This window comes from Eutrigla gurnardus (genome assembly GCF_963514095.1).
Source record: "Eutrigla gurnardus genome assembly, chromosome: 15".
Taxonomy (NCBI): Eukaryota; Metazoa; Chordata; class Actinopteri; order Perciformes; family Triglidae; genus Eutrigla; species Eutrigla gurnardus.
This window is the reverse complement of record NC_139938.1, coordinates 6,122,721-6,266,899: the sequence shown is the minus strand read 5'-3', so window position 1 is coordinate 6,266,899 and position 144,179 is coordinate 6,122,721. Positions and strand designations below refer to the sequence as shown.

Sequence of the window (144,179 nt, the reverse complement as noted above, 5' to 3'; positions counted from 1 at the left end):
TGGACTCCCACATCACTAGAGACACAGATTTCCTCTTCAAGAATAAACAGTTTGGTTTTCTGAACCTCAGAAAACTAACAAAGATGTTGTAACACTCATATAGGTAAACATCCTCCCCTCTGGGACAGCCTACTGCTGATTACTGATGCCGACAATCTGCCCCCGTGGTGATTTAGTCCCCTCCAGTATTTCTGTCCCGTATGTTGTCGGACAGAGCAGGTCGGCTCAGTGGCGTGGAAAATTACACCGTTAATTGGGAATCATCAACGAGGAATCTGTGATAAGTAATTTAGCGAGTCTTCAGCGGTTGTAGAGGATGAGCTCCATGCTGAGAATAACCAACCCTCCATGGTCTATTAAAGGATGCGGCTCGCAACATTTTATATTTATGTTATTGTCAAAAAAATCTCATTAAACAAAACAAAAGGACTTGTGTCTTTCAATATTTAATGATTACCTAGTCTCGCTTTGCCAGCCCCTTCTCCACAGTAGAAGGGTCTATCGCATCTCCGGGATCGGGGAAAAAAAACGCTCTGGCTTGTTTGTTTTCCCTTCAACCAATCTCAATGGTTCTTGGGCGGTGTTAAGCTTCGGAAGTTGCTGTGGTGCGGCAGCAAAATAGTGTTGGGAGCCCCGTCATTAACATGGCTGATCCCCGCCAAAGAAAACTCAGCATAAAAACTTAGAAAGCGTATGTCTGTGTGACGAGAACAAAAGACTCATTCAAAACACTGACGATTTGCTAGCTGTTTGTAGCTCTTGCAAAAAATGACGAAACCAATATCAGGAAGCTTGTGTGAAGTAGAACGGATCGACACGTCACTGGAGTTAAAAGATGAACCAAAACAACCCCAACTGATGACGCTGTCAGAAAACGGATAGTCTCACTTTGCCAGCCCCTTCTCCACAAAACGGATCAACATCGGGCATGAGTACACGTTGCTAGCTCTGAGGTTGCTGCTGTTGTTTCCTGATTGGAAGGGAGTTTGAGAATGGAGACACAGCAGAAGGGGAGGAGTAAAGTCTGACTTCCTTCCTCCGGGTGTTGATCCCAAGCCTTCACTTCCTGTTATCTAGGCTAATGATTACCTAACCCTGCTTTTGCCTCAAACCCATTCATTCCTACTGACGATGTAATTCCTTACTTTAGTTTGAAACCTTTTGTCACACACAAATAAATAGTGCATTTGTTGGGGACTATTTCCAGCAGCGGATTAATCCACATTTGATACAAATGTGAGCATTTGCTGCTGCAAGACGTCATATGTGGGATTTACTCTGAGGAATAGCACTGTAGTTCCTTGGTAGCGGTTGAAGTGCGTGCCATGTACCTGCAGCGTCCCAGGTTCGATTCCAAACTGTAGGACATTTGATGAATGACATTTAACGATGGAGCTCTATAGGACAGAGGAATAACATATATCAGGCTTTAACCACACAAACTATATTTCCTGCTGATTTATTGGTTTGTTGAGAAAAAGAACACAATGAAATACCGACAGCCTTTTCACCGCCGCTGACCCTTCAACCTGCGGTGATGGCGTTCCCAAACACCTCTTTAACCCCTTGAACCCCCTTCTCTCACCTTTCCCTTCCACTTCCTCTCCACCGGCTCGTCCTGCTGTGCCAGCCCCCTCTGTGCCAAGAATGCTTCACATCTGCCTCTGCAGGGTACGAATTATGGCTGCGGTGTGGATTTAAGAATATGCGCCTCTGTAAATATTTGGTTGTGCCTTAGTGAGTCCCGTGGGGGGGAAATGGCACGTGTCTGAAGTAGTCCAGCCTGACAGTAAGTCATCCTCCTCGGGAGCACCAGCAGGGAAGGGATATTTAGTGAACTAGGGGAAACAAGGACGCTCCTGGCTTTTTTTATTTTTTATATAAATATAATTAAATTACCCACAAGGACAAACAAAACCCTACTGAGCAGTTAGGGTTTATTAGTTAGCGGGTCATGTCATTTAAGTTGAATGTGGCAGCTGCTCCGTGGTTTAATTGAGTGATCTGACTCATTTCATCTCGTCAAAATGACTGTTATCATGCTGTAATGGATCACTAGCCTTTGCAATACGGCACATTGATCGCACGAATAGCAAAAGGAGATTTAGGACGAGCATTTTTAACTCTTTTGCTTCTTCCACGCTTCTTTATCACCTATAATAATTCCCTTTTTCCTCCTGTCTTAAGTGTTTTACTCTCTGTTGTGTAGTTTAAGTGTCTCTAATGTATAGAAGCTGCAGCGGGATGACTGCGTTCAGGGAGAATCCACATTGAAACGTCTTCCTGAATGACAGAGAGGGAAGGTGATTGTGTTTTGCAGTTTGAGGCCCACAGAAAGGTGATACGGTTGCAAAGCTGACATTGTTATGGTTCTTCCCCCAAAAACCCATTTTCCTTCCACGCGACTGTGAAATTTCCTGCGTTCATAAGCAGCCCTTTGAACATTACATGCTTTTCCTCAGTTTTTTATCTCGCTGTTTAAAATTGGATGATGTGACAGTTGGGAAATTTCAACTTCACTTCTTTAATCTTCATACTGTAGCAATTCTGCGTATGTAAATGAGTTTTAAGATGAAGAAAGCTTTGAGCCATTTTTAGTAAAAGTGGCTGTGAAACGGCCCGATGTTGCAGGCTTCACACACTGTACGCTAAATTTATTATCCACAAATTATTCTGTGATTGTGTTTTATGAGGTACTTCTATTGGGTCTTAAGGGTCTTTGTGTAAATGTACTGCTGTGATTTATACCTTTTTTCAATATCCTGGTTTACGTAAAAGGGTGTAAAGGAAAATCTAGAAATATAACCAACAATATAACACAAGATTGATCTGTCTCCTCTACAGTGTCTATGGGCTTCTGTGGTTTCTAATGTTCCCGTTCATTTCCGACATCACATTGCTATTCTTTAACGGATGAGCAAGGTTTTTGAACTGAAGCATCCACAAGGTAAAGAGTGAAAAGAGTCAGCACTGAAGGAGAAAGAGATGGCTGTTAGTCCCGATAGAGTTTTTCTGAATAATGTGACAAATGGCATCTTAAAAGGGTGGAAATATTTTGATGACACAAGTCGAAGCGCTGGATTTGTAGCTGGTTTGTCTTTGCATCTGGGCTCTTGGAGACATAATGCACAATATTTTCTAAACCATTTAGAAGACAGACTTTAAAAGCCCTGAAAAAAAAAACGTTATTTCACCTTAATGTATGTCAGGGTTGTTTTTTTTCTGTTCTCTTCTCATGGTTTGAAGTGGGCGGGACTCGGTTTAAAACAAGGTGTCAAGCATTTTCAATGGGATTGGTGCTCGGATAGTTGCAGGTTGTTTGATTGTGATGACGCACGCAGTCCCGATGAAGCAGATTAGCCCACATTTTCAGTGTTAAACTCTTGGTTAATAATACAGAAGGATATTTTTCAACAAATTAACTTTAAGAACATGAGGTTCAAAGTGAAGGGTAACATCTCATATTCTTTATGCTTTACCTCTTTGTAGTAATCAAACAGTTGGAGGAATACTTCACCCACAAAGTGACCATTTGTTTATCAATTACTCACCTTGTGTTGCCTTGGAAACCTCAGAAACAGAGAAAACTCTTGATGAATTGAAGGGCCGCGTTTAACAACAGCAAAACTACATCAAAACACCAGTTCAAAAACTCTCACACGACACATGCAGCATAATCCAAGTCATCATCCAGTCATACGCTCACTACTTCCCACATATTTTGTGTATTTTTGCTAAAACCTGACTATTTAAAACCCTCCGGAGTCATCCAGACACGTAGAGACGAGGAGCAGGCCAGCACTGTCTCTGCGGAGCTGTTTGAAATATTTAGCTATTGGTGAAGATGCGTGTGTTTTGAAAGTAGTTCACCAGTTGTACCAACCTGCTTTTTCTGTTTTTTTGTATTCTTCATCCGCCATGGAGACATGCAAGAACACAAAAGTTTTCAAGGTAACGCAGGGTGAATAATTGATCAACAAATGGCCATTTTGTGGTTAAAGTATTAAATATGCACCATGGAATATTATTTGGGGATATTTGGGAGATGGTGTTGACTGCTCCAACATTGTCCATACAGTTCCTAAATATTGTATAGACCGCAAATATTTCACTGCACATCGGCTGCACTCACACCCATCCTTTTCTGCCGACTCTGGTTAAAAGGAGGATGATCACCGTCTGCGAGTTTCCAGCCAGACGGTCACAGTTGGAGCGATGACCACAGGCTCATCAGGACGACCCGGCGATATAATTTAGTCTGCCGTAATTACGGGAGAGTCTTGCCAGATGAGCCAGCCCTTTGCCAATTCTGTGTGCATTTGCCGCTGACATGTGTGACCGTCTGCAGATGCAGCTTGTTTACTGAAGTGCACATGATCATTTTGATGTGCTTGTCGACGCCACGCCAACTACTCGCGGTCGATCTATTCGCGGTGGAGTCACCGTTATGCTCCCAGTCCGTCCTCTGCTCACCACATAAAACAGCTTCTTTCTCCCTCTTGCACTCCAAATTTCTTGTTTCTTTAATTAGCATTTATTTATTATAAATGATCATCTAGCCACACGGATGTGTCATATTCATTGCCAGTCCACTGTGGCTCTCTTGTACTCCTACGAATGATCTTATTAATGCTTTGCTGTAATGTTGCTATATCCAGGAATTGAAGCTTAATTTAATATAACACGTAATGCAGTTTGCCTTCTGTGTGAGAACTTGACTTGAAGTCACATCTTCCGTGTTTGTTTTCTGCCTGATGATGACAATTAGATGAGCTGAGGAGTCCAGGGAAGATGACACTGTGTCTTTATCAATGAGACTCACTTGAATATACCTATTTAAGATTTTAATGATGGCCCTCGATGCAGAATATGTAGCCCACGCTTTCTTTTCCCGTCCTGTTTTAAATTGCCATGAAGGGGCTGCATCGATACGGCGCTTTTAAAGCTGGAGATGGAGAGGCGTGTTTCCATGCCAGCCGCTACAGTCCAGCAGGCTGTTTTTCTTGGGCATCTTGACACCAAGTCTTTTGGTGCGGTCATTACTGTTTTGTACCTCGCCTCACATGCTTTCTCAAAAGTCAATACGAGCCATTGTAGCTGTTCCGAGGCGGCAGTATGAATGTAATCAATGCCGGTTTTCTCGCCGGCGCTCGCGGCTTTAGAAGGACTTAAATGTTAAGAAACGCAGGAGTGAATGCACCTTTTGGCCTGGACACGCTGTTTGTGGTAAATCACCCCTAAAACACGCTTTTGAGAAGAAGATCGGTGAGTTATGACAGGGCCGCGGTGTTGATTAAATGACAGTAAAGTCAAACTAAACTACCCTTCACTCCTCTGCTTTGCGTGGTTTACAGCCTGACCTGACATAAATAAAGCTGCCGGCCGTCTGCTGAATCATCTTATAAAAGAGCAGGATGATAATGATTACTGAACGGCAACGCTGCAAACATGGTTCAGCTGCAAATAACACAGACATGGACATATTCCTTTCCTTCCGTTACAAGTTAAAACATAGATTGGGAAGGGGGAGGGGGACAACTTAAATGCGCAGTAAAAGCAATGGTGATGGCTTTAACGTGAGCTTGTAGAACTTGCAGTCAACTGTATTCTGTAATATAACGTCCATATGCTCCTTCTCTCCCCCCCTCCCTTCCCCGTCCTCACTATCTGCTTCTCTCGTTTTCCCACTGGGTGGAGGAGCTATAAATTAAAGTGGGGAATTACTGCTAACTGTTGGAATAAATTAAGGCGCTTTTGCGTCTGTAAACACCGTCTGACTGCGTAATTACACTCCCACTCCCACTGAGACGCCATGGAGAGGGAGGCTAAGTAAGGAAATGCAGCATAGATGGAGAGCAGTGGCAGTGGGTGAGAGGAAAGAGGAGCACAATGTCACAAAGGGGGTCAGATATTAGATTCACGCCTGCAGATAAGAAGGGGGGAATTTGACTTTGAACATCATGACCTCAATCACCATATTGATCATTATGTCTAAATGAGAAATACGGCAAACTATAACTCCACACTACTGCGTGCTGCGGTTTCCTCCGGAGTGAGAGAGATTAGCGCCTTTTCTTCTGAAGCAAACAAACGTGTTGAGCATCATGTAACACTGAAGCTCTCGCTCAATCTGCAGGCTAATCACAATATGGCCATGTTAATGGCACATGACATTTAGCAACACAATAGTTCATTGGAGGGACTGAAAGCCACTTTATCACAAAAGGATCTTAACAGCTGGCTATAAACCAGAAGCAGATACACCCGGCGCAAGGACAGTAACGTCATCAGCCCGGCCATATAAACCGGAGTTAGCCTGCATTATGAGGACCAGCTAAATTGAATTAACACATTTAGGAAAACGTGCACCCAAGTCAGCCTGATGAGCCGTGCACTCGGAAGAGGCTGTTGACGCCAGCCAGTAAAACACAGCTGGCGTATAGTGAGTCCTCTCAGTGCTTCGACATGCAGCCACGTAAATGGAGGACAGAGTCCATAAAGCTCAGCTCACCTGACTGGATGACTGTAGAGCGGCTGTAAAAAACCTGCACTCAGTCTGCAGAGCCAATGAAATGTCTGGATCTGCCGGCTTGACAGTGATTGGATCTATGGATGACTTGCCTACAGAGGTTCGTGGACTTGAGTCACATGACTTGGACTCGATGAATGTAAAACGTGCAGGTCAAAAAAATTACAGGTGGAGACGCATTGCATTTGATGAAGAGCGCATTATGACTTGTTTACGGCTCAAAGTTTAGGTTTTGGGTGCATTCAACTTGCATTTCCTCTGCAAGCCACCAGGGGGCGGTTCTTCTGGTTGCAAAAGAAGTCTGAATGCATGGAAGTCTATGAGAAAACGACCGTAATTTTCACTTTGATTTATTATCTCAGTAAACATTGTAAACATCAGTTTATGATCTTAATCGCTAGTTTCAAGTCTTCTTCAATACAGCATGATGTTCATTTAGTAAATGATGTTATTATGTAAACCATAAATCAGGGGGTGCTTTAGGGCGGGGCTACATTGCATCAAATTATTGCATTGAATTATGAAGCTAACCTTTTTTTTAACAACTTCTCACCAGAAGCCCGATGGATCCGGATCCGGATCCAGTAAGGTCTGCTGCTTGTGTTCGTCAGATCCACCCGTCGCTCCTCTGGAGTCCAAATATGGTCACTTGTGTCCACTGGTTGCAAAAAAATCCAAGATGGCAACGGCCAAAAGGCTGAACTCAAGGCTTCAAAACCAGATTCCACAAACCAACAAGTGGTGTCATAATAATGACTACGTCTCCTCTTACAGCCTGTTCTCAGGTTTGAAGTGCAAAGATTTGAGACTAACTTGTTACAAGTGAAACACTGACTGATTCACCTCTGCGTGCATACACATAATGACTCTGATGGTGTGGTATATTTCACATCTCAGGAGGACATTCGGCTCAACCCCAATTCTGACTTAGTGACCAGTACATAAAAAAACACCTGTCTTTATATGAAATTGTCACAGCTTAATGTAAAGGTTGGAGTTCTGTGACTCCACATCTGCATAATCACCCAGATTAGTAATATGAGGAGGCTCAACCCCGAGCGTACCAGATGGACGTCAAATGGTGAGGCGAGGCCTTTGGTAGGAGCAGTACCACCTCTCAGACAGGTTTAGGTTAAGTTCCAGACCTCCTCCTCGTCCTGTCGGGATTAATCTCTCAGCGAGGAGAGCCACACTCGTAGGTTATTTGCTCCAGTCCCTTCTGCTCTCTGTTCAAAGCACTCTAACACGTTCAGACGTTACAGTAATCATCTCCCGAAAACACTCACGTCACTTTGATGCACACAATATTGCATGAAATGCACCGATAGTGCAGGGCAAACATTTGAGGGGCATTTTTTTCTTCCATTTTTCAAGGTCCTACTGAATCATTAATGTCACACACTGATGCTCCGCATTGTAATTATAAGAGCCGCTGATCTTTGCTTACTGTTTTGGGCTTTCATGTTGGCTTTTCTACACAAATCAGAGGTCTGGCTCCTCATGGAGCGTGTTTGTGTGCGCACACACAGGTAGAGAAAGAGAGGCTCGAGCCGTGCCACACCTGATCACACCGGCCCGTTCACGGGAAGCTCTCAAGCCTAGTATTGTGGTTTTTGAGGCACAAATGTAAGCAACCGGGCACGCAGCTCCACGCTCAGGTTCGAGTCCACATCGGATGTGGACTGGAGCGGATGTCCAACCAATTTAAGGACCACTTTGTAAACATTCGCTGTCCAGGCTCGGACCAAACAGTGCCAAGATTGGACGGAATCATAACCTGGCCCACATGCTGCGCAGGTCCGAGTGGGGCTTTAAATTAACAACAAAATCCATCAGTGTGACAAAGAAGGGGCCGAGGAAAACCAGGAGACCAGCTAGGGGGGAAAAAGATGGGGGGAACTGTTGTTTGTCCCCAAAATGTAACTGCACAGAGTCTCTAGTGATGTTATTAATTTGATTTCAAGACATAGATAGATAGATAGATAGATAGATAGATAGATAGATAGATAGATAGATAGATAGATAGATAGATAGATAGATAGATAGATGATAGATAGATGATCGGTAGTAGAAAGATGGATAGATAGATAGATAGATAGATAGATAGATAGATAGATGATCGGTAGTAGAAAGATGGATAGATAGATAGATAGATAGATAGATGGGAGATAGATAGATAGATAGATAGATAGATAGATAGATAGATAGATAGATCGGTAGTAGAAAGATGGATAGATAGATAGATAGATAGATAGATAGATAGATAGATAGATAGATAGATAGATAGATCGATAGATAGATAGATAGATAGATAGATGGGAGATAGATAGATAGATGGATGGATAGATAGATAGATAGAGGATTTTACATTTGTATATTTATCAATATTCTGCACCTTATTTTGACCGTATAGTGAAACAACAGGAGAGAGAGAGAGAGAGAGAGAGAGAGAGAGAGAGAGGGAGAGAGAGGGAGAGAGAGAGAGAGAGAGAGAGAGAGAGAGAGAGAGAGAGAGAATGGGAAACATGCACCGCGTCTCACTATTATTCAAAGGACATGTAGAGGAAAGGCTTTCACAAATGTGTTCCAGCCTCCTCCTCCCTCTCCTTTAATCCTCTCCATCCTTTACGCCTCACTCTCTCCCTCCTCTCCTCGTCTCCAGCCTCGGCCGACACATCGGAGAGAGATTTTTTTTTTTTTATTGCAGTCTCTCTTTCAGAGAATAAATCGGCGTTTATTCCGTGCAAACAGCGGATACAGCTGAGAGCCAGAAGCTTCTTCTTCTTTTCCCCCCCTCTTCTTCTTTCTCTTCGCGAAGGTGCGCGGATGAGCGAGCACGTACCGGACCGCTGACTAATTGCCTTAATAAGGCGCGCAAGTTCGCCAGCGACTCGGGCACGTTTTCTCCCCCCGTATTAGCGTGCAGCCACAGTGCCGCAGCGGGGAGATAATCGGGCGGAGGGAGCAGTTACAGAGAGGAGCCGGAGACGGAGAGAGAGAGAGAGGAGGGAGCAGCACATGATCACAGGCGATCCAGTCACTCATCAAGCGGAGCGGGTCGTAATTGCGCTGGCGACAACATATGGGAATACAACGCGTTGAGACTGTGGTCACACCTGCCCGCGGAGGAGACCGGAGGAGCCGCGGCGGGGAGGGAATCGAACCTGAGAGAGGGGCAGCGAGAGGGAGAGCGCGGCGTCCGAAGCACCATCCGGTAGGTGAGCCTTGATTGATGTGAGCGGACTGCCAATATGCTGTTCATCATCCGATCCGGCCCAACACAAAAAAAAAAAAGAAAAAAAAGAAGGAATCACCCCATCAGTGTTTTATTGCGCGTTAAAAGCGCCAACAAGTATCCCACACATAATATCTTCGTTTCGAGAAATAAAAAGGTCCGTCTGTGAAACGATGGAATCGCTTCTTTGCAAATGCCAAACCACTTGATCGAAGATACGTGTTTGAGTGAACAGTCGGCATTAACACACACACACACACACACACACACACACACACACACACACACACAAGCAGTGGATTCTAGTGCGAAGGCCCAGTATGGATACAAATCCAAACAAAGGAGAGAAGACCCAGTATAAACGCTACAGGAATTAGGCAGTGATGTGCATGCAAAAAGATTAAAAAAAGAGAAAGCACTGAAGCAGTGAATATTATGGGATACATATCAGGTGACAATCCAAATCATGCGTTCATGAATCAATGTACACACATGATACACAGCCCTCGATTGTGGTTTAGGGCTGTAAAGTTCTGAATAACCTGAACGCACCCCCACAGCCGCGTTCCCATTGACTTATTTGACTTGTGGAACGACTGCATATATTACTCCTGCAGCAGTGCCTCCCACCGTGGATGCCCATTAAATTGCTATTAAGTTGGTAAAACAGTTGGAGGTAATAACGGTGCGAGCTGAAGTCAACACGACGTGCGGCAAATCTAAACACGTGAAACAGAAACATCCTGATCTCGAATAGAAACACAGAAATGAAGTCCAATTTTAAGAGTTTTGCAGCATTTTTTTTTTAATGTGTCATCTCATCAGCCTCTGAGGAGAAATTAGTGTCTGGTCATGACAGGATTTTGTTTGTGGAGATGATGTCGACCAACCACAACCTCGTTTCCAATGCGACTCATTAAATGAAAACCAGGATTGAAGGGATATTTGGCGCGAGGAACCTCTGGCAGAAGGCCACAGAGGAGCGCTTTGCAGGAGGCAAAAGCAGAACGGGGCGACGAGGACTCGTAGCCGGCATGAATAAGAAGCTGCGGAGGCTTGAGACGGGTCTGCAGCAATAACTCGTGCTAACCTGTGCACGTGGCACACAGGCGATAGACGAGCAGATGGCTTCTCCGGAGGAACTCATCTTGTGGAAGTTGGATGAGATATTCTTGGATGGACTACCCTCTGACTGGCTGGCACCGAGGCCCGCGGCTGGCAGTGATGACGGCAGTCATGGTGAATGGCCTCCCTGATTACATCGCTCACTTTTAAGACTTACCCGTACCCTTAAAGAAAGAATCCCAGAGGTTGTGCTGCAGCTGCGAGGCTGATTAAGGTTCTGATACCAGTATCGGAAAAAAAGCTTCAACTTCGGCTTTAAAATGCTGGATCGGATATCGGCGAGCGTGAGATTCCTGTCCCTAAATGGGAACAACAACACGTGTCACCCGATACGTACACCCCGCCCCATGGCTGGGGCGCATGTGCAGCTCTCAACTGTCGAACGCTGCGTCCGAAATCGATAACGGAAGTAGCTAAAGATTGAGACATCTTGCTTTTTTCATCATCTCTGTTGGCAATATTTCAAAATCCCACCGGCAACACATATTTTTTCCGGCTTCGGCCGATGCGCAAGTTCAGGTTTCGTATCTGGAAGAAAAATAATGGTATGACAACATCTCCAATGCTGATGCGGCAGAGTGTTGCTGAATTGATATTCATGTTTATTGATGTATAAGCTCAGACACAATGCAGCCTCTTCCAATGCTTCAAATGCCAAACGGCTCATAATTAACATGGTTATTGAATGATGTGGCTCTCTAAATAATTTGTTTGTATGCAGGGTCTTAGTGTGGCATTTCTCTGTGTCGATTTGTTGATTTTAAGCCATCAATAAGACCACATTATTATATTTGGAGAGTGCAATACTTTTTAATTAGAAGTTCTGTACGACGTTCCTGTTGGATCTGCTGTTCCAAGCGTTTCACAGTTGTAGCCGTGGATGCTAGTATCGCTGCACAGCTGTGCTGCCTTGTTGATGACCTCATTGCATTAAAGAAAAACAATTAAATTCACTTTTTTGTGTGTCAGGTGATTAATGTGTTTGGTAAGCAGCGATGTAAAAAAGCGGGATAATAACAGGAGCCATTCATTACGGCGCTCAGTCTTGGGGCTTACTTTCGGTAATGACCGCCTCGCTGTAAGTGCGCCTCGCTTGGCAACCTGTAGCGTATCGGAGCCTCGCGTGGCTGCTGCCAGTGATGAGCCTGTCTCTGATCATTAGCGCTCGTTTCAATTGGCTGTGATTGCGAGGTAACGTTACGGACTGACATCTGACTTTCTTCGCGGTATTGACGTCTGACTGACGTCCGGATCACTTTGTCCTGATTTCTGACAGATTAGTTTCAGCATGACTCAGAACATCGACATGGCTCCTTCCATGTAGAATTCATTCAGATCAAGCCAAGGACAGGCGTCCGCCGCGTCAAAGGATTCACACAAATAACATACAAATGAAAAGATCAGCTTGTCTCAGAACGTCCTTCGCTCCGTGCATCATCACCGTTGGGGGCAGGAAGCTGCCCTCGGCCTGCAGTGCTTTTTTTTTTATCACACTTTTGAATATGCGAACTTCCTGTCTATAAAACATAACAGCCTAGCTATTATGTAGCCATTCGTGACAGCACAGTCATTACAGGAGTGACAGCCTTCCTGCGCACCATTGTTACCATTACAGCAGAGAAATTGATGGTTTGCAGTGTCCGTGCTGGGCAGTAGGTGGGAACCTGTCAGAACAGAGGAGGTGGACTGACACGCCGGATTAAAAGAGCTCATGAAAAGAACTTCAGATTGATTTGGACAATAATCACCTATACTTACTCAATATTCAATCATACAGGTAATGACAAGGTAAGTCATAACAAAAAAACACCCAAACCACATTGGTAAAACCGGATGCAGGACTGCCATTTAGCACTGCTGGGGAGGAAAAGAGAAAATGTATGAGCATTATCTGGTAGAAGACATTAAGTGCTCCTACAATTGCATAGCAAGGGCATATTGGCGGAATCAATAATTGTGTGCCATTTTATGCCATAAAAGAAAGCAAAACGTCTGTAATTCGTCATACTTTTAACCGCATTTAGCACCCAACGGATTTTGTTGTTTCAATTTAAGCCGTTCTTGAGCCACTTGCCATTTGCAGCAGCAGGATTAGAAACACAGTCCCTCTCTTCTCCAGTGAAAGCATTAGAGGGGAGGCGGCGGAGGGGGAGGAGGGAAGGGAGGGCTTTCTGGAACCAGTGGGGCCTTTGGTGTCGGTACCCTTGCCACAGGCCTGCGCTGAGCTGGACAGCCTCTATCTTTGGCCACCACGAAATAATTAGCTGTACATTTGCAGGGTAAACAGCACGCTGAACCACTGCTGACAAAACTGAGGTTCATTGGAGCAGCGTTAGTCAGCTGGCTGGGAGACAAGAAAGGGGCAGCTTGACAGGATGTGTCTCTTTACCACCAGCTAATGAAGCATCTCTACAGCTCACTCTCCGCTCACAGCATCCATCCTCCTGCTTCTCCTACTGTAAATTCTCCCATTCTGGTTATAAATACCCATTAACTGCATTTACATGTTAATGAAGCTGTTACATCATCTTCTTTGTTGGACTTTTTGAGCAGCCATTAGTGTAGTTCATTGGTGAAGAGTTGGCAACGCGCTTTTTGTGTGTGGATTTATCCAGACATTTATTGTAAACTTCCTGCCATCGTGTGCAGCAGACGCGGGAGTTTTATGAGTGCTGTTTATTTGGCAGAGTCGGAACGGCGATATCAGCGTACGCACAGCAAACCCCAATCCTTCCAAGACGAATAAAATACGAATGGACATGAAAACATGTCTAATCGTAGCCTAATTGCTGTTGTTTGTTGTAATGCTGGTTGCAAAGTATAAATACAATATACTAATTAATCAATATCAACCACCAGAAAGGTCTAAATACTTTTAACGGTTTGTTGTCTTCATTGCATTTTTGTGTGAGGTAATTAAAAAAATAATGTAAAGCAACTATCATACACAGCAAATATAGCCAGGCATCCTCTATGCTGGCTTTATTTCTGCAGCCTAGCCCGTTATTTAACAGCCACCTTAGATAAAATGAGTCTTTTCAGGCTCCCTGATGCATGAAATGGACGTTCAAACACGTCATTTTACATGTCGTTTCCAAGAATCAAAATGTCATCAACTCAAGCACCGAACGCACGCAAATAGACCGTAATGACCGTAAGTATTACTCCTATTACACAATGCATGTCCATCTTTATTTGAACCGAGGGATGTTCATAAACAGGACATCACTTCATTAAGATGTCACTGTGAAGATCAGTAAATATACCTCTGAATATGAACAACTCCCTCCAGACAGTAGCACGCATTCATGCCAGGTTTCCACCTCGTTTTTGTCGTGTGTGTTTTCTGGTCTGGTTGTTTGTCGTCTCTGTGAGCAGGTTCTGCATTAATACATCCTCAGACCAATAGCCGATGGAGTCTGAGATTGGGTTGTTTGAAGCCAGATGGGTCAGCTGTTTCTACAGCTTCTCCTAGATATTGATGGTGACGGCTCACGTTAGGCTTCCATGGAGGCGTTGCAGCATTTGGCTCGACAAATCGCTGTATTGCATTGATTGTGGTCTCGATCAGTGATTTCCAACCAGGGGTACTCCTTCACTGGGGGTTACGTTGCTAGGGGTTACGTGGGGAAAGAAAGACAGACATTAACCAAGTGTTGCAGGTACGATATAAGATATGAAATGTCTAAAAAATAATGAATATGATGGTTGATATCAATAGCTTTAATGAATGAAGTTGTAATGACATAAGACACATTTGGAGAATGAAAAGTGGTGAAGGGGTTCTTGAGTTCATCAGGTTGGATGATGCAGTACGTAGACACTCCTATATATCCTACCAGGGGATGATATGAGATTTTATCACGGAGCTGGATAAAGAATACTCCAATAATTGATGGTGATGAATTCCCATTATTAGGATAATCGTGAACATCGTAACAAGTAACTTGAATAGCTCGTTATCATGATAGAGAAGTGAATGATAATGAAACGTACAGGAATGACATGAACAATGTTGCTATTTAAAAAAAATAATAATAATCTGTTATTTTATTTATGCAGCAGGAACTTATGATTTATAATTAGCTTATTGAAGATTGTTCACTTCAAAGGGTGCTTGCAAAGGAAAGAATGACATGTTAATGTAAGGTGAAATCATGCCGGTGTGTTTTATTGCCGTTTGAAGAGTTGCTTATTGGGATAAAATTGTGAATCTGAATTATTTTGGTCAGGATAATCGTGACATGACATTTTCATGTCATCCCGTGCCTATAGCCTATTAGATCACAGGCTTTGGTAAATATGCAAAACAAGTTTTGAGGTTCAAGCTCACAGTCTAATATTGAATCTAAGGCAGTGCAGGTGCATAAGATGAGAGACTGACAATTTCATGATACGACTAAAAAGAACAGACAGGAACTGCTCTCCCTCCCCTGCTATGCTTCAGTGTTGCTGTGTGTGCAGCGCATATCTTTCCCTGATTACATCAGTCGCGGTGCTGATATAACCATTTACTGTGGTTCGAGGCTAAAAAAAATAAATAATAAAAAACAACAACACATGCACAGCTTCCTGCATTAATTTTGTCTCTTTGAGTATTATGAATGTCTGCCATTTTTACGCAAGAAAAAAACTCCAGATGCCTCTGTCGTTTTTTTTTTTTAAAAAGCAGGCGGTTTAATGCTGCGAGTGACTGAGTAGCTTCACTCCGGCTGTGCATGCAGAGTGACTACACAGATGAAAGCTCTGCACAGATGAAAGCCGGGTGAGGACGAGGGGTCATCGCCTTCGCCGTTGTCCACTGTGTGTGGCTTCACTTTTTGAAAGTGTTATCCTTCGAGTCCGCCAGTGGAGTGTGGAATAACAATAGTTGTGGGAGCAGACATCAATAGCTGGGAGCCTCTTGTGAGAGTGTACCGAGCTGGAATAAAATCACAATTCTTCTGTCTCCAAAGAGCCCGCGTTGCTCCACCAGAGGCAATATTGTTTCCTCCTTCATACATTACACTGAACAAAGCAAACCACATCCTCACTTTTCATTTGTGCTTAATTCTCGGGAAACAGACTCTGGGTACGCCGATGCAGGCGAGGTACCGCTGATCATATTCAACGTGGCAAATCAAACCTTCTGGCTGTCGTTTTCCCATCGGAAATATGTTCTCCTGGCATGGGAACTTAATTTGCCCTCGCCCACGCGTTCTTGGAGCCTTTTACGCTAAAAAGCTGAGTTGAGCCCGGAACGACGTCTTTTAAATAATACGATCACAACCGTTTCGGCACAACATGGAGCACGACTTAGTGAAAACAGGGTTTATCTGAGTAATATAGACGTCTCTTTGATGACGCACTCTCACGCAGCCTTGAGGAAAGAGTTTCATTTAAAATGTGTAATAACATAACATTACATAACGTAACATGACACTGTAACCTCTTCACAATGTGATGAAAGTGTTTTCAACTAAAGTTCTGGCCAGATATTACACAGTGCCCCATTACTTGTACAAGGATTAGTGAAATATTGTTCATGCCGTGTTAATCTAATAACTCTTATTGTGATACACTGTTAGTGTGTGAGGCCTATAATACGGTGAACATGCTGATATTTTATACATGTATTAGCATGACTGATTTGGAAAATCACAACAGTAAAAGCAGACATTTAGAAAGCCGGGGCATTTTAAATCTAAAATACGGAAAACAGCAGCCACTGGCGTTTTTCCTCCTCTGGTTCTGAATGAGACTTGGAGGAAGCTATCTGAGGCCCAATAGTATTGACATTCGGAGACACTTAAGCGTTTAAATCCAGCACAAGTCACAGAATGTGTCTACCAGTGATTTAGTGTTCTGTTAAACCCCCTTGTACTCTGCAAATCACAGAAATCAGTGTCTTATGAAAAGCCTAAGCGTGCACGCTCGGTTTCGTCTGTTAGTAACAGAGCTGGATCAAACGCGTGTCGGCAAAATATACAGGCACAAAAATTGTCAGAACCACTCTAGCTGCAGAGTTCCGCTCGGTTGTAAACCTTTTATATGGGCCAAATGTATTAAATATTAATGTTTCCCAGGAGTGGAATATGAGCAAGTTGTATCTGCATGTGTCACGCCCGGTCATGTAACGTGAAAAAAAGGCTCCGGGAAATCTATTAATCTGTAAATCTGCTGCAGCAGAGCAAAGTACATCAAGTCACTACGTGTCAAATCCAATGTATGTGCTGATTGAGTATTTTCAAACTGCACATGCTGCTGACACTTTTGGTTTTTTTGAATCACTAAGCTGAAAAACTGTTGGTTGATTGATGGTCCTAAAGTCAGAAAGAGAAGTCACGACATCAGAGTTTGTGTTGTGTTAACGCGGCCGGATCCATCAGGGCTTCACAACAGCCTTTGTGCCTCGCACAAGAGAAGAAAGCCAGCATTTCTTTAATGGACTCTTTATTTTTCTGCTCTTTCCTAGTAATTGTAGCGGTTGGATCCTAATGGGGACGGCAAACCTCCATCAATGGAAATGAATCCACTTACATGCAGCCTGTGTTCTTCACGGCAACACCGAATGTGGCATCAATCACGTTTCTCCCTCGTATCGACGGATTGGTATTCCCATGCATGGCGTGCATGAAACCGCCCGTTGTTGTGTGCGGTTAGTGTCGTGTTAAACCCGAGGGCGCACTCATGCAGACTAATGCATTAAGAATCACTCCGTTGTGGTAATTTTGCCATTAACATGAAAAATGCTCCGTCATATTCCCTTTCCATACAGCGCTCACTCTGTCTTTCTTTCCTCCCCTTCAGCATTGTTTCCTCCTGGTTCTCTCTGATGTCGACCTCTCTCCTACCATGTTTTTTCGCTATCATCAGACAGACAAATGAGAAACAAGAGAGAAAGCAAGCCTCGGGGCTTGTGTCCTCGCATCATCACCACTCCCTTTACCCCCCCCCCCCTTCTTCTTGTTCTCTATCCTCCATCTTTCTGTCGTCCTGAGTGACAGCTGGCAGCCAGTAGGCTACAGTGGACATGCCAAGCCAAGTGCAGATATTTGCCAACTGACTTGAGAAAATACAAATTTGAGCGTCGACTGCCTCACGCATGCTCCAGCTCCGAACCTCCTATTGCTGCTCTTTTCTCGATGGCTCAAACCCATGCAGCACTCGGTCCGCTCCCTGCTGCCCACAGAGCGTTGTGGCCGTTAAAACATGCAACAGTACGTTCACAAAAGGGCTGGAAATGAATCCAGAGGGACGGACTCCAGGCAGAGGCCACGCAGGCAGCTCCCATAAAATCAACCATTGAAAGCAGCAGCGCGTGGAGAGGAATTGATTATAATAAAAAAAAACAATTACTTGATTATGTGGGCTGATTATGAATTTAGATAGATTAAAAAAAAAATCCACAAAGAAGAAGATAGCATCCTATAAAATCCATTCCCGATATGTTAACATATTATGATGAAGAAGTTTGTGTTCATTGCTTGTGGAAGGCTAGTTTCATTTTGACTGGAGGAATAATTAAGCACCGCTTTGTTGCCCACGTGTCTTCTTTTCTCTCTTTTTCTTCCCCTTAGAATAAAATAGGCCGGTGCTTTGCCTTTAAATTCAGGAGCTTCACAGCAAAAGGAAGACATCTCCTGTAATGACTCTGCAATATGCAAACAGCACCTTTTATTATACAAACAGCGTGTGCTGTCACGCTCCCTCTAGTGCGAACACACACACACACACACACACACACACACACACACACACACACACACACACACACATCTTATATACTGTATATATATAACCACAAGAAGCCCTATGAGGAGAAAGAGGAAGGAACCATCATGGAAGGAGAAGCCCATGTACGGCATGTTGGACTGAAGGACAGAAGAGAGGCTCTAATCATGGCAGCACAAGAACAGACTGAACACTACATCAATACAGGCCAGGGTGTACCAGACAGGACCCCAAGTGCAGATCGGGGTCTACCACACACAACAGAGGAGAGCAGTACTTAAAGATGTAGCTAACAAGAGACAGCATCAGCTGGAAGAAGGAACATGAGAAAATAGAAAAGATGTGGAAAATAAAGACATCAGTGATACTGGTGGTAATCTGAGCCATCGGGGCTGTAACCCCTAAACTGGGACAGGTGGTCCAGCAGAGTCCAGGGTCAACATCCGAGATCTCTGTCCAGAACAGTGTAGTCCTAGAAACAGTTAAAGCAACATTTAAGAAGTTTTCCTCTTCGGTCCCCCTACAAGTTGGAAGGGAATTGTCCATTTCTGCCGTCGTAAATAATTTAGCCTACCGCAGCCTACCGTCGCACGCACGTTATTTGTTTGTATGCAGAACGATTTGAACGCCGTCCAGTGACAAGGTAGAGTAGCTAACGCCTTAGCTAAGATTAGCCAACATGAGCCATAGCGATAGTTACATATATATTAGCACAATAGCTAACGCCTTAGCTAACATGAGCCAATAAAATAATCAACAGTGTATTGTACACAGATGCACACTGTTTGGGAAAAAAAACAAGATTACTGGTATTATTTACAAGTCCAGCAGCAAAAAAGCAGAGTCACCATCCATCTTGCATTTTGTAGCCTCCTTCAGCTCTCGCCAACGAGTGTGAGCCGGTCCGATATTCACTCTCGTTCGAGCTCTTTCTTTGTCATGCTCCCGTTTTCTTTTCTTCGCCTCATCGGACATTATACTCCTCCTTTTCTTTGCAGACTCTGCCATGACGCCAATTTAGAAACTACCTAGCTGCAAGGTATCTTCCACGCACCTGCCGGGTGTTCTCCCACTGATCTCCACCGGCTTTTGTAACGCTTGCCGTAAAGCAGGTCAAATTCGTAGTCTCATTAGAACTACAAAACCGCTACCGGACGAGGCAAAGTTACATAGTGCGGTTACAGCCGATAGAGGGCCGCAGAGCGAATGCTGAAGTGCCGTTCACCCGGTTTTGAGGTGATGAACCACTGAAACTATTTTGGAAACATTATTTTAAGGCACTAAATACTCTTTAGTGTTGCTTTAAAGGCCAATGGGGCATGTGGGGAATTTATATTTATTAGGGCTGTCAAAATGAACGTGTTATCGCGGGAGGATTCATTTCTGGAATTAACGTGTTCATTTTTTTCATGCTGTTGTCTCGCTGAATGGGAAGTTCGAGTAGAAAAAAACAAAGATGGAACAATCAATAAACACTCATAAAACTACTAAGATAAAACCGCACCGACACCACTGCAGAAACGTAACTTTAACTGAATTTAGCAACAACACTGGCTGCTCTGGCTCAGGAACTTAAGGTGGGCTGACCTTTAAGGTGGGCTAGCGCTGTTCTCCTTGAGAAAAAGTATCGGTGTATTCCTTTTTGTCGAGGCTTCACATTCTGGTGCATAAACGTCTTCTGTCATTTATCTTTCTGTTCCCACAACAATATACAGAGAAAATGGGAATTCTTCTAGTATATTTACAAATGGTAAATAATCACGATTAATCGTAATCCACAGGTACCCTGTGATTAAATTGTTAATAGTTTGACAGCCCTTATATAAATGTGTATACCAGCTTCACACTGTGTAATTCTGTGTTGTTAGAAACAGAAGGAGCAGCATGAAAAAGGAGCAGCAGTTGTTCTGGCAGAATTTCCACAATTTTCTAATTTTCAGGAATTCCCCAATGGCAGACATCTTTCTTATTGTCATTACTTCACTCTAAATGGGAGGTGACACCAGGGTCAGGTTCTCTCGTTGATGTAGACTGAACAGCAGCTCTGGAAAGCCAAGATCTGATTAGTGTTTTTGTGGAGGCTGAATTGCAGAATTTTACAACAATTTGTGGAGGAGCAGAGGTCAGCATCTGCAAAGAGGAAATTACAAGACATGAGATTACATAAATCATAGATGGAGAGTAAAAGAAAACAAGATGCGTGCCATATAACGGTATGCTTATACACACACACACACACACACACACACACACACACACACACACACCAAGTATCTATGTGTAATCTGGGATTACTGTAGAAGGAGGGCATGTCCAGCACTTCATGCAGCACAGAAATGCACAAAATAGAAAAAAAGAAATAGACAAAACACAAGGCTCAGACTTGAACCTTAAGGGATAAAGCAACCCAGGCAGTAATGAAAGATCAGGGATACAGGGATTTGTTGTTTTGCTTTGATGGAGGAGTCAGACAGAGTCGTGGTCTGAGACAGAAACACCAGCAACAACAATCTCATGGAAACAGGAGACCGTCCGCAGACATTTCTATCCAAGCCCGTATCCGTGTGAGTGTTGCTCCGGGCGTCCGTTAAATGTGTTAACATCCAGCATTCTGACACTGATTACCACCATTACTACAACAACAGCTGAGACATTTGTTTAACTACCAAAAAACCAAAGGCGTTGCATCATGTGTCTCTGCGTCTCGCTAGAAATCAGATAAATTGCACAGAAGGAGATTGGCGGTGGTCGGTGGCGCAGCACAGGAGGAGAGCGTCGCTCTCAAAAATGACCTCCAACATTGTTAGAAAGGAGTGATTAGTTGAGTCATTAATTACTGGATTGTCAGGAATTTAATGGCCAACTATCACGATGAGAGATTAATAATTTAAGTCATTTTACAGCTTCTCGCATGTGAATATTTCCTGGTTTTCTTTGACAGTAAAGTGAACAGTGTGGAGTGTATTTTAATTATAATTAACGGATATTATATAGACAAATCCAGTCATCTTTTAAACAGGCAAGGAATCAGTAAATGAATAAGAAATTAAAAGAATTCCTAGTTGCAGCCCTAATCTTTAGACATTAAACATGTTTCTTTAAACGCGTCGGAAGCATTCACAGCGGACAGATGTCACATTTCCATCGTAGTTTCTTCCTGATTTCATTCTAATGTCTCAGTGAGGCGTTTTCAGCCTGCGCTGGTCGAGCACGTCGGCCTGCCGAAGCTGCTCCGCCCTTTAGTCATTTAAGTCACACTTGGGTTTCAGTGGTCATTGGAATTCCTTTTTTACGATCCCGCCGATCAATCAATCCCGTAATTCAATCCCCCGGTCAATCATGTTTAAGTGAATAATTCACAAACCATGACAGAAATCTCATGGAAATGGCTCACAAGCAGACCGCTATACATGTCGTTATACTGCTCAGAGACCTGAACGCAATCAGACCCAATTATAAGTGGATGAGATCAAAATGTAGAAAAGGAAAAGGAATATTTGCGTGTCAGTGTGCCGGAGTGAAAAACTGGAGACTCTTAGTCACAAACGTATGATTTGAATACGTTTGTGATTTCTGTCGCAGCTCTGTTATCAAAATGTAGGCAAATAATATTCCAAAGCTTAATTATCATCAGCAGAAACATTAAAGGCTCTGGAAACGTATTTTCTTAAAGGTTGAGTAGGTCATTCTGTTCAGAAGCACTTTCTGTTACATTACTTGAAATCCTTGAACATACCAATAACAATGAATACATTAAATGCTCTGACATTAAAAAAATTAAACTAAAAATGTAATCTGTGGCCGTGGCAGGATTATAAAACCCCGTCCAATCAAAAAGACGGGCCGGAGAAAATAGACGGCCTGCCTGTTTGTCAACTCGTTTGGTGTTCTGGGGGAGTGGCTTTGATCAGAGGTCTGAATGAAGGGGGCGGGACTTTTTTGGTTCGGCGAAGCGTTCAAAGTCAAAATCTCTGTTTTTTCCAAATAATACTCAACCTTTAAGTGATATGATTCTTAACGATCACAGTGTCTGTAAAAGTCAGCACAGTTTTTGCCTATTTCATATTTAAATGTGCTCTCCTGGCTGATTTGAAGTGGGCGGGACTCAGTACCAAGGGAGACGTCGATTACCTCTGTGCACCAATCAGGAGCCAACGAAGTTTGAATCAGTCTGGTTCAGGTTGAGTTGTTTGGTTACCTACACAGTCCCCATGTGGCAAATAAGTTAACTGTCCTTTTTCAACTGGACATGAGTATGAAAATAACAAAACTGTGTAATAAGAGTGTTGTATTAGTACAAATGTGAACCATAACTCATGTGTCCAACGGCAGAACGAGCATGTACCTCTATCGTATACATGGCAAAAAACCTGCCTGCAGGACCCGAACGCTTCACAAGTTCCATATCATTTCCTGTTTCTTATGAAAGCGAACGTTTCTGCTCACAGCTTTATTTCTCTTGTGACATTTCCAGTTGCTTGTTTCAGATTGATGCTTTCCATTTAGTGCTTGCGTGCAGTCAGCTATGGTAATTGCTATGGTAAAGCAGCAAAAACATTAATAACTCGCCCTGTTCCAAACTTTGTAGCGACGCAGAGACCAAGAGCGTAGAAGCAATCACGGCTTGTCGCGCCGCCCACGCCGGGTCAGATTACAGCGACACGTCGGCTCGCTCGCGGTGTGAAAGCCCCGTCAGGGTGCAATAACCAGCAGCCCACACAGACGGGGGACCAGATGGACAGGTTTACCGCTTCTGATTTCCTTCCCTCCTCCTGCCACGGAGCAGTCCTCTGTCTGCGCTTCGGGCTTTGTGCCTTGTGAAATGAAGTGCGATGATCAATTGCGCTGAAAATTTCTCAGAAGGCTTAAAATGGAGTTCTGTGGCCCCGGTCTGCCTCCTGAATTTTTTAACTTTCCTCTGTGCAGCAAGACAAATGGCTGCCCTTTATGAAACCGCCATAAGCAGTTTGATTGTTAATACTGTAGGTGCTGAATATTTCAGGAGAGAGTTGTTAAATATATAAACACATTACAGTTCCATAACTTACAAGCTTTTTGGAAAATTACATCACACCGTTTTTTTTTTTCAAACAAGCATCCGGTTGCTCTGTTTTGAGCTCATAAAAGTGAAGTGTTTGACCCCACAGGGAGCCCTTCATCTGTATTTTTACGGTGTCACTGTTTTCAGTGTCGCTGTCGCAATCATTCATATGGCCATGGACGTCTTCCAGTGCGCACTCTCTCAGAGAACAAAGGAATGAATAGCAAATATAAAAAAAAAAAAAAATGCCAGGAAAACATAAAATTTCTTGACTTTGAGGTTATTGGCTCTGTGACTGAGAGAAGGTTTATGGCCGGGAGTTTTCCGAGGCTAAAAGGAGACAAAGGAAGCTAATCTCACTGAGAAGGGTAAAATCTGCTATATAGCTAATGAAGTATTATACGGTGGTCAATGAGGTAGAGGCACTGCAGAGAGCCTACGCAGTGTGTGTGTGTGTGTGTGTGTGTGTGTACTGTACGCTTGTGCATCAGCGTGCTTTGTCCTATGAGTGGGGGTTTGTTTTTATCAGGGGGATGCGGTGATAATGCCGCCATCAAGAATAAAGTCTTTCAAGGGACAATGAGCTTGTACATCAGGGAGAGAGTGAGAGACAGAAAAGGGCAGAGTGAAGGAACGACCAAAATAAGACTGAGGAAAAGCAACACTGGGTTATGAAAATAATTTCAACCCTCCATATCAGTGCTATTTGCTAAATTTAATCTACAAGTAATGTGTGCTGTAGGATTTTATTTGAAACGTTTCCCCTACTTTTCACAAAGCCTTTGTTTCCCCCCATTAATTTATATTATAATGAGACTATAATGAGACTGCGGATATTTACCATGTCTCCCTTCTTAGTTAACTTCATTAGCATGCTAACATTTGTGCGAAATACAAGGTAGAGCTGAAGCTAAACCACTTCAAATTGTGATCTGATGGCACGATATTAAACATAAGTACAGTTTATCCTCAGGGGAAGATGAACATCTAAACCAACCGTCATGGCAATCCATCTAATAGTTCTTGAGATGAGGCATGGGAAGATATGAAAGTTTAATGGCACCATTATCCTTGCCAAAATGATTGAGATTCACGATGATATCACGATAATAAGCAAAATATGCATAAAATCTTAAAATGACACTTAAACATAGTGTAATCAATTTGTTAAGAAACAAATATTTGTATTGCATCACAGATAAGACATTTTTTTTAGTGAAAGTCATTCTATGTGAAAAACAATCAGGTGATTTTAAATAAGATGATCATAAATCACAAGGTCTCCCTGCATTAAATACAGGATAAATACATAAAAAATAAGGAATTTTTGTATCCTGTATTTTAAAATCAGGCTCTATTTTTAATTTTTCTACAATGATAAGGAGATAGACATCTTTTTCAAGTCACTTGTGATGATGTTGACGATTATCCCCATAATGGAAATTGACTGTGATCAACTTTTTTTTTTATTGTGATTAAATTCTATATCATGTCAACTTGAGATGTTTCAGTCTGAACCAAAGTGGACATCTACACACCTGTTCCCACACTTCCTCATCAGCCTGCAGTCACCTGACCTTCTCCGCCCACCTGCTCACCTGCATCTCCGTCCCTCATCAGCCTCTCAGCACATAAACACAGTTCCATTCTTTTCCTGCCAGACCGCCATCGTTGCTAAGCTGCCTTCTTGCCAGATATTTGAAGCTTTGGAGCTTCTGCTCTGCCCTTTTACCCGGACCTCTGTCTGAACCTGCCAGTTACTCCTTCAGGAAACCACTGAAGTGATCCTGTCTGCCTTCATCTGCATTTGGGTCTTGCACCTGTGACCTTACTCACCGCATCGTGACACTGTGTTGCCTTATAATAATAAGATAAAAAATAAATGATGTCATGAAGTGGCCATCATAAGGATTTTTATATTACCAACAGATCAAATGACTGCTTGAATACAGAACCACAGAGATTTACAGTCCAATCTGCAGTTCCCTCTCAGTATTTGCAGGTTGTTGCAGGGTTTACAATTTTAATCTGCAGTAGCTCACATTTTGAAACCATAATGTTTGTGTAAAATGTGTATCGCAATGAATTCAAGACTAACTCGAGTACGACTGAGGTTTTCAAAACAAAGACATGCACTTCAGGACAAAAATCTGCAGTCAAACAGATAATCTCCTGTGAGAAAATGACCGGTACCTTTTCCGTTTAGTGTACATTTCCTTCAACCCCAAAAATGGAAAATGTCCAGTACATCATCTGTGCCATTCTGTTCAGACTAAAACCTTAAAGGAGTCATAACCTGGTTTTATACGTATCCAGCCCCCCTTGGATCGCTTTGGATCAATTCGTAAAACTTATTAGAAAAACAAAAAAAAAAATTTAATCAAACATTGAGCTTGTTCTGACCCTTTTTCGTACCGCGATTTTATCACGCGAGATTACGCGTGAGGTTTTGACTGGTCCGGATGTGCATTGTATAATATGTAATGAGGCGCGCGTTGATTCGCCGCAGGAAGGACAGAGCCGGGGGGGCTTGCCTGCATGCAGACTCCAAAACATAAACAGCCCCCTGTCATGGCGCACACACTAAATGACGAACCTTACGGAATTCAGGCATTTATGTACGAACCAGAGTCGGAACCCGAACCGGAGAGTGAAGAGCCAGAGACGGTTGAAGAGACACGTTTACAGCAGGACGTCAGGTAGCGGACGGGGGGGGGGGGTTGGGTGGTGAAAGAGGGGTGGGCTTATGCAAGTAGCCTCCACGGTGACGTCACCGTAGGCGCAGAATCAAAATCTCGTGCTTTAGGAATGCACACCCTTGTGTGCTATTCCTGTTCGGAAAAAGAGCAGAAGCGAAAAAACGGCGCCACTTTCAAACTCCAGCCTTTCAGGCAAGTTTCAACTGAGGTCAAACACAGATATGCATGTTTTAACAAGAGAAATTGCGATTTCCTGGTGATGACTCCTTTAAATAAAAATAACCTCCCAAAAAAATACACCATCTCACACTGCCTTAGAGTGCAAAATATTCTGCCATATCTGGTAACGTCAACGGTCCAAGCAGGTTAACGAAAGCTGAGAGCAGACTATTGCAGCACAGTATATTTGTCCTGAGTCGCGATCGCAGTACTGTGACTTTAAAAAACATGGCCGTGCCACGCTGATGCGATAACTCTTGTGAAGTAATTGAACGTTTATTTAGTTCCGTAAAATGTTGTCAATGTGACGTTCGGACACAAGTCAAGGTTGAGTTGCTCTGTGGGAGTCAAGGGCATGCAGTTTGAAAGATGACAACTATATTTTCCTCAGCAGGAGAGCAAATGTCATCGGTCCTGGAAATATGGCTGAGCAGCAGTGCTGTGGTCAAAGGTCACGAGAGGCAGAGCGCACATGCCGTTTTTTTCTCCCCAGAAACCTAATGATGGCTATAGGGAGGTCGACAGGTTTAATGATGGAGATAAAAACTACAAGCCTTCCAGAAGTCACTCTGTGTAGTGAAAACCCCACCATCCAAATTGAGCAATAATAACACAAACTCCTCAAACCTCTAGTTTTAAAATAATATGGACAATATTGCCTGCATAGCGTTTTTGTTGGGTTCTTGATGGTCTGGGTCCCCAGGGTGTTGTGAGAGATGATCTAGAGATTTTTTCGCCATCGAGACAGGAAGAAACCTCACCAAAATGATGGAAACCGTACTTCCTGTTCATTTCCCCGTGTTCTTGGTTCCTGCCGCCCTCCATTTGTCAAGTCCCGCTCCGTCACTTAATGCTCGACTCCCTTTTCCTATTACCTCGTGTACAGACAGTATGGCTACCCATGGGATATGTCAATATGCAGACGCATTCAATTATGAGACCTTGTTTATTATAAACTCTGTGGCATACACAATCGGCTACAACCTCCTTAATATTCATGCAGCATGAATGTTCCCAACTGATGCTAACAGGACCAAGTAGGATCAAATTAGCCCAGTCAGGAGTTGACGAGCAAGGACACATTTTTGACATGTGGCTTTTCAGTAATTACTGTTATTATAGGTCAGGATGCGCTCGACATGAGGGACCTTTTTGATAAAGTCTGTATTTCTGTGCTGGTCGGATTGACGCGGCCGCTTGAATCAGCTCGGGCTATTTCTGTCTTTTTTCTTCTTTCTTTTTTTTGGTCCGAGCTCGCTGCAGGCAGGAGAGGTTGGAACACTGTCCACACAGCTGAGTGGTCGAGTGAGGACGACCCATCACGCGAACAGGGGAGGCTTTTTTAGAGGAGGTGATCACGCTCACTGGGCTGCAGCTCCTGTGAGCATCGCAGGCTTCCGAATGACACGAGCCAACGAGCGTAGTGGTCAAAGCGGCAAAGTGGTGAAAATTGTAGTTTGGCCGTCGATAACGAGCTCTGTTGCCTCTCTCTCATGGGGCAGTAAATGTGTCATTAAACAGCCCAGACATGAGTCATCTGTGAGATTAGTCTTTGTTTTCTGCATGCCCTCTGTCCCTCTCTACTGTTATCCTGCCTAATTTCCTCTCTGTCTCCCAGGTTTCCTCCCCCCACCCCACCCAGCATGTTGACCTTGTCCCTTACTCCTGCATGTTCGATTGTGAGATCGTCCCCAATGTTAGTGTGTGTGTGTGTGTGTGTGTGTGTGTGTGTGAAGGCACAAAGAGGATGGAGAGGTGGGTGTGAGAGAGAGAGCAGTGAGGTGTCCAGCACTTAAATTGCCTGTTTATTTCCAGTCATTGCATCAATTACACTGATGCAGCTTACCAACGAGCACGCTGAGTGTTTGTGTGCATGTGTGAGATGGGGGGGTGGGTGGAACGGAGAAACAATTAAGAATGATAGATATGGAGTTTTTAATGCTGCCGTATGCAGTTTCTGGCTTCATGCGAGTCACAGAAGACACACAGGGGTGCAGGGTTTTTGGAAATGTATTTTTTGTTCTGTTACCAGGGAGAGAAGCAGAGGAAACTCGTTGTATTTTTGATCCGTTTTACAATCAGTGGATTCATGCATAACGAGTGCACGTCTGAGTGTGGGGAAGGGGGGCTGCACGGCTGTGTGTTATACGGGGTTGGCCAGTGGCTGCCCCGAGATCAGGAGCGTGATCGTCGGCTCTCTGGGGAAGAGGGGCGTGTCCGTGACAGGCTGCAGTGATTAGTGGAGCTCAGCGGGCAGAATTTATCAGACTCAGCCGAGGCCATGAACCATTTCAGTCTGCAACTCTGCAATTTGTCTCCCACTTCGCGTCATATAACAGCCTCGATGCGGCTTGTGCACATTTGCAACATGCACGGTCATCCCGCCCTGGGCATCTCGGCCTGTCTGACTGATTTGCAGGTCTGCAATTTAGGGTTATTTTCATCATTGATTCATCTTAAGAGGAGGGACATGCTGTGCACACACTCAGGTAGAAGACAAAACCTGGAGGTGTGCACGCTGCTGGCTCTAAACTGCTTGGTGCATTAAGAGCCTGTTATACTGATCAATCTGCCTATTAATATCTTGAGAAATTATTTTATCTAAAACGTGAGAAAATAGTGAAAAATGCCTGATACAATATGTCAATTGTCACAATGTCATCTTTGTATATCTCATTTTGTCCAAAATCCAAATATATTCAGTTTGTTATTGTCCAAGATATGGATACACATTATTGTATACATATAATATTATAAAATCTTGACATATGAGAAATGTTTTCCGTTTTACAATAAAAAAATACTAAAACTATTTTCAGTTATAAAAATAGTTGCTCTGTTAATAATCTAAGAGATTAATTGCTTATTGTTGCAGCTCAGTTAGGTGGCAGACGATGCATCTGAAATTGTGATTATTCCAATTAATAACTAAAAATCATTTACCAGGTAAAAAACTTTCTCTGGTGCCAACTTCAAAATGATCACATATTCCTGGGTTTATAAAGCAGGCGGATCAGTAGCGTTGATGTTGAATTTGTTTTCCGGCCACCAGGCAAATGTTATTCACTCTCTTTTAGCTCGGTTTTTGGTCTCTACCAATTACTGGGGGAAACATGTGTCCATAGTTACTAATGCACCAAAATGTTCACCAATCCCTAACTTTGTCTGCTGTTTGCTGCTCAGCGTTTAGTGGACAGCCGGTTTATAAGAGCATTTTCAACACTTAAACTTCAGGCAATAATATTCTGTAGATTCACAGCAACATTGTCACATTATTTTCACATCATCATTCTCGATGTAAAAATAACAGCTATGGTTGCTTTAATGCGTCACCTTTAACTCAAGAACTCGTGATGGGCATTTTTCACAGAACGTTTAAAAGCTGCATGCATTTATTAGTCAAAATAACAGCTGAGAGATGAATTGCTAATGAAAATAATTATTGTTTTCGCCGCTGTTATCAAGCCATTAAGTTTCCTGCGTAGGAAATGTCAAAGTAAATCCATGTGTTGGAGGAAACTACTTTTAATCAGCCGCTGAGCAGCCAATCATACTGGTCCGGCTCATTACTGTCAAATGCAGAGAGCATGAAAAACATGGATGACAGATTTAGTGGCCTGCCTCGATCCCTCTGGGGTGCGTAGCTTTTATGGTAAGGGAAACAATTCATCACAGAGCAATTCATCAGTGGATAACTTTTAATTAATGTTCCAATGTGTGTGGACCATTTTTAAAACGGCAGCCTCAGCTCACTCCACAGCACGAGTGCTCCCGCTCCGTTTCCTCCCCCCCCCCGACGTCCACACCTCCTCTTCTTCTTCATCTTTGTCCTTTAAAGTGTGCTTGGTTTGTAGGATTCATCCGCTTTCACATCAACACTATATCTCTCTATTTTCACGGCTCCTCTTTTCTCCTCTCCACTCTATATTCCCTCCATGTTTACATTAGTTTCACTGGCGGGTCCTTGCAGCTCAGTCCCTGCCAATGTTTGTGTCGTGGTGAATGCTGCCCCCTATTTCCAGCATTTTATCATCTTAATATCTTTCCCAAGCAGCTAATTTATTTCCCTTTGTCCATCCCCCCCCCACATCCCTTCGCTCCCTTCTCCCCTGCCCTGAGTTAGCAACATCAAGGCTGAGAATGAAAAGAAATGGGCGATCAGAGCGCGCAGTGGAAGGGGAAAGTATTGGAAAGGCTCAAAATGGAGCCGGCGCGAGCAAATTGGACAGAAGGGTCCACATAACCGGAGGGGGGGGGGGGGAGTCCGGCGGATTAATTCTGAATGAAATTAAAGAAGACGAGAGGGACAATGAGATGAGTAAATTGAGCATTACATACTGCATTACAGTGTCTCTTAATTAAGCGTGTAAAAGCTTTCTTATTAGGACTGATGCACTCCTCAGTTAACGAGGGAAGAGAGAGGATGCTCTTTGGGCTGTCATTGAGACGGGCCTCGAGAGGAAAACGTGAGACGGCAAGGAGAGAGAGAGCGAGTACAACTTCAGGACAATGATAAAGAAAGGTCTGATGCAAAATCATCTCACTGAGGAGGCTTTGTCTCAATTATCCGTCATCTCAGTCCACGCTGCCCTCCGCCGCCTCCCCGTCAATGAATAGACATTATGTGCGGCTGCATTAACAGTCCGCTCACATCGCAGGGTATCTGTGTGTCAGAGAAGTGTGTGTGTGTGTGTGTGTGTGTGTGTGTGTGTGTGTGTGTGTGTGTGTGTGAGAGCGTCAAATCATTTCAGTTTCAGGTTCTGCACCTTTGCCGTCTATCACCGTTATATCACAGGGAGGCATAAACAATTTAAAACGCACGCTTGAATCTTTTATTTACGCCCACATGGAAACAGTAACAGGCTCGCCATGGCAACGGAGACATCCTCATCACTATTCATGATATGCGATGTGTGATTAGTCATTAGATGTTTCCGTACAGATTATGACTTTTAAGTTAATGTTGTTTGCTTCCTGAAACTCAACCGGAAAGATTGATGTAAATTCAATGTCGTGGCTTGAAGAGCGACTCGCAGGTTGAGATTATACTTCACGTTTCACAGAAATGATCATTTGATGAAGATATAAGGGCAGGAGAAGAAAGTCACTTTTGAGCCGTACCCTTGAAAAAAGCCTCTTTGTTTCAACATTGTGTCAGAAGACGGGACATAAAGGAGCCGGTTTCCCCTGAGCCCGCCGCCGCCGCCGCCGTTACAGCGGAATGGGACGTCTTTTTGTCTGGTTTTACTCCACTTTTCATCGCAAGAAACAGCTCAACAGCCTACTCCTTAAAATCATAAATCTCCCTCTTACCTTTCTTTTTTTAATGCACGGGTTAAACAAGTTGCATCATGTCGATATGAGAACTAAAGATGTGTATGTTTATCTATATTTTACTGCTCAAGATTGCTTCAAGTCTTTACGCTGAACTAAACTTAACACATCCTTCCTCGAGCTGTAAGATCAATATGATTTCAATCTCTGAGGGGTTTACCAAAATGTTGAACTCATAAACCTCCATGTCTTGCTGAAAGTTAGATGAGGAGTTTAAACCAGCCAGGAGACAGCTGCACAGAATGAGTTAACTTCAGAGGCGGCAGATGTTTTTACCTCTGGACAGAATCAGGATTGCTGTGTCGGCGTTTAGCTAACTGGCTCGAACTTCATATTTAGCGCACACACATGAGACTGGTATCAATCTCAATCTCTTCTCATTAACTGTTGGAAAGAAAGCAAATCAAATCAACGGGGAGGATGAACTGGCACGAAAATACCAGCAAATTTACACAGATGCCCTTTAATTGCATCTTAGACCGTTTTCTTCCTCATTTAAGAATCCATTTAATCCACAGCTTCAGATGAAGAACGTAGTGTAAATACAGGACTGGGTATCAGACGCTATATCGCCACTTCCTGTTCCGGCAATACAAAACAAGCCCGAGTACATTTAGAAGTTTAGTTTGACAACTGTCTCGAGACAAAGAGCGTGTGTTCAACAGTCAGCAGATCTCCGCACGCAGCAAATCTGCAATAGCGCTCTTGGCGATTGGTCGGCTATGATCAGACTAAACGCCAGGCTGGATGGGAGCGACGGTGCGGGTGTCACCGTGATTGACGGCTCTTGTTAAGGGACCGGGTCTGTGAGAGGGGGGGGGGACAGCGGCTCGGCCTTGTCAAGGTCAGCGGGGAGGTGTTTGGCAGGAACCCAAGTGGAGATTTCAGCTGGAAATTGGAGATACGCAACCCAACCTGTGTGTCAGAGCTGCGAAACAAAAGGTCAGGGAAGTGTCACGGCAATGACGGGGAGGAATTATGGGATGTGACGAGAGTGTCAAGGGGTTTAGTGTCGAAAGGAGACAGTTTGGCCCCGTTGGAGATCCTCGGAGGGTAGGATGTGGACCTTTTTCATGAAACCTACTTCTGCTGTCTTTTGGTACAATATTTTTGTTCAGCTATGAACTAGATATTCTCCTCTTATAGCCATATTCTCATAATGAAACGGTCCTGTTTGTTTTAGCTGCCACAGGTGTGTAAAGTTGCTCTTTTTTCACCCGACATACAAGTTTAAAAGGAGCCCCATGCTAACCAGGCCCTCACTTCACCCCAGTGTGTCAGCTTGATTGGACTCAGTATGCAGCACTGACGTCTGGCATGGAGGATTAAATCACAACCCGACCGTACAACTGATGGTGTGCCGGAATTAAATCACAGGCGAGGTGCAACATGTGGCAGCTGTCGAAGTTGTTTCGGTTCCAGTTTAGTGGCAAGATTGCATTTTTAACTCCAAGTACAGATTATGATCCACATCTGTGTTCAGTATTCATCGACGTGAGAGGTGTTCAAACTGTGAGGCGCTGCCTCCGCAGGGGAGAGTGGGAGATACGGGGAGGGAGGGGGAGACATGAGGAGAAGATACTGGGTGAGGTGAAGACTAAAAAACACAGAGAAGTTAGTTGTTGTAGTTTGACCCACTGATTTGGTCCAATCAAACACGATCAATGGCTGCAGCACAAGGAGGCAGATGATTGTCCGATTGTCTCAATTAGTGTCCAAAATGGACTCCTTCTCTGAGCCATACCCAAATACACACACAGTACACACTTTTTAGATGTTATGTGATGCACACTTTCAGAAGATATCATAATCTCTCATGTATAACAAATAATTCATCTATAAATCCACCTAGAAATCACACTAAAAAAGATCTCCTCTTATCTTAAGAACTTGCCTGAGAATCCTCACGTTTTTAGGTTTTCTTCAGCACCAAATGAAACCAGTGATTGCTGTCTGTACATTCGTGGAAACATTGCAAACAGGAACTGGTAATAGATAATTGGGCATACTTTTACTGGTGTTCAGTGAAATCGGGATCTGAAAACCTTTTGTCAGTGAAATGATCCAACAGGTGCCTTCATATTTCAAGTTTGTTTGTTGGAAAAGATCTTCACAGAGCTCATCGGAGGCAGCGTGCTCACGAATCTTAGAAGAATAACTAGTAAAGGAGCAATACTGCTCAGTACTTTTCGATGTCTGATCAGATGAGGTTTGTTTCCACGACACGAGGAGTCGAACTGACTCGGGGGAAGATGGCGCGCTGTCTCGCGTCACAAAGCAGTCGACGTGAGCTGTGAGAGAGAAACCCGATCAGCCTCGGTATGAGCGGAAGACGAGCGAGATCAGTGCGGAGGAGGCTGCTGGCAGAGTTCCAAGGCCTCGTCTGGGATGAAAGTCTTTCACGTTGACATATTTAAGCTGGAATTTATATCATTCTTTTAACAGTTGACTTGAACTTAGTTTATTAAACAACCTTCAGACTATCACGGTAATCATTAACTTAGCGCTAAAGAGCACGGCATAAAATGTGATGGAAAATCAAGGGGATTGGAATGGGTTTTTAAAGTTTGCTGACTTTATACTTTTTATAATTGGCATCAAAACCACGCAAACAGCAATTTCAGTCATTCTATTGCTTTTTAGAGAGTTTTTGATTAAATGGAGTTGCAGTCATTACAAATGCATGTCTGATTTTTTTTTTAAATGTAATGAAAGAAGAGGAATAAATAATGAAATCCTCTAACCAAGAGTAGTTTCCGAAAAGTAATAAAGATAGAAACTGGAAAACCGAAGAATGACACACAGTAAGAACACACGTGACAGATCTGTAATGCCATTACAGTCTCATCAGGGAAGTATCTCGACATCTGGTTGGCGTCGATGGTCAGCTGTGATGCCTTTTATGATTTTTCTCTCACTCTCTTTCTCCACAGTTAACAGATCTGCAGCCAGCGGTGACGACTGATCGGCATCGGAGCTGAACATTAGAAAACACAGAAGAAAGAGTTTATGGACCACATGTCGACTAAAGCCGGAGAAGACACAGTTTGCACACTTTGAGGAAGAAGAGTGCCAATGGTGCTGCAGCACCTCCTTCCCTGGCAGCCCCACTTCAAAAAGTAAGAATGTCTTCAGTTGTTCTTGATTTAGTCAAAGCATTTGAGATATCTGAGCAGTTTATGCCTTTTACTATGTGATCCCCCACCAAAAAACATCGTTTTTTTTTCACCCATTTCCCTAGAATGGGTAACTATATGACATGTGTTAAACTGTGTTGATATTTCTTTGCAATATTTTATAGTTTCATGCAAAGTAATTGAATTAAATTAAAAAAGAAATGTTTGTACAACAAAGGGAATCTATTTTCATCCATCGGGGTCTTTTTAGGATCCTGGAGTTGTAACAACCTTCTGGGTTTTTTCAAAGATGGGAAAGTGATTATTTTTCAGTGAAACGGAAGCTTAGTGTTGTGACTCAAATTAATGAACCCGGGCTATTTTAACCCCATCTACTTTGACTCTAACTCAATGAACCATTGTAATAGGATCCACATTTCTAAATCATTAGCCTGTGACCGACTTGCCTCTATAAAATGCTCCAAAGTGATATAATTAATGCTTGGAAGTAAGAAACCTGTCCCCAAACCAGCCGTTTTCTTTTATCCAGCGTTTGTGTGGGAAAAGAAGCTCCACTCTGGTTTACTGAGAAGAGTTGAATGTTCGGAGACCTCAAAGCTGTCGCAAACGGAGACAAAGCCAGAGGAACATCTTGACTCTGCCACCTTCTCAAATGGTGTTAGTAATTAAATAAGAGATAAATGACGCCATTAAACAAACTAACACTTATCAACGGTTAAACAGTTGGCAATAAAGCTCGATTATCTCCCTCATTTTCTCCTTTTGGGCAGGAGGCCAAACAAAGCAATCGGTAAAGGTTGCTCTAAAAGCCAGCGCCCATTAATGAAATATACTAACTCCATGACTGCCTCAATTTGTTTTCACTTCCGAAGCCAACGCATGTCGTTTCACAGGGGCGGGTTTTTAGTCTTCTTCTTCCTGCTTTACCAAATACAAAACCTATATATATAGAATGCAATACCAAAGAAGTAATGCTCTTATATATGTTTTATCGCCAATAAAAATACAATATGTTCTGTGTTTAGACCTCAGTCCGAGCAGATTTCAGCGGTGAAAGTGAGATCATGCGAAGGGTTTTGAACGTCGTCTCGGGATTCGAAGCAACTTGGGTTTAGGATCCGAACACTCCCACAGCCGAAGTTTCATGCAGGAGAAACCCACACACACCGGGAAGTCAAAGTCCCAGATCGTTTCTGAGCCCTGGAGGAGGCCTGTATCTATTTATCATCTATGAGTTCTCATATGGTGAAAGACAAATATATACACTTCAACACAAACAGAAGCCTCCCACGCATTTACTAGTGTTTTCTAAAGGATTCTGTATTTAATTTTTATTTTGCAATGTTCCATTGCTGTAGACGGACGCTATTTTATTAGACAAAAATGGAAACAGGATTTTATAAGCCAACATTTGTTATTTCAATCAGTCAAAGGAAAGCATGCCTTTCGATTTCTGTTGGGACGATATAAAAGGCTGTTTAAAATAGGATTAAGCAAACGTTGCATAAAGAGACTTATATGAAAGAGGGCGAGGGAGCGAAGCTGCAACAGATTGAATGCTTTGGAATAGAATATGCAGAAAATGGCAAAGATGAAAATGTGATTAGATTCAGGCGACAGAAGATTTGATGGCATTTGTAAATGTAACAGGAACAGGTGACAGGCCAGGCAAAAGTGCAAGGGAGACGTGATTGTAGAGGGAGGTGTGATGATGAAGCAAACGGGAAACCGGGCCTCACACTGATTGGTCCCTCAAACACATGCAAGTGGAGAAACTGCAGCAGAGGAAACCTGGAAGCGTTCAACCCGTGCAGACTGAAATGAAGTCCTCAGACGCGCGTATGAAGGCGCGTGCAAACATGTTGTGTTTTCACAAAGTACAGTGAGGGAATGGATGTGTGAATTGTGACGAGGACGATATGAAGATGTGGCGACGTGGAGGTGAGAAATATATTAGATTGGGAGCAGCGATGAGATCATGGCAACAACATGTGATGGGAATGGAGATATTTCTGCTTGTACTTTCTATTTGAGAGGATATGGGGTAGGATGGGAAATGTATTTTGAAATGTTCTTGTGGCCAAGGACAAGTAGAATTAAACTATTCATGAATAGGAGATTGGAAGATACATATGAATTGGTACTTCTGCAAACTTGTCCGTGCTCTTCAAACTATCAAGTAGATCTTGACATTGTTTATAAATGTCTCATCTTATTTTAGCATTTCTCTACAGCGATTTCTTATTACTCATCAGGTGCAAATAGATATACTAAAATAAGGCATGGGAAGATATGATCATTTCATATCGCTTTTATCCTGGCCAATAATAATATTAATGATAATATCCTTACAATTATCAAATTATAATTAATATTCTTAAAATGACACTAAAACATACAGGATTCACTTCACCTTTAAGAAACAAATGAATGTGTTCATCTTTTTTTGTTTAAACAGTCATGATAATGATAAATCATAAGGGCCCCTGCATGAATACAAAATAGCATAATTGTGTGAGTCTGTGCTGTTAATATTTTACAGTCAGCCTCTATTTTTCAAGTGCCTCATGAGGATATTCATGATTATCCCAATTACGAAAATCACAACTCAACCTATTTAGAGTGATTCTATTGTGTTAACCCCTAACTGATATATCTTTAATGGGCTATGTCGGCTTAAAAATCCGCAATCATAAATGAAGCTTTGATTTGAAAACCTGTGTCATTTTAATTTACCTAAAACAAGAACCATTATAATGTTATTAATAAAGAAAAACAAATCACCATTGGTCATTGTGAGTACAATGACAACTCTGACAGCTGCCTGCCAGATGCTGAAGGTCACGACATCAATGCAAACCAAATAAAACTGTCTGGTTCTTCAAGTAGAAGAAGTGCAAAGAATATTCTTTTTAATTTGAGTTCTTCATCGTGAGGAAAATTATCGTTTATGAACTTCATTTTTTGAATAAAAAAAAAAGAAGAAAAATAAGAACAGCCACAAACGATTCAAGGATATAAACTACAGTAAAAACATATAAAAGCAGTGAAGTGAGGGAGACGGTTAGGTAGTGAGCCGGTTTAGGGTTCTCGGTTGGACACCAGCGTGGCTGCCAGACGTCACCTGACAGCCCTGTAAAGGTGTCAGACACAGAGAGGGTTTTCATCGATGTTATCTTCTTCTCATCCCTGTTGTGTTTTTCTGAAGTTGCTTCATTTTCCCCCTGAAAGCACAGCCTTGTCATGTGACTCAGCCACCTGGACCTCCCACAGGCCTGTATTTATTTTACTACTTGCCTGGGTTGAATTCAAATTTAACCAATTAAGCTAACCAACCTGGCTCTCTCATTTTCTTCCCAATAATAAAAAAGAAAAATCCAATCAGAGTCCTAGCTGGAGCGTGACAACCACAGGCTGACTCCTTGACTTTAAGGCAGAAGATAAATTTGCCTTTATATGTCCCATTTAAAAATGATCAAGTATGTTTTCTCAAAACGGAGATGACTCTTCTCTATTTTATGCGGCACCGAGAAATACCAGCAACATTAAAAGCGTTGCGAATGATACGCGAAGCTAGCGAGGCTCTGATCAAAGGCTGTATTATGACCACTGACACAGACTGACACATCTAAAGTTTATTTGCCAGCTGGTCTGCCAAGCTGAGTCTACCTCACTATCATCCACCAATGTGGCAGGACAGCAAATCTCCCATTAAATATCCAGACCTTTATTTCAATCTGCTTCATTGATGAAATCCAGATGCATGTAGGTCAGTTGTTTCATGTCCCTTAATTTGCAAACAAAGGCAGGAGAAGCTTGAGGATGTTAACGCCGTTTGATATCAGAAAGGCAATTTTCATGGTTGAAGGTTTGGCTTTATTGTCATTACAAAGTGCAGGATTTCACAATAAAATGCAGTTGTAGTCCGCCCCAGGCACACACACACACACACACACACACACACACACACACACACACACACACACACACACACACACACACACACACACAAACTGGATAAAAACATATTCAAATATTCAAATTAGAATAGAATAACAATAAGATTAAATAGAACAAAGTAGCACATGTACATGTAGCACTAAAGGAAGAAATAATAAAAGGCAAACAATATAATAATATTAGCGTATACATGTAAAATGTTGATTCTATCCAGGAGAGCAGCACGACTGAGTAGAATCCATGAAATGACTGTAATATATTTAATGTGAGCACCGCAGAGCATCACAACACAAACGGCCTCAAAACACTTTTATTTATTCATCAATTTTGTAAAATATGCTGAGGCCATCCTTTGGTTCTTACCTTTTAAAAGAGACATTTATACGTGGCATCACTGCTGGCCAGGGGAACTAGCATTTCCATAAGAGGCAACTCAACAAAATAGGTCACAATATGTATTTATTACAACAAATGATGTCTGTATTTATTATGGATCGATCTGGTTTTAAAGTGCCGCATATAAAAAAGTCCCAAATTTGACCTTGACCAAAGTGGTGGATCAACAGAAGGACCAACGTTGCCATCTCTGGAGATACGTAGCTAACATGGCTGAAAAACTGATGGCTGTTTATTTTTATTTTTTTTGCTGGAACGATTACCGAGCCCAACCTGTTTTTGCGAAAACTTAAACAAATAAAACGGCCCACTTCACTTCAGTTAAGATGTCTGATTCCATTATTACATTTCCAAGCCCCTAAGATACGTTCTTACCTTCCAACACAATGCAGGAGCAAATTGCTGCAAGGCGCCGCGCTCCTTTTTGTTAGCGCTGAAAGGAGTTACCTGTAATGTGGCTGTCTGCTGGAAGAAACACTGAGCCAAATAATTCAGAGGCAGCTGCGGCGGATGGGGAATTAGACTGGTGCCACGACAGGACGTATTATAGCGTTGTAAAGATAAAACATGTTATAGTGCTGTAGCGCTATATTTCAAGTGACTTGTGACCAGCAAACAAACCCCCCCCCAAGATGAAGGTACATCCCCCAACTATGAATTATGTGGAGCACTCCGTTGCTGCCGTACCGTCTCCATTAGTTCGCTACAGCAAAGCAACACTGAGTAAAGGACACAATGTAGGCTGTTAATGTGTGGGGCCAATATTGATTTGTGTTCATATTTATAAGGCAATTGGATGCAAACATCTCTGAAAGCGCTTTGTGTGTTGAAGGATTAGTTTAGAATTTATTTAAATGTCTTGAATCCAGATTTTACAAGTGTAACATGTAATTTAGCGGAAATGGGATTCAGTTTGTTTGTACATGTAATTGAAGAATTTAAGCTCTTCTTGAGGAGTTTTAATCCATCTTAACCCAACAGAAAATACAGTCTGTAACACTCAAGTGTTAATATAGACTATGTGACAAAAATAAGACGACTGGTTTCATCCGTAAAAAGACAAATCTTGATATATGTCACATACCCTGGGTCTTTGTGTCAGCAGTTCAGATGAGAAACTGCTGAGTGCAAATCCAATCACTTCTTCATGCCAGGAAATTGGTGCATAAACCAACAAAAAAAACTGAGTTAGTATGAAGGGGAAGAATCCATTACTGATTCAGCCTTTAACATGTTATTCAATCTGCCTCTATAGCATAATTCACACAGCATGCTTTCAAAGGGATAGAAGATAATAGGAGATTTTAAAGGACTGTAATGCATTGGCACATGAAATAATTCATGATTAAAATTGATTTGGAGCCACAAACACGAGGGCTCATTTGAATTGAATGGGCTATGCGAGGCGATGAATAAAGATGGCTTTATTCAAAAACATCATTTGTGATGATGTTGGAGTGTCTGTTTATTTTTACATAAAAGTGACAATGAAGATCATGATTTCGCATATGTGAGAAGAAACAAACTGTGGCGAGTCAAATAATTCATCTTTTCTCTGTGTGCTGCGGTGCATATTTGTGCCTCCTTTGTTTCTTCAGGGGATTAAAGTGGACTTTTATTTCTATCTCCATGTTTTAATATCTTGAAGATTATAGTATGTTATTGCAAAGACGTGGCCTTTCCACTCGGGTATTGGAAGACATATTGCACGGATATATAAAGCCCACCAACCTCTGCGACTAACCAGAAATGAATAGGCCGTGCATTTCTGGCCTCTCTTATTTTGTTTCTAATCTCCGATCCCTCAAGTTATTCCTGTCATCGCCGTAACCATCGTGTTTTGCGTCATCCCTTCCACATGTCCAATCTGTAAATCTAAAATACGATCCATGGGCATGGCATGTAAGATAAGCTGTGGGCCACTATTATCTTTTCCCTGCCATCAGTAAAGTGGATTTCCTGATACATCAGCAGCCCCTTTGGTCATCCAAAATCCGGTTTTCCAGATTTCCCATCCCTATCCCTCTGTGGGGGGACTTAATGGGGAGATGGGATTCGTAGGCCTTGCTCAAAGCAGCTTTCTGTCACTCTCTCTCCCTCGTGGTTTTATTTTTTTATTTTGTTATGTAAATCGATCCAGTCCTGAGTTCCAGTATTAGATTGGGGGTTGTTGTGTGCGCTGTACTCTGCCTGAGGCGGCTCTCTGTCTGGCTAACACATTACCCCACATCCCCGCTTTACTCCCCTCCACAGATCACTGAAATGTAGACTGCCACCATATAGATTGTCCCCATATGGGTTAATGCTTGCAATTTGATCGTGCACGAACAGACAAACACACAGCAGAAGCATTCACACACACAAGCACAATGCGATGTATTCTTTTAAATCACTCTCTAATAGAAGCGGGGAGAAAAGAGCAACAATAGGGCAAAACATCCTGAAATGACTGGCTGCCATTCTTTGTAGCACCTGCTTAATCCAGAGAACCACAGCTCATATGCTCCATTAATCCCTCCGGCACTCTGCGCCATTTCAATCTCACACCACATCGATGTTGTTTTTTAAAGGGCTGACCCAAATACTCCAGTGGTGGAGAGACTCGCTGCTGAGGCTCCAAGGATTCAGAAGTCATCTGTTCTTTAGTGCTACTAAACGCACGCAGATGCCCACATACACACACAACATACACCAACACAAACACACACACATACACACACATACACACACATTCACACACATACACACACATACACACACATACACACATACACCCACATACATCCACATACACCCATAAACACACATACACTCACATTCACACACATAAAGACACACATACACACACATACACACACATACACACACACATACACACACGTACACACATACACCCACATAATGTGGGTGTATGTGTGTTTATGGGTGTATGTGTTCGTATGTGTGTTTATTAAACACATACACACACATGCACGCACATACACACACACACACACACACACACACACACACACACACACACACAAACACCGAAACCTCATGAACATTCGCAGCAGAATACAGCCTTCTTAGTCATAAAGCCCACCAATGCAAACTGCACAAAGTGTGTAAACAGTACCATTTTTTTAAAATGCCAAATTATTCTTCTCCTCGGGTCTCTAAGTGCACTGACAGCACTTCACTGTGTCAAGAGGATTGAAGTAGAAATAGGCACAAGAAATGCTGTATATTCATAAAAAAACATCTTGGAGAACAGATTGTCTTCATGACTGATTATTTTACATATATTTCTGTTATAATCTGCCATGTCAGAGTTATACATGTCGAAATATACAAACAGTATTTGGGTAGACAAGGGGAAAGAAGCAGGGAAATGTATGAATCCATAATTCAAAGTCGAAAAACAAAAAAGAAAGTTGTTCATACCCTTGAGTTTTTTCTTCTTAAAACTGATATGTCTCTGTGTTGTTGTCCAGGACTCGGTATAGAAGGGTAAAAACATAGAGTTAAAATCGAGCAACGCATTCTGCTTCCACCAAAATCTAAATTGCATTTAGCCTGCCTCGATCTCAGACATCCATTTCCCCATGTATAATGCCCTCTTACATTACAGTTATTGTTTTCTGAATGTGTCTCCATCCATACTAGTCAGTTGCTATTTATTTCAGAGGCTGTATTTAGAGATTGGTGTGGTCGACACACACATCTTCGCCGTGGTTAAGAGGGAGAGACACGATGACGTGTGTGGGAATAATAGTCCAATCAAAAGGTGGAAGAAATAGTTGTGTCGAGAATGGGGGGGAGGGGGAGTTAAAGAGAAAAACTCTTTTCTCACCTTCACACACACCTTAAATGTGAGATTGACAGTTTTCGAAGGTTACAGGTGTATTCCTATGTTGGAAAGCCGTGAAGCTTTTTTCCCATCCGATGAGCACTGCTGGAGAAGCAGCTTAAAGGTGTGCAGATAGGTTTGATAATTACACCCCGAAGTCTTAGTCCCTGAAGTCTTCTCACGGTGAATAACATGCTCCCATAAACCCTCAGGGGACACCGACTACGATCCTCTATTTGTGAAAAGAATTCATAAAATGTTTGCAATGACGGAGGATGAACCTTAATTACCTTTCCATTAAACGATTCCCGACCAGCCACAAATTAACAACAGTTGGAGTGTGAGGTGCCGGTTTCTTTTTTATTTATTTTATTTTAAGCCGTGCTTCATTACACTTGAAAATGAGCGCAGTGTCAACAAAATGTGCTCTCGTCATTTTCAATATCTTAGTAATGAATATGTACAGATTAACGCTTGCAAATATATATTCAGCAAAGTCAACTCCCAGCAGAGTTGTCATTAATTCGCCTGAATCTTCTGGGGGTTCCTGTAACATGCATGGGAGCCGACTGATTGTGGCAGATCGCCACGGATTTGTGGGGAAATCAATAGTACAGCCTGACCATGTTTGCTGCTGTGGGGCCTGTAACGGTTTGACTAATGGCTTTGGTTATTGAAGACTCCGATGGGCTCAAGTTGTCACTCCAAATTCCAAATCTCTGTACTCAATAATGTACTGTTGTGACATATCACGCTTAATAACAACAGCACACCGTGATGCCAATCAGGTTGAGTACGGCTCCTGTAGACTCCCACAACTGTGGTGACTAGAAATAGTTCATCAGTAGTCACGTCATTTGCATTCTCCTGCAGATTAAACTTTTGCATTACTATTTTAGTGAACTTTATTAATTTGATACAACTAAATTAAGAAGACGTGATTTGTGCCGAAGTTTTAATGAACTTTTATAGTTCCCAGCGCGGTCTCGACTGCCTGATGAGAATTTAGATCTTGAAGATGATGGCTCTGAGCTAAAACATGTTGTTCCGTCTCGATAATGAAAAGTATCCTCAGCTCTGTCTGGCTAATGCAGCCATCTGCTGGCAACTACTAATGGAGTTATAGAGCCTCTCAAGAGCTCTTCAATAATTCAGAAGTGGAGAATCTTCTCAAGACCTCCCATTTATGCACATGGCTTAATTCTAAATGTAGGATTGGATTAGTCAATTCCAGAGTTGCTTTTCCTAAGACTAAATACTCACTCTGCTTTAAACATCCAGTATGAGATACATTAAAGTTCATTCTTAAACCTGTCTGTAATCTTGGATTACTGTTGCTAATTCAACATAACGATGGTTAGCTGTGATGTTCCGTTTTTTTTTTTTTGTCCTTGGATCGATGGCAGAATGTTTTAAGAGGCTGAGAGGAATCCTAACAGATTCAGCCATGTGTGCACATCTCCTGGGTGATAATTGTGAACAAAACAATTTCTCTAGCTTCTGTTTAGATTTAATCATTGTAGCATATTCATGGGCTCTGATGTCATTAAGATGTAAGAGAATGAAGTATAGTATGAAGCTGAAAAAAAAAGAATCACGACAATCAACTTAATTGTCTCATCATCTGTGCCCATCAACGAATTAATTTGTGCATCAGTGCTGACTGTAATCTCTCTCTCTCTCTCTCTCTCTCTCTCTCTCTCTCTCTCTCTCTCTCTCTCTCTCTCTCTCTCAGGGTGGAGGTCACAGGATTCCAGCTCACTGCAACGATTTGAAGATTAACAACACACGTTGAAAAGAGTGACAGTGCTTATGTTCACCATAATGGCACCTGTAGGTGTGGCAAAGCTGCGGGCTCGACTCTTCCTGTTGTTTCTCTGTTTGACACTACGCGCCGGCATGCTTCAGTTCGCTGCAGCCACGATACAAGGCTACATTGGGGACATGATATGCCCATCTGTATGCAGGTGCGACGAGGACTTTATCTATTGTAACGACCGCGGCCTGAGCTCCATCCCGTCGCTGCCTCCTTCGGCGTCCATCCTCTACCTGCAGAACAACCAGATAAACAACCCCGGCTTGCCCACCTCCTTGGAGCGCCAGCTTACGGTCCGTGTGGTCTACCTGTATGATAATGAACTGGATGAGTTCCCCGTGCACCTGCCCCCTTCCATCCGTGAACTGCATCTGCAGGACAACAACATACGCACGATTCCCCGTAGTGCACTGGCCCGGATGCCCTTGCTAGAGAAGCTCCACTTGGACGACAATTCTATTTCCACTGTCAGCATCGAGGACCAGGCCTTCGCTGACAACCCACGGTTACGCCTACTTTTCCTTTCACGCAACCACTTGTCCAGTATCCCCTCAGGACTGCCCGCCTCCCTGGAAGAACTCCGTCTGGATGACAACCGGATCTCTACTATCCCGACCCACGCCTTCCGAGGCCTCGCCTCACTTCGATGTCTTGTCCTGGATGGGAACCTTTTGGCGAACCAGCGCATTGCCGATGACACGTTCTCCCGCCTGTCCAACTTAACCGAGTTGTCCCTGGTCCGTAACTCCCTCCAGACCCCACCTGTCAACCTGCCCAGCGCCCATCTGCAGCGCCTGTCTCTACAGGAAAACGCCCTGACTCATATGCCACGCGGCTCCCTGGATGGCATGCACCGGCTGCTGAGGCTGGACCTGTCGGGGAACAACCTGACCACCCTGCCGAGGGGGCTGTTCAAAGACCTGGACAGCCTGGGCCAGCTGCTGGTGCGAGGCAATCCGTGGCACTGTGGCTGCAACCTGCGTTGGCTGTACGACTGGCTGCACGCTCGCGGTAACGCCATCACTGTCAGAGGTCTCACCTGCCATGGGCCCGACAGGGTGCGGGACATGGCTTTGATAGATCTGACCAGCGAGATGGAGGAGTGTGAGGTGGTGAGGACAGCAGGGACCAGAGACCGAGTGGGCGGCGGTGGAGTCGATAGCTCCACCACTCACACCCCTCCACAGGGCTCCCTCTTCACCCTCCGCTCAAAGCGACCTGGCCTGGGGCTTCCCGACTCTGGCTTGGACTACACCCTCAGCAGCAGCGGTGTGGGGAAAAGCCTGGCCCTGAACGTGAAGCCCCTCTCTCATAGCAGCGTCCGTGTGACTTGGAGCGTGGCCCAGCCCAGCTCCTCCTTCAGGCTGAGCTGGCTCCGACAAGGCACCGGGAACGCCATGGGATCGATCACGGAGACTCTGGTGCGTGGCGACCGTCGGGAGTACCTGCTGACCTCCCTCCAACCACGCTCCAGCTACATCATCTGCATGGTGCCCCTCGCTGCCAGCTCGGAGAGCAAAGGGGCAATGTCCGGAGATGCTGAGGCTGACGAAGCTCTGGTGTGTGCAAAAGCTGAAACGTCTGACCTCGCCCCTGTAGACGCGGCGGAGGATGAAGACTCACATCAGATGACAGTCTTGCCACTAGCAGGGATTATTGGCGGGGCCACCACTATTGTGTCTCTGGCTCTTATTTTTGGCATCTTCTGTTGGTATGGACACAGGACTGGGCATTTGTGCTCCCGTGACCACTATACGCGCAGCAGCTCCCGGAAAAACAAGACCTATGACGACTACATCGAGTCGGGCACCAAGAAGGACAATACCATCTTGGAGATCCGCAGTCCGGGGTTCCAGATGACCCCTATGGCGGCTTGTCAGCCAATGCAGCCCAAACCCCTACGAGAGGATTACATCATTCACACCATATTCCCCTCCAATGGCACTGGCCTGTACAAGGGTGACAGCCTTGTTTCCAATGCAGGACATGGCACCAACCGCGGCTATAGAGAAGGAGGCATCCCAGATATAGACTACATTTACACATGATGTACCACATCCTATTCACAGTTGTTATTGGTAAACTGTATAGATGCACAATTTCCCTTCGCATGGACACTTCTGAAGCACCCCTCTGTGCCTTCTTCTTCTTCTGGTCTCCCATTCCAAAATACCTGCTGTTCACTGCACTGAACGTACTATATGTGATTAACTGAAACCGTGTGGGACCAGTTCACCGCAGGAAAGCAGCGGCCAGTGCCCCAGGTGTAAATGCACAGCGGACTGTTTGTTCACCATCTTAGTAATGGCCTGTGTGTGTTTCCTTTTCTCTGCTCTTTCCGTGTGTCACGTAAGCGAAGAATGTAAAGACTGTAGGAAGGTCTTAGCATAGGCGCAGGTCGACACGCAGGAGCCACAGCAGTCAATTAAAAATAGATTAAGACGTGATGAGATGACATTTTTGGTACTCTGTTTCCTGCTCACCAGTCATACACAGTATGTAGTCTTATCAAGTCATTGTTCTGAATGCCTCAACTATATTGATGTGCCCTACCAGCTATCCAAGGAAAGGGCTTTGTAAAGCTGTGAATTGTTCTATTTCAAACCGACCCAATAACCACTTGTCTTAAAGTAGGCTTGTTATTACCTTATTCAGTAGTCGGCAGGGTGAAGATCTTATCGTGGCTGCCTGGCCTTGGTTATACCTCTCAAGATCGTTCACCCAAGATCAGTATTGTAGTGCTGCATCAGATGTGATGCAGCACAAGCGTGTAGATAATTTACTTAGATACCGACTGGGCTGTGTTTGCTATTTTTATCCGTGGTTTGTTTAGTAATCAAATCCTGCACAGCTCTCTTTATTTATTTATTTTTCGTTCCTTATGTGATGGTTTGTGATTTCGTCTCTCTCTGCTAAAATTGCTTTTTTTCTTCTTTTTTTCCCCGCCTTTACTGATTAAACCTGGCTTTGATGAAGACAGTGGAATTGTTTCATCCAAAACAACAAAATGCGAGAAGCGAAGAAAATATCCTGAAGGCTGTCTCCGGGTTTATGTTTTCTAAAACACAGCAGAGTGGATTCTTGTGTGAGGCTGTTTATAATATGTCATTTGAAAATTAGACCCCTCCCAAAGACTTAGCATGTCAGTCCACCGAGACAGTAGAGACCAACCTCGACCCCCTCTTTTCCCTCATTCTGTGCCTGTGTGCTTTACCCGTGACTTCAGTTGGTAACCTCCGGTTAAAAAATGCTTCCTCCACACTCTTCCAGCGACGACGAGCGTTCACAGAGGATCCAGACTGGACAAATGACTGATGTGGGGCCTCCTGTGTGAGGCGGACTCTTGCGCCTGAACCTCGAAATGAGGGCGAGAAATGAAGGTGAAAACTGAGGAGACTCAAACCGCAACACTGTTGACCTGCACTGTGGAGCGGTGGCCAAGCTGTGGGTGGCTGGATGTACTGTCGGGGGAGACTCCTCCGTGAGTTCATTGATGTTTGTTTTAGCAATGGTAAAAGGCCTCCACTCATTCCACCTCTTTTATTACTGAGCAGCACTAAAAATGTAAATGTATTAGCACTTAGAAGAGAACAGGGATAAATGTAACGGCAGGCACGGTGGGACGGAGGCGAAAGAAACATCTCCAGGCACTGACAAAGATGGAGAATTGATGGCTCTGGCGCAGTGGAGTTCACCCATGCATAAATCTGTTTGTCATACTCAGCTTCTCCCCTTGGGTTTAATGTTGTCCATCAGTTGTTTACCACTGTGTTGCTTCCAAAGGGGAAACCAATTGTGCTTCCTTGACTGTTCTGTCCGCCAGAGTTTTACACTGGTTTCAGATGATACGTCAGTGGAATGTATATTTTATCTCACACCCGAAATCACTGGCTTAAAACATCTTAGTGGCCCGGTGAAATCTGTTCTTGGGGAATGTTGATATAGTGTAATTGCTATTTTACAGTGGGTCTATTCGAGACACGTACTTCCTCATCATTTGTATAAATATATCCATGGCCACAGCCACATGAATATTTTTTCTGGTGAAATTATAGAAAATAATGGTGCCATAACTTTGCTTAAAAAAAACAACAACTATGTGAACCTGAGATATGTGTGGAATTTGCTTTATAAATTCATCTTCAGAGGGGATCAATAAAAAGTTTTATAATCTTGTTATTACTGCAACCTGTCATTTCACCTCATGCCTGTGGAAACTGAATATTTTTTATAACTCTCAGAGGTATCGGTAGAGGGTGAAATACTATCTCAGAAATTAAACCTACATATTGTTTTCATTTGATGAGGGCTCTGAATAGCTCTGGGATAAAACAGTGCAGCCTGAGGCCAGACTCTTGGAACAAGCTCAGACTATGAATTGGAACTTAGAAGAGTCAAAAGGCTGCTGCCCTCAGTGACTTCAGGTTTACATTCACCTGAGGGCTCTCGGGAGGCTTCAGTTATGCTTTAAGCAAACCAACACACCGATCCTCAAATGCAATGCAAATTTCTATCTCGACTTGTGAACTGGAATGAGCAATGTGTCTGAAAAATTCAACCACGACGAGTGAATGTGATGATGTCACAATATATTCTCTGCCATTGTGCATGACAATAGGAGAATCAACTACGTTGCCTTGGATACGGAAACAAAGTCTTGCATTTTAACTGCTTTGCTTGTTAACAGTCAACACTGATCGAGTCCATCGGCAGCCGTTGTGTTGGCTTCCTAATGTCTGTGACCTGAATAGTGGAGTTATGGCGTTTGCACTGAAGAGAACCACCAACTGTGAACTTGAGGTACAAACTGCTGTTGTTTTATTTCCTTATGTTCTTCCTTCTTCCATGCAACTTGAATCCCTTGCTGTCACATATTTGATTGCCGTAGAACTGCGGCGTGCTGACACTTTTTTTACTGTTTATGCCCATGGGAGTGTGGTAGGTCTGTGAGAGATTTAATGAGCATCACCACGGATCGCCAATGTAACTGCTGTCGTAAAGCATCGTGAACAGTTTGGAATGGCAGCTGAATTCCCCATGCAGAGCAACAAGATGATTGAGTTGTCCCGTCCTCCGCATACTGGAGCTGTGAGTCGATCCGACGCAACTTAATGAATTGCAAGGGTGATAGTAATATATTAAGTTTATACATCTCAGACTCTGAAGGAACAGTCAAAGGAAGCAGAACATCTGAGAAGCACTTTGTCACATTTTTACTTCTCCAGCACGTCTGTGTGCAGGTGTTGTTGAGGTCCAATTCAATCCTAGTACATCCCAGCAGGTATCACTTCCTATATGACTAATTTGCTTCACAGATTTCACACATTAAAGTGTGTTTAGAATTCTTAAGGAGTAGTACCCTGCTGCATTTGTGAAAAGTATGTCTAAAGCCTTTTGTAGAGCTGCATGAAGTCTGATAAATTGCCATAAATTACACACCTGGATCTCCAACCAAACAACTGATGCTTGAGCTGCATTGTGGGTAATGTAGGCATCGAGCTTTGACAAAAAAGAAGAATGCGTGGAACAAAAAAAGACAGTCTGGCTGGTTTGGATGCATCCATGCGGGACCCAAAGTGTTAAAGGAATACAATGCAAAATGAGTCGAATATTGTGACATTTAAGACACTGAAACCTGAATATAATTATTCTTGTCTCACATAGACAGTTATTGATTAAAATTTTAAGTCAAAAATAATTGAGAACAGACTTATGTAGGGCAGCAAGAGATGTAGAGAGGCCCATTGCAACTTTTGTTTAAAAGGACAGGCCTCTCTGGCCTCACGGTCACCTTGGAAGGCTTCACTGCCAGCAGTACATATGTCTCCGCTGGTCTTTGGCATCCCACTTCCACCTTTTTGTGCTCACAGACATGAAAGAGTATCCCATTGTCATGGTCTGCTGGATCGCAACTCAAATAGCTGTGACCTGAAGGTTGGGCAGTAACCTATTTCCTGCCTCACTCCCGGACAATTTAGGACCGCCCCCTGTAAATCTCATTGTGCAGTGAGGGAAATGAAATATGAGAAATACAATATTGGAAATGAGCCCATAAGACGGGATATTGCAGTGAAAGATATCAAGGAGATGTTGGCGATGGGAGTCGTTGAGGAATCTGAAAGCAGATGGACACGCTTGGTTTCTAACGCAGATGGTTTAATAACGTCTCCCCGAGACTCCAATAGTTAAGGTTTGTATGAGCCGGCAGTCTGAACGTCTTGGATAAGAGTAATGTAAAACGGCTTGGATTCAGGAAGAAACTTCTTGCCTGAGCCCCGATGATCCTGAGGAGACTGCACTGGCTAAACTCACAACACAAATTGCTAATTTAAGCAGAGAGACAAACTGTATTGTTGGCTCAAGCAACAGGATCGCCCTAAACAAGTATCAAGTTTTCCTTGTAGAGCATTTCTAGACCTCACAGAAGTAAGATCAGGCAACAGGCCCTGTTGTTTACGGTAATCGCTTGTTCCTTTATATTAACATAACCCGATATAAGAACCCAGAGCCCTGCGGTATGAATAGAGTACCAACCAAGGTCTCAAAAATACCTTCTGTGCCGCATTGTATCTCTGGAGACGATTGCACGGACGTGATTAGAAATAGAAATATAAAGATGAAGAACCTTCAGCATCAGACGAGACCTGAGTATAATGGACCAGCATTGTGTTGCTGCACAGAAGGAAAGCCCAGTCTTGACGATGACACTAGAACACCTAAAATGTTGTGACTGCCATTTCACTCTTGCCACCGACCGTGCATCTTCTGATGTGCAAACAAACAGACGACTGCAGATTGGGAGCCAGACATAATCCCCGACCCAGAGAGACGTGGCTGAGCTTGTTAGCAGGAGCTCACTGGTGAGACTACTGTGACATGAAGTGGACCTCACTGCTGTATACTGGAATTACAGGATATACTGTATCCTCTTGAACCTGTCTTCACTTCAACCAAGCTCTAACTGGTAGATATGATGTGTTGGTAACATAGTCACCATGACTTTGGCACACTGGTTGTCGACATCTTGGCATTTTGCAACCAGAAGTGAACAAATGGGTAAAGCAGCCCAAAAGCATTCCTTTATCCCTTTAACACCCATTGACTCTAAGTGGACCATAATTTACTAAATTAACATCATGCTGTATAGAAAAAGACTTGGAACAGTGATTGAGACCATAAACTCATGTTTACAATGTTTACTGAGCTCATTAATCAAGTGAGAAGTAGCTCATAGACTTCTATACCGTCTGGGTTATTTTTGCTTTCAGAGGTGTCGCCTCCTGATGGCCGTTAGAGAAAATGCAAATTTAGGTCACTTTCTCTTTGGCTTCACTTTTCATACCAGGAGCTTGCCACCTCGTACGTAAACAGTAAAACCACATAGCTGGGAAGGGACCAAAAAACAGCTCCCCATTTTTATATTTCAGCCTGTGATGAACATCTATCAGACATTTAATGTGTGTCCAATGATCCTACAGCAACACTACAGCAGCCCACTCCTGTTATTCTCATCTGTTCCAAGGTCTCAATCAGCGTCTGGCAATGATTCTCAGAAATCTGTTCAGCTTTAACCTGCAGACATGCCGTATTGTTGTCTTGATACTATTAAGCTTGGATCCTTTTTTTTTAATTACTTAATGTGGGCGTGAAATTGAGACAGAATGCTTATGTGTAGGTGTGAGAAATCTTCTTCAAGAGTGGCTTGAAACAGAGTCATTTTGTGGCAGCACATATCTACTGTAGGTAACCTGACATCTGTATGAAGTGTGCAATTTATTTTGAAGTGGTAGTAATCATTATAATGTGGCTCACCTTACTGATGTAGTACTCCAGACTGGAATAAAATTACATAAACCAATTTAACCTAGCTGTTTTACAATTAGATCAGGAGCATATAACTGACGCAGTTGTTCTGGATGAGCTCCGATGGTAAATAGACTGCAGTAGTCACTTAATAAAACTAATACTGTTAAGAAAAGCTTCTGTGCATGCTGGCAGGATCTGTGCAACTCGGCTACTCGACGCTTTCAGTATTTCTGTACAAAAACACCTGATGTTAAATTCACATTGGACCAGCACTTGTGGGCAGGTGGTCTGTCTGTTTGTGTGTGAGGGGAACATACATTGAAAGGGAAAAGGAAGGATGCCTCGTTGCTATGTAATCAAATGTGAGCCTTTCGACAGAAGGAAAATGTCATTCCGGTTTATAAAGAGGATTTTTTTTTTTCCATCTGCAAAGCACTTATAATGCAAATGCAACTTTAAATTCTGTTTTATTCAAGTTTAGCATGGAACAAATTCAACACACAGAAATGACTCTTCAAAATGCTTCAATTTGTTCCATAACCATCTTCTTACAGCTATTGGTTTTCATTTATTGTTTGTTTTATTTCACCAAGCGCCATCACCAGGTTAAGATTCTATAAAAATGTTAGTTTTCAGCAAGGATTATTTTAGCTCCCAGGGGTCCAGTTGAGTAAATGTTAGGTGCTAATGTTAGCTTTGCAACACTGCATAGCCTTCAGATGTAACTTTATTCACATTCCACTATAACACATGTTATACTGTAAAAATGCTTGAGCGTAACTTAGAGTAATGATTGGCCTAAAACCAACATTTGGACAAAATTGCCAAAATAAACAGAACAGTCGAAAGGCAGAGACAGGCAAGAAGAAAGTCTGTGAAAAAACAGTCCAAAATCAAAAAGCAGGCAACCGAAGACAATTCACAAAGTCACAGGAACACATGAGGACAGGGAAAGCAGGGAACCAGGCTGGAGGACAAGAACACATTAACCAGGATGAACCGACAGAGAGAACACACAGACTAAATACACCAGGGACTAACAAGGAAACAAGACACAGGTGGGCAGACATGAGGGCAGGCTGAAGGCTGATTGGAGGGAGACACACAGGGCAAGGCTGACGAGACTAATCACAACAGGAGGCGGGGAGACAAGGAGGCACAGGTGATACGCATTAGGGCAGATATTGGTTATAATTTCATAATGAAACAGGATAGGAAGGCGTTTAATTTGATTGTTCAAAACATGAGCTCACCACCTTCTCCAGGTTGGCAGCTGATGAGCATGCAGAATAAAACATTGAATATGGCTTTAAAAATACAGAGAAATTGTTTGATTTTTTTGGCATATATTGTTAAATAAGTACACAATGGGGGATCTAAATGGGTTTGAAAAGGCATTTTCATTTCAGTTCGACATGAATTAACAATGGATAATTTATCCACAATTTTTTTATACAGTAAACGTTGCAACCTGTTATTTTGTAAGTGTCGCTTTAGGATCATCATCCTCTTATGTATTGGCTGCTTGGTGGTGCCGTGGTTACCATTGTCGCCTCACAAGAGACGAGAGGGTTCTGCGTTCAGACACGCTGGCGTTTGGAGTTTGCATGTGTTGACTCTAAATTGCCTGTGGTTGTGAATGTGAGAATGAACGTTCTTTGTTCCCTGTCGATGCATCGGCCCTGTGATAGCCTAGCAACCTGTCCAGGGTGTACCCTCCTTCGACCAACGTCATCAGGGATTGGCTCCAGACCCTGAATGGGTTGCGGTTACAGAAAATGGATGGATGGATTTTCTTATGTTCTCTCAGGATGCAGTGGGTGTATTTTGCACTGTGTTTCCTGTTGCTTTAGTCTTCTGATTGATGAATTCCTGAAAACAGAATTCTGGTTGCACAGCAGATGCGTGTAGAAAAATCATTGATTTCCATTGCTATTGTCTCCCAGCTGCCTTCAATCTGATAGATGTCTACACAGCAGCATATTGACATCATTCTAACTCCCATAACCTTGTTAAACACTCAATAAAAACAGCCTCTTCTCATACACTTTCATTCATAATCCACATTTCCATTCACTAACAGTCATGTCAAATAGAATCATTTATGCAAAACATTATCTAAGCAGGTCAATTCAGACTGAAAAGAGTGGCTGCTGAAAAATGTTGGCAAAAGGCATTTGTAAGGCACCAAAAAGAATAAAAGCCTCATTTCAATGAAGAGCAAGGTGCATAGTGCTGCTTTTAAAGGTCCCATATTAAACTGTTTTTCCTCAATTCCACACAGCTGTCAGAGGTCCAACAACACTGTATTCGATATGCATTGCCTCAAACCCATCCGTGGTCCTGAATTTCAGCTGTTTAAAAGTTGCTCAAATGAGCTCTGCTGAGAACAGGCTGTTTCTGTGTCTGCACCTTTAAATGCTAATGAGCTCCTTCTGTCATCGCCCTCTTTGGAGAGCGACAGAGAGGATGCCACTTATGCTAGCGGTAGCATGCGCCAATGTTTATGGTTGTATATTGGTGGATGTATCGCTATGGCTCGCCTACGTGGCTCAGGTGAAGTTGCTGGGTCCAGATCGGGACAGATCCTTTTATGAGGGTCAGTGTCGAGGGAAAGCCAGCTTTGTACTGACCCTCATAACTGAAGCAGTCGGATGTGAAGTAGTTAGCACACAAATACAAGCTAACATGGTCCATAGCCGGCTCATTGTCATTAAAAATGAAACGCAACCACTGTCTCTTCTGTAGCTGGGACAGAATATAAGCACTTATGTTTTTTTGTACTACCAACAACAGAGCAATCTGCGTGTCTAACTCTTACAGGGCGTACCCACCAAGCGCGATGAAACTTCATCGCGCGACAAGATTACATGTAAAGTCAATGCAAAGACGCGATTAGACGCTTCATCGCACCGGGCGACGCAATGGACGCGATAGCGCGGCGCGATGGACGCGAAAAATCGCTTCATCGCTTCATCGCGCCATCGCTTCATCGCGCCATCGCGCCATCGCGCCATCGCTCGAGTTGAAATAATTGAACTTTTGCGGCAAATTCGCGTGAAGACGCGCCGCGACAGCCTATCAGCGTTGAGATCGTCACCGACGTGCTGACGTACGGACGTCCTGGTGTTCCCTCGCTTTTTGCCGGCTTGCCGCTCCAGTGAAGAAGATGGAGGAGACACTGATAGTCGCCGTGACCGCTCACCCAGAGCTATATGATAGTTCCTGTCCCCTCTACAGGGAAGCTGGGAACTTCTCCAGAGTAGATACAGTGCAGCGATGGTGGTTATCTCAGCCATGATCGACGAGAGAATGAAATGGCGGAAGAAATGTTGTTGTTTGGGCGGGCTCGTCGCGCGACGCGATGACGCGATGCCGCGATGAGGCGTTTTTTGGCATATTGGACCGGCGTCAAAACTGGAGCATCTAGCGCGACGCGATTTCATTTGTCGCGCGATTAAATCGCGTTCATCGCGTTTGGTGGGTACGCCCTGTTAGTGACGACATTGTGAAACACTGCTATCTCACTGCTGTCTCACCGCAGGACACAGCAAACTTCACCTCGGTGATGAACGTCCCATCTCGGATATCTCTTATTATCAGAGGAGTTCGGCCTATGCTAATGACTCCCTTAGTTACGTAACGATGGGAGCTGAATCTGAACAGCCTGTAGGAGCACCGTTGTACCAGTGGGGGGGCTACAGAGACCATGCAGGAGTCGCTTGTTTTCCTCATTCTGGGAGTTTACGGGCTCAGCGAGGACCAGTTTATAGGTGTAGAGACCAGAGAAAAACAGTTTTTTATAATGTGGGACCTTCAAACTTTTCACATCTGGTCACGGAAGAAATAACATGTCTCATTACGGACACTGACCCTACCGGATATCTAAAAAGAGGGGGAAAAGTGTTCTGCAATTTGATGAATTTGCTAATGACTACTTGCTAAAAGTCGCTGGCCCACTTCTTCTACTCAGGTCCACCTTTCAACACTTTTATCTTTGAAAAGGAATCTCAGTGGGTAAAATGTTATCAGGCCAAGAGCCGGATAAATTGTTATGACAAATTCGGGCGACTACTCATCTTTATATCAAGAATGATTTTCCCTCTGCGACAGATCCCACGGAGTGTCCACTTTTAATCACTTGAGACTTGAGCGCTGCTCTGATGTTTTCGACGAAGCCATTCTGATCCAACACCTCAAAGGTAGGTGGTGCTGACACATCACTTTAATGGTTCATCCATCTCCACTCAGACTGAACATATCCATCGCACTGTTCATATAATTGTCATCAACTGCGCTAAAAACAACTGTATCCTCTTGGCTCATGTCCTTTTCTCATCCTTCTCACACTTCCCATGAAGGAGCGGAGGGTGTGGTGGACGTATAGGAGGCAACGCAACAGGGCTTGAGGATGACAGATGGCTTTGGTGTTTTCACTTTGACATTGAATGGTCAAGTGAAATTTGAGCTTGGTTTAACAGAGTGAGCAACAGGGTGAGGAGAGTCACAGATGACTCATGGACTCTCAGACAGCTACTGGGCGTCACATCAAAACTGAGTTCACAGATTATAGCCTTCAAAGCCATGCATTCTCCCGCTGCCTCATATAGAGAGGGACACAACAAACAGTTTGATAACCATGGATCAATAAGTTCCAACACTCTTCACCTTAAGCATCAATCTGGGCTAACTGCTAGTCAACACTAAAATTGATCTAGTTGTAGTATTGATAGCATAGATATTTGAGTATCGATCCGCCCACCCAATCAGAATGTGAATGTGTTATTAGGATCCTGATGGATCGTGTGAATGGGGGAATGCTGACATGTAACGTTAAGTGCTTTGAGTATTTGAAAAGACCACCATGAGTGGATCAGCAGGGAGCGATGCGGCAGAATGCACTCTCGCCTGACATACATCATGAAGCATATCATCCATCATAATGTAAAATAAAAATTAAAGAAAATATAATGTCTGCATTTTATTCATAACATTAGTTACCAGCTATGCTCTTTCTTGTCAACCACAGTGGGTTGGTAGGCGACCGGATAAAGAGCTGGTGATGCAAACAGGGAATCCTCTGTAGACCTATCGTCTCATTTTAGAAACTGATCAGTTCTACCGTTGCGGTCTTCAAAAGGACCCGGCCTCCGCAAGATGACGCCAGCTGAATTAGGACATCAGCAAATGTTAGTGTAGTGCAATGGTGAAGATGGCAAACATTACACCTGCTTCAGCATGTTGCGGTGTTGTCATTGTGAGCATGTTAGCATGCTGTTAGCATTTAGCACCAAACTGTGTCTACTGCCTCAGCTGCTGGCTGTAGACTCTTAGTCTTAGTATGATAACTGACTAAATGACAGATGATTATGCCCATGCACCGGATCAAATGTCACCCCAGTCTATTCTGTTAACAATCACTCACAGTCGGGGCGGACCCCACTCTGTGACTCCCTGCTAAAGGTTTCAAACATTTCTTTCTCCATTGTGAGATCTTCGTGGGAGTGTTATTCTCATACTCACTGTGGATCTCACATTGGGGGAGTGTCAATTTCATTTACTGTCTCATAAAGCGGGCCCCTTTGAGACTTAAATGGTGATTGCAGGCCATCCAGAGAACCAATAACAGCTAAGTGCTGGGATGGGGAGGGTGCCTTCATCGTCTGCACACCTTCACTCCTCTTTCCGCCAGAGCACTTGATCCTTGCCTGCATGCTGAAGCACATACACTGCTTCTGCTGCTATTGTCTTGCTCTCTGTCTTGCTTTCACAGAAAGAACTGGGGCATGTTTCTCTTCTTTTTTTTTTCTTTTTTTTTATACCTGCAGTGCTGGCATCTTCACTTACTCTCATTTCAAGAAGTGTGGATAATTGAACGTTGGGTGGATCTGGTCGTTATGCACTTTGGATTTGAATAAAACCATGCTGGGGTTTCTTCATAATTGGTTGAAGATGTGTATGGGAATATTTTCAGTCTTAAATGGCAGGAGGAGCCAATTACGGTATAAAGCTGATAGGGGGTGGATGCTAGGTGGAATGTAGCACATTTTAGCTGCTTAATAGAACCTTTACAGAATTCTCTGCTCGGAAAAAAATGTGCTGCTCAGAGCAATAATTTACACCAAGCATCTTTTAATGAAATTATTCTTTAGAAATTGCCGGTGTGTTCTCTGTCAGCCAATGTGTGTGTGTGTGTGTGTGTGTGTGTGTTTATAAGTGAGTGGGAGAGAGTCTGGCAGTCAGACAAAAAGCCATTCATTTATATTCTTTGTTATCAATTATTTTGTGTGAAATGCAGCTCTTTGTACTTGTTAAACCAAATAAAACACAAGGATAACAGATCCCCAAATGCACTTGGTATATATGCACATCATACGCACGACCTGAGGATGCTTGTGTGTCATTTGTGCAGCGGGTGATGCTTTATGTTTTAAATCCCACGTTGCTCGCCGAGCTCAGTGACGAGGACAGTCTAAGTGCTCCAGACCTCTCAGGCTTTTATGAGATTACGGGGTCCGAAATTAAATAGAGGCATGTGCAAAGGTTGGAAGGCCAGGGAGGAGTCAGACAGGGCCGAGGTAATGTCACTGTGTTGCTGATCTTTATTGGGAGCGACACAGACAGAGCCTCCCGCCCTCCAAACAGGCAGACACACATGCATTTTCCTTTATTGATTAGTTGGGGGGGAAAAAACGGTTGAGGTCAGCAGGCATATGTCTGAATTTCTTTCTCTCTGTCTCTCACACTCCATTTATCTCTGTCTGATTCAATGCTCTCCTTCCCCCATCAGGGGGCCGTGCTTCATCCATATATCTGCTGCTCCCCTCCCCTGACCCGCTCTCACACTCTACGTTTTCTTTTTGTCTGTCTCTTTGCCCTTCACTTGACACACATAAATCAATCACTCAATCCAATTTCATTCAGAGCAAAGCCTTTGCGTCTGCGCCGCCGTCCTGATAAAGTAGCAGTATCCACAGTGTCATTACATCGCAAATTAAATGACGTGGTTATGACCCTGGATTTGATTTTCCTTCGTTTTCAGTTTTCACGCACCGTACGTACAAGAGGATGGACAAAATGGGGGCAAACACAGTAGTTTTCATCCCACAGGCTGGAACCCCCAGTGGGGCGCTTGATTGTTTCAGGTACTCAAGACGATTATGGAGCAAGAATATAAAATGATATAAATGGAGTGTACTTTGTCAGATATTTCCTCTCAGTAAAATGCTGATTGTGTTCACTTGTTCAGAACTCTTCATACAGTTACAGTAACAACGGGACGTTACATGGACCAAACAACTATTTTTTTCAATGCTTCGACTGTAATTTGGATTCAGTTCATTCAAGTGTGGAATTCTCTGTTTAAAAAAATAATGATGCATATGGACTCAAGTTTATAATTGGTGAAGGTTAAAACTAGATTTGATTCATATCAACGTGAGATGTACTGAAATTCTTTCAGCCATCTTTTAAAAAGGGACATCTTCCTTACGGAAAGTTTGTTGAAAAGCATTATCTTTGCACATTTAATGTTTTTATATTTGTTAGTCTTTAGCTCGAGCGCCTCAGCTAAATCCGATACCGGAGGGGCTTCATATCAATAATAAAAATCATCAACATTAGCATAAACATGAACAGTAACTTAGCATTTTGCATGAAATGTCTTTGTGTGCAAAGCTATAGATTGTAAACCGATGTAACTGAAACTTCAGTACTGAACAAATGCCCGCTTGTATTTAAGGTTACATTTAAAAAGATGAGATGACACAATGTGTATAAAAGGATCTTGCACACCAAACTAACTAAATGAAACTGCATGCTGTAGAGTATTTTTTAATTTTCTGTATGTATGCGTTTTTTATTTTCTTCTTTTCCCGTCTCATAAATGCAACATGTTTAAAAGGTGTTACACATTAAAAAACATCACAGACTCCAGTAAGCAACAACCATCACGGACCGTCTGGACTTTTCAGCATCCCTCTGATTTAGGGCCAATCCCTTTTACAGTAACATCAGGAAGCTGATACATTAAAGAAGCCGCGCCTGAATCTTAACGCTTTTCCTCACAGATGGAGCTGATAGCTGATCAATAGTTGCCAGACTCAATCAATCAATGTCCCCCCTCCCCACCGCCCCACCCCAACAACCTCTCTGTGCACTTCACACCCAGCCGCCTCAGCTCCAGGGCTGATTTGTCCTCCATTGCCTCTGTCATTTGCCTTTAGATTTCCCTTCCATCTGATAGCTTCGGTGCTTTTATAATGCCCTTTCCACATGTCCTTACCCCTGTCAGTGATTTATATGTGTGTCTGGTCATCACCGAGGACACTACAAGTTCATGCTCATTTGCACAAAGTAATTTAGTCTCATAGTCACTGTTTTTCTTCTTCAAATAAATTGAATAAATTGCCACTGGGGTTGATACACAAATCCAGAGTAAAAGTAAACAGGTTCAAGAGTTGGCTCTACAGAACTTCTTAAATGCAACTTTATTGAAAGAATAAGTAGCCTACAAGTTAATTAATTTGAAAATGTAATTCTTTTTTCACTGCCATGCGACAATTTGAAGATGGATTTTACACTCAGTGCTTCATTAAGCAACTTTTTTATTTCATGCAGCATAATTTGATTCAGTGCCGCGGACCTTTTAAGATCCACACTACAGAACGTTGCTGCCTCCTTGCTTCGCAATTCTGGGCCTCTAGCTGTTTTTCTTTTGCTTTTTCATTCTCACATTTTACTCTCATCGCTTCCCTCTACAGGCAATTCACAAGTGCAGTGGACTGTGAAGACACCAAAAGATGAAGCCTGGTTCTCAAATACATGCATGGCCATTTACACACACGACACGCCGACTGTAAAGACAAAAAGTCATTATTATGCATGAACAAGCAGCGCCGTGCGCACATCGATGTCATTACCATGCATTTAAAAAAAAAAAAATGCTTGTCATGGCTGAATTGAAGTCCCAACTTTTTAAGGCAGCAGCTCTGAATCTTTATAACGTTGTTGGTGTCTATCAATGATGGTGTAGTTTTTTATGTACGTTTTTATTTAAGTAATTTCCTACATTTACAATCCCTTATTATCTCTTTATGTCCATTTCCATTTAACATTTATGACATTTGGCAGACATTCTCTGCCACACCGAGTTAAAATGTGCTCATTCAGACAACACCATCACATCAGATGAAGACACATTTTGGAGCAATCAAAGTGTCCCAGTGATCTGCTTCTTATAATAGCAAGAAAAAGCCATAAGTCCAATGATCCTGAGCAAAGCATTGATCTATTCTAGATCCACACATTCACATAGACGATCAATAACGTGTGTGATGACATGTTAGCATCTGTTCTGCTGATGAAAGGTTCATATCTGTATTGTCACAGACAGTGCTGATTAGTGAATGATTGAACCCAGCTTTTTGAGTAGGTCTACTGTTGATAATAGCCAATACGTCATTGGCTCTCAGGTTGTACACCATCTGCTGGCCAAACACACTAACTGCAATTTGAGACAAACCTGTCAAATATATAACAGCATGAACATAACAAATATAGTTTCAAGTAAAGAAAAACGTGATTGTGTTACTAAATAAAAACCAAGAAAGGCATGACAATTCCATCATATATATACACAAACACACACATCACTCATCTCACGTCTCTCTTTGTGCACAATAATGAATATTAAAATGTATATAAATCATATAGCGTGCACGACATTCATAAGAATCTGCTTAGTGATATCTGGTGAGGATAATATCTCTTGTAAATATTGTTAATAAACTATGCAACGTCATATCATTTATTTTCATTCATATAATTCAAAGTGTCAGTCTTGCAGTTGGGACGTTATTAAGCACCTGTGCATGTAAAATGAAGCAGAGCCTCCACCACTCCAGTATGAAGAGAAAAGCTTCTTTCCACACTGATTAAAGAACATGAAGTTAACAAGAGAAGAAGAAAAAAATAGCGGAACAAACTTTCCTACACTGTACATGTAGCGATACCATGCGTCTATGTCTAATAGAGTTACATGTCTAAAGCTGTATAAATAACATAGAGCATATCAAATTGAAAAACTGCATTTTGTGAAAGGAATATAAAGGAATATACAATCCGGCCAGTAGGTGGCTGAGTGCAACTGTTGGTATGTTAAAAAAACACACGAAGAAGACGCAGAAAGCGGAAGAGACGTGGCACATAAACAGAGCGAGGAAGGAACCAGCTAGCTGCAGTGAAGTTTACTGATGACAGCTTCTGGAGCCGCCTTCTACGAGAATTTGACAAGGAAGCTTAAATGACAGTCGCACAGCAGTACCTGAAACGAACGGGACTTGATTAAAGTCTGTGTGACAGGTAACATTGATTTATTTATTCATTTGCGTTGGAACTTCCTCAACTGTACCAGCTAGCTAGATTAGCTCGCCAACGTCACCTCACCTGACAACTTCCAGCTAAAGGTAGCGGCTAACGTTAGCTCAGATACATGTTGGGAATGAGCTGCTTAGGAGTGTTGTTGCTGACAAGACGTGTTTGTTCGTGTTGAAACATGAAGTTAGAGCACAAAAACGGACCCATGGCCTACCGAAATGTGTACCCTGCGATAACTTATGTCAAGTTGGCCAAAAACACAACATTCGCACATTCACATCTACAGACAGTAGCTTCGAGTGCTGGGTGCCATTGACAACTAGCTTAGGAGTAGTTAGATGATGTGGTAGCCTGTCGATAACTATAATGTGGCGAGGATTTGACTGTCAAAATTGCTTACAATCCACAAGCTATAGGCTTGTTTGGGATCCGCATCCAATAATTGTGACATGGCAATTAGGAAACACAACATGTATAGGACCTATGATCTATGGTCCATGATGACCAAAATCCCTGAAATACAAACATCGAAGGATGGCTAAGTCACAGTATGTAATGCAATATTGCATTATATCAATATAAGGGGAAAAATCAATCCAGAAGCAAAATAATCAGACAAGAATGGTATCTGTCTAAATCAGAACCTGAAATACCTGATAAATACCAGCACTGGTTTGGAACATTGTCTGCAATGGCCAAATACAATTGGATAAATTAATGGCATAATAGCTTGTTTATTATGTTATGCTGCAGTTTCAGATGATTGACCATCTCTTCTGATATATCTACATATCTCTAAGCCACAATATGTTATGTACAAAATAAATGTTTACAATGAGCTTTTTATAGCCTATTTAGTTATTTCCTAATCCACATGGCGAATATGTATTACTGACCTTTAACATAACTTGTTTGGCAGAATAGTTATACACATCATACAACACTTTTGATGATCTCTCATCTGATGACTTGTGTGTATTCAGAATATAGCAGAAAATGAGGAACAATAACTCAACACTTAAGTAGTCGCAAGCGACCGATGTGTCTGGAAATTTAAGGCTGTCACTCAAGAAAATAGGGAAGAGATAAAGTCATGTTAATGATCGCTTCTGTTGTGTTGCTCAAGTCTGTATTCAAAACAACATTTGACTCAACACTGCGTCATTGGAAATGTTTTTATGTAACATGCGTTTGCTAGTAAATGAAGACATAATAATCTTGCTTAAAGCTCCTGCTCATACTAAACCATCTGCACTTGACAGAGTGATGAGAACCAGGCTCAGTCTGAAGAATGTGTGTTGCATACATCCATAACAAACCTGCATTTCTTTCTGTTTACCTCAATGCTGTACAGGTGGCTATGGGTCTCTGCAAGTGTCCGAAGAGAAAGGTCACCAATTTATTCTGCTTCGAACATCGTGTAAATGTGTGCGAGCATTGCCTGGTCTCCAATCACAACAAGGTCAGTGAGTGAATAAGTATCACATGCGTTATGTGTGCACAAAATTTGTAACATCAAATTAACATTCTGTATTTCCACTTGGTGTCCTTCAGTGTATCGTGCAGTCCTACTTGCAATGGCTTCAGGACAGCGATTACAACCCCAACTGTACTCTGTGTAATACTCTACTGAATGCTCAAGACACTGTCAGGCTCGTCTGCTATGGTAAGGAACTCACATTTCAGTTTATTATGAACCCACACGAATACATGCTCACTGATGTTTAAAGGGACAGTTCAACAGAATTACCAACAAAAAAAAAGTTTATCCACTGATATCTCTATCTAGAAATACAAAACAATGGGGATGGATGGAATTGCATTTTTGGAAAAATGACATCCCACCCTTGTTCCTATTTTCCTTCCACAGATGTGTTTCACTGGTCCTGTCTCAATAACTTGGCCTCTCGGCTGCCACTCCATACGGCTCCAGCAGGATACCAGTGTCCCACCTGTCAGGGTCCAGTGTTTCCCCCTTCCAACCTTGCCAGCCCAATTGCTGATGTGCTGAAAGAACAGCTGTCATCTGTTAACTGGGCTAGAGCTGGTTTAGGGCTGCCTCTGGTAAGGGTTTATTATTGTTATCTCCCTTGTTTTGTTATCTCACGACAATTAATAGACAGTCTTCCTGAAAACAAATCAAGAGAAAATAAAATGCACATTCAGAACTCTACGTTTTCAGGTTGTATTTAAAGGTACAGTGTGTAGCATTTGGGGGCATTTAGCTTAGAAGTTGAAGATTGCAACCAAATAAAACGTTTCCCATATACCAAGCGTGTCGGAGGGCTATGGTGGCCGATGTGAGAATGCAAATGGCCCTTTCTAGAGCCAGAGTTTAGTTTGTCCATTCTGGGCTACTATAGAAACACAGTGACCATATAAATGGCTCATCCAAAGGTTACGAAACACAGTGATTTTTGGTTTGAAGTTGGGGATGATTATTATTTATCAGCAATCATTTAATTGGTTGAAGGATTTTATTGAGCATATGAAAGTTAATTAACAACATGTAGTTTCCTATTACATTGTAGATATCAGTAGAATGATGTACTTTCAAAGAATGTTACAATTAATCACTTCTGCAACCAGGGGGCGCTAGTGGACTTGACCACCCCAAACCCGCAGTATAAAGGCGATGCCTCTTCACCTGGCTTTAGCTGGCAGCATGGATCTTTTTATGGGACATTTCTCCGTCCTTGGATACAAACTGCAGAGAGACGGTTATAATATAATGTTGGTATTATTATTCATAACTTACAAAAGCATCGAATGCAATAATCCACCTTCGATTCGCCTCCCTTTCTCTCAAACACAGAGCAAGCGAAGCAGCACTCAGTCCTCTAGACATAATCATTTTTTAAATTGCTCCTTCCATCTATATTTTTTGCCGTTTAGCCTTTCAAAACAACATTTTCACTGCACGCACCTGAATTGATTAAGCGGTCTAGCAGCAAACTAATAGCACTTAAAATTACATTCATACACAATGTTAGACATTTGAAAAGTTTTGGGCAAAAAAAATAACGGAAGCAAACTTTAAATGTAAAAAAATAAGTGACATTCAATACAGCCCTTGTATTTTCAGCGGCAGCGTTTTTTTTTTTTGTTAGGTTCTTCTTTTGAAGTTTTTGAGCCTCTTTCTTCTGTTAGTGGATATTATTTTACAAGTGCATGTTTTCTGGTATTCAATTATTCAATGTAATATGTTTAGGCCTCTACATCTGTTTGTTTGTTTTTTTGGGTGGGGGGGGGGGGGGGGGGGGGGCATTTTAGCCTTTGAGATAGGACTGTGTGAGAGTGAATGGGAGAGAGATGGGGAACAGGTCAGATTCAAGGCCTCTACATCTTTATACATTTTATAGGTTATGCGTTCCTGTTAGAGAATACTCAAATGTTGTTGTGGAAATAAAGCTTTGATTTAGGAAAACACAGTTGGCATTGTTTGATACAAGCTTAATGTTTGTTTGTTTTTTAATTATGGTTAATCAATTAATGGATCATTATGTTACCAATGATTAAGTTAAGTGCTTAGAATTTGTAACCCTATTTCTGATGATGATGAGCTACTAAAGAAAACATACTTATTCATATTATATTCAATATATTATTTAATTATGCCAATAGATCCCCTAAATGCTACACACTTTTCCTTTTGAATGGTAAATTATACAGATGTAATGTCCTAGGATATTTGTAAAATATCATGTTTGACTGACAGATTGAAGAGCCCATCGGGGTCCTTGAGGAGACCGCAGCTCACGATGTCACTGATTATACCGACTGGTCAACATTTGATGGTGAGCCTTCATTTTTACTTTTCAGTAAATCGCAACATGTTTCATAGCTGTTAATTACACAGTATCATTTTAATGGTGTAATCAAATTTTCTCTTTTTTTCCCCTTTTTTTTCCTTCCACAGCACAAGAACAAAGTAACATTTACCCCAGCCACTCTTACAACACCAGCATCAACCCACCACCAAATCCAGTCTCACCTCCAGCACAGGAAGACCTTGGAGGTTCTCATAAAAATGGGGATCCAAACATGCAGGAGCAGTCTGTGGTCAACTTCACTAACACAGCTGCCCGTGACACAATTACACTACACACAGGTGAAGCATGGGAAACCCTCTGAATCTACTTACTCCTACTGCTTATAAAGTGCTGCTCGTCTTTGTTTCAGTGTCCTAAAGGTCACTCTTACACACATACTATGTTGTATTCAAAGGATTAACAAAATAATTTGTTCACCTCCAGCATCGTCGCCAAGAAAGATCTACGACACGCGGGACATTGATCACAGCTCTGTCACACAGATCGACTTTGACGATGACAAGTACCGGCGACGGCCGGCGTTAAGTTGGTTTGCTCAAATCCTCAAGTAAGTATCACGATCTGCTGTCGAACTGATCTGTCTTTTTAACTATGAAAGAATTACTATGCAAATAGTCATCGTGATCCCTGATTTCTGAAAAAATCTTTTCAGAAATCGCACAGGTGGAAAGCGGACATCTCTGTCCTGGAAGCAGAGGGTCTTCATGCTGCTCGTGGTTGGAGTTCTTGGATTCTTTACGTTGATAATCATCATGGCTAAACTTGGACGCGCCTCCGCCGGCTCCGACCCGAATCTAGATCCTCTTCTCAACCCCCACATCCGTGTGGGGAAAAACTGATAACAAGCATTGATTCCTTCTCTTCTGTCCGTGTTACACAATATAAGCCTGTGTAGAACGAGCTGAAATGGGACTTTCTAATACTTGGTTAGCCCAACCTACAGAGGGAGTGGTTTACAAACGTGAACCAAAAAGAGAAAGGGATGCTGCACTTTTTTCTTTTCTTTTTTAAGAATGGAGACATCAGGCAGTAGGAACCTTCACAGACCATAACAGATAACAACATTCACATGTATCCGGTGATCCAAGAAAAGCAGCCCGAAAGTGAGCAAGGCCCAATGCATTTAGATGAAGGATCCAGTTATTGTCGCTCTGAAAAGCTAACGATGAAGAGAGGTAGTATTTCTATTTACAGTTCCAGCTAACATTTGTCAGTGATCTTTGTAAGTGGTTTTTGTTCAGTTCAGTTCAGTAGAAACTAAATAAACACTGCTGATGTTGAAAGAACATCTTTACTTGCCTGAAAAGTCAGAACATATGATCCGCAGTGAAACGTTCGATAACGTTGACACATAAACTGATTCCACCTGCTGATTTGATGTGAGTGGCCGTTGTGTGTTTCTCCTTTTTCGAGAACATGTTGCCCTCATGACTGGAATCACATATATCCCACACACACAAGATAAATACATAACTATTTAACAGTGTCTGCATTACTTCTGAAATTGAGTGCATTGCTTTTAGATTTGCCATACATACTGTATGTACATTTTTCTGATGATTTTTTGACTGTCTATTAAATGGGAATACTACGGGATATTATGTTTTATAAAGTCCATGATTTGTGACCGTTATCTCCTGCTGTGTAAAGGCAAAATAGAGGGAAGCATTTCTGCAATGTCAGTTCAGTCGGACAACTCACGTTTGAAATGTTTATTTTAGCAGCAGAAGATAGTGTTTAGCGTCTAGGCTCCAGCCTCATCACTCCCCATATATGATGACATAGAGATGATGGGGGGTAATGAGTCTTGCAGGTGGATGCTGGGGAGGTGGAGGGGTTGAAACATGCAATACTGACGTAGCAGCAGAGGCACTGACGGCCGAAAGGGGGAGATGTAAAATATTGTAGCTTAAATAGAGGGCCAAAACTCCCTTTGTGTTGTGCAGCTTACATTTTTTATGATTAATGTCATAAAACAAGAATATATATATGTTACAGTTGCACATTTGAGTGCAGTTGTTCAGACAAAAAAATGGTGGTCTGTGATGGCATTGATTTGCTGTTCACAAATCATTGGTATGAATGAAGAAGATCCCACACAATAGATGCAATGCTAGGTTTTCTGTGTGCCATATTCTAAATTCCTGCATTCCTTTTCAAAGCAATATTTGCACTAAATTGATTTTTATAAATAATTACTTAAGAAAGTGTAGGAAAGATAGCAACTAACCACTCACTTGCTGTTCTCCCTATATAGCAAGGCATTGCATATGTCATCAAAATAAAACACAGTTTACTCTCAAAGATAATGCCGTTTGTACCTTATTTCAACAGGGGAACATTAAAAGTAAAGATTTCACTTTGCTCAGATTACCTTTGAATAACTTGCATGCATCATCATCACCTGATGGGATACGATCTGTAATCACACATTTTTATCAAGTCCATAGACAGAACTTAAGGAGAAAATAAGGTAAAGAAATGTTTTTTGTGAAGACAACAAACTTATTTGGTCATATCGTATCCAAGATGAATTGAACAGAAGTGTTTCTTATGTTATTATGTTTTAGAAATGTTTTAATATTCACACTCCCACCTTGTGGTGAACATCTAATTTGTATTGTGAGGAAGAGCAGACAGGCCTTCCCTGAGACAAAACCTGATGAAAATACTCACTGTGGTGCTCAACCATGACATTTCTCTACAAAGATTTTTGCACACTACTCCCTCTGGTGGTGCGTCCTGTCTAGGTGCCGAGCTCAGTGATGGGGCTGAGAGCAGGTCCAGGTCCGTAGACGAACCATCTCTCAAACTTCAGTGGCTTCAAAGGGCTTCTGTTCCCTGTGAGGTCTGTGAAATGTATCATGTCTTGTTGCACATACAGAGAAATGGACAACTGGTATTTAAAACCTCCTTAAACCCTTCACTTAGGTTTAGTTGCTGTATTATCTATTATGGAGGTTCCTCAATTGTTTTAGTGATGCGTGTGTGTGTGTGTGTGTGTGTGTGTGTGTCTTCACAGCAGTTGGTCAAAGAGATGCACAGGTTTGCCAGATCTTGAGAAGGCTACGTTCACTCACCTGAAACGGAGTTGATAACAAGTACAAGTTCACCGAGAGGTCATGCAGTATTTCCTCCTCACAAATCTTTAGTTATTTTACTGCAAGTTATAACAATAACTTGCATATGTTCTGTGAATAATTAGGACACTGGCAGTGTGGCGGTGTTTCAGCATAAAGACATGCTGAGGATGATGATGACATGTCTCTATCCTATCACATGCTGTCCTTGGGAATCCTCACAATAACCCCCTACATGCGTAGACCTGCGTGTTATAGATATTCACCAATACGTCACGTGTTCACATGTGAGCTGCCTCTTCTAACTTTCCATTGCGTTTGCCAAACAGTCACAGCAGTGTGACTTTGCCATTGATTGTCGGTGGATCTGTCTGAGCCTTATTACATTGATGCAGGGAAAGCTGCCGCCGGCAATGAATACACACGCTACAAAATTACAACCAGAATGACAAATGTGCTACTTGTATACACCACGCAGCCGGGGCTTCTTTTGTCTGGTACATTTCTTTACATTGAGAGGAAGAGTTGAAGTCACGAGTGGTTTAACATAATGTCACAAGGCCTTGTGATGTGTAATTGGCTTTGTCACTATTGGAGTTCAATGCATTTCTCAATAGCTCTGAGTTATTAGATTGCCCATTGCACTGACATAATAGGGACACCCTGATCAATAACTTGACATTCCATAGTTACGTGCATACTGTAGTCAGCCCAGCTCTTCTGATCCTCTGCGGGAAATGATCTCTGTGATGAACTTTTGACATCTGGGCTGAAGGTTTTATGGTTCTTAGCTCGACCTTTTCACATTAACAAATCAAGCACTAACATATTCTGACCTGTAAGGAAGTATTTTGTTATTATTATTTACAACAAAGGTTAGATAGGCTCACTTTAACAGAAGAGTGTTGCTACTTTTATGTACCACAATGAATGGACCCCTGTACAAGGTGAGGAAAGAAGCCAGTGTTTTGTAGTTTATTTTGGCTGCTATGGTCATTCAGATCCTAGATATTAAGACATCCATATATCATGAGGTGCTCAGTACTCAAATTACATTATGAAATGCTGATTTTCTCTGGAAAACCAAACTGTAAGCATAATGTTTCATTACATTCCCGTCTAGCAGATTGAGTGGCTCATGAGATAAATCCTAACATATTCTTGAACGCACATTTTTAATCTTGGTACCGTTAAACGACAGAGAAATATATCTATCTATCTATAATTATGTTTAAAGAGTTATGAGCAACAAACACATATGACTACAGTGATTTTATGTGTGTACAAATAATGAATTATCTGTCTGTTGTATTTGAAGTTACTCATTCATGCTGGTGTCTTTAAAACACTCACATAAGCCGCACTAGTACACAGCAGTATGCAGTGGAGATGAATACAGTTCACAGCAGCGACATGCAACAACTGTCCCGTCAGTCATTGGATGCCACAGGAGTATATATTGATGTGTGAGTGTGTGTGGGGGTTTCACATGTGTTTCCCAGCTCAGTTGGACGGGGCATCACTGAGAGAGAGTTATTGTGTTTCATTGAACACCGCTGACGGTCTCCTTCCTGGCGCTTCTTTGAGGACGTGAGTACAGACAAATATCAGAATTAACTTCTCTGGAGCTGCTTCTGAATTAGAATGAACTTGCATGAGAAATATAAAACTTGTTTTGGAATGAAATGTTTCATAGTTTGTAACTTTGCAAAGCAGAATTTTGCACAAAGAAGGCTGCATGTGATTATTTTGTATACATTTTTCTTATTAACTGCATGACTGCCTTGATTATCTTTCACAAGAAAAAAAATGTGGTTACACTTTCTAAGAAGCATCTATAGTGCATTTAGATGAAATTCATAGTGAACGTTTGCATTAATTATGCTGCATGACTACACTGATGAACACTGTCATTAGACATTATAGAAGTGATTAAGTTCAAGTTGGTGGATGCTCTTTATGAGTTATAAACTACTGTTTGACTGATGAGGCTTCTAAGACTATTATAAATAATCAAGAACATACATAACACTCTTTTATTACATTTGTTTCATGGATGTTCGTCAGGGAGCATTATGTGTATTTATGAGTGTAGACATGAAGCGTTATAAATGCATTATAATTAAATCATGAATGCCCTCATAATCCACTATAGATGTGGTCGTCATTTTAAATTACACCTTAGTACAGTTGAGAAATGATGTGCATAAAACTGAGCATCATGTTACTGCTGCAGTAAACAGAATACTTTAGTCTTCTTCTCGATCTTATATTAGCTAATCTTCAGTTGTTGTTTTTTTTTTATGAATTTACAACAATTATAGTATGAATTAAAAGTCAGTATTTCCATGTTTCTATTTCTGTAAATGGAAAGAAAGATAATAACAACGCAAGACTGAATTACTGTTTGTACCATTTTTCCAGGGATCAATATCGTGTCAGATTCTCAGGGCGACTATCAGCTCCAGTGGATGGAGAAATATTTCAGACCTCCTCATCCGGACACCAGAGGTGTCAAAGGTCATAGTTCTGAAATGAGCGACCATCAAGAAAAAGACCACAAGCACAGAAAGACTGCTAACTCAAAAACTCAACAAACGAAGCACCAAAATCAAAGTCATCGTCAGAAGTTGCATCAGTCTGATGACAATGAAAGCCACGAGTAAGTTTTCTCACTGTTTATTGCCTAGTTTTACATTAGAATGATTAAAATAGCAGAGATCTATGTCCTTCTAAAGTTAATAATTCTAGGAGTATTCATTTGCTTTGCTGTTACAAAACCATTTATCATTATTATTAGCTAGACTCAGGCATATATTGGTATCCAGTGTGTCTTTAACAGCCATGTTTTCTGTTTAAAATAGCACCCATTCAACAGCAGAGGACAGCCTATTCAGTGATCATCCCCCCGACCATCAACATCAGCGGGATGATGACAAGTCTCATCGTTCTCACCGTTACCATCACAAGCAAAGCCATCGCCATGTCTCTCTTTCAGAAACTCCTCAACTCAACAGTTCCTCAACTGGTTCCTCTCCGTCCTCCTCCTCCTCCTCCTCTTCATCTTCTTCTTCGTCGTCAACACCCTCCTTCTCTTCTTCCTCCTCCTCCTCCTCTTCTTCCTCCTCTTCAACATCTTCCTCTTCGTCTAGCCTGTCCTCTGAGACCAGCAGTAAGCGTTCAAATAGGCATCCGCTTAAGAAGCCCCAGCATTCACAGTCCTGTACCGACATTTCCAGGAAACAGAAGTACTTTGATGACGACGACGAAGACACAGCCCCTTTGATAGATAAAAGAGGTGATCAAAACTCTGCCAAACAGAGACAGGAGAAAGGCAAGTCTTCTCGCCGTGGCCCCCTGAAGAACACACAGAAAACTACAGGAGGCTTAAGAAAGGATGGAAGTTTCCGCAAAGCTAAATCAATGGAGGCTCTCACTGGACCCAAAGAAAGAGAATTGCATGGAAATGAAGATGAAAATGAAATGGAGATTAGAAAAGTTGAAGCCAGGAAGAATTTAATGAAGGAAAAGATGAAGTTCTCTAACTTCCTTAATGAGATCACTCGGCAGGTACTCAGTCCGATGAGACTCACCACTCTTGGGGTCACAGATGCTCAAAGACACTGCAGTCCAGGGGAGGTCTCAGTCAGATCCAGTAAGGGAGACGGAAGCACCGAGAAACACAGAAAATCAAGGAGTCGGCATGCCAGCGCAGACTCAGTTAGCTCCAGCAAGCGCTCCCACAGCAGCAAGCGCTCCCACAGCAGCAAGCGCTCCCACAGCAGCAAGCACTCCCACAGCAGCAAGCGCTCCCACAGCAGCAAGCGCTCATCTCAACTTTCTCACTTTAAATCTGCCCGTCACCATCACCGTTCTACAGACTCACCCCATCACATGGGCCACGGGTCCAGAGGCTGCACTGATATGAGCTACTCGAAAAGACGTCACTCATGGTCTGAAACTTCTCAGCATAGCTCACATTCACCTTCTTATGAGCAGGACCACCACCGTCACCAGGGAGACGATCGCACTTCTAGTCTTCATCATCACCATGGTGACTGCAACAGCCCATGTTATCACCATAACCACAAATACCACCACAGTCCTGTCTATCATCATAAAGATCACCATAGCCCCGAATATCACCATGGTGATCATCACCATAGAGACCATGACAACACATCCCATAGCCAGCACTATGGAGACCATCATCATGGAGATCACTGCAGCCCAAATCACTACCATGAAGAGCTCCACAGTGCAACCTTTTATCATCACCATGGGAACCATAATAGCCCTTCTCATCACCATCACCATGCAGACCACCAAGGCCATGCTAGTCATCATCACCATGGAGACCACCACATCACAACTCATCATCGTAAAGGTCGTCACACCCCAACGCATCGCCATGGAGACCACGACAGTTCAGGTCACCACCGCCATGGCAACCATCCAAACATTGAACTCCCTACTACACCAAGTCACCACGGAGACCACCACAGCCCAATAATGCATCATCATCATGGCGACCACCACAGTCAACCTCGTCATCATCGCCATGGAGACCACCACAGTAAATTTAATCGGCATCACCATGGAGACCACCACAATCCAAGCCAACAGCATCACCATAGAGACCACCATAGTCCAGGCCAACAGCATCACCATGGAGACCACCACACTCCAGATCATCAGCATCACCATGGAGACCACCACAGTAAATCACATCACCATCACCATGGAGACAACCACAGTTCAGACCATCAGCATCACCACGGAGACCACCGCAGAAAGTCACATCAGCATCCCCATGGAGACCACCATAGTCCAGACCATCAGCATCACCATGGAGACCACCACAGCGAAGCTCATCAGCATCACCATGGCGATCACCACAGTGAAACTCATCAGCATCACCATGGAGACCACCACAGTGCAGCTCATCAGCATCACCATGGAGACCACCACAGTCAAGACAACCTGCATCACCATGAAGACCACCACAGTCCAGGCCATCAGCATCACCATGGAGACCACCACAGTCCAGACCATCAGCATCATGATGGAGACCACCACAGTCCAGACCATCAGCATCATGATGGAGACCACCACAACCCAGATCATCAGCATCACCATGGAGACCACCACAGTCCAGGCCATCAGCATCACCATGGAGACCACCACAGTCCAGACCATCAGCATCATGATGGAGACCACCACAACCCAGGCCATCAGCATCACCATGGAGACCACAATAGTCCTGTCCATCAGCATCCCCATGGAGATTACTACAGCAAAGGTCATGACCAAGGACAGCACCCTGAATCACATCTCAACCAGCCCCACTCTAAAAACAATGATCTTGACCACAACAAGGGTCATTCTGCCAGCAGTCCCAGTTCACACAGAAAGATGCCACCTCTTTTCAGCAAGGTGGAGTCACTCAGCAACACCAGCAGCCCCTCCAGTCACGACGAAGAACAGACAAGCTTCACTGGCTCATCCTTACATAAGGTATTGCATTCGTCTTTGGGTTAAGCCAAACACTCATTCATGATTTCCCTTATTACAGTACATCATAAAGAATGTATTGGCAGGTCATTAGTTGCCCATGTTTTACATGCTTCATTAACTGGTTATGTAATAATGTTCCACTCATTTGCTTACTTATTGATTTGGGCACCAGTGCATGTCACATTGGACACTAGATTAGTTACAGATGGAAATAAAATTGACATTCCCAAGTGATGTTCTTAATTATTTCCACTTGTTTCAGAAAATAATGTTTTACTTCAGGCATTTTTAAATTATAGTATTTCTGAAGGTTTCTTGTCTAAGTAAATTTGTTTTCTTTCATACAGGACAAGCCGAATGAACTGGGCAGAATCATGTAAGTGTGATGTAATTCTTTAGGGTTTTTTTTTAAACTGGTAATAGTCCTAGTGTCCACCATGACAGTGATAATGTAAATGGATTGAATGGTTGCACAATTTGGATATCATAGAAAACACAGACCTGCATGATTTTAGACCCAATGTGTAAAATGAGAATGAGAGGAACGAAAGAATAGATTTAGAATTAATAATGAATTCATCAAATGCTCATCTATTATCTGATAGGATCCTGCAGGAGCAGAACGAAGGTCTGCAACAAAGTTTGCTGAAGACGGCTGTGAGGATGGAGTGTTTAGGAGAGGAATTCATTAGCAGCCAGAAACTACTGGAGGTAGACCTTCAGAGGACACGTATGGAACTCGGCAACCTCACAGACAGGTTTAGGAGGTAACGGATGGAGTTTAACATTTAACAAATAGAAAAACACCGTTATATATTACTTAACCTGTTACAATGTGCATGTATACCGCAATATATTGTACTACTGTTGAGAAACTTTTCTCTCTTTGCCTGTACTTTATTTCAGACTACATGACAACTGCTCCTCCACACAACAGAATAATAACCTTCTAGAGCAAAAGCTTCATTCAGTGGTGAGATTGGAAGCTTTTCTATGTTTCTTGAAAGCCTGAAAAATGAAAATGCATGTCTGCAATGCAAGTTTTGAGGAGCCCCTTTCTACTGAATGATTTAAGGTTGACAGAGCAGTAAAGGTTATTAAAACCCTTGGAAGTGGATATTGTGATGTAAATGACTGTTTACCTGTAATAACTGTGCTTCCTGTACTTTCTGTATCAGGCTCAGAATATGGAAGGAGAACGTGAGAGGCTGAACTGGCGTATTTCAGCTCTGACGGAGCAGCTTGCTATTGCGAAATATGCCAAGAGTGTGGAAACATTCAATGTAAGATCCTTACCTCCCTATTAAAGTCTAAACACTTGTGGCTTCACAAAAGCATTCAGAGAAAGGGGAGGAAAAGGGGAACTAGGCAGCCCCACAATGACTAAAATATTCTGGTATGGGCAAATATGGACTGAAAAAAACATGCATTATCTTTGTTCTTTGACTTTGTATCAATAAATCAATAAACTGATCTATTTGTAACCTCTCCTTACTGCAGGTAACACCAATGCTACACAAAACTGATCTCCATTTCCAGCCAGATGGATCCATGACTCCGGTGGCTCCTCCCATCGCTCCCCCTCCGGCTCAGTTCATGGACGGCCATAATAACTATGAAAAGGCCATGGCCGGCGGGCAGGAGCAACCTCTGGGGCCGGTTCCCGAGGAGGAGGAATCGGACTGGTCGGAGATAGGAGACGAGATGCCACGATTTATACTGACAGGCTCAAACAGAAATCAGGTATGGAGACACCGGGAAGCAGACGTGGACAAAGACAGCGAGTCAGGAGGCGAGGAAATCGTCAGACAACACTCTCCACGCCCACTGCAGATCCCTCATCTCCAGTTCACCATCCACAGCGAGAACATGTGTGACAGCATGACAGGCGAGGGCACTTACAGGATCTCCACGAGTCCAAACCTTGGCTCTGCCATCCTGATCCGGTCAGCCAGCTTGGAGGAGATCCCTCTGGCACACCACCACATGCAGAAGGAGCTGCGAGGCACGGAGGCCATGATGGACCTCCACCACCGAGGCGACGAAGCCATCGAAGATTTAGATAATGAGATCATTCATCACTGGAGAACGAGCAATGAAAGAATAGAAAGCAGGACGTCAGAGGCAGATAGAGGCCTGGCCGGCCTGCAGTCAGCAGAGCGGATGCTCAACCAGTTCATGTGTGGGCCGCTGCCCGGTGAAGGACAAGGTCAGGGCCGGGTCGAGCTGCACGGCTGGACGGGAGGGATTCCAGACGAGCTGTTGAAAGGGGAAAGAACGCAGCTGTGAACGAAACACTAGTGTGCTGCTCACGGTGTCTGAAATCATAATTTACTTTCATCTTAATTTACGAGGAAAAGTTTAATAAATCTCTTTTTCAGCTCTTTTGAAGGTTCAGCCCCTCTGATTAACATGTGGTTAGAGGAGACTTAACCTTTGAATTGAAACTGTTAAGATGAGCCGTTTTCCCTCTAAAAAAACATAAAACATGAGATCGGCAGCACTTACCAAGTGGAATCAGAGACGGATGAATCACACATGTATTTAAACATAAACTTTATTTTTCTGTTCTTTGAAACATCCTCTACAGCTTAGATTTGACCATTTAATGGATACATGTAGATGTATATTTTTGCTGTATAAATACAGATTTAGGCATTTCCTTTCCCTTCCTTTAGTCTCTTTATTCTGTTTGCTGTATTGCATGTAACATTATTTATTCATATATGGATTACTTCCTGTGTAGGCAGCCATGCATTGTTGAATGCATTGATTTAATGATATATACTTAAAGTGTTCAGTTCTGTTAATCAATTTCCTTGTTGTAAAATGTAGTCATAGCATGTACTTTAAAACATATTGTATACTTATAAATACAGTTAGTAAATAGCTTTAAATGTGTGCATCTGCAAAATGATATATTTCTTACGATAAGTAACCTGCTTGCTTTCACACATTTCACAAGCTTACATAAATGTCATCCATGTAACTTTGTCCATGAAAGATCTAATAAAGCAAAGAAAGAAATAGTGAAACATAATGTCAACTGTATACATTTGGTTTATTTCTAGTCAGCTTTCCTTGGAAAAGGAGAAATAGTTAAAGGGGATTTGCTCTAAATGTAATACATAGGAAAAGTTGTTGAAAGCTAAAGTGAACGAACATGTTGGAGGTTCTAGTTATGTCAAATATAGTTACATGTGGCCTGTCATTACAAAAAGTTGTTTTACCTGACGGGTTGCTCCTCTTTAAAGTCTCTCTAAAATGAAAGTTGCCTTTTTAATAGTATTTGATCACATCCCCGGTGAATCTGCAAACATGTAAATAAAAAAAGATTTTTACCTCAAAATCCGACGTGTGCTGACATCAACTAGCACCAATCACCATCCACCCATCAATCAATCACTTAAGCTCTGCACAGAGAAGTTTGTGAGTGAATCTTTTCCTCAATCAAATCAAATTCCTTCCAACGTTTTGTTCTTCCTGCCGATCCTGATTCACCGTAGGGAAGATAGATAATCTTGGAATGCTGTTTCAGCTCGACTTTAATGCGTGTGTTTTCTGAAATTGAATTCCAGTCATTGTATTAAAATATACAGCATGTGTGGCTCTATATGTTAATCTGATGGTCTGATGCTCCCTCAGTCGGTTTCGGACACTACTTTGGTCTAGATTGAAATATCTCATCAACTACTGGATGATGGACGGTCCTGACATTCATGGTGCCCAGAGGATGGATCCTGATGGCGTTGGTGACTGACTTTAGCGCCACATGAGATTTACATGCGCAGTTAAGATTGAATTGTCTCAACAACTTTAGGCCAACCGCTGTTAAACACCCCATGTAGTAGCATGACGGACCTTAAATTCCATTTAGATATTTATTATTTAGATTGCTTTCTTCAACTTATTATTCTGGTGATAGGGTTAGAACATGTGGGCTAAAACTTTGGGGCCCTGGGAACAGCTGATATTCCAGAGAGACGTTTCAGAATCCACCATTAGTCGACCTCTAGCATTTAGCATCACTGTGCCGAACAGACTCAGCATTTTGAACATGATTTTCACCTCTCAGTGTATCAATGTGAAGAAGGCCAGTGACAGATAAAGGGCATGGACTTTCTCTCTTCTCTGGCATCTAAAGGAAGCTTCCTGTTGTGACCCAGGCCTGGAAAAGCAGAATGAATATGAAATGATGGATCCTGTAGACCTGGTTGTGGCTTTGAGCCCCAGGTGATGTTTTGATTCTGCATCAAACCTCCTAGATTCTGCAGACAACCCAACCTCCACATGTGTTCAGCACAGGAAAGAGAGAGTGTTATGTATCACTCTGAGCTCCTTGTAGGTATTAGAGATAATCAACACCTACTCCTCACTTATTCATACCGTCTGCCTTAACTGAAGAGGAACATTTAATCATTGGGATCATTTATTTCACTTACCGTAGACATTGATATAAGAAGCATAAATGGGAAATAAAGCACATAAAAATGAAAAGTGTTTCAGTTTCTGTGTGCGTTTTGTGGACAAGTGTTACACAGTTAATGGCTTATAATAATGTCCATCACCCTGTCAGGATCAATTTGTTTCGTCCCTCCATGTGAGTGATGGGTGCTGAGCAGACAATGGCCTGGATTCACAGACCAGTTTAATAGGATAGGTGAGCATTAGTGGTAAGACGCTCGCAGCATCCAGGTCTGCCAAATCCAGTGTGCCAAATCCACTGAGTGGCACACTGGACGGTACATAGTGGTCGGTGGAGATAACTGGACTTTTTTCAGCACTTTTTGGGGCGACAAATAAGGTGAACTTTGATGCACTAACATCTGTTTCATTGGAGATGCACCACTTTTGAAGCTTTTAAACTTTAAACCCCAAGGATTTTTGCACTAGCCTCTCTTGAATTTTGCATTTTCGGTTTAATGTTTGGTCTCACAAAGCTATTATCAGCATGTTTTCAATATCTTCCTGCTCTGTTGCCACTGGTTTATTTTCAAATTCATTGTTGAATTTTGGTTTTGTCATCTCCTCTCTGGACCTTCAGAGTCCCCTCTCTGACCTTTCCTTCCTCCTTGCAGACAAAAGCATCGGCAGTCGCTGCCTCGTCTCTCTCCTTCCCCTTATTCCCCCGGTGAGACTCGGATTCCCTCGCTGCAACCATGGTGGTGATGAAGATGAAGTTCCCCTTCCAGAAAAGGGTGAAGCTGGCCCAGGGACTGTGGCTCCTCGCCTGGTGTGCCACAGTTGCCGGGGCTATCACCTTCTGCCTGGGCTGCATCCTCAAGGTGGAGCTCCGGAAAAGGGCTGAGGTACTCAATCTTTACTGAAACTTAGTTCAGAATTACAATGCATTGTGGTTTATGAATACGTTTTTGTAAATGTGCTGCAAGTTATTAACAAATTGCAACAATAAATATTGGAATTACTTTTAGTTTGAGTGCAAAGGTGAGTGACATATAATGATTTCTCAGGGTAACTGTATAGGAGTGTGAGTAGTCAAAATCTCAGCATGGAGGCATATTAAGTAGTAGTACACATATGTGTAGTGATTTTAATGAATAACATCATGGGAGCTGCGATCTGTGCTTGTCTTACTTAAAATGTGTTCATTTCGGGAGGAAATGCATCTTATTAATTATTAATTATTATTCTGATTAATTCAATTGAAGGATACTGTCAAAGAAATGTCCTTCAAGAGGTAAATACACCTGTGACCCACTTTGGATCCTAATTCATCATTTAATAAACCAGGCTCTGTCAGTCTTAATCACGCTAAGCCTTACTCCTGAAGGCCGTCATCACAACTTTGCATTAATAACAAACTTGGATGTATTCTATTTCCACATTTATATTGTTTGCTTGATTCAATTATTTGCAGCCTCAAAAACATCATATTCTCACATTACCGCTATGTCCTTTACACTATTTTAAAAAGTACTAACATTTCTTTTACACTATTTAAAACATATATATTTGATTTAAATTCTAAATATTTTGTGCCCTTTTTTACCTGTTTTCATTGAGGTAATGACAGTATTCTGTTTAAATGGTAAATGGTAAATGGTCCTCATTTATATAATGCTTTTATCCAAAGCGCTTTACAGTAATGACTGACATTCACCCATTCATTCACACGTTCACACACCGACGGTGGAGTCAACCATGCAGGGCGACAGCCAGCTCGTTAGGAGCAATTAGGGTGAGGTGTCTTGCTCAGGGACGCCAGACACTCAGCTAGGAGGAGCCGGGGATCGAACCAGCAATCTTGCGGTAACCAGCCAACCCGCTCTACCTCCTGAGCTAATGCCCCCCTTTGACTGTAAAAAGGACGTATTACAAATGGGAAAAGGGAAAAAATAGAAAATGACGGACAATTCATAAATAAATACATAAATTACAGAATCTACTTTAAAAAACGGTGGATTATGCTAGCTTTTTACAGACTTTTGCACACAATACAGAGTCTCATACTGTATAACGTTGACTAGGTAATGCTGCATTAAGGAAGAAAGGTCAAAAGTGTTTTCATATCTTTCTGTTTATATACTTTATATACTAGTGTATATATTAGACTGAGCGAGAGAATGTCATGTGAAACTGAAGTTGAGGTGTCCTTGAGCAACACAGCTGAGCCTCAAGAGCTTGAAGCGAGCTCATTAAAATGTGATTAAACTGTGACTGACTGTAATGCTGATGATGAAAATGATCATGCATGCATTCACGAGATCTACCCATTTTTATTAAAGGCAGAACTCTCTTGAAACTTTGACGGTTCATCAACAGACAAGTTGTCAAAACCGACAGATGTTTCACTTTAAATTCAAGATTGACATGTCAGGCAGGCTGCGATATAGCTATTTAATTCACCTCGCATGTATAATTGCAGCCAAGTCTGGATGTTTCTAGCCATTACCAGCAACATATAGCTTCAATAAATGTTCAATAACTGGGGGTATGGAAATTGACCAATTTCCAAATCAATTTTCTGGTAATTTGAGGCAAATTACGTCAGGTAGGCCTACTATTGATCTCAAGCATCTTAGTTTCATTAATTTGTTGGAAAAATATTTACCAAGGAATAATCTGATGTATTTTACATTACAGCAAACATATAGAATTGATATTGATTACATTATTGTGTGACTTACTTACAGGTAATGGATAACTCAGACATCCATGTTGTGCCCAATACCCTCATGATCGTTGGTCTGGCCTCCTTGGGTATCAACTTCTTTGCCTCAAGGATCTGTCAGGATGCGTTGGATGCCGAGCGATTTCCTCGCTGGAAGAGCATGTTGAAGCCCTATTTCGCTGTCTCTTGCTTCTTCACCGTCCTCATGCTGCTAGCCGTCATTATGAGCTATGCCATGAAGGGCAGTCTGGAGTCATCCCTGAAGGTCGGCCTGAAGAACGGCATCCGCTTCTACAAGGACACCGACACCCCGGGCCGCTGCTTCCAGAAACAGAACATCGATCGCCTGCAGATGGATTTCCAGTGCTGTGGAAACTCTGACTTCCGGGACTGGTTTGAAGTCCAGTGGATCAGCAACCGCTTCCTCGATTTCAGCGCTAAAGAAGTGAAGGAGTAAGTTACGATATTATAGTAGTGGGTCAGGTTCCCCATCTGTGGATATTTATGGAAAAACAATCTGATTGTTGTACTGTATCTGAAACACATCTTTCACTTCCTTAGCCGCGTCAAGAGCAACGTGGACGGACGTTACTTGGTAGACGGCGTCCCATTCAGTTGCTGCAACCCCAGCTCTCCACGGCCATGCATCCAGTATCAGCTCACCAACAACTCAGCTCACTATACCTACGACTACCAAACCGAGGAGCTCAACATCTACCTCCGAGGCTGCAGAGAGGCCCTGGTCAACTACTACATGGGCCTGATGAACACCATTGGGGCTGGGGTGCTGTCTGTCCTCCTCTTACAGGTATGCTACGAGAAGGATCACAGTGGTTTTACAGTGATTTCAGGCACAGTTGGCGGTGCTATGGTGAGCTTTAAAGTTGGAGGACGATCAAGGGGTTACATTGGCTTTATTGGGATTGGGACAGCTGCCAGGGCGTTATAACATATTCATTTTAACATAGTGTCATGTCTTATCAAGAACAGAATAAATGTGCAGCCACAATCCACCATGCAATATGAAAAGTAAAGGGTTTTCTTGCAGTTGTACAACTCAAAGATTTCATTCATGAGACTGACTTGATTCAGAGTGAACGCCAACTGATTCCTCGTTCATTTATTGAGCCTAATGTGCACAATTTATGTCATCGATGACAACTTCTGTTCAGTAGACGATGAATGAATGGAGGCATCTACATCTAACCCCCATTCCTCCACCTCCCTCTGTGCCAGGGCTCCGTACTGGTGAGCTTGCGGTTCCTGCAGACTTCCATGGAGGCGGTGGCAGGGAACGAAAACGCTGAGATCGAGACGGAAGGGTACCTGCTGGAGAAATCAGTGAAGGAAACCGTCATGGAGTACATGGAACCTGTGTTGAAGTTCTTCCTGCTTACAAACCAGGTGGAAGAGGGCGCCCCAGCTGCCACTTGAAGCACAAATGATGTACACACATGTAAATAATTTTTACTCAGAGGTAATTAATGATTTGAATTCGAAAAACAGAATATTAATCACACATTTCTAAGAATTTCACAGATTTAGGGATAGTATTTTTTATTGTCAGATGGCCACCGCAGGTGAAGTAAATGTTTACTATAATATTGTATATTTCCATTCGAATTCTGAACTGACACCTTCTCTTTTAAACACAAATTCAGAAAAGATACCCACTAAAGTTGCCATAGACCCACGTTATTGACCGATTTTCAGACACCCCTTCGTTTTTTAAATTATTACAGAGAAAACAGTAATTCACCAGCCAGAGCACAATTATGATTTTTGGTCTTACAAAAAAGGGTTTAAAGTGGACTGTAGAGAGGCACAAAGCACTGCTGCACAACAGAACATAACAGATGACTTGTTAAAGTTTGATGTCGCTAATTGCCTTATGGAGTAGAATCCCTCATTGCTTCTTTTTTCTAAGAGCATGCAGACGTTAAAATATTTCAAATGTCAGATGTCACCCTCCATAACTGGTGCTCCAAGTTGCTAATTTCTCTCCGCTTCTCTTCTCCCCGCCAGTGAAAGGAATAGGATTATGAAGATTGATATAATCGATGTCAGTAATGCATCAAGCGTGTCCTCTGTTCTGACATCTTTGTTAAAGCTTTTAATCCCATTTGTTAATACTCAACCTGCTGCCCTTGCTGTTAGACACCTGCGTCAGGTGGATGTAAGATGCAGAGTGAACAATGCCAAGGCTTTGTTTGCTTATAAAAAAAATTATAATATTGACGTACAACATTTCAAATTGATTGAAGAGTTTGTGTTCTTTACCCATGTCCCTGGGCAGTTCATTAAATATGAAAGACAATTTTTGTACACTGTCATAATTACCTGAAACAAAATATTGGATATTTCTGGAATCGATTTCTAATATCAGCCCATGTGAATAGCTTAATTAAAGGTCCTTTTAAAAACATGACTGTGTCTTGAGTGATTTTCTGGATAGGCAGACTTCTGAATCAAAACAATAATGACCAATACAGATATCAGATATCAGACTACTACTTTTTATTAAGACTACATGGGCCCCATGTAGTCTTAATAAAAAGTAGTAGTCTGTTTATTCAAAATGTTTCTAATAAAAACAATGTTTAATTTTGGCTGCTATCTTCTGTTTGTGAATTAATATAACAGCAACAACCCAGAACTACCCCCAACAATAAGTAGATAAAATGAGAGCCCTGCGTAGTGCGTCGTGACAGGCGTCATGACGTTAATTTCACGTGACGGGACGACGACGCGCTCTGCGATTCGACTCATTCTCGGGATCATACCGTTTTGAAACTAACTCGTATAAAAGCGTCAAACTGCACACAGTATTTCCGCCACCGTTATTTCGAATTAACACTTGGGTTACTTGCTCTCAGCTGTTTTAGTGTGTACTCCATTCATTAATATCTCAGTGAAAGTGGTATTTCAAATATTGCGGAGTGACTGTCACACCCAGTAAACAGCGGTTCAGGAAGAGGAGTCGGGTCGTTGGCCGGAATCGCACACTGTTGCAGCTGCCCGGAAAGCTAGTTTTAGACAACTGGCTAGCCGTAGCCAGAGGTATAGCAGCCAGCCGTTGATTAGCTAATGTATTTAGCTACGGTATTTACAAATTAGCTTTCCCAGCCAGCGCGTAAGCAGCAAGTGGTGGAGGATTTACCAGAACTGGCAGGTAGGTGGGCAACAGAGACGTTTCGCTCCTTCACTTGCTTTTAACGGCATGTAGACTGTTGGTCAAAACACCAAAAATGAAGCTAACTAACCACTAAAATGACATAATCGTCATCAACTGATGATTCAAACGTAACGCAAATATAAGTATCGCGATGCTGTTGTAGTGACAATCTCAATACGCCAATAGCCAGCACGGTCCATCGCCGTTTAGCTAACGGAAATAGTTTAGTAGCATGAGTAGCTCCTGGGAAACTAAACTGTTGGTGGGTTTGTTTAGGCATGTAATGTAAGCACAGAGGTAACGTTAGCTGGTAACGTTAGCTAGCTAGCCCTTGCACTGAGGGCCTCGGAATTTTCCCCGCTATTTTTATGTGTTTACATCCTCTATGTAATTTGTCTGTTCTATCAATGCTTGAAGCCCCATTTAACACCATATTTACAATCCTGAATAACATTGACAGGATGGGGCTATACGCTAAGTGTAGTTCAACAGGGTGAGGTTAGTGGTCGAATGAGATGTCCTGATTGTACAGGATTTTTTCCGGTCTAATACCACATGGTGGCGCTGGTCCATAGTAACCCCTGGGCTAAATTAACATGATTACTTGTTTATTCAAACATGACTGGATGGGGCTGCATATGTCATTAGTGAAGTAATCCCTGAAGCGGTTACTAGGTCTTGAACACTAATGTTAGGATGAGCACCACAAATACCACGTTACTGGTCACTCTGGTCTGCCAGCTGTCTTTAAATAACTTTATTTTCAGGAAATGATGAAGTTCTCTATTGACAGCATGCCACACTTGTCTCATCCCATTACACATGTGGATCAGAGGAGTCCCTCCAGGTCTATGTCCCACACCAGACAGTTAAGCCTAGGAAGCATGAGTAATGCATTCTGCATGGCTAGATTGGAGGAAGCTGCTGTCCTGCTGCCATTTGTGCATCTCATATAACTACTACTGGACTATTTTTCCAGTTTGGTTTTACAGACTCTTTCATCTTACTGGATGGATGGAGAGATAGATAGATAGTGACTAAGTTTGTTGTTTGTGTTTCAGAGTAGAGATGGAAGGAGACGACTGCAGTTTTCCTCCAGATTCATCGGATGATCACTCGCAAAGAGGAAGTGTTGCTTCTTCTGCAACACTTTCCCGTGGTACGGTGCAGCAAGTATTAACGGAGGATAAAGTCATCCTCAGTGTTTCTTAATATGCATTATTTTTATTTATATTTTTAAGAAAGCTTACATTTTTACATGTAGTTTCTCTTTGCTTTATTTGTCTTTTTAATAGACATTTTGTTTCTCTGTTTATTTGTGTTTGCTCCCACAGCTCAAGATGTGCTTATATACCTCTGCGGTGAAAGTGCAGTTCATTTAACAGTAGAAGGGCTTGGCAGTGTCTCTGTGCAGGAGTTGGGCCGCAGTGTTCGTGACGCTCTCCATTTTCCTGAGTCTGTACAGGATGCTTTTGCCTTCTGGCTTTGTTCTCCACTGCTCGGTAAGAACTGTTTTCCCACACATTTTAGGCTCCTAATTTCTGTGACTTTTCATCTGGCAATGTGTGTATGTGTGCTCCTTTCTTTAAAGTGATATCATAGTCTGACTACACAATATTATATAGTGTGTGATATTTTTGGTAGGAAGTTGCTTTTCCTTTGTGGCTTTGCCTTTGAAATGGCCTTTACTCTTTTAAATGATTGTACCTTAGGTTGATGTAAGCAGCTCCAGTATCATAACAGCAAGTGGCACAAGAATCAGGGAAACAGACACATCTTACCATGTTACACTTGCCTCCCCCTTGCTCCTTAGAATTGCAGTTAAAGGCAAGACATCAACCATACAAACTGTGCCGGCAGTGGCAAGACTTACTGTATCGCTTCACTGAGGCCTCAGAAGAAGACATTTCACAAGGTGAGAGTTTGGGCTGCATGTCGCCCATTAAAGATCGGACAAACTGAAACAGATGGTCGCTGGAACCCTAATCCATCATTATCCTCTGCTTTTTCTTCAGATGAACCATGTCTCCAGTACCGTCGCAACGTGTTTTATCCTAAATCTAAAGAGCTACAGGTACTTTAATCCTAATTTGGTGCAAGAACATTCAATAATTTTAGATTTGATCAAATTATTAAAACCTTTTAAATCCCTGTCCTCAATGCTGAGTGGGCTTTGATGAAGATTATTTTGTTATTGTCTGAAAGTTCTGTTTCTTTCCTACTCAAGAGATATTGATTTCAGGTTAACGCTGAGTTGGTTTTCTTGGTTACTGATGGATAGTTGTTGTCATCGTGTCACTCCTGAGCAGATGGATGATGAGCGAGTACTGAGGCTTCTGTATGAGGAGGCCAAGGGCAACATTCTCTCTGGTCGATACCCCTGCGACCCCGAGCACTGGATGGGTCTTGGAGCCTTGTCTCTTGCTCTTGAAGAGGGAACTGGTCTTGATGGACAACAATTTACTACTACTATAAGGTAAGTTATAAAGGTTGAATAAAATCTTGAATGCTTTTCCATTTTGCAAGTTCTGTAGATGAACGCATTGATGCCCTTTCCAGTTTCTCTTAGGCTACGTTCACACCGCAGTTACAAGTGACCTGAATCTGATTTTTTTGCTCATATGTGACCCATATCTGATTTGCTTTTGACAATGTGAACAGCACAAGTCGCATTGAATCTGACATTTTCTAATCAGATTCAGGCCACATTTAAATGTGGTACTGAATCGGATACGTATCGGATTTTTTTGAATGCGACCGCAGTCTGAACAGCCAGGTCGCATTTAATGCGACTTTGACGTCATTCTGACCCACGCTGCACTGTTTTGTAAATGAATGACAAATAAAGTTGATTGAAAAGCGGGCGGGAGCCAAAACAAACATGGAGGACAGCAGCGAAGCAAATTTGCCGGCTGCCGCCACACACTGTTTTTAGCATGAAGCCATACAGTCCCACGTTACCGGTTGCCGTTGCTATGTTCGCTTCCGTAAACACCGCTGTGGCGTGATGTCATCAATGATCAACTGCGCATGCGGGTCACTTCAGGAGCGTGAGCTGTTCACACAGCAATCCGTAGACAGGCCGCATTTAAAGAGGTAATGTGAACAGCCAAACAAAAAATCGGATTTGAGCCATAAATCGGAATTGTGCATTAAGACCTGCGGTGTGAACGTAGCCTTAGAGGAATAGTTTGACATTTTGGGAAATACGCTGATTTGCTTCGATGCAAGGATCGATACCTCCTCAAATGTTATATTTTTGTTTTCGTTTTTTTACCTTTGGCCAGAGCCAGTGTATACAGAGTCTGGGAAGGGACATGTAGGGGAAAAGAAATCAAGACACGCAGTTCACCCTGAATTCAATATTTTGCACCCTCAGTTGAAATTTGAATAATAATGTCAAGTACAAGGTGGACTGTGTGGTCGTCTCTCCATGCTTCTTTGGTTCATGGATGTGCAGCTCCACAACGTGCTGGGTGAAGGTGAATATGCATCAGTAGGTGCGGTGAATGTGACATACTCTCTCAGCCAGTCACATTACTGGACTCATAGCTCTGAAAGAGCTGTCTTATTACAGTAAAATCTGATGAAGCATCTCAGCAAACAGAAACCATTTCCTCAGGAAATGTTTAGATGTTTAGAGCATCACGGCAAGAAGATACATCGCTGCAAATCCGCACACGAAGAGAGATGATGAATGCTATATCATCAGTTACTATCTCTATAGTAACTACAGAAATAAAACATTGTAATAGTGATTTTTTTTAAAGTGATTTCGGTAATCATTCTAATGTATCTCACCTTGTATACGGTCACATCTTTTAGTAATTATCGTTACAAAAGTGTTTGCACTGCTGCCTTCAAATGCTGCAGGGATTTCATGAACTGAAGAAGTTTTTCATACAGTAGCCTGTAAAGCAGCTGTGGATAACAGATAATGTAAGAATCCCCCAAATTAATTTATAGATCAGCGCAGAATGCAGACTGATTTGGGCCTACTGACTTTACTGACTTTACTGCTTCAGCCACAGTGTTGAATTGAAATAAAGTATTGATATTTCAAGCTTTAATCGTTGTTGCAGCACATCTGCAGCAAGTAGTGCATTGCTCTCCTTGTGTGTGTGTGTGTGCTCTTATATTCGCTGTAAAAAGCATAACTAAGCTGATCTCCCTCCACCCACATATTCTAATCTAGAAGGCAGCTGGTAGATTTAGAAGCTCCAAAGACTTTGGCACGATCAGCAACAACATGTTGTAATTTGATGAAAATCCAAAGGCATTGTGATAAAAGCTCAACAGTGCTTCTTTCTTTTGAGGGGATTTATTTTGTGCTGATAACATTCACATTGTGCCAGAGTAGTGTTTTCTGTTACAAATACAAGAATGCACAAAATGACGCTTTTGATCAGTGGGATGGAAATGGTACTGTTTCCTGTTTTGTAAAGCCTTTTATGCCTTGATTATGATAAAAGGGCTGATAATTATAGGTACTTGACAGGGACTATATATCACTGTATGTATAACACTGCAAACTAAAGGCGTGCAGTCACTGTTTCCTCTTTTAGGCACGTTGCAGTCAGTCGGAACATACTTCTGAATAGATATTTATGATTATAATGTCTTAGTTTGTGTCTGTGGTTTGTGTCTGTTGAGCTTACTTCCTTTTTTATTGTTCATATGGTAAAGAAACGTTCTTAATTATTATCATGTTTAAGATTTGTTAGCATAAATTCGGGGTCTGTGCTGTAACAAAGCAAACTTTGTACAAAAATCTTGATTTGATGTTCCAAGCTTTGAACAGAGGAAATGAGAGGCACTGAGTTTTCTACACATTAATTACAAGTTGAATCAAATCCTCCTGAGAAATGGGAGAAACACAAGTATAATCCTAATAATCTTAATATCTGCTGCTCATACTTTGTATTATAATTATTACAAATTATATTTTAGACCAAGTGTTTTTATTTCAGAGGATCTCAAGGTAATCATCAATGACGTCTTTTATGACGTCTGAACAACACAAGCTGTGCCACTTAAGGGGATTTTTCTTGTCGGGACGTGAGTGGTAGAAATCAGAGGAGGTCGTCAAAATTCCAGCAACACTTTATACTGTAAAGAATTAAATTGTGAGACCAACAGGTTTCAGCTTGTGGCTTTCATCAGGGTCATCATGAAACATATTAGAAAGGACAATTAAAAGGCATGGGCATGAAAGAGGAAAAAAAGGTTGATTAGAATATCTATTGTGTATTAGCATCATGTTAATCATAAAGAAGGAGCAGCTAAAGTAACGGACTACTTGAGCTCCAACAGTAAATGTTAATGAATTAATTTACTATAATTCTGGCCCCATATAAGATGCCCTTAATGCATAAAGCAAACTTCTTCTGTCTTCCACAGAGAGAAGAAGCTGTCTTCATTTCTGCCAGCACATGTTGCCATGGGGAGTGGCGGTTTGCTCTCCACTCTGAGAGGGAAGTCGAGCCGTCAGACTCTGGAGCAGAATCTCTTGGAGGAGTACAGAAAGATCAGCACATCCGCTGGGAACTCCCCCGAGCCCACACAGCTCCTACACCAGTACCTCAACACATGTCACAATCTGCCTTATTATGGGTAAACAATGTGTATAATGAGCCATTTCTACTCAATACATGTTTTACCTCCAATCACGTCATATTTATTCATTTTTAATTAAACGTAACTACCTAAACAGGTGCGCTTTCTTCTTTGGGGAGATTGACAAACCAGTGCAAGGGATTCTCCAACGGGCCAAACGCAAAGCTGTCAACATTGGAATCTGCCTGGAGGGAGTTTATGTGATGGATGTCAAAGAGAAGGTGAGCACTGCCTTGTCTTTGATTGACGGCTCTGGAAAAACAACAGCACACTGTTTCATGTGCCATGTTTCTCACTTTGTGAGTGCATACTTGGAGAACCACCCTGCACTGCATACGTGACATTGTGGAAGCAGTTTTCGTTTCTCTGAGCTAACCGGATCTCTCTGGTGGAACACATTTTCTTGCAGCATGTGCTACTTGGCCTGCATTTCAATGAGCTTTCTTGGGACCACAGCTACCCTGAGGAGCAGGGGGACTCGCACATTTTGTGGCTGGAGTTTGATGGAGATGAAGACGGCACTCCTGTCAACAAACTGCTGAAGATCTACTCAAAACAAGTAAGAACGTGTTTATGAAATTCACAACATCATCTTATGAGATTATATTAACACCTGTACAAACAGTGTCACCAACCAGGCTGCAACCGCTGATTCTGGAAAGTGAAGCCAAGGCTGAAGTGCCTTAAACTTGAATACTGTCTGCTGGCCATCAGAAGTCTGATTGCATTGATTTAGTGAATTATGGTCAATTTAGAGTCAGAGGCTTTAGAGCCTGGCTAGGGCGTCCTTATTGTGTCCTCGCTACCATGCTTCCAATGCAATATATACTCAAATTACTTAAGATTTAACTGTAAAGTTTTCCTCAAATTATGGCTTCTTATTTTGGAAACAGCTTCTCACCAGAAGCCAGATTGAAATCCAGTGAAGGTGCCGCTCTGCTGCTTGTATTTGTCACATCCACCTGTCGCTCATCTGCACTCCAAATATGGTCACTTCTTTTCACTGGTTGCAAAAATTCAAAAATTGTGAATTCAAGGCTTCAAAGGTAGTCCACAAACTAATGGGTGATGTCACGATGGATACATCCACTTCTTATATGCAGTCTATGTCACCAACCAGCATGTGTATTGTAGAACTGTTGTCCATGTTGATTTGACATTTTTTGGGTCACGGCTGTCGTGGTCGACAACGCTGCCATCCCTGCTGTAGTTATGAAAGGCAAGACTTTCTTAAAATGACCTTCTATGTGTCTCACTTCAAATTTTTTCCACAAATAGAGAGTGTTAGCACGTTGGACCTGAATTATTTGAGAGACAGAAGAACCGGTGGTGCTACTGGGCCCATTTGTTCTTAGAGGAGCACAACACTCGATGTTGGTGTTGAAACCTAATAGATTTTTAAGTATTATTTGTGCTCACATGTGTAATTATCCTTGCTCAGTGATTGTTGGCTTGAAAAAGACAAGTCAACAGATGGCGAAGAAATGTTATGGTAGCGGCAGTAATACATAATCACTCCAGGCCCTATTCCAACGCTGGCAATCTGACCCATTCATGTGCCTGTGGTTCAGTAATGGAAAAGTAATGTACAGCTGTTTATTATGTATGTACGGCTAAGGCTCATTCGTGATTTTTTTTTTTCCTTTTACCAACCAGGCAGAGCTGATGAGCGGCTTCATTGAGTTCTGTGTGGAGCTGAGGTCTGCGTCTGAGGGCGGAGCTGCAGCCGAAATGGACGGCGACGTGACTCAGCAGCCTGCCGGGCAGGACGGCAGCAACCAGCACGGACGCGGAGGACGGCGCGGGATGCTGCGCAGGCAGAGCAGTGTCGTGTGCAGTCGGGTCCATTCACTTAACACTATCAGCTACGTGGACAATGGTGAGTCTGATGGTTACATTTAGCAGCCCATGACAACTTACAGTAGAATCTACCAGGACAGTCTCCTGGTACTAACTTCCATTGGAGTCACTTTTCAATATTTCTTCAATGTTGTCCCTCAGGAAAAGAAATCAAACGCTTGAAGCCGAAAAGAGCCGCGTCATTCTTCACCCGACAGGCGTCTGCTCCCACATACTCGGCTGTGCAGGTGACGGAGAGTCTGGAGCAGGGTTAAGCCGGCTGATCTGCTCTGCCCCTCGCCTCTAAAAGACCAAACCTGAACACTTTACACTGAGATTTAAAGAAAAAGACTTGATACAAGCTTGAGACATTTCACTGATAATATATGAACATGCAAAGGACCAAGCGAGGGATCTAAGTGTGAGTTACAATATTTATCTTTTGAAGATGTGTGTGTATATTAAGAGAGTAAACTAATGTGAAAGGAAATCTATTAACCACTATGCTTCCAAGGTTCAACTGAAGTGGCTATTCATTAGATGGCCTTACATAGAAAATATATAGCGTCCTCTGAGAACCACATGATGAAACTCCTTCATGAGTCTGAGACGAACCTGAGAGAAATCCTCATGCAACGACTCCAGTTGATGATTGTATATCTCGTGACCGTTTTGACTTTTCGTTATTCTTCAAAAATGGTTAAACCTCATCCGAGCATAACCGCTTTGTACTCTAACTGGGGGTTTTGTAAGAGTTTACCACAAACTCATTTCAGTCAGCATGACAAGCAACTCCACAGGACGTTCTAAGGGCGGGTTCCCACTATTCTGCTTTTTCAAACGGCCAGTGCCTTGTTCTCATCAAACGGTGAAGACGCTTTAGAAGAGCACTGGTAGAAACGTTCAGTGGTTGGAGTTACTGATCAAAGAGTCCGTATGGGAGCAAATCTTCTATGTTGTGGAAGTTTCTTGTGAGTACATGCTTTTGAGAGATCATTCATATTTGAGGTTATTTACAGCTCATTATCGTGGAAAGAAAGCACAGGTTGGACTTTTTTTTTAATAATTCTTCTATGACTTTCATTTGTAAAAGCATATTGGCGTGAAAAACAGACGTTTAGGAGCATCCAATGGTCAAGTCCTCTTTGGGCAGCTTAGATTGATTTGCTCCAAAGTTGGTCAAAACAAGATTAATCTAATAAAAGCTCTCATCCTATATCAATGAATCCTACCACACTTGTATTCCTGCCGCTGAGCGGTTGGCATGTCATATTTAAAGTTTAACTGCCAGTCGGCTCCATCAATACAAGTGACATCCACGCACGCGTCTTGACTTGACTACAGCTTTCTTGGTCAGACCTGATCAGCAAAGTAAAACTGATGCAATACTTGTGCAACTTCTGACACGAGAGAGAAAACTTCCTGTTAGCTGTGATCAGCACTACTTTTACATACCGACTCAAAAACAACACTGACTAATTCAAACTGCAACCTCTAAGTTTTGCTTAGTCATTTGAAATGATTGTTTTCCTTGCAGACACAATCATGGTCGACATTATTTGAAAGGAGACAGGGAACACTATCTTTGTATAAAAAACAAAACTGTCGCCACCCGTTTTCAGGGTTATTTAGTTTGAAAATGTTTTTCTTTTCTCAACCCATTGAGGGAACATAACTGCTTCAGTTAATCTGAAAAATGAATATCACCAAGCCACGAGACACGCTTTCACTGGACAGGACTATATGCTCTGTGCATATGGCTGACTAAGACCTTTAATTAAAATCTCAGTCTACACCAAAGCAAGCCTCTCTAACATGCTGCAACACAGTCTGCTACCTTAACCCTCCAGAGACGGACTTCAGTGTCCACCACATGGTGGCGTTCTCCAGGTGTCTCTCATGCTGATACAGGCACGTTCTGCCTTTGCTGTACATTTAACAGGCTCACCTCACTATTCGCCATTTATAATACTGCCTTCCAATGATTTGAGATGTGGCGGCGTCATGTATTCTTCCCACTTCTCAGCATGCAAACTGCAGAATGTTTTCACTTTTCTATGCTTGGAGTACGTCGGTTTCCATCTGTAACCAAACTGCAGCTGTCCAGTATATTGTTCCTACCGTAACACTATGCATGTCACATTGTAGAATAGGCATTCCACATCAGACTACACATCATGCGATACTGCACTATTAATACTAATACACTGTTTATAACTCTGTTTTTGTATTGTTTGTTAGCTTCTACGAGAGAATATTTGTATTTCATTTTCATATACTTGTCAGTGTTCGTACCATAGAAAGACATGAAGAAAAGGGTCAATGAAAGCATTCTCTTCCCAATCACTTTGCAGATGCATTAAGTGCCTTTTTGTTTGTACTGAGTTGGCATCTAAGTGACTGTTTTGGTGCTTGGAAACCAAGAATTGACAATTGTTTTGTTTGGTTTCAAAAAAATATTTTTGTTTTGTAATATATTTCCCACATTTTTCAGACCATGCATTTCATCCTTCCTGAAAGCTGAGTGCGTATATTGCTATAATGGATGATTACACTGGGCTGATGTTGACCAGTGTATTGTGGTTCCTCTCAATGGAGACTGCCTTCATTAAAATATGTCTGTCTTTTTTTAAATAAACAAAGGCAAAGTGGGCCCGTTTCTCTGAAAATATCTCTTACAAAGTGTGTTTGATACTTTTCCTACTGCAGCCATCTTTATTTGCATTAACACTAACAATTACTTTATGTGATCTTCTTGATACAATATGTTTTCTACACATTTTGACTAGTTCTGCACTAAATAAGTGCTGTAAACTGCTGCTGTTGTGAGATCGTCAGTGTTAGACGGGGATGGAAAATCATGCTCTGGTTGTGTTTGAGGCACTGAACGAAGATTGACCTGGCTCGCTTTAAACAGAAATACTGTTGCACTGTTTTTTCCTTCATTTGTGATGGTTGCTGTCTGAGAATCTACCCAAAATATGAATTTGCATAATCTTTTGTATTTAAAAATGACTGGTATTAGTTCTCGATCTATTAGTTCCTCGTTGTGCTACGCCCTTTGTCTTAACTACTATCTCGATAATACAGTTACATCGAGCCAGTCAGTGAAAGGAAACGACCTTTATTACCTTTAGCCAACCTCTTTCTACTGCAACCAATTTTGTCATGTGCTCTGCTCAGATACAATTGTAGATTTATTATAGACCTGTAACATTTTATCGAGGTTAGGTTGGAAATCATTTTAGTTTTTGTGATGTCTGTGAAAATGGTTTTATATGCACCTAAAAACTATTCAATTTACTATAAATAATCACTAATCAGTTGAAAATGCCTGAAGCAATTGGCAAGATATTATTCCTCTGTAACAATATTTTTCATTATGCAATATATAGTCTATTGTCAGATTTTGAATTTTTTAACAATAAAACATTCTATTCAGATGAATCCGGTTGCCCTTAAAGGTGTATGTTTTCCTTTTCAGTATTATTGCAGGGTTTTTTAAGGCAAGAAAAATATAAAGGCAACAATTCAGCATCAGGGGTTTATGATTGATGAGTCAAGATCAGACTACAAATCAAATACAAAACAGATCAAACTACAAACGTTTCTTTCCTTCAGCAGTTTCCAGTGTTTTATTTTATTATCATTCACACGTGAGAAACTATGTTTCTTCAGTTCATTAAATCAGTATCAGCTCTGACTTTCAATAGAAATCGTCAATATGTATTTACTAAATATATATCTACTATCTTGATCCAGTTCACTGCTGCCAAAGAGTGTGACATGCGCAACAGTACACTTCCGGACTGTGAGACAAGCGGTACAGTGAACATACGGCAGTCCTCTTGCCGACATTTACTCTTTGACGACGTAACACCGGATAGGCTACAAACCCGGAAACTGTGACGTTTTCAAGCTAGCTGCTTGTGTATCAGGAGAAAGGCTTTCACATTTTTCAATTCATATTTGTTGAGAAGCCCTTTTTAAAGAGAAGACAGCTACGCTCCAGTTATATCAGTCACATATGAGCAAGAAGTTAACGTCTTCAGGGAGTAGTTGTCATTTTTCTGCTGTCAGCTGGACGATATCTTTGTTTATCGTCATATTATTTGTATATTTGTCAGCTGGCAGCAGTACAGTATGGACGGCGAGGCGGACGGCTTGGTGGCGGGTTCGGAGGACGCCGGTAGGAAACGCAGGGTGCACGGCATGCTGAAGCTCTACTACGGGATGAACGAGGAAGGAAAGGCCGCGGAGGAGGCGAAGTCCTTGGATCCCTGCGACATCAACGGGCCGCATTTCGACCCCGAGCATTTCCTTAACAAGGTGAGGATTGTTTCTACTGCGAGACGACTTAAACAAACCCCTCGGTCTGCAGCGCTGTGTACCATGAACGCTGTGTCAATATCGGTGATAGCTGAAACTACTTCGTATAGGCCCTAGAAACTTTTCTATGTGCTGTTGTTAAATAATAGATACTAGAATATAAATGAAAACAAGACCCAGAGGTCCCTTTGATGTAATGTGGAAGGGAAATATTTTGATAATATTTGAATGAACACCAGCAGTCAGTTTAAAGTGATGACAATCTACACAAGTCTCCTTCGACACCTGCAAAAAACAAAGCATTTTAATCCATTTGATATGAGATTACAGGATTAATGCTAAATTATTGGGACTATAAATAGATTCTCATCACCAAACAATGCATGAATGAGCCAGTACTCCACTGCCATTGCGTCTCATGGAAATGGCCCAGAAAAAGTGTATATTTTAACCACATAATAAGACAAATCACCAATAAACATACAGTAACTTATGTTCTCTACATGCATTACATACTTCTCTTGTGGTTGAATGGTAGTGATTGAATGGACACACTGCAGGCAGCAGATGATAATTTAACACCGCTTTGGTTACATCTGTTATGAAGAAAGCTGCTTTATGAATAAGAAAGATCTACTCGATAGTGTGCCATTTGAGTTTGTGTGTTAGATGTAATGTTTTTGAGTGTAATTGTGACCGTTTTGTGTCCAAATGCAGCTGAGGAAGGAGTGCTCTCTTGCAGAGTTGATGGACCAGGAGACCTGCATGGTTAAGCAGATCCGCTCTTTGGACAGTGACATGCAGACGCTGGTGTATGAAAACTACAACAAGTTCATATCTGCTACAGGTGAGGGAACGTCTCGCTCACTGTTACTGTTGAAACGTTGTCAGACTTTGTTGCGTCGTCCACATGTGGATAGCCGATCCATCTTTCCATGTTTGTTTTCCCAGACACCATAAGAAAGATGAAGAATGATTTCAAAAAGATGGAGGATGAAATGGATTGCCTGTCCGCCAACATGTCGGCAATCACTGATTTCAGTGCTCGTATCAGTGGTACTCTTCAAGACCAGCACACACAGATTACAAAACTCTCAGGTGAGAGCTAAACTGGCAGTTCGTTGTGTTGAGTTACTTGATTGGACTTCAAGGTGGTTATTTTCATTATTTTTGTCTTTTTGTCCACCCTAGGGGTTCACACTCTGTTAAGGAAGCTGCAGTTTCTGTTTGAACTGCCTGCCAGATTGAATAAGTGTCTGGAGCTGCAGGCCTACGCTCAGGCGGTGAGATCCCACCGCCGTGCCCGTTGTGTGCTGCAGCAGTACAGCCACCTGCCGTCCTTCAAGGGGATCCAGGACGACTGTCACGCCATCATGGACCAGCTCGCACAGGAGCTTCGACAGAAGTTCAGGTGGGAATCTCCCAAGTTATATTCAGAGTAGAGACGCCACTGTGAGGGAACATGCCACTTAAAACTCACATTTACTGCCGACAAGAAATGTGACTTATATGAACATGATTAAATATGTATAATATATAAAATGACAAATACTAATTTTCCCCTGATTTCCCTGACACTAATATTGCCAAGTTGCTGCATTGTATTTGCAAACATTCATGCTGCTCAACTAAACATTTGCCAAATGTTTTGTCATTATTGAATATTGTGCCTGCCTGTACAAAAACAATTTCAACATGTTTAACAGATGTATGTATTTTCTGTAGATCAACTCTTTCTACCTGTTTTGCTCTTGTCTTAAAGGGATGGGGGCTCAAGCGCTAAAGATTTATCGGAGTGTGTGGAGCTGCTGCTGCAGTTGGATGAGCCAGCGGAGGAGCTGTGTGATAAATTCCTGAGCCATGCGCGGTCTCGACTTGAGTCGGACCTCCAGGGTCTGGAAGCAGAGATAAAACCCTACCCGTCTGCCACTGCCATGAAAGATGCATCTGCACGCAGGTTGTCATCTGCTGCAGCCGCTGGATCTCCAGCTGATAACTCCCCTAAATTGAGCGCTATCCCTTCTCCCACCTCAAACACTGACATCCTGGAATTTATTGACAGAGGTTGCAATGAATTTGTCAGCAGCTTATGTTTAGTGATAACATCCTATCAGGAACTTTTTATCAACCACGCTCAGACAGCTGAGCTTGCATCCAAAAATATTCCTCAGATGGCAAATGGAAAGTTGAACGGCTTTGTGGATGATCTGGCGACTCGGTATTTCTCGCTTGTGGAGCGAAGGATACAAGAGGAGAAAGGGGTCGGAGATAACTCCCTCCTGGTCCGCGCGCTCGACCGCTTCCACCGCAGACTTCAGGCGGTGGCCAAACTACTGCCAGGCTCTGGCGTGCCGAACAAGGGCACTGAGATTGTGACACGGGCAGCAACGGAGCGAGTCAAGCAGTACCTCTGTGCCCTGCAGAGCTTCTACATGGACAGCTTGACAGACGTGAGGCAGGCCCTGGCGACCCCTCGGCTCTCCGTGGCTGTTGCTTCCGTGGCTGGAGGCGGGGCTCATCTAGGGGGGCCGGCCTCCGGCAGAGACGCTCCGAACAGCCTGCCCGAGTTACTCTCATCTCTGTCGGCCTCTATTCTCAATCAGATTAAGTCGGTGTTGGCATCGGTGCATCTCTTCACAGCTAAGGACATTACATTCTCCAACAAGCCCTACTTCAAGGTGAATCGTTTCTTCCTGTTTATTTGCCAGGAAACAGTTTGCCCCAGAAAATAATGTCCTACTTTGTCCCTTAGTGAGAGTGACAGCTGTTTCTGTCTGTCTTCTCCTCGTAGGGTGAATTCTGCAGCCAGGGTGTACGTGAGAGCCTGGTGGTGAGCTTTATCAAGTTTGTGTGCCAGTCTTCTCGCCAGTTTTGTGAGAGTGCAGGAGACAAGGGAGGTTCCACTCCTCCGGCCCTTCTCTTGCTGCTGTCTCGTCTCTGCTTGGACTATGAGACCTCGACTATCTCCTACATTCTCACTCTCACAGATGAACAGTTCCTTGTGCAGGTAAATGGCTCGTCACCTGAGTAATATGACCATATTACATTACATATTCTAAAAATACATTATTTAACAGTATTTTTTAGTGCATCATGGCTGATAAATGTCAATTGCTGCTACTGAAATGTTTTTTATGTGTTTTTTAAGGTGCTTTTTTCTTAAAGTTGGCATATTTGACTCCCACAAGGTGGCATCTTTCACTGGCAACTAAACTCGGGTCTTCTTCCTTTCTCAGCACCACAGTCCCGTAACACCCGTCACATCTTTGTGTACAGAAGCCAGGGAGGCGGCACAGAAACTGCTCAACCATTATGTGAAGGTAGGTTTTCACGCTTGAGATTTACTGTTACTTTTCTTACTGAGGGAAAAGAGAGACAGCAATGCAGGAAAATAAATCTGCAACCAACTGTTTTTTTTTTTTTCAGGTTCAGGGTTTGATTATCTCCCAAATGTTAAGAAAGAGCGTCGAAACCCGAGACTGGGTGAACACCATCGAGCCAAGGAACGTCCGTGCTGTGATGAAGAGAGTAGTAGAGGACACCACCTCCATTGATGTGCAGGTCACTTACGTCCTCATGTCCACTCATTATGCTGTCATCCCCGTGCACGAATAGGCCTTCTTATGAACCGTCTGTGCTCTACCACAGGTTGGGCTTTTGTATGAAGAAGGAGTGAGGAAAGCACACAGCAGTGACTCCAGCAAAAGGACGTTCTCGGTGTACAGCAGCTCGAGGCAGCAGACCCGCTACGCTGCCAGCTACACTCCGAGGTAAACAAGCTGCACATCGACTGTTGACAGGATGAAACACTGTAGTCCTCTAGTGGTGTTGAGTTTATTTGCTTTAATGACGGCTTTCTGCAACATTGACACCATATCATAGTTTATATAACATACATAGTTATTACATCAGACGTCTTGGACTTTCTATGGTGAGTCATTTCAGGTGAGATACAGGCAGCAAATCTGTACTTACTACTCACCGCAGGACAATTGTTACTTAATCTTTAATCATAATAAAAAGGTTGCTGTTTTAATTGTGGATTTACACAAGTGATCTATCTTTTGTCCGCCCGCAGTGCTCCCATGGATACTAATCTACTGAGCAACATACACAAGCTGTTTTCTGAGAGGATTGACATCTTCAGCTCGGTGGAGTTCAACAAGGTGGGTGCAAGTCTTTGTTATTCGTTACTGTAGTCTTCAGTGGAAAAAACACATCTCACCCACCCCTTCGCTGTCACAGGTCTCCGTAATGACGGGAATCATCAAAATCAGTTTAAAGACTTTCCTGGAGTGTGTCCGCCTGCGCACCTTCGGTCGCTACGGGCTGCAGCAGATCCAGGTGGACTGCCACTACCTGCAGATGTACCTGTGGCGCTTCGTCTCCGATGAGAACCTTGTACACTTCCTGCTGGATGAGATAGTGGGGAGCTCCGCCCACCGCTGCCTGGATCCCGCCCCGATGGAGCAGAGCGTGATCGAGGTCATCTGTGAACGAGGTTAAAGCTCAAAGTGCAGCACAGCCAGCGAGTCGTTCTCCAAACACCAGATCACAGATACAGACTGAATTACCATACACTCTGGAATTGTGCATCAAAAGTTAAAAACTCTGTTACATGATTACTGTTAAATTTTCCTTTTTCTGATCCAGATTCATACGATACTGTAAAAATGGCATATGGGTTGCACTTTTACTACTCTAAGAATATCTTCAAATCTTCCAACACTAAAGATCATGAAATCAACATTTGGCTAAAATGTGGTCAAGAAGAGTAAGTCATTGACTGACAGCTGCAATGCAAAGTGCACATGAGTACTTGGGTTTAATATTACAATAGTCATTGAGAAGAGGAAGCCCTCTCATATCCCCCATCTACAAAGATAGAAAGAATGAAGGAAACGTGTTTGATCTGAATACAGAAGATAAATAACTGAAGAGAAAAGTCGTGTCCGATGATAATCCTGTATTGTTTAATTCTGTTAGGGGTTTTATGCTGTGTGATTTGCGGTCTGAATGTCATCTGATTATGTAATCCGTGTCTAACACTAAATTACCTGCAGCTGATTTACTGTAACTGTTGCCTTCAGGTTAGTTGATTCTCTGTTTTCTGTGCATGTCTCCCACAGATAATCAGTATGTCTAGGAATGGTTTAAATGTGTACGTCTATAATAAAAGTGTGAATGTGAGAATCAAAATAGGTCTTCTTCCTTTACAAAACCAATTGAAACAGGCAAATTTAAAATTAGAGACCATCATGCAGTGGGATAACACCAGCTGTGACGTCAAATCGTAAAGTTGGGGAGCCAATGAACCCAAACCCACTTCCTCCTGTTCTGGTGCCTTTGATCCGATGTACAGTAGGTATCATTTATCATGATTAATGATATACAGACTTGACTTGTAATACATTATTTTTATTATATACCAACCGCACAGTGTTGTGGCTGGATAGTAGACATTATATTGTAAATACAGTTTTAAAACATTTGATATAATTGAAAAGTTCTGTTCATGTGTGGGTTAGCTGAATCTGGATCACTCAATGTTACGGCTGACTCTTCCACCCATAGGTCTATACAGCAATATAAGCTACTCCACCCATGAGGTTTAGTATTAATATTACTTTAACCTTTTTCCTGACGGGTAAACATGTCACTATTCTTATATAATGCAAAAACAGGGAAATAAATCCATCTTTTATCAAAGTTATGAGGCCCAAATGTTGCTGCATGATTTTAACTTGTCTTTATAAAAGTCGTTTTTAGAAGTCCTGTAACGAGATATCGATGTAATTCAGGTGTATTTCACAACAACGTCCGCAGCCATAGATACCACGCTGTTGTGTGCCCTGTCGCCACCTGACGAGCTCATTTGATTGGCTAAGCCCTATTCTCCACCCTCTTCTGATGACCGCGGAGGGATCTGATTGGCTGAGAGAGGTTTCGTGCCGTTCAACGTATCTCGGGGGGCGTTTCCGTCTGCGGGCTGCTGGATGGATGCATTGGTCGTTAACAGCCTCATCTACACCTCCGTTTACACCGGTAAGACGCTGTATTTACTGTGTTACAAGACACGCAACCTTTCGCTCTTTAAACACGCGTTTGTTTTCCCGCAGAGCCGATGTTTCCCTCGCGCTCAGGTCTTTGTAGCATCCGCAGGTAACGAGACAGGAACTAACGTTCAACGTTAGCTCGTGTCACGTTTCATAGTAGAAATGCAGCTGCATGGACACACAGGTACAAACACACCTGGGTGTCTGCTTATGACAGCAGGAGCTCCGATACAACACGAGAATACAACAGCTCATCTACATCAGCTCAAAGAATGGAAAAAATCGACTCATCTAAAGAGCATTTGAACATGTGTTTTTGTTCACATATAGTTGAATCTCTTGCTCTTATTTATTGTTGTTGTTGTTGTTGTTGTTGTTGTTGTTGTTGTTGTTGTTGTTGTTATTATTATTATCATTACTATTATTTCTGCACCAGTCGTCCATTTGTGATGGAATTTCCTTGACGTCCTCTGTATGAAAAAACAAAGAGTATGTAAAAAAGACTGCAAGTTAAAGTTATCTATTTAATATTTGTAAAATGTATGTGTTTTATTGCATCCACATGCAATTAAAGTATCAACGTTGAATAGTGATTTTTTTTATTATTATTATTATTATTATTATTATTAGTAAGCTGGTTGAGTGAAGTGACTGTAAACTATTTTACAGCCTGTTGGGTATTTTTCACTTTCCTGGTAGAACTTTCTTACAGTTTGGTAACATCAACATCATGTAAACTCCAAACTGAGGAGGCCTAATTAATTGTTAATCATGGCTTTTAATCTGTAATAATGCCTCATGTTACATTATGTACAGTTTAGCATGTCTTGTATGTAAAATCAAAGTCACTGGTAACTGTAGCTGTTATGCTAATTAATGTAGTGCAGTTTAAAAAGTATGAAAGTTGAAATAACTTAGTAAAGTACTAACACTTCAAGGTTAAGTAAAGAACTTGTACTGTAAATACTAAAACTGCTATTAACACGGATGTTTAGCTTGTGTAGCAAATGAAAGTTCACGCTTATGAGAACACTCTGTTTATTTTACTGGCATTGCATTCTACTAACGTCTCATTTCTCTCTCAAATATCTTTATTTTGACTGAAATCTCTCTATCTTAATGTTTTAACAGCAGACCAATAATGAGGCCAAACAGTCAACCCCTCAAACACAGATCCTCACATGACACGGAGAGGGAATTTGGAGGAACTCTGGGTGAGTTGCAGCAGACCACCTGACCCAGGCGTCATGACGATACGTCCACCTTCATCTCATTTACCTCTCGCCCTTCAACTCCACACTGTGGACACGTTTCCTCCTTATTCTGTCATTCTATTCGCTCTTGTCACTTGTGTGCCGCTTGTTCACACTTCTTCTGTTGGCAAATTGTGAGTGCTGAATTACATTTTTATTACACTGTGTTGCTCACAGTTCTGTACAAACTACTGTACATCAGAGGTGAACCTGAAATGAAATCACATAGAGCTGCAAGTATTTCTCAGTGAACAAAATAACTTTATGAAAGGAAGATGTAAACATCAGTGAAGATGACAGCCGGCATACTAAAAGTGAATTAATGCTTATGTACTATTTATGATAAACAGAAACTGTGATGATATTTGTTCTTTTATTAAATCACAAAACTGCTGCCACAACAGAAATAATAAGATGACAAAATCATGCTGCAGTAAAGATCTCAGCATGAACTCCATCAACACAAGACTGTTCATTACAGCGCCAATTAAGGATCATCACAGACACCCAAGTACAGTGTGTCGTGGTGAAATGAAATGATACATCACAGCATCTTTGGTCGTGCATGTGAGCACATTAGTGGAGCTCCCTGCTGTGTTCCTTAAATTGAGCGTCACATCCAATTTGCTCTCTGTTTGCTTCTAAAGTTAAATAAAGTTGCACGTAAAGCAGCAACGCTCTCTGCAGACATGCAGGTGTGACGGTACTGAAGGGGACCACGCGTTTTGGATGGCTAAACTAACTTTGTTGCTACTACGCGGTTATTCGGCATGCTTAATTATTCACAGTTAACACACATTCATTACACTATATTAATCTGGTGATTTAGATCGACTCACTCAGCTTCATCATTTGCTGCTTCGTTGCTTCTGACTGCTTTACCTGTAATCGTCTCTCAGGTGCCTTGTGCATACCCGTCCTCCTCCCGTTGACGGTGCTGTTCCTGATCTCCGTTTGTCGGTCCCCGGAGGCCAGTGTGCTCCAGTGGCCTCCTGCCCTCCCCTCCACTGACCAGCTATGGGACCCTCTGGCCCTCTCGCTCCTGCTGGCCTGGATCGCTCTGCACGCCCTCCTCTACGTGATGCCATTAGGAAAGGTGTGACTCAAGGTTAAACTTACATTAAAACCAGCTGAATGGATGATGAACACACCAATAAGCTGCTGCATCAGCAGAAAAAACGGCGACTTAGATGACGTAGAAGCTCCTGTTGTGTGTTAAGAAGATTGATACCACTCATATCGCTCTGCCATTATAAGGCTAGGGCCATCAGCCAGTTAGCTTAGCTTAGCATAAAGACTGGAAACGGAGGTAAACAGCCAGCTTGGTTGTTCAAAGATTACATCCCCAAACAGCACATCTAAAGCTGATTAATTAACATTAACATTTAATTCTGCTTGTTTATTTCTGTACAAACACCGGAGAGTAAAAACAAACGGTGATTAATAATGAATCTAATAATTAGTGAGCCTTAGAGGTGCTGGTAGATGGATAATGCCTTTAATTAGGGCCAGGCTAGCTGTGTCCCCTGTTTCCAGTCTTTATGCTAAGCTAAGCTAACCACTGCTGGCGGGGGCTTCATATTTAACAAACGTGATATTGATCTTCATGCAAGAAAGCAAATTAGTGTCAAAGCAACATGTCCATATTTATCTGTGGCATGTTCAAATGTAGGGGCTGCACGGTGGTGTAGTGGGTAGCACTCTCGCCTCACAGCAAGAGGGTCCTCGGTTCGATCCCCGGGTCAGCCCGGGTTCCTTCTGTGTGGAGTTTGTTCTCCCCGTGTAAGCGTGGGTTCTCTCCGGGTTCTCCGGCTTCCTCCCACAGTCCAAAGACATGCAGGATGGGGATAGGTTCATTGATGACTATAAATAGCCCGTAGGTGTGAATGTGAGCGTGAATGGTTGTTTGTCTCTACATGTCGGCCCTGTGATAGACTGGCGTCCTGTCCAGGTGTACCCTGCCTTCGCCCAATGACAGCTGGAGTCGCCCAATGACAGCTGGGATCGGCTCCCCCCGCGACCCTGAATACAGGATAAGCGGTAGAAAATGGATGGATGGATGGATGTTCAAATGTAGTTTAATATGGGCACAAGCTGAAAAAATGAAAGGAGCATCATAAAGTTGACAAACTAACTAATGACTAGGATTGGGCTAATTGATTTAATCGATTGCATTAAATAGGTCATATTGGGATAATCGTAAATATCATTACAAGGTATTTGAAAAAGCTGTCTAGCTCCCCATCATGGTCGAGACGTGAAAAATAGAGGCTGATTTAAAGAATAGAGGGAACAAAAAAATGTTTTGCTATCATTAGCCACCATATGTTATACCAGACAAAGAGAGACTGGGCAATGGTGCAATTAATTGTTTATGAATCAATGAATTGCATTTGTTACAGGAGTTATATGATATTTCTTCTTCCCAAGGTTACATAATCCCATTTGGAAGTTTTTATCTTTACATACATGTGTGTAAAGAGGCTTAAAAAGTGGGACACAATTTCTAATGTTATTTGTGATTTTGCATTTATTTGCCATACTATAATATATATCAATATGTTGAAAAATGTTCTTACTAATTTCAGCCCTATCACTCAGCTGTAGAATGATAGTATATCATATACACGAAATACTACATCGGCTACACAAATTGCATTGCAAATTGTTTGATGTGTTCAAATTCTAAATGAGTGTATTTACCTGCAGGTGTCTGAGGGATTAGCGCTAAGGGATGGAACGCGGCTCAAGTATCCCATAAATGGTATTTATATTACTCTTCATTAAAAACGTAGGAAGTGCAACATATCATATGTTTGGTTTGTAATGATTATGTATTTTAGTGTGTAATATGCATATGTTAAAGGCGCAGATTTATTCATATTTTAAGTGTGATTTTCTGTTGATTGTACTGTATATCAACATAAAGTAATATCATGATTGCTTAAAGATCACAATTTTGCTTTAATTTGGATCTAAAAGTCTTTGTTGTTTCTTTATGTATCTTTTTGTCCCCCCCCCCCCCCCCCCCCTGCCTGATCTGACTTGGAGCTAAAGCTTACTTAAGTTAAACTATCTCAAGTTCCATCTCTTCCAACTTTTTTTATACCCGCCTGTGTCTGGTCTGCTTATCTCTTTCCCCCGGGCTACAACATCTACTTTTGTTTGTTTCTCTCCCTCAGGTTTTCACAGCCTGTGCGTCAGCGGCGTGTTGATGATGTTGTTGCTGGGGCTCGGGGCTCCTCTGGGGTATCTGTTTGAGCTGCTGTTACCTCTGGCAGTGTGTGCAATAGCAGTGTCGTCCCTGCTCTCCGTCTACCTCTACATCCGCTCATTCTGGGTTCCTTCTCATGCCCTCGCTTTGGGGGGCAACACAGGTGAGAGTTACCGGTGGAGGAAACCACCTTATAATGCTATTTTAAAACAGTCGCTGCTGATGTACTGTGCAAATGTGGGCCTCTTTTTATTCTCCGGTAAAGGATTTTGTTATTCCTGTGGGTAATATCATTTTTTTTGTGGGTAACGGCCGAGCCTTTCAGGAGCCTGCAGGCGTCCAGTGAACACTTGTTTGAATAAGCTGACCCTGCTACACCGACTACGCTGTGTGCTTTGCTGCATCTGAAGGCAGAAACCTTCGAGCATCCAGCATGGTGATTCAGCTTCTGCTCCCCGATGATAACATGCAGCTCGCTTTCTTAAGACAAAATGAGTCAGGCTACAGCGCCATGTTGTTTCCAGTGCCTTGCTATAGAGTCAAACATCTTCGTGATTTGGTTGACATGAAATAAATGTAGTTAATGTGTTACATAACTACGTGCATGTATGATGTTCAGGCAAAGTAAAATGGCTAAAGAGATGGATGGCAACGAGATACCATGTTGCTATATAGCTGCAAAAGTCCATGCAAAGAGAGTGGGATCCGTAACTGCCTCTTGACTCTTTGTTTGGTGCTAATTAGCTAAATTAGCATGATAGCATTAGCACCTTAAACGAATGGTGAGCATGGTAAACATAATAGCTGCTAAACATAAGTATTTTAGTGTTGTCATTGTGAGCATGTTAAGATGCTGACGACGTTAGCATGTAGCTCAAAGCACCGCCGGGCCCACAGAGCTGCTAGCATGGCTGTCGAAGACACGGGGGGCTTCACTTGAATGATTGTTGTACCAATATTCTCAGTCCACCATGACGGTTCCTCTGTCTATATACAAACAGCCAGAAGCAACACATTCTTGCTCCTTTTCTGGGTGTTGCAAAAGGCATTTGGGGAATTGTAGGAAAATGCTGAAATTAAAGTAAAGAAAGCTGAGATGCAAGTGAATGTGGCGCCAAAAGATCAACATCGGTCTTTTTGTCCCTGCAGACATTTTACCTGCACCTTTGAACTCACACATCTAAATGGAATGCAGCCATCAATTAATGTTGTAGACAATTGTGCTTTTTCCTATTATGAAATGATACTGTGATGAAAAATACACATTAATGTGACGGCAGATTTGTCAACAACACAAGTCGCTGCTACACACAACACACTTGTGTCACAATGCACATAAACACATGGAATATAGATCATACACTCATGTATAAACGTTGAATTCACACGTTCACAAGTGCTTTAAATGATAATAAATGACACTTGTTAAATGAAGAGAACGATAAAACTAGATATATTAGTTTAAAAATGAGTTTAGTAAAATTAGATGTAAAAGTTTAGTCTGCGTTCAGTCTGCAGTTTGGCATTCTGAGCTTGTTCGCTCCTGAAGGCAACACCTCGAACTCTGGGTTCAGAATGTGTGTTGGGTCATTCATAATCTTCTCTGCAGCCCTGAGCACATATATTTCATAAAGGCTGAAAGGTAGTGAGTTCCTTCCTCCCTTCCATCTTCATGGCTATTCGTGTGCAAGCTTAGACTTAAGTGGAGCTGAAACGAAAAATGCCTCTCTGATCCATGCGCATATTTTTCATCTATTTAAGAATATGTACAAGAATCATATTTTATATCAAATTCCAATATTTTTTTCGTACTAATTTCAACCGATCATATCATGACATCCATCAGCAACTTCCGCTCTGCACCGAGCTAAAGAAGGTCGTGAGCTAATCTTTGAACAATCAAATTAAATTCCTCCCGACGTAACGTCTCGCCTGACGAACCTGTTTTCATACTCGATGACTCACTCAACTCATCATTTGATAAAACAAAATCATGAGTTGACTTTTTCCACTACGGTGTCCAAGCCTTCTCAAAAAATACATCTTCCATTGTAGCCTAGAGGATGAAAAGTGTTCGACATGCACATGCCATCGAAAACATCATTTTTTCAGTTTTCTTCACATTCACACGAAGACAGTGAGCATCACACAGTCTAACACACCCGCCCTGCAGACAGAATTCAGCTACTTGCTAATTAATTGATAGCTTTTACAGTCGATTATTAAAATAGCTACTCATGAAGTCAATCACAGGACATTATATTGATTGTATATACTGTAACTGCAGAAACACAGAATTACTTAATGTGTCTAATCCTCCTGTGGTTTCCCTTCATCCCTCTGTCCTGTCTAGGAAATCCCCTGTATGACTTCTTCATCGGACGGGAGCTAAATCCCCGGATTGGAAACTTTGACCTTAAATATTTCTGTGAGCTGAGACCGGGTCTGATTGGCTGGGTGAGTTAACCTGCAAGGGTGAATGATCAAATCAATTTCAAATCCAGATTAAAAGGTTTTGATCGAGACACTGGTGAAAAACTCAGTGACAAAATGTTATTTATTATTGTATTTACAGTACAGGATTATTTGTATCGCACTATTCATATAGAAGGCTAATCAAAGTGCTTTGCAGAGGCAGACACATACATTAATAGCAAAGACATTGGAATTTAATAAAAACAATGAAAGTACGATTTAAAAACAACACAAGTAGATGAAATAGCTAATGATTACATTGATCATAATAAGCTATCTTTTCAGTTTACGGGGAAGCTTCTTCATTCTGCTTCACCCTGCTTGGTCCTGATCCTGAACCCTGAGTAAACCCGTCTCATGTGACCTAAGGGGTCTGGATGCTTCATAGCGAGCAAGTAACTCTGAGATGTATTTAAGCCTTGAGACCATTCGATGCCTTGTAGACCAGTAACAGGATTTTAAAATATCTCCTTTTGCACACAGTAACTTAAGGACAGGTATGATATGGTCCATTTCCCTGGTGTTGGTCAGGAATCAGTAGCATTCTGCATGAGCTCCAGCTGTAAAGACACCATTACATTCATCTAACATACTGAAGACAGGTCAAACATTAGGAAGTGAAACTGACTGAGTTCAAGTGTTCTATTTTTCTCATAGAAAGAGGAAGTACAATACAATGTCATTTAAAAGCAAAATACCTAAAAGCAGCAAATATTACAACTCATGTGACATGATTCAAGTGTTTATTAAAACACAAAGCTGATATATCTAAATCTGTGGAGCGTGCTGCTTAAAACAAAATACTCTCTGAATAATTTAAGATGCACACTTGTTAATGTTAATTAACGCCGATGGTGATCTCTGTTGGAGAGCCCAACAAGGCCAACAGGTGGCGATGTTGCTCTCCCCTCATCTTCCATAATAATTTGCAGTCAGAATCAGTAACGTTCCTCCCTGATGACCTGACACAGTGAGACATTGTTGGAGGGCAGGCATCATTATGTCTTGAGTCGTTACACCAAAGGAGACAAAATATAGAAATCCCAGTGAGAATTTCAATTAAGGTTCCTAAATTTAAAACAATTCACTCCTCACAAAAAAGAAACAAACCTACATAGAGACAGACAGTAAATGGATTGGATCATACTGGAAATTGTCAATGTAATGAATCCTTTTTTATATTTTTATCTGCATTTATTTACAATATAAACAGTAAAACCTTTGCACATCTGAATGTTCAAAGGCAGGTGCGTGGGAGAGGACAGAAAAAGCTACCAACTGGCTACAGACAGTGCGTGGGAGATTTTTGCTTCCTATTGAACGTTTCAACGATGTACTTTTAACTTTCAATATCTTAATATTGCTGATAGTGGCATTTTAAGGGTTTTAAGTAGGATAAATAAACCCATAAAACAAGACATTTCCTAAGGTGTTCTGGTTAAAATGAGTGTAAATAGCTGTTGTCTGCGTAAGGAATGCTGTTCATTCCGCTGTGGCTTTCTTCGTGTTTTCCACTTCACCTGTTTTTCCTCTCAGGTGGTCATAAACCTCGGCATGCTGATGAAGGAAGTGGAGCTTCGCGGCTCCCCGTCACTCGCTATGATCCTGGTCAACAGTTTCCAGCTGCTGTATGTGGCAGATGCTCTGTGGAATGAAGTGAGGGGGCAAACAGTCAGCGATAAGTACTGAGATCTTTGCGACTATCGTGATCTTTTTTTCACTAAATTTCATGCACTGTTGTGTTGTGACAGGAGGCTGTTCTGACAACCATGGACATTGTGCACGATGGTTTTGGCTTCATGTTGGTCTTTGGGGACCTGGCCTGGGTTCCCTTCACATACGGTCTGCAGGCTGCCTTCCTGGTTGTGCACCCACAGGCCCTAAGTTCCCTCGGAGCAGCAACTATCATAGCTCTGAATGGTAATCGTGTGTGACCTCTGTAATATGTTGCGTGTGGCGCGGTCAAAGCTGGCGATGTCAACATGTGTCCCTTTGCCGTCAGGTATAGGATATTATATCTTCAGAAAATCCAACTCACAGAAGAACCAGTTCAGGCGAGACCCTGCACATCCAAGTGTTGCAAGTAAGTGATTTGAAAAGGAAAAAAAAAAAACCTCCCACTTTCACATCTCACTTCTAATTATGTGTTTCAACTCATGCTGTATATAACAGGATGAAGTGGGTGTTGATGTCTGAAGTGACTTGCACTCAGAAATGTCTATGTTTTCCCTGGCAGGACTAGAGACCATCGCCACAGCAACAGGGAAACGGCTGCTGGTGTCTGGCTGGTGGGGTCTCGTTCGTCATCCCAATTACCTGGGTGACCTCCTCATGGCCCTGGCGTGGTCCCTGCCATGTGGTAAGACAGCTTAAAAGCCTCTGCAGTCTACTCTGACGTAAGAAAACACAGAAAGCCATCGCTGGACAATGTGCATGAAGTCATAGATCAGAGACTCAGTGTTAATCACGTCCAGCCATATTTATCATTAGCAACAAAAATCGATGCGTTGGTCTTTTTAACAACATGATCGAAAACACATTAAAACACAGTTTTTAAAAACTGTACATGTAACTGTGTGGATCTTACTGTCACTACAACTTAAAATACAACCCAGTAGCCCAACAGTAAGTAGCAGTAAAGCTGGGTGGATGAGTCATCTAAATGTTTGGATCAAAGGCTTTAAGTGTGTAGTATTTAAGTGCATATTCAGTGAATATGTTAGGGTTGAAATTCTTCAACAATACACAAAACGATACACTCTATTCCCTGAACAAAACCTGAAACCTTAAATGTTTTGCAGCTGTTCAGAAACTTTGAACCTGCAATCATTTTTTTTTAGCCACTTGGGGGCAGGAGAAATTGAAATTGTGAGATAAATATTTGGTAATTTGTCACATCCAGTAGATGAGTAGCAACAGTAGCTTTCATTTGGAGTCATATTTGTGTTCACATGATGAGTATAAGTGAACTATTCATTCCCCTTTTATCTCTGTTTTGGTCTCCACCTCCAACAGCTGGTTTAGTTGTTAAGTCTACCATCAAAGTTTGTTTATAGCTGCTATGTTGCTTTAAGGACAGTTTTTTAATAGGTGCTTACTATTTAATAAATCTTCCATGGCAGTCTGTTATTATGACCGGCAACTTGGTTCATACATCATTTTAATGCTGTAATTTTTTCTTTGATGCCACTTTTACGAACAGATTTCGACCCCAGTGTGTCTAAAAAAATCCTGTGCATGTGTTGTTAAATACTCCAATATCTTCACCGGCTTAGTTCCGTCCTGTGTTGTCTGGTGCTGAGCAAATAGAGCGCAGTGGGTTTGTAGAGTTTTTCACTGAAAACTTTTCACTGCCTGATGTGACTGAAATCAACACTATGAGAACAATGAGACTGAAGCACGACAATAAATCTGCATGCTGGAAAATCGGCCTGAAAGGTGCTGAAAAGCTCAGGGGAACTATGACGTCATAATCATCTGTGGATTCATCCCTTCCGTATACAAGTAATCATGTGATTGTTGCCATGGAAATATTGATTTAATCGCTGTTTGAAATGAGGAACTACGACCAAAATAAGGCGAACAAAATGCAAATCTTTTTCCAGTACTCCGTGCCAAGTAGACATTTTGGTAGCTACCAAAAAAAGTGTTCGCTTCCCGTCCTTATTAGATAATTATACGGTGTTCGTGACGATGCAGAAGCAATAAAGGCAGAAACAATGTGTTGCCTTTGTTTCTTTGTAAGCTGCCTTATGTTCCCTTGAAAACTCACTTTCTAAAACCGTGGCTGTCAGACTTTTGTTACGGCTGACACATTCTGCTCATTATTCAAACTTTAGGTGACTCACTCGTGTGGCTGACTTTGTAATTGAGATGTACTGTGGTTTTTGCCTTCATCGCTGCCACAAAAGTCACAAACTGCTAAATGATGCACTCAAAAAAAAAAAAAAAAAAAAGAAAAGAAATATTCCAGACGTAAGAAAGCTCCAGTGACAAAGAGGAACATCCAGACCCTGTCTGAAAGACATTCTAATCCTCCAAAGAACACCATTAAGGCAAATCAACACTTGGAGCAATGTAAGCGTAATCAAACTGGTATTCACTGCTGGGCTCTTGTATAACACTATAATACTGCTATTTGCAGTGGAGTGTGAAAACTTGATTACAGCTTGTTTGATGCATCATTCACATCATGAAAAATGTCAAGAGAAAGGTGGGGTTTTTTAACCTTTTGAAGATAATTTTAAATGAATCATATTGTCTGTGATTCATGAATATGTTTTTCTTTGTCATCACGTTTCGTTTCCACCTGCTCACAGTGTGTATCTCTGTCTTTCCATTAGGATTCTCACATCTCCTGCCTTACTTCTATGTCATATATTTCACCGTCTTGCTGATTCACCGAGAGGCCCGTGACGAGAGACAGTGCCGGGCCAAATACGGACTGGCGTGGGACACCTACTGTCGGCGTGTCCCCTTCAGGATCTTCCCGTATATCTACTGAACAGGAGAGCAGGTGTTTGGAACGGGACCAAAACTGTCTCACAGTATCCTCGTGACTCGACCAGTCCACACGAACCTAGCAATATCTCTAAATCCATTTTCGGTTACACGGATCACAAAATGATATCTGGTGCTGCTGCCGTGTATCGGCCGGGAGCCTCACACTTTTAATCAGTCTCGATTCGTAAGGCTGCTGTTCAATTAAAAAATGCTTTTCTCCGGGTCACTATTTTTTAATTCACTGATTTCAATCAGACCAAGAGTACTCTTGGCTAAATGGCTAAAGCTGTGCTACGTCTGAAAACAGTGACCTTGTGATTCTTTTCATCTTCTGATGAGATGATGAGAAAATCTTATTTGAATGAGGAAATATAAACCTGGGAAAATGAAATACATTTCTATACAAACACCAGTGCCTTTTTAATGAAAAGACTGGATCACAGCATTCTTACCATGATGCTTTAATACTCTTTAATAAGTCTTCTTTTCTTTTTTAAGTGTGTGTATCTGTCAAATACATTTACAATAAACGAATACAAAATACTCTTTATCATGCATCCCAATTGCACGTGTTGAACGGACAGTGAATCTCTGTGAATATGGGGAAGCTCAAATGCTTGTACATGTGTATCTGTGTCTTTTCGATTCTTGGCTGCGTGCGTTTTTAATAACCCTTCAAACTGTCATCATCATCATCATCCTGCTGTTTTAAATGGATTCTCTTTCCACTATTCAGGTCTTAATGGCAGACGTTCTCTGAGCCTCTGGGCTTTTTTTCTGTCACGCTCCAACTTTCAATACACTCTGTTCCAAATTACTCCGCAAGAACAAAAAGTACGAGTAAATGAAAAATGGCCTCGATCCTCATTAGCAGCAGTGCTCCTTCTTAAAGCTGAATCAGAGCCGGTTGATTCACCGTGGAGGTGGCAGGTGGCCGTCGTGTTCAAGGGCCGGTGCGTCACCTTGAGGTGTTTCAATAGGTGCTTAAATTGCAGTAAGTGATTGTGTGGTTTATCTGAACTTTAAATAACACATTCTCTAAACGGGTGGTGCAAAATTATAATTATTATTATAATGTTCGATTATGTGCATTTATATTTCTCTCACATTGCATTGAGGTGTGCAACATACAGCTGACAGCTGTCTACACCTTCATTTTCACCTTTTAAGCCCATTTACAGCACAGTTGGCCCCTGGCCTTGCCCACACAACACTCTCCTGCAGCGATTCTGTGTTGTTTTTCATGCACTAAGTGCTAATTAGGAATGTGCTTTTATAATGCCGTGTTTGTCTACATGCTGGCTGGATTCATGCTGAATAAAACCATCATATTGGTATATATATACAGTATAGACGCAGAAGGTAATCAAATATGTTTACTTTAAGTGTTAGTACAGTTTTGAGGTAAGTGGAAGTAATGAATTATATTTACTCTTACTACATTAACAAACATGTACTTTTTTGGGGGTACTTTTTTGAAATATTAGTAATTTACTTAAATAGGCTTCTTTATGTCAGTATCGCTTCATTTGAAGTCTCGTCCATTACAGAGGTTTACAGAGGATTGCAAAACTCTATGTCAGTTTTTCATTTCTCAAATCTATCGTACTGGTATTTTCATAAATAACAGCTCTGGTTTTGATAGTCATTTGCACATAATTGACATATGAAATGTCCTGTTGTTAATACATGAGGCAATTAATTGAAAATGATCTAAGTATTAATTTTGAGATGAAAATATATATTTTTTAAATATATATGTATATAAATGAGACAGCAGCTGACAGTCAGAGTGAGTCACGCCAACTCTCTGTCTGGACCGATGATCCACCGTCCAAATAAAAAAGTGTGAACAGGTTTGACACATTCGAACAGCCACTGCTAAAAAAGCACATCTGCTCCTTTTTCATTCTGTCGGATGAAAGAAGCCATATTTGCAACTACGAAATGGAAACACGTAGAAATACAGAATATAAATGCATTGACCAGAGTTGACTTGTTAAGGTATGTGTAGAAAATGATTTAACAAAAACAATTCTGTGTTCAGCAGTAACCAGGCCACACAATTAAATCTCTTCCTTTAATGAAGTATTCCATCTTTTTTTCAGTTGATATGCTTTCACTTCTCAGAATCGCATGTTGCTGTCATTGCCTTAATATACAGGACACTATGTCCTTGTGGTCTTCCTATATGTGTGTGTCCATACAGCCATAATAATATGGAACATCCCAGAGTGTCTTGCATAATAATGAATGAGCAAAATGTGTATGTGTGTGTGTGTGTGTGTCCGCACACAAGCACCTCTGCATGTGTTGCCAATTGTGTATGCCAATCGTGACGTTTCAGGTCCATCAGTTGTAGCCAGTTTCCATGGTAACGTTTCTCTGAGAGCACAGACGTAGGAGAGAGGGGAAAGGAGTTGAGACAATTATGGTGGTGGAGGGTGCTGAAAGAGGAAGAGCCCGGGATGCTGAATGTGAAACAGCGTGAACTGTGGGATGAGACAGAACGAGAAACAGATGCGTGTGTGAGCGAGCAAATGTGTGTGTGTGCGTGTGTATGCGTGTGTATGCGTGTGTGTGCATGTGCATGCATGCGTGTGTGTGTGTGTGTGTGTGTGTGTGTGTGTGTGTGTATGCGTGTGCGTGCATGCGTGTGTGAGTGTGTGCTGCTGTGTGTATCCAGGGATGAGCAGGTGTCATGCATAGAGGCGCTGGGGTTGTGGTCGTCATGACGACGTACATGAACCTGATGTATATGTACCCGGTGGAAGATGAAAAGCAGCGCTGCCAGGCATGTGAACCAACTTGAATTGGATTTTTCTCTGTTTTGAGTGAGTCAACAGGAATGTCTAATACAATGTAGTTTCCATGGTGACAGCGAACGGACAGGGAATTATATGTCCTTTTCAAACAAGGGAAAACGCCAGCTGGAAGCCTGGTTGTTGCTCTATTTTCCTGTCTGAATCATTATTTAGACAAGTGATAACCCGGCAAACTGTACGGACCCTACAAATGACTCCCTGAGGCCGCTTCGAGACAAACTACACATTTTTTGCTTTCTCCTTTTGAAACCAGAAAGATGAAAATGTTTCTGAGAGTTAAAATGACACACATGTTCAATGCAATGCAGCTGCAGTGACATTTTCATCAGTAATCTCTTGCTGTGGACTCGTGTCAACTTAATTTTGTTATGCAATCCGTGGCATCCAGTGCTCTATAATTTGTGATGTTAGTATTCTGGAGGTGTCGACATTAATGGGAGGCCATCATCCTTTCTTTGCCACCTCTCCAGTAGAGACTCTTTTCACATCAGAGAGTGATTTTCAGGGAGTTCAGTTATTTTGGTGCTTTTTAAGAGCTTGTGTGAATGTCTCTGAGACCTCTTCTAAATGCAGCTGTTTTTTCGACAGCTTTCGACGTGGAAGTTCATCTCCTCTACTGCCTCTAATGCACCGCTCGATATCCTTGCTGAGAAATTGCCCTCATCATCCTCAGAGTTACATTTTTCTTCCACAGTACATCTAAGCTGTTGACAGAGCATCGTGTCTGCAGAACATCTCACAGATGGCCAAAATACTGACCCTAAACAGACAGGAAGGAAGAAACTTGGAGATGATCTTTTTGGCATTTTTATTAGAATACGGCATGAGAATTGCTGTTTATCAACTGTACATCGTAGTGTCACCTAATAAATATAAAGTAATCCACCAAATTTACTGTAGCGTACATTGATGATAAATGTATAAAAGACAGATACAAATAGATATACTTAAATACAATTTTCTAAAATGCTTTTGTTTAGAGCAACTACATAATGACATTCAAGCTGTATTTCTCTTACCTTCCTCATGTTCCTGTGCTTTAATAGTGATTGTCCAGATTCAACACACTCACATTGTTGGCAGAGTTTTGAGGCCTCGGGGTATGTAATGTATGAAGCAATCGCTACAGATGGATTTCAAACATTAGCACGACAGCAATGTATGCATGTTGTTTAAACATTTGGGAAAGAAACTCTTATTTAAAAGATACGACTTGTGATATTCTATATTTTTCTTGCTGTCATCAAATCCCTTTAAAGGCTAAAACCAACATCAATTCCTCTGTAGCAAAAGCTTCATCTATTCCTTTTGTGACAAAGAACATCTAACTGTCAAATCGTTTACATACACCCAATATTCCCTTTTTTGCCCTTTTTCTGACAATATTCCTGCAAAGCTGTTAACATGGCTGATGAAAATAAATATTTGCCCACTATTCGCGTTTACATGTAGGTATCGATACTCTGGTTGATGTGTTGGAGCGTGCAAACTCAGCCTCCCTCTTTCATCCATCATTGCTATATTTGCACATATCCAAATACCTGTCGATGTCCAAGTCTTTCATAATGTTTAAAAGTAGGTGTCTTTCTCATTCCAACCAGAAATGTTGGCTTTTATTGGGATGTGGGATGCATGTTCATATTCAGAATAAACAGTATACATGTGTAAAGTACGCTCCTTAATGCAGAATAATATCGTCATATCCCACGTGTCTTAATCAGATGGAATAACACATCCCTCATTCAGAATATCCAAATTGAATATCCTGTTCACACGACCCATGTCAAAATCACAATATTGTCATAATGGGAAGATATAATTGTGCATGTAAACATAGTCAGTGAGCCATAATGTTACACAAGGTCCTTCATTAAGATCAACGTGAGCACTATAGTTTATTTTTGAATCAATCCCACATACTCCGTCCTCTTCCTGTAAATACTCACAAGTGCGACACATATGTATTAATCCGCTGCTGCAAATAGTCCCCAATGTTCATTTACTCCTCTTTGAGTGATATTTCCTAAAAACCGCAGTGCCCAGCTGTTCTAGGAAATCATTTCAAGAAGAGTTACGCTTTCGTAGACACAAATGGGCTTGAGTGCTTCCCAGGATAGGGAAGTCAAAAAAATATTAACACATTAGTGGTTTTAGTCTTTTCATGGGATTTATTGACACTATCCCAAAAAAATAGAACTATGCCAGTCTTATCCTATTGCTAAGTGAATATCGGCTTCCATAGTTGAAATGTAGCTAAACCAGTTATAAATATGTTACTATTTACTATCCTATCTACTGTATTAGGATGCCAAAAGTTTTTTTTTGCTGGTTTAAGGATGAAAAACTGAATATCAGTGACATAACTACTGTTCATGTAAGCTCATGTTGGCTGTGAATTTTAGTTGTAATGTTTTTTTTTTTTTTTTTACATAAGTAGAAACATCTTCAATAAGACATATTTGTTTCTTTTCTTCTACTCGATGTCAAAGTCACACATTTGAACCATCACTCATCTACTAATCGACCAAACGAATGAACACATGATAGCAAAGACAGCACCAGCTGAGGAGAGGCTTCACCCTTTAAATCTTGGCCATCGGCAACATTAATGTGTTACGTGTGTCCACTCTGAAACTGTACGACGGCGTAGACGTATTGAGATAACTAGTATGATAACTAGTCATTATTCTCATTCTAACACTTATGTCCCATTCGCTGTTATTACAAAACACTGAATAACACGCATCGATATGTCTCATGAACCATATCACATTGCTATTTTGCTGTTTTTAATTGCTTTTTGTACATGAGATTTCTATATTCTACCTCGGATCAGAGAAAAGTCGCTGTGCTAAAATGACTACAGTATAGACGCAGATGAGTAAGAGTAAACTGGAAATAGGAATAAGGCGCTCCCTGCACACTATTAATACAACAAAACTAAGCTCTTTTTTTTGTCTATTTTTCCAGAAAAAAAACCCCATTGTGCCAAAGTGTGTGTGAAAGTGAAAATAAAGACAATGCATGGCTGTGCCTTATCACGTAGATGAAGATACTCCCTCATCATCTTTTCTTTTCACTGGTCATAATTGACTTTTTAATTCGGCACAATGGGTTTTTTTTTCAGTTATAAACTTTTGGCATTAAACGTCTGAGCATGAAGCTCGTCAGAAAGCATGAACCTAGCTTGTAGCGATAAAATATGTCCTCACAGCTACGGACATACTCATTTTGAATGCACTTTACAAGCACTGACCTTTACAGTCAAACGTATGATTAATTCCTTGTTGTTTTTGTTACAGTGTGAAATTTGACTTTTTGGCAGAGGCTGGTGTGAAGGAGCTGTTGGTCTATGCTTTATCTCCAAACATGCACACAGCGATCTCCCTGCCAGGCCCTCTGCATTTCTTACAGTGCTTTAAGGTTCCTAATTGAACCTGCTTCTTATAGTTTTACACACCTGTAACACAAAGTAGTGGTTTCATGTTAGAGGTGTCTATTGTCTTAAACACACAGAATGATACCAAAACAATCCTGCTTTTAGTACATTTTAAGTCAAAGAATACAGACATGTTATTTTAGTTTTCCAGCCCCTAAGTATTTGGGGGTTCACAGTGAGTTGAGTGGCTGGATCAGTAAGAGCAGCATGGGAAAACTCCAGCCCTTCAGAAACATATTGTTAATTCGTATAACGGGTCAAAGGCAACACACCTGCTGCGTCCTCTCTCTGGTTTGATCAGTCCTTCAAAACTTTGTCCAGTTGTCCGTCTGAGTCAGGGCAACAAAGTGGAGTGGAGGCCTTTACATTCACATCATCGCTCAGATTGGTCCTCTCGTTTTATCCAAAATAAGATGGTTGAAAACCCAAGTCAGTGATGGGGAGGGTGGAGAGAGGAAGAGTTGATGTCCTCATTTGTCCCTCAGTGTCTTTCTTTCAGATGCTTCCTTGTATTTCTCCGGATGTCCTGTCTGTTAGAAGCTCACCAAGGCGTAGACCATACTTCAGCAGGAAATAGACCGCGGCAACAGATAGAAAAATAAGGAGAAAAAAGTAATTGCGCTGCCCCGTTGCAACTCAAACAACAAATCTGAAAGGCATCACTGAAACCTAATCAAGCAACACTATTGAAAAGACTGAGATCTTTTTTTTACTGACCTGTAAAGATAATAGAAGAAAGAGAGCAGATAAAAGCCCAGCTTACACCAGGACTCCTTCTGGCAGTAATTGAGAATGTCGGCGTTCATCACACTGACGGGATCATACATGACCTCTGACCCGTCAGCTGGCCGATGAAAAAACCTGAAAAAGGCAAAGAGGTTTGTCTCACACTTGTGCCGGATCAACAGAAGCTCGTCAGACATCTTTTATGGGACTTTACCTCCACAGATGGTAGAAGAGCAGCGGGATGTTGAGGCCGAGTGTGACCCACTCTCCAGCACACATGAACATCAGGCAGAAGAGCCCGTGGATGGAGTACTCCGGTACCACCAACTAACCAGGACACACACACAGGCAGTCACGGTGTTATAGGTCTGCAGAGACCCACAGTAAACCGTAATCACACTTCAACAGCTACAGGGAAAACACAGAAAGGCTCAGGGGTTTGCATGTTTTGATTTAACTACAATCTACGAAAACCCAAATCACACTGCGAGGCAGACACTTTCACACCGAGGGTGTTAATGTTACTCATGGTGGCTCGCTGCTGTTACAAGTGCAAAAATAGCTTCATATACATGTAGACTGGTTTTTAGATGTAAGTAGAAACAAAAGTCACATAGATGGTTCGGGTTGATCAGGTGACTAGTTTGCTCCCTGACCTCTGAATCAACAAGCTGTCAACAGGACATATAACGTGACATATTATCCATTGAACTCAACGTAGCAAACTCATTAGCACATTAGCAGCATTAGCATTCATTTACAGTCAGCCATCTGACCACCTGATGAATGTAAGTTTGATATCCAGTCTCCTTTTAGCTCGGGTTTTGGTCTCCACCAGGCTAAATATGCCAGCTAAATGCGCTACTATATCCACAAGCTACTTGATAACTTTGTCCTGCTGTTAGGTGCTGACATTTTTTAAATAAAGAATGTTGATGATGTTTTAAAGAGCAACTTTTAAATCAGTATAATGTCAACACAGCATATTTTTAACTGCTCCAATCAGCCGCTGCAGCTTGTCTTTGACTGACAATATAGTTGATGGGACAGATGTGTCACCAGTCATTGATTGGGGTAAATAACCTTCCAGGCTGCGATGGAATGAACTAGATGTCAGACTGATTAATGAAGTGAAAACAAAACAACAAATCAGTCTGATTACCAGGCTTGATTGACCTTTCTATATGAAAATTGATTAGGAAACAGATATGTTTTTTCTTTATGTTCTACATTGGTGATCGTATTTGTGGTTTTAGCTAAATATAAGTCAATGTTAAAGATGCAAACATCTATGAATCAGTAGCTAAATATCTGAAATCTAAACCTCCAATGACCATGTTTGTCTTTTTGAACCTAATGCACTCTATTCCCATGACATTTTTAACTGCTGCTCATTCATTCATAAAAACATTTTTTTGCTGATGTGGCATGCATTATGGTTCAAATTGTTATCCCAGTGATAACCTTAATGATAATAATGTGCCCTGCAAATATAAGCAGTATGGGCCCCAATAGTACAGTTAGAATGCAACCTTCCATAAAGCTCCTGTTGTACATTTATTTATTGAGATAATAACTTGAGCTTATTGGAAGCCCTGTGTTGTAATGTTGTAATAATTATAATGTTGTAAGATTTTACAACACACACACACACACACACACACACACACACACACACACACACACACACACACACACACACACACACACACACACACACACACACACACACACACACACACACACACACACACACACACACAATGGCCTCCACAGCTTGTCACATTTCATTTCAGGGACACTGAGTTGTTTGGCTGAAAGCCTTGGAATAGAGAGAAAAAGAAAACATTACCACACACACAAAACCGACTTGGCGGTATAACAGTTCTCCATCTCTGTGTGAAGGCAGAGAGGTGATGGTGGGTTGTGGGGAAATGCTGAAATGCTGAGCCCCACAATGCTTATAAAGAATAATTGGTCATGGTTGTCTGAATCCCCTCTGTTTGAGTCATCCTCTATCAGCAGGTAAAGAGCAACTAGTACTCACTCTGCGGAGCAGGTTGCAGATTCTTTCAATGTTGAGGATCCTTTCCCTCTGTGAACATAAAGACACTCTGATCAACAGTCTGCAGATTTCTTCATCCTAGTCACCAAATATGAAGATTCTGTCCATGAAAAATAACGCCCAAGGCAGAGAAAATGCAAGTTTCAGAGAATTTTGTTTTTCAGCTGACCAATTTTGACATATTTCACTGGCAGCAATAAAATAAAAAATAAAAACTTTGTGAGTGATTTCAAATGCACAGAGGTTCCTGCTTAAATGGAAATGTTATGGCTTGGTTAAAGATGCATCCATCTCCATCACTAAAACCCAACAACTAGGTTTAATTCATAATTATTGACTAACCAATATAATTTTCTATCTGTCTGGGACCCTGTAGGAATTTATTGTGGATTGAGCTTTAAAAAAATAAAACAACAACAAACAAAAAACACTCACAATAAGGTGATTGTGGTGAATTTCCATTATTGGGATAATCGTAAATATCGTCATGAGTGACTTGAAAATGCTGTTTTGCTCACTATCAGAGTAGAGAAGTGAAAAATAGGTCCTGCTTTTCTTTTCTTTTTTTAAGATACAATAATACATTTTAAATGTATTCATCCTTTATTTATGCACGGAGACCTTATGATCTATAGTCCAAGATAACACATATACAAAGTGATTCAATTTGCTATTCTGATGCAATCACAATTATATTGGAAAGGATTAGAAATGTTCGTCCCATGCCAACTTGCAAGTTATATTTCAATATGTAGTTGAAATATGGATTTGACAAGAGACTAAAAGTAAACTAAGCTAAACAAATAAGCTGTGGGTTGTTGAGAAGGCCAAACTGATATTTTGCACTAAAGCGAACAGTTGTTAGTCTCCTGTGAGTCATGAGAAACGGCTCATTGATCAATTCTAGAAATTAAAACCATCCATCTTCTGTTAGCCAGGAGCCTCTTAGGGTGCTCTTTTAGTTGGGCGTCAATTGATTAGCAAGCGACACAAATTAGATGTTTTGCTGCAGTTCATCTTTGTCCATCACCAAACAATAGTAGATGTGAGGTAATTAGAAGACAAATTGTTAATTATTTTTCATTTATTTTGTGGAGAAAAACTTATATTGAGTAGCCCCACGGTTATGCTATAAGTTTAGCATGTGTAAACCACACTGGAGTTTATTTCCTCTATATTTAATGAGGCCTCAGCCTCAACATGCTCATTTTGTGATACTTTGAGGCATCTGTCTTAGTTACAGGCTGGTGGCTTCCAGTTTTGAGGCCTCTGTGATGTCGGTTCCCTTTAGCCCGAGCCTACAGGCTGCACCTTTTATGAATCTGTGGACATGAATTCAAACTCCCTGGGTGACCTGAAAGTGGATTTTGCCCTGAATCTAAAACATGCAGCCTCCATGCCAGACACAGCATCACTGTCTATTTGCAGTTTTTGTCGTTTTCCTCATTTTGCTCACTTTGTGCATCACATCCTTCCACGACACGACGCTTTAAAATGTAAAGAGCACAGTGTTCGAACGGCCCACCAAGCTAATGAGCTATTGATGGTTTGTAATTGCACTTACAAATTGTTGTCCTGCGGTAAATCTGCTTAGATTATACAGCCTTGAGATGTCCCAATTAGTGTCAGGTCATCCACTTCACTTTTTAATTGTTTCAACAAACGAAACACGACAGAAGACATTAATCAAAGGCAGAAGGGATATTCAACAGTATACAGGATAAATAAAGGAAATGTAGGGCAATAGTCCTGTTAAGTATGTAGATTAATAATGATTAATATATTTGAAGTAGCAGCTAAGAATAAAGTAATTCATTTTACTGACAAAGAGCCTTGCCTTTCTGCTTCAGCCACTAACATTAAACAAGGAAATGTCAAGAGCTTGACTTTTGTAATTTGCTATTTCATGGAGAGAAGCATAATTCTGGTGTCATTTGACATGACACTGCTCAACCAATCAACCAATCACAGTGTTTCAAACAATGGCGACATGTCTCCCTCTGAGACTGTCACTGTGATTGATGTCTGTACACAGAAACCTGATTTCAAAAGTGTTTTATCTCTTCCGGTTATGTTCTTGTGTAATTACTCTCTCAGTAACAAATATTTCTGCTTTTTTTTTTGTTTTTTTGTTGCAGATGACGGCTGTTGAGTGAACAAGCGTTTCTCTCTGCTAGCATCAGAAATAACTGCTCTTTATGTTTCCAAAGCTGTTGCCAGGTATGTCTTCTTCTTGTTTGTGCAGTTTATTGATTTTGGGAGCGACTGGCAGTATCACGTCCCAGCAGATCGTGTTATTTCTGAACACATCTGGCATGCTGACAACTATAGGTTGTTAGTTACAGATTGAAAAAAAAAACAATCAATGTAATGCAATAGTAGCCTTGATACAGATCTGCTGCCGGGACGCTTGTAATGATCTTTGTCAGCTCTCATCTTTGTCTGGGGGTGAGAAATAACACATCCTCTTTGAAATGATTCTTCACGTCAGTATTTGTTCCAGAGCTACTGTTTTTTCTGTATTTACAGGTGTTGTGGTTATTGTGTCCACCCCCTGTAGCTGGCGTGCCTCCACACTCCCACAGTCTGCTTTCACAGTTTCTTCTCCCACTCCTCATCACTTTGCAGTTCAGACGCGAGTTCACATGATTGCTAGAACATTAGCTAACTTGTGAAAAAGACATTCACAGCTTAATGAATAATGGCAGCCATCACTGACTCACGATGATGCCGTTTTATGGTTTTGCGAAAGAAAAAGAATGGAAAAATGAGGCAGAGATTTTCAAATTTGACTTCAGTGAATGAGCTGCTCCTTGTTGCCGTGAGGTGAAACCTCGTATCTGCAATTGTTATTGTCGCGACAGCACAGTATCTCCTTGTTCAAACAGCAGCTTCATTTGCATCAATCTCTTTAATTGATTAGACCAACAAGCTTCCATCTTTAAACAAGGCTGATTGCTTCGATCTGCATACAAATGAGCGTTCAAGTCAAGCACTCCCTGGGCGTAGCTACGCATGGGAGCTCGGATTAGTAGGAATCGTTTTACAAATATTTGATGTTGAATAAATGTAGCTGAATAAACAGTTTAATTCCAAAGTTACATAAAATTATTAAATGACAAAAACGTTTTTCCCTGTATGATTACAGGCATGAATGGCAACAGCCATTCCTTACAAACTCATTCTATTCATGAACTCTGCTTTAGTAATATTGACGGGTAAATTCAAGGTCATATGCGACATCTTAGGAGTGAACCCTTCAATTTGTTCTCAGCATTTATGTGAAGATCACTGAGGGTTCTTCGACGGAGGGATTTCTGTGTGCACGCGAGCGTTTGATCACTCTTGAAAGAAGGGAATCAGCCAGGTTCTTACCGCTCTGGTGGGATTGCTCTGATCGATGGGGTTTTTGAAGTCTGTGCGAAGCTCATCAAACGCAATGATCTGAAAAATAACAGACAGGTGAGTTTGTTTTCAATTAGTCACCTTTGGAGCACTAATCAATGCACGTGCTGAGACTGTACTGTTATGTATGCGTGTCAATTAAAGACATAGCTGGTATCTTTTCAACACTGCCTCATCGTTTGTAATATTTAAAGTCGTTGAGGTCACTGTAGAGGAAATCATGTCAATGTGTGGATACGCTATAGCTCTCTAACTGCTCCCTATGAGGTGAGTATGAGTGATCCTTTTTCTCACCAGCTCCCTGATTAATAGCTCTATAAAAATAATAATAATACCCAGCATCAAGGCCACCTGCTGTGCTCATCATCGTTTCGGCTTTTAAACAGCAGAGCTTATCTTGGTTGGCTCGTTAAAAAGCAGATAAGTTCAGATCTGACGTGCGTCAACAGTGACTGATAGTGAAAACAGATGGGTTTCGACATATAAACAGTCCTGTTGGTCATTTCCACGTACAAGTCGAGGAGGCTCCCCCCTTGACTTGCATCCCTTGTAAACAGATGCAGTTTCCATGGCGACATGGTGAGCCCCTCAGCGGACTCCATGGTTACTATAGCTGTGAACAAACGTCCTGATTGGTTTAGAGCCGCGTGGAATTGGGGTGCTGTACCCGTGGGTGGAGGCAGACGGGGGGAGGGGGTGAACATAATCATAGTTTGATAAGCGTTTCAATCACATGGTTGAACGCCGAGCCAGACACACGCTTCTCCCCGTCTCTTTCACACACAGGCACACTGACTGACTCATGTGTAGTCTCACCCACTTCGTCCATTGGTACGTTAGTCATTTCAAGTCTTATGTTCATAATGATGTGTTTGGTAATTCACATTATTCCTGCCTCCGTGGAGCCGATGTCAAGGGTGAGAGATCAAAGCTTTAGTGTTTGTTCAGTCGGCACTCGTGTAAACCAGTAAGCCGAGCGCACCAGTGCACCAGCGATATCTGTGCAAATTTCCACTCAGAATGCTGCAGGCAGACAGATCCACAGCAGTCTGGGAGTGAGATTTATGATCCCCGTGTTTTGCTGCCTCCCTGAAGTCATTTTGTGCCGTTTACTGAAGCCTGAACACCTTGTTTGAGCAACTGTTTATTGTCAGTCCTGTGGGTTGCTCCGCTGTGGAGGGATAGAGCCGTTTTTTTTAGTTACACTGGTGATAAACCAGCATGTAAGCATACATTTCGCCTTACCATCTTGTATTTCTCAGGCTCACCTATCTCCTCTGTGATCTGCTTCAACCAGATGTCACTTTGCAGCTAGGGTGTTTCAAATGAAATGGAATAAAGTGTGTTTGTGGCTTTTAAGAAGCCATTCAAAATGTCAGTCACTTCTAGGTACAATTACAGTGAGATTCCATTACCTCTGTGCGAGGTGCTTGTTTGCCGTGTCCCTGTCAGTGTTGTACAACGGCATGTAGGTGGATGTGTTTGTCTGCCTGCGTGGGAAGCCTGGTTCGAGTGTCAATGTGTGTGCACTGGCTCCAGTGTGTGCGTTAGTGCTACTCACCTGCCATATGACAAAGAAGATGAGAGCAGCGCACAGCACCAGGGTGAGCATGTAGCAGAAGGCCGCAAAGGTGAATGCCATGGCTGAGCCAGCCAGCCTGACGACGGGATGGGTCGAGAGAGAGAGAGGGGATTTCTCCCCCGCTCTCTGTCTCTCTCTGGCTATTGCCCTCTCTCCTTTGAGTGGAGGTTACGGTCTGTTTCCCTCTCCGATGTCGTCCAGGTAGGATCACCCAGTTTTAGGGACAAGCAATAATCAGCATGGCTTCACTGCTTGCATTCATGTCTTTGTCCCTTTTTGTGTATCTGACAGCGGGGCGACCCCCTGCCTCGCTTTGATTTAGGAAGCACTTATAAGTCTGTTCACAGCCACAGTTGTCTGTCGTCGGCCTGATGCTCCTTTTTTTTCAGTCTCTGACAGGCAAGATGTCTGTCTCCTCCTCCTCCTCCTCCATGTAGTTTCTCTTTAGACAAAGCCTACACATTTTTTCACAGTTAGCGCGAGCCACAAAGTGTCTGCCCGACACGCTGACAACAGAAGCACAGGATTCTTGTCGATACTAAGCACAACGCTGCCTTTAGACAAAGACAACTATCGTCAGAGATGGTTATGGCTTGTGATTGTTCAGTAGTTTGTTTTATGGCTTTCAGTTCATCTGTTGCTCTAAATCAAGAACACAATTAATGACGCATATTTCGAAATCACGCTCAACACAGTTGTAAACAACCATAGTTTGTAGAGCATTTGTGAGTTATAATAAACAGGTAAAATCTCTCTTTATTTTATTACTACATTTTTGGGGAAATGATTTATTTCCCCCCCACATGAATCTGACCGTTTGCTGAAGAAAACAAACTATTGCTTTGCACATTACAGTTATATTTTGACAAAGCAAATGTGCGGTGATTTCGCAGTAAAATAATATATTAAAAAATTACTAAGCAATAAGTATAAATCAGTGAGGCAGCAAATATTGTAGTCGGCTTTCAAATGGAACTACTATTTAACATTACAATGCCGATATCACTCATCCAAGAGGACTCTCAAATACAAGATCAGAGTACAGTAATGATAATAGTTTAGAGTTAGCATGGATCAATATCTTGACCAATCTTAATATCGAGTAGAGAATACCTGTGTCTGGTTGGAGACGTGTCTGCCACTGAACAGTCCACTCTTTCCTCGTCTCTGTCAATTTGGGTCGGCACCATGTCAGAATGCTCTGCTCTGCATCTTTCTCTCAGACGCATCCCTCAGAGTTCTCCCAAAAAACATTGAGATTTGTCTTTGCGGACGTGCAGGGTAAATTATTAAAATCTGGGTGGGGGGGTGGGGGGGAGAGGAGATTTAACCAGCTGAACATCTACATGTTGAGTCACATTTAGTCTGACTTACAAATAACATCTGCTCTAAAGCAAAAAAATCTCCACTGCCCCAGAAGTCATAGGTTAATTAGTCCACCTTTCTTTTGTCTCCCCTTTCCTGATTTCCCTCCTTCTTTCCAAAGTCCTCTTTCTTTTTCTCTCCTCCAGAGATTTTGAAAAACAGACCTGAACGTGTTTCCTGAGTCTACTGTCTCTGTCTGTCTCTTCCTCTATTTCTTAGACTGCGAGCGAATATTTCTATCACGCTTGATGTTATAACGGTCAACCAATAGCGTTGCTCTGCCTCCCTCCCTCTCTTATTTGCTCTCTCTCTCTCTCTCTCTTCCTCTCTCTCTCCTCCTCCTCTCTGTCTGTCAGTTGCCCTCTCTCTCTCTTGCATTTATACATTTCCATAATCCCTTGTTCCCCGGGGAGTGATGAGGGGGCAGGGCAGGCTGCAAATGTTTTTCCTTTTGTCTGCATCTCTCTCTCTCTCTTCATCTCTCTACCTCCCTCTGTCGTACCCTTTCTCTGGAGCCTTCCGTCATCCGTCAATTCAACAATTGTACTGTAAATCTGTTTCTGGGAGGGTGTTACTCTCAATCACATGTCATTTCTTTCAATTAATTGCTCTGTTAGCACTCAACATCTATTAAATTGCAAGATTTCACTTTTTGTTCATTGTCTCTCTCTCTTTTTTCCAACATCAGCTCATTATTGAACAGATTTTAGAAACCTCTGGTGCCACCTAATGCACGGAAGTGCCACATCTTTTGTTAAACGTGATATCTTCACTGACTCTCCGTGTCGGTCTGTACATTAGTTCTTTGACAAATACCAAAGTCTGCATCACGAGAACACCAAACACACACTTCACCACGTTCTCATTGCTGTTCTCGTTTGGTCAGTGGAACGGCAGGAGGCAATTTGCTGATGTAATGCAGTGGTTCCTAATATTTTCCATAAATCGTCTCATGACTGGATTATAATCTGGTTGTTTTTAACACTCTATGTTATATTAAAGTATATATTGTTACAGTAGTTTTTGATGCTGTTGAGTTTTCAAAGTTTGGTCAAGCTTGTATCTGTACTGTTTGAAGTGGACGTTATTCATTACCTGGCTAGTTCAACCCTTTATCAATTACTTTTATATTTAAACTGTAACCCTTTTATCAATTAGTTTTAGCTAATTATTTAACAGCTTTCCCATTACCTTTAGCCAATTAAACTGTTTACTCATTACTTTTCACTATTTCAACTGATTATTTGGTACCTTAGCAAGCTATTTCCATGGTAATTTAACACACTCCTAACATCATGGGGTATTAAGGTGTTGATGCTACCAGGATTTAGGCTGATGGGAAGCTAACTAGTTATTGAACATTTACTAAATATCAGCATTACTCTGTTTTGTAATCCTGTTTGTGTGATAGCAACAAAGGCATAGTGTCCACTCAGGTGTGATCGGCCTGACAGCGAAAGATCTCACAGAACTTTTTGAATCAAATGGATGATTCAATTAGAAAGCACATGATGTGGCCTTTTTTAAATAAAAGATCTCTTCAATAATTGCAGAATTGTCATTCTCAAACATAAAGTAGGCTACTGTGACACTCTCACTGCTTACACCTCAGTGAAACAAATCAATCATCCTCATGTTCTATGACTGTGCACCAGCTAGTGAGCCTTTCAGCAGGGGCAGACCAGATTGTACTGCGCATGTGTGGCATAATGATGCGTGACATATCCTTTAGTAACTGTGCTTGGTGGGTAAAAGACAAAAACGGAAATAAAATCCTACATGTCACATGAGGAGAGTATGTTTCAGAATAAAACAGGAAGCAGATAAAACAATCTGAGTAGGAATGTGATGCTGTTGTGGCCCAAGCAGGAGAAAGGAGGCTTGTCTTGTATAGTTAGATAGGCCACTTAGACTGAGTGTATGTTTATTTGTTTATTGTTAATAAACCCGTTTTAAACATTCTGATGTGTTTATTAATGTTGTATAAAAATCAATGATATCAACCTCTTCTCTGCAAAGAATTCACAAATCCTTCAACTGTTTGTACTCATATGCTAATAGTTATGAATTATTGTTATTTGAGTACAAACCCCTTTATATGAGACTGAGTACAGGTTCAGTTATCTTTTCCCTGATTTCAGGGTGGTGCCCCGTTTATTATTAATTACATTAATAATCCTATTAAAATCAATAATTCTATTGATATGAATAATTATCTATTAATAACCAAATCTGATCCTGCTAGTTCCCCAACACTGGCTTTCACACACAACCACATATATATATATATATATATATATATATATATATATATATATATTGGCATATTTTATTGCTCCTATAAGACTTACACTTTATTAGTGTGCATGACCTATCAATAATTGTTTTGGACAACAACAAAAAAACACGAATGTAATGAAAAAAAAAACCAATGTTATGCTGCATGTGTCAAACATGTGAAGGTGTATGCACATAGTGCAGGATTCCACTGAATTGAAAAGACCTGGCAACATAGTTGTATTATCAGGTTTGTATATAATGGATGTAGCAGTACATATGGCTGATGGCTTGCCATGAAAATATGGTATGAAACATGCAATCTGGGTTACAGCTCAAAGCAGTGAATGGTGAGCAAATCGAGGTTACTGTGAGAGCCATCTAACGTTTAAGCCGAGGTTGCTGGTTTATTTTAGTTCACTGTGTTGTCGCTGGTCGGGGATTCCCTGCAGTCTGGTCAAACTGTGTCAAGATGTTATTTTTGATATAAATGAATTTCTCACTTGTTTCATTCATAAAGCAATTTGATTTTTAAACCAGCAAAGCAAAAAACATAGCATAACGATTAATGACAAACACACAGTTTGGTTGGAGTAATCCACTTTCAGCAGCTACCAAGTTAAAAATCTGTGTCACAGTGAGAGACCTAACATGTTTATCAGTTTATTAGTTTGGTCATATGAGCTGCAGTAAGTTGCCACAGGCGCTGAAGACTAGCAGACAAACTTGGCATTTGGCTCCATTCTAAGCCAGCAGATGATAGATCATGAGCAGCGAGTGTGTCTGGACCAAACTACCAGAGGAAGTCCAAGAAGTTGGTCCAGAGATCCAGAGATTGCTCTCACTAAAACTACCATACTTGATGTTTAGTCATGTTATATATGTGTGTAGTATGTTTAGTACAGTAGGTGTAAAAAAAAAAAAAAAAACATTATCATAGTATAGCATGTTGAAAATGTAAAGAAAGTCATAATAGTATGTTGAAATAAGTAGAAGAATATATGTTGAACAGTGTCATTAAAAAAGTAATAACATAGTATGTTGAAAACAGTCAGATCATAATAAAATTCATTAAAAGGCATAGTATAATATCCAAATAATGAATTGAAAAGTCATACTATAAGATGTCGAAAAAGTAATTGAACAAGATTAGTCACAGTGTAGCATGTCGAGAAAAAAAGTAATAAAAAGTCATACAATGTTGAGTCATTACAATACAAGTATTGTATTTGGAAAAAGTCCTAAAACGATGTAGTGCAGTATGTCGAAAATACTAAAGATTTTAGAGTAATAGTAAATAGAATAGTTGAAACAAGACATAAAGTCATAGTATATCATGTCTAATTATTAAAAAGGCATAGTGTGTTGCAAAGAGTCATTATATATATAAGTGTGTGGGTGTGGGTGGATGGGGGGTTGGGGGGTTCATAGCTTAGAATGTTGAAAAAAGTAATAGTAATTTATGTTGGAAAAAACGTATTAAAAGGAAAAAGCACAATAAAGTATGTTGAAGAAAAGTCATTTAAAAGGAATAGTATAAAATGTCAAGTAAACTCACTGTATACTTGAACTAAAAAGTACAAGTATAGTATGTTGAAAAAAGTAATAATATAGTATGTTGAAAAAAGTCATAGTATTGTATGTTGAAAAAAATCATAGGATAGTATGTTGAAAAAAGTCATAGGATAGTATGTTATATCTCTTGGTACACAACATGAGCCACCTGGCCAAGGAAGCCTACAGCGACAACACTTCCTCTGACGGTTGAAGAAGGCTCACCTCCCAACATCCGTCCTCACCACCTTCTACAGATTTACAGTGTTTGTCTGTTGTTTGACTGTTGTTGATTTTTCTGCACCATATAAATCAAGGAAAAATGCCATTCTGTCTCTGCAGTGTGCTTGAATTTATATTGGCCAAGAGGACATTTAAGCTCTACTTGACTTGAAAAATGTCATTGGATACTACTGTATGTCGTATGCTGAAAAAAAATAAATGGTATAGTATATTGAAAAAAGTCATCGTATAGTATCAAGAAAAAAGTGATGAAAAAAGTCACAGTATAGCATGTCGAAAAATCATCATCATAAATGTCACAAAAAAAGGAAAGTATCTCATGAAAACAAATAAATGGCATATACAGTATACTGTATATATGTTTTCAGACACAATCCTCTGTTTATTCCTATTTAAATGCATCAGTCTTCACCTTTGACCAGGTGTAATGATTATGTGTCACAATTACCCAGCTGAAAATGTATTCATGCATAACATTTGTTTGGCGCTATAAAAGACAAGACATTTGCAATTCATTCCAACTTCATGGACGTCCTTGTATATACACATAGGCAAGAGGAGCCATCTGGTTGTGATAATAAAGCATCACCAAATCTCAGTATCGTGTTATACGTTCTCTCTTTTCTTCTGAAAATCCGATTGAAATGCTTCAACAACGACACCAGGACACACAAGAAAGTGGTGGTTCTATAAATTCCATATAATTACATTTTTTCATGCTAATGTATGATTAGCAGAAAACGTATTCAAGAGAGGACAGTCACATTGGTCCAAAGAGGATTTCCATATGTCATCTTCAATTCTCTACCACTGTAAGTTCATCTACGTCATAAAGTAGTGTATAAGAAAATCAATTATAATGAGAAAATAAACACATTTAAAAAAGAGTCAGAGTTTTCAGATTTTCGTTTCCCTTTTGCTGCAATTTACTGACACATATATGTGACATTTAGTGACACATGACACATAAGGGGTTCATTCCCAGAACCTGCAGTGATTGGTTGAAGAAATCTTTTCATGGAACATAACAAGTAGAGATAAATAGCCGACCATTAAAACAAAATTGTACAGAATAAAAATGTAAAAGTCAGAAACACATGTAAACACAGATTAGAGAACATGAATAAACATAACTAAATAAATAAAAACATGATGGGTTGTTCTTCCTCCTGTCCTCCACAATGTTTTCACCAGCCACCACTGATATATTTTTCCAGGATGGTTTGTCCTTATGGTCCTAACCCACAGTATGTAGACTTCCTGTAGTCTCATTGCCGGCATTAGGTTGCCTACTAGTGGTGATCAGAAGTAATTGCAGCTCCCATATTTCCACATTCCTGTTTAGTAGAGCTATACACTGTCAATGATGATGTCATCATCCACATTTCAGTGATGGGAATACTCTTTAAAACTACTATTTCTGAATCTGAATTTCTAAATTGTATTTAAAGCAGCTGGTAACTGCATGAAGAAGGTATAGAAGTATCGCCTCTCTTTATCATAATGTAAATGTAAAGACCTCCACTGGTCATCTTTTCAGCCTTAAAGCCATTGAAGCAGATCTCAAAACGATGATAATGTTCATGGCAAAGAGAGATTATTCATCACAAGCCAACAACATCAAAAGCAACCACGTGCATTACTACAAAATAAATCCTAATTTATGTATTAGTGCAAGATGAGGACCGACACATTTCAAATTGGCCACAAGATGGCAATATATGAGCAGCAGAGGCAGCAACAGATGGTCACATTAGATATCTAACAGCAGCATTGATTTGCAAATGACTCACTCTCAAAGCAGCATTCTAAATGCGTCCAATGGCTTCCTTCGCCACACATTGAGGCTTTGAGGCATCCATGCTAGCTTGTTTGATGGAGAGTTCATCCTTATTGATAATTCAGATGAAGAACTGCACGGAAAACCACTGTTAGTGTAAAGGGAAAAAAGGGGAAAAAGGAGTCATTAAATCTAGAACTCATTAGCCCCAGTTACAGACCCACAGCCTGGTCACAGCTGAATCAGTGCTCTGCACAGCTGACAGCCCTGTTTAGTGGGATACTGCAGCACTTGCTTTACAATTAAAGGCTGCAGAGGGGTGTCGAAGTCATCAGCAAAATGACAAGAGGGGATCAATTTAACGTCTACTGACCTGCTGCCCCCTGAGCCTAAATTCATTTTGTTTTTCTCCTCACAGTTTTATTGATTGTTTCAACAATGAAAAAAATCAAAGTAAACCAAAAGAGCACCCAAGGGGACCAGCGTGGTATAGATTATTAAAAGCTAATGCATAATTACAGCACTCCACTGAGAAGTTCACAATGTCAAACGGCGTTCTATTGTGGTGTCGAAGCTGTTGGACGCTGTGGTTAATTGTGCACAGATGCTGCCGCTGAAGAACCTCCTGGAGCTTCTTGTCTAACAGGATAGAGTATGTCCTGACAAGCCAACAATCACACATACAACAGGGTTATAATGCTTCTTAGATCTGCCCTTTGTGCCGTACAAACGTGTAAAAGCAATGACGTAAGCGGTTAGCAGGTTTGCAGATGAAGCCCTCTTGGTTTGTTGAGGCACAACGTATGAGTGTGTAAACGGTGTCATAAACCTCGTGGCAACCTTTTTATTGACCTTGGTGCGGGGAGGCAACAGAGACTACACACAGAATGAAGAGCAACAATACAACAGGCAACATATTTAACTCATTTATTCCAAGCCAAAAATAAATATGCAAGTGTCTGCCAAGAAAACGATCAGCAGGATTGCAACCGTAAAACGTCCTCAACATCCGTGGATACACAGTAGCAGAACAGTTCCCATAGCAACAATAACAAACCCAATAAGGCTGCTTTTCAGTCTTTAGAACTAGAAATCATATGTTTTATATTAAAACATTTCTAACGATCACATTGCCAAATAAATGACAACAAAAAATGTACTTTCCATGTTTTATACCACTGTCAGCTGTATTGCTACCAGTTACCCATCCATCGTGGTGGGAGCAGTGAGCCCCATCCTGCATGTGTTTGGACTGTGGGAGGAACCCAGAGAGAACCCAAACATGCAACATAGAAGGAACCCGAACCCGACCCGGGAATCAAACCCGGGATCCTCTCACTGTGAGGGGACAGTGCTACCCACTACGCCACCATGCAGCCCTACCAAAAAAAGTCATAGTATAGTATGTAGAAAAAAGTCACAGTATAGTATGTTGTTGCCAACTAAATGAGAGAAAGAACCATTAACCTTCCATGTTTTATACCACTGTCAGCTGTACTGCTGACAGTTACCCATTACTGCTGCCATAATGAATACAAATTTAATTTATTCAGGGTCTATTCATATTTTCTCACCACACGCTTTGGAGCTTTGACTGGCGCCGGCAGTCTCCCACATGACATTTTCATGGTGTACAGATTCAAACATAACTGATCATTAAAACGATGCTTTGTTTGAATTACACCAGTGGGCACCGGACCAATGGTTGAGAATAGCTGGTTTAGATAATGTTTGACGACGTCTTCATGTTTTCATAGAGGTTAGCTGTAAACATTGTCTTTGGTTTTACTAGTTGACGCAAAAACAGAATGAAACATGAGCACAAAGCAAACTCTACTGTGGCAGCGTTTTGTGAATTCATAAATATATTATTATATTGTGTGTATTGTGTTATTTTTCAGCATTTTTCCACTCAGTGTTTTTACAACATAAAGAATACATCCATTCAGCAACACTTGAAGTTGTCTGTTAACATAATAGCAATAAGGTATAGAACTGGGAATCTTCAGATTCAGACACGACGACTGCTCTCTTGCCCCAACAATTAATCAGTGCAAATTCTTTTCAGTCAAAGTGTCCATTTGTCTGAAGCTCACTGCGGCAGCGTACTTAAGACTTCTACATCTTACAGAGGCTTCAATCAACATGTTTGCTTTCTCTGGATACCACACTAGTAGAAAATCTACTCTGAGGATCCTTACACACACAGATACATGGTTTCCATGTCTAAAAGCATTGGCAGAGAATCCATATATTCCACCACTAGGTCACTGGACTCACTGAAGATGAGGTAGAAGGTAGACTTTGTAGAGCTCTTTCCCTTCCTGAACCTTCTCTGCAACGCTGACAGTGTTCTCTGTTCTTACTTCAATTGCTGTGTCCTCCACAGAAAATAGCTCCTCAAGGGCAGAGAGCTTTGGCTGCTACTGCAAACAAAAAAGGAAATGAAAAAAGAAAAACTCAAGACACTTGACGCAAACAAGTTAATATTCTTTTGGAAATTAAGTGGAAAAAGATCTGGATGTCTGTATTCTTGCCAGTGTTGCCACTGCAGCTGCTACTGTCTTCATCAGATGAGTCATCGTCATGGTCACCTGGTGTCTATTCAAGGTCCTTTTCCATCTGCCGGGCCTTGTTCATTTCACCTTCATTCTATATTTAATCGATAAAGGGAGTAATATACATTGTCTACAATGGAAGAGGAGTAAAATGTTACCAATAACAATAAACAGCTCGTGTGAGAGGTCCTACTCATCAGCTCTTCCTCTCGTCTGGTCCACACTGCATCTGCCACGTTGGTCTAGAATCTTGGATCCAAGGCTGAAGCTCTCATCCTACAAGAAAAAACACAGTTTAGATGCTATACACTTGGAAATTAAATACCAGTCTGTGCTCTTTCCAACTGGGCCAAATGCTTAGCTCCCATTATTGTTGCTTGCTTTATTCGAGAACTGTGTTTTCAGCTGATCCTCAATGTGACTGGCTTATTCATTTCCTATTACCCTTTTTTGCTGGTCACATTTACACACTGTTTTATGTCGGCATCCAGTGGCACCAGTTGACCACGTTTGGATTCATTCATATTTGTTTGTGAATGTCTGTGAAAATGTCTGTGGATGTTGTTTGTTTTATGCCTGCATCGTAAAGTACATTGTAATTGCTAATTTGGATAAGTGCTATATATAATTACATAGAAGTCTAGCATTTTCGGGTAAATGTGGTGTTTGTTGTCACAACTAAAAGCCAATGAGCTCTTTGATCAGGCGACAGCCAGGCGTTTCCCATCATGCCCTGCTTCTTGCATGCATAGGCCTAGCTCATCTCCAAGGAGCCTGTTAATGTATCAGACTGCTCCATGAGAGAGATTCCCCTTCCGGTGGCCCCATGGGACCCTATTTTGGAAAACACAGTGTTTAATATTTATGACATTTCATATGAAATATTGCATGTGTTGAAGTTATTTCTTTATGTAGACAAAAGTTTGCCGACCAGTGCAATATGACTTTGAAGAAATACATTCATAGCAATAAAAATGGTCTCTCTTTCTTTAATGTTCAGACCAAATATAAGTCAGTTCTCAACTAGAAATCATCATTGAAATCCTGGTGGGTGCTCACTGGGTAATAATCACAGCGACCAGCTCTCTCCCTCGCACAGCTAACGGAGCTAACAGCTAACGGAGCTAACAGCTAAAGGAGCTAACAGCTAAAGGAGCAAAAAAATGTGTTTTACAATGTAGAAATCGCAGGAGACCAATTTGTTGCTTCACAAAACATAACTCACAAAAGGTTCGGCTTTCTGCTGCAACAACATGAATTTCTCTTATATTACATCAGATAATTGTGGTCCATTCTATCATTGGTTGATACTGTCCCCAAAACTTAATCCACCACAAGACTAAGAACCTGAGCTTTCTTACTAAAAATGGTGACTATCAGCTTATGTGACTATCAGCTTATTCTCCCCCTGATGACACCTAAACTAGTTCTATTTGCTGCCTTCAACTGTATTTGTAGGCTCAGAATAAGCAAGTGGACCTTGAGTTGCATATAAGAAGAAGAAGAACAGCAAGTCAAATGGAAAAACAACAAAATTAAAGGCAGACATCAAGCTACAAACAAACTAAAACATGTTGAGTTGCTTTTTGACAGTGTCCACAGATCTTAAGTCAATGGTTGAGGGTTCAAAAGTGTAGCCTGCTTTTGTCTTGAACCTGGAGCGAAGAACTACCAACAAACCCTGATCAGAGACCTGCTGTTGTTGACGAGCTGCTAAAGATCTGTAATATAAGCAGGCATCTGACCATGCCAGGCTCTGAACCTGATCACAAGAATCTTGAACTGGATTCTTAATTTCATGGGAGGAAAGTGGAAACAAATCAAAATGGCCGTAACATGAGCCCATTTTGGGACCTTGGGAGCTTGGCAGCTTCATTTTGAACCACTTTTTTTTGATTTAGGGATTTCGTTTTTCTACGGCCGCTGTGAAGAGGCTTGCTGTCGAGAGGAAATAAATGTGTGAAGGATTATATCCAGGGTATTTCTGTCGCAGAAACCCAACATTTTGTTGACCCTTTCTAGTGTTATTTGAATGATACGTTTTAGCTTTGAGGTCTTAGTGTGTGATGGTATTGTATTAGACTATATACAGAGACGTTTCTAACATTCTGCCCTCATATATGCAAGTACGGGAGTGACTGTATTGGTCACTTGTCTGTTGAATAAGATGTGTTGGAATGAACGCAGTATGGTAAGTGACTTGTACAGTAGCCACAGAGCCAACCTTTCCACATGTTTCATCGTTCATGATTTTACAGGAAAGGAAAATTCTAGTGTGCTGCTCCTCTTCATGGTGTTTGGGATGTTTCCCCTCCCCCGGTGCTCTCTGTCCTCCAGATCTCAGTCTAATCTCTTTTATTTCCCTCCTAGGTTTGCCATTATCGTCGCTTCAGGTGGGTAATCTAAAGCATCCATTCCGCAATTATTACAGGCAATCATCCACCAATAAAAACGAAATTAATTCTATCCAGATGAAAGATGTATTTTAGCTTTGCTAGCAGTGTGGCTCCGGGGATGATAATATTGTGCTGTCAGTCAGTAGCTCAACATTTCCAGAGTCTTCAGCTGGTGTAGGCAGTCAGATGCAGACATTCATGGTACCCGGAGGATTAATCCTACACTGATGATGGTGATCACATTCAGGTTGAAATTGCCACTTGTCTCAAATTCCAGTTAATGACTGAACATGTATTTGAAAGGGTTGTAAACAGAGAAGGTGAGCATAATATGCTGCATTATGCTGCACGCTTATTGTAAATAGGGGTGTAATGATTTACCGCTATTGACAGTAACCAAGGTAATTAAAAAATTAAATTTAATATGCTGTTAATAATACAGATTTCATAATAGTGGGTAAATATTCCAGTCTCTCTTTAATCACATATGTAGTTATGGTTACAGACTCTCTCAACCATCCGACACTTGGATTTTGAGTGTAACTAATCTGCCAAAAAACAGACAAAACACACGATAAACTTAAAGATGCTTTTGACTAAGAGCATTTATTTTTTATTAAATTTACGATAGGCAAGACATCGTTCTAGCCTATCATTATTGTGAATTATTTTGGCCATGTTAATTGTTTAGTGAAAATCTGTGACAGCTTATTGTAAACATGCTAATTGTTTACTAGCTTACTGTGGGCATGTTTAGCATTCTAACAGCTAATAGTATGGCCATGCTAAATAGCCAGTACAGCATAGATTAATGAAGGTTTAACCAATTTGGGCAATATAATCCATTAAAGTGTAATCCACAGATTTATAATTCCATTTCCATAAAGTTAGATACAAGATACAATCGTTTTTTAAGAATCATCTTCTGTGCAGCAGAGGCTCAGAAATCCTGTCTTTTTGCAAAAACACTGGATCCTACAATTCCCATAATGCAACATATCATATTTTAGACTTCCCCTGCATGCCTGCTGAATGCACTCATCTTTTAAATTCCATGCATATCCATTTTAACTGTGTTTTTTTTTCTACCAAATATTTTGAGTTAACTCGGATGACATCATCAGGGTTATTTTTGTCGGCCCCTCTGTGGCTACAGAAGATATTATACAACCTTAAACTGTTTAGGCCGAGTAGGACTCCTCATGACCTTTATGTTTTCTCTGGCACCACCCTAAGGCCAAACTTTACATTATATTTTACCCCACTAGTGGTAAGCATTGGAATGGCTAAATTGACCCGTGTGGTAATATTGTTTGCTGGTGTGTATTGAACAATATGGATGTAGATGCTGTAGACTTTTAGCCTCCTTCTTCTCTTGCTTTAGGCAAGTTTAGTTTGTTTGACTTTCCCCCCCAATGGTAGATCTTGTTCCTTACTTATACTTTTACCCTTAATTCATGGTATGCATTATTATAATGCATATATTGAATTAAGGGTACAATTCATAATTTGTGTTGTTGTTTTTCTCTCTACTTCATCTGTGTAGCCACCCAGACTACAACACAAACCACCAGCACACAACAGACCTACAAGCAGCAACATCTGAGCCTTTGCCTCGACTATCAGAGCTTACAGCAGGTTTATCTGTGATGGTGTGCTGATAGCAATTAACGAGCAAATAATGAGGCTTTCGGAGGGAAATGGTCATCTGCGCTGGACTCCTGATGCGCAGTCAGGAGGACCAGCCGTGCGTGTAGCGCTGTTTCGGAACGTCTCCTCCCCTGTTTCTGCAGTGTTACTGCTTCTCCTTCTCGCTCATCGTCTCTTGTGCCAATGCTGCCCACCGCAAGAAGAGTAAGACAAGACTTCCATTTGCATAACACCACACTCCTCTTTCTTGTCTGCCACCACCATCCCTCTGCTTGATATCCATCTTGTCCTGATCCGTGTACTGTGTGGTTTGCGTCCTCTCAATCCTTCACCATTCATTCACGCCTACTCTCATGTGCAGTGCTTGTTTGGTTCTTTGCGTTATCCAGCTCAGGCAGACCAACAGAAAAAAAGCAAGGGATTTTTTTTCTCTCTCACTCAGTTTATTTTTCCGAGAAAAAAAACACCTTTTAAGCCTTTTGTGAATTGACAGTTTGGAAGAATTTCTGACTGGTACACGCGGGACGGATGAGGACAGAGTCAGTAATTCCATTTATTATTTTACGCATCAACAATCGCACGTAGCCTGGAGAGGATAAAGCTGAAAACGCATTGTGGGTTGTTGTTTTTTTTTCCTTATAAATATTACTTAGCTTTGCGGAAGGTGTCGGAGAGCTGGAGCGAGGGGAATTTAATAGGAACTAATCCGACAGCGTTAAGTTTGCTGAGGTAGGTTACCTGTCAGAGGGGGGGGAGAGAAAAAAAAACAATAGCGAAGAAGCACCGTGGAAAGCTACGCGTCATTTCCAAGACACCAGCGCAACAAGCCAACACCATTACACCAGCCTGCTGTGTGAATGGCACACGGGGTGTCTTCCTCCGTTCAACTGCTGCAGGGGAGCCACGCTGCGACCAGGGTCCAGCCGAAATTTGGGGCTTTCTGTGAGTATCTGTGGGACTGCTGTGCGCACCAAATGGACCAGTCTATTTGCCCCCCATGCACAGCACTGACGGGATAATCGGCTTTCTCCCCTGCATCTGCGATAATCTAGTTGTCTCAGGACCCATTTGTA

The 144,179-nt window shown here is 41.7% G+C and overlaps 9 protein-coding genes across 9 annotated transcripts in view; 8 read left to right on the top strand and 1 right to left on the bottom strand.

Moving 5' to 3' along the window:
• The first annotated feature begins 9,257 nt into the window (after nt 1–9,257).
• On the top strand, nt 9,258–49,215 carry flrt1a (fibronectin leucine rich transmembrane protein 1a). The gene is made up of 3 exons (XM_084029792.1): nt 9,258–9,743; nt 34,829–35,014; nt 44,956–49,215. Exon 3 carries the CDS (start codon nt 45,033–45,035, stop codon nt 47,082–47,084), a length of 2,052 nt encoding a protein of 683 aa, XP_083885918.1. The 5' UTR covers nt 9,258–9,743; nt 34,829–35,014; nt 44,956–45,032; the 3' UTR covers nt 47,085–49,215.
• A 13,825-nt stretch (nt 49,216–63,040) lies between these two features.
• On the top strand, nt 63,041–68,648 carry zfpl1 (zinc finger protein-like 1). The gene is made up of 8 exons (XM_084028763.1): nt 63,041–63,204; nt 64,574–64,681; nt 64,774–64,885; nt 65,090–65,283; nt 66,938–67,016; nt 67,139–67,330; nt 67,476–67,599; nt 67,705–68,648. The coding sequence occupies exons 2-8, from the start codon at nt 64,580–64,582 to the stop codon at nt 67,889–67,891; spliced, it is 990 nt and encodes a 329-aa protein (XP_083884889.1). The 5' UTR covers nt 63,041–63,204; nt 64,574–64,579; the 3' UTR covers nt 67,892–68,648.
• Nucleotides 68,649–71,633: 2,985 nt separating this feature from the next.
• On the top strand, nt 71,634–78,654 carry LOC311025666 (uncharacterized protein). The gene is made up of 8 exons (XM_084028680.1): nt 71,634–71,722; nt 72,557–72,794; nt 72,997–75,649; nt 75,997–76,025; nt 76,255–76,416; nt 76,556–76,622; nt 76,828–76,932; nt 77,150–78,654. Exons 2-8 carry the CDS (start codon nt 72,604–72,606, stop codon nt 77,936–77,938), a joined length of 3,996 nt encoding a protein of 1,331 aa, XP_083884806.1. The 5' UTR covers nt 71,634–71,722; nt 72,557–72,603; the 3' UTR covers nt 77,939–78,654.
• A 1,640-nt stretch (nt 78,655–80,294) lies between these two features.
• Nucleotides 80,295–85,217, top strand: rom1a (retinal outer segment membrane protein 1a). Its single transcript, XM_084028805.1, has 5 exons — nt 80,295–80,453; nt 80,728–80,958; nt 82,804–83,234; nt 83,343–83,589; nt 84,018–85,217. The coding sequence occupies exons 2-5, from the start codon at nt 80,809–80,811 to the stop codon at nt 84,213–84,215; spliced, it is 1,026 nt and encodes a 341-aa protein (XP_083884931.1). The 5' UTR covers nt 80,295–80,453; nt 80,728–80,808; the 3' UTR covers nt 84,216–85,217.
• Nucleotides 85,218–85,800: 583 nt separating this feature from the next.
• On the top strand, nt 85,801–96,419 carry frmd8 (FERM domain containing 8). Its single transcript, XM_084029600.1, has 11 exons — nt 85,801–85,953; nt 87,018–87,115; nt 87,291–87,458; nt 87,770–87,871; nt 87,972–88,030; nt 88,266–88,432; nt 91,357–91,569; nt 91,670–91,793; nt 91,982–92,131; nt 93,229–93,451; nt 93,574–96,419. The coding sequence occupies exons 2-11, from the start codon at nt 87,025–87,027 to the stop codon at nt 93,684–93,686; spliced, it is 1,410 nt and encodes a 469-aa protein (XP_083885726.1). The 5' UTR covers nt 85,801–85,953; nt 87,018–87,024; the 3' UTR covers nt 93,687–96,419.
• Nucleotides 96,420–97,339: 920 nt separating this feature from the next.
• vps51 (VPS51 subunit of GARP complex) lies at nt 97,340–102,936 on the top strand. Its single transcript, XM_084028669.1, has 11 exons — nt 97,340–97,740; nt 98,458–98,587; nt 98,692–98,838; nt 98,932–99,151; nt 99,503–100,418; nt 100,532–100,747; nt 100,977–101,060; nt 101,167–101,301; nt 101,389–101,510; nt 101,819–101,906; nt 101,986–102,936. Exons 1-11 carry the CDS (start codon nt 97,555–97,557, stop codon nt 102,244–102,246), a joined length of 2,505 nt encoding a protein of 834 aa, XP_083884795.1. The 5' UTR covers nt 97,340–97,554; the 3' UTR covers nt 102,247–102,936.
• A 782-nt stretch (nt 102,937–103,718) lies between these two features.
• tm7sf2 (transmembrane 7 superfamily member 2) lies at nt 103,719–115,783 on the top strand. The gene is made up of 11 exons (XM_084028973.1): nt 103,719–103,785; nt 104,928–105,010; nt 105,949–106,145; nt 107,759–107,813; nt 108,232–108,426; nt 110,617–110,720; nt 112,275–112,394; nt 112,490–112,658; nt 112,741–112,821; nt 112,975–113,097; nt 115,082–115,783. The coding sequence occupies exons 2-11, from the start codon at nt 104,938–104,940 to the stop codon at nt 115,240–115,242; spliced, it is 1,278 nt and encodes a 425-aa protein (XP_083885099.1). The 5' UTR covers nt 103,719–103,785; nt 104,928–104,937; the 3' UTR covers nt 115,243–115,783.
• A 4,111-nt stretch (nt 115,784–119,894) lies between these two features.
• On the bottom strand, nt 119,895–130,533 carry cnih2 (cornichon family AMPA receptor auxiliary protein 2). Its single transcript, XM_084029616.1, has 7 exons — nt 130,397–130,533; nt 129,263–129,917; nt 127,672–127,740; nt 124,279–124,326; nt 122,446–122,558; nt 122,223–122,366; nt 119,895–122,066 (listed from the first exon to the last, which is right to left on the bottom strand). Exons 2-7 carry the CDS (start codon nt 129,341–129,343, stop codon nt 122,039–122,041), a joined length of 483 nt encoding a protein of 160 aa, XP_083885742.1. The 5' UTR covers nt 129,344–129,917; nt 130,397–130,533; the 3' UTR covers nt 119,895–122,038.
• A 13,387-nt stretch (nt 130,534–143,920) lies between these two features.
• Nucleotides 143,921–144,179, top strand: part of slc8a4a (solute carrier family 8 member 4a) — a 20,061-nt gene continuing 19,802 nt past the window's right edge. Inside the window, exon 1 of the mRNA XM_084029586.1 lies at nt 143,921–144,048. The gene's annotated coding sequence lies outside the window, so the exon portion shown is untranslated. The remainder of the gene's footprint in view (nt 144,049–144,179) is intronic.

Bases quoted from the DNA above. Each gene is read 5' to 3' on its own strand.
- rom1a (XM_084028805.1), top strand. From the start codon at position 80,809: ATGGTGGTGATGAAGATGAAGTTCCCCTTCCAGAAAAGGGTGAAGCTG. The intron at 80,959-82,803 runs GTACTCAATCTT...ACTTACTTACAG, and splicing joins AGCTCCGGAAAAGGGCTGAG to GTAATGGATAACTCAGACAT. The intron at 83,590-84,017 runs GTATGCTACGAG...CCTCTGTGCCAG, and splicing joins TGTCTGTCCTCCTCTTACAG to GGCTCCGTACTGGTGAGCTT.
- cnih2 (XM_084029616.1), bottom strand. From the start codon at position 129,343: ATGGCATTCACCTTTGCGGCCTTCTGCTACATGCTCACCCTGGTGCTG. The intron at 127,741-129,262 runs GTGAGTAGCACT...GTTATTTTTCAG, and splicing joins TCTTCTTTGTCATATGGCAG to ATCATTGCGTTTGATGAGCT. The intron at 122,067-122,222 runs GTCAGTAAAAAA...TTCCTGCTGAAG, and splicing joins TTCTTCTATTATCTTTACAG to TATGGTCTACGCCTTGGTGA.
- flrt1a (XM_084029792.1), top strand. From the start codon at position 45,033: ATGTTCACCATAATGGCACCTGTAGGTGTGGCAAAGCTGCGGGCTCGA.
- frmd8 (XM_084029600.1), top strand. From the start codon at position 87,025: ATGGAAGGAGACGACTGCAGTTTTCCTCCAGATTCATCGGATGATCAC. The intron at 87,116-87,290 runs GTACGGTGCAGC...TTGCTCCCACAG, and splicing joins TTCTGCAACACTTTCCCGTG to CTCAAGATGTGCTTATATAC. The intron at 93,452-93,573 runs GTGAGTCTGATG...GTTGTCCCTCAG, and splicing joins TATCAGCTACGTGGACAATG to GAAAAGAAATCAAACGCTTG.
- zfpl1 (XM_084028763.1), top strand. From the start codon at position 64,580: ATGGGTCTCTGCAAGTGTCCGAAGAGAAAGGTCACCAATTTATTCTGC. The intron at 64,682-64,773 runs GTCAGTGAGTGA...GGTGTCCTTCAG, and splicing joins TGGTCTCCAATCACAACAAG to TGTATCGTGCAGTCCTACTT. The intron at 67,017-67,138 runs GTGAGCCTTCAT...TTCCTTCCACAG, and splicing joins CGACTGGTCAACATTTGATG to CACAAGAACAAAGTAACATT.
- LOC311025666 (XM_084028680.1), top strand. From the start codon at position 72,604: ATGGAGAAATATTTCAGACCTCCTCATCCGGACACCAGAGGTGTCAAA. The intron at 76,417-76,555 runs GTAACGGATGGA...ACTTTATTTCAG, and splicing joins CTCACAGACAGGTTTAGGAG to ACTACATGACAACTGCTCCT. The intron at 76,933-77,149 runs GTAAGATCCTTA...TCCTTACTGCAG, and splicing joins AGAGTGTGGAAACATTCAAT to GTAACACCAATGCTACACAA.
- vps51 (XM_084028669.1), top strand. From the start codon at position 97,555: ATGGACGGCGAGGCGGACGGCTTGGTGGCGGGTTCGGAGGACGCCGGT. The intron at 100,748-100,976 runs GTAAATGGCTCG...TTCCTTTCTCAG, and splicing joins ATGAACAGTTCCTTGTGCAG to CACCACAGTCCCGTAACACC. The intron at 101,907-101,985 runs GTGGGTGCAAGT...TCGCTGTCACAG, and splicing joins GCTCGGTGGAGTTCAACAAG to GTCTCCGTAATGACGGGAAT.
- tm7sf2 (XM_084028973.1), top strand. From the start codon at position 104,938: ATGAGGCCAAACAGTCAACCCCTCAAACACAGATCCTCACATGACACG. The intron at 110,721-112,274 runs GTGAGTTAACCT...TTTTCCTCTCAG, and splicing joins GACCGGGTCTGATTGGCTGG to GTGGTCATAAACCTCGGCAT. The intron at 112,822-112,974 runs GTAAGTGATTTG...TTTCCCTGGCAG, and splicing joins TGCACATCCAAGTGTTGCAA to GACTAGAGACCATCGCCACA.